Source organism: Phodopus roborovskii, unplaced genomic scaffold (genome assembly GCF_943737965.1).
Source record: "Phodopus roborovskii unplaced genomic scaffold, PHOROB, whole genome shotgun sequence".
NCBI classification, from domain to species: Eukaryota; Metazoa; Chordata; class Mammalia; order Rodentia; family Cricetidae; genus Phodopus; species Phodopus roborovskii.
The window spans coordinates 20187851-20332029 of NW_026126480.1; the positions used below are offsets into that span (position 1 = coordinate 20187851).

General features: G+C 45.0%; 2 protein-coding genes across 2 annotated transcripts; both read right to left on the reverse strand.

Annotated features, from left to right (window-relative positions):
• Positions 1-3907: 3907 nt before the first annotated feature.
• Lyve1 (lymphatic vessel endothelial hyaluronan receptor 1) lies at positions 3908-15326 on the reverse strand. Its single transcript, XM_051192687.1, has 6 exons — positions 15075-15326; positions 12008-12176; positions 11776-11915; positions 5822-6115; positions 5000-5078; positions 3908-4556 (listed from the first exon to the last, which is right to left on the reverse strand). Exons 1-6 carry the CDS (start codon positions 15157-15159, stop codon positions 4370-4372), a joined length of 954 nt encoding a protein of 317 aa, XP_051048644.1. The 5' UTR covers positions 15160-15326; the 3' UTR covers positions 3908-4369.
• A 5854-nt stretch (positions 15327-21180) lies between these two features.
• Irag1 (inositol 1,4,5-triphosphate receptor associated 1) lies at positions 21181-90888 on the reverse strand. The gene is given in 20 exon segments (XM_051192688.1): positions 21181-24492; positions 29092-29226; positions 30432-30551; positions 37613-37677; positions 40106-40213; positions 40684-40733; positions 47212-47353; positions 50552-50683; positions 51372-51512; positions 54154-54184; positions 57187-57310; positions 69247-69325; positions 71779-72390; positions 72754-72801; positions 72956-73008; positions 73754-73831; positions 74865-75038; positions 76833-76903; positions 79003-79103; positions 90634-90888. Coding segments are annotated over 20 exon segments (2763 nt in total). The 3' UTR covers positions 21181-24248.
• Between the last annotated feature and the right edge of the window lie 53291 nt (positions 90889-144179).

Genomic DNA, 144179 nt, shown 5'->3' on the forward strand with positions numbered 1-144179 from the left:
CAGCTGAAGAGATGGCGGTGCCCAGAGGACTCTGTGGTGGTGGGAGATGCAGATACCAGTCTCTATGGGAAAGGTGCCATTGACAGGGAGCATTGATGTCTAGGAGAGTGCCAGGGACACAGCATGGAGGCTGACAAGGTCAGCAGACCTCATGAGTGTGGCGGTGACAGGAAGATATAGAAACTGCTTAGTGGAGACAGTGGACCTGGCAGATGAGGTGACACCTAGAGGAAAGGGTCACAGTGCTTGGTGGGAAGTGGAAAGCCCAGCAAAGGTGGTGGGTTCTACAGAAAGTACAGTAGTTGTGAGCAGAGTAGAATTAGGCCAAGGGCAATGGGGAAAACTCAGTAGTGTGTGGGTGGTAGGCACACTGGCTTGTGGGCACAGTGAGTAATACACTTGTAGGTAATCCTGGAGGATTGTCATATTGCTCCAGGGGTTCCCTTTTGATTTTAGGCAAACAAGAAGGGTTGCACTTCTGCCTTAACAGCTCCAGGGGGAATGAACACCATAGCAGTGCCTCTCAAACTGCAGTTGTGGGAGAGGAGAGTAAAGGTAGTCTATGCATTACAACAAGAATAATTACCTCTTTTCCTGGCCATGCTGTGTTAAAGTGGCCAGTTAGCTTCAGTTCAGGGGTCTCTATGGAAGCTGTTTTGTGCACACAGATGGAGACTTAAGTAGGATTCACAATGAGAAATATGTAACTGGGGCTACAGATCCATTTACTAGACCTTGTGGCTCTATTAGGCACTATTAAGAGGTGTGACTTTGTTGGAGTGGGTATAGTCTTGTTGGAGGAAGTATGTTTCTGTAGAGGTGGGCTTTGAGGTTTCTTATGCTCAGGATACTGCTGAGTGCCTCAGTTGATATCCAGTGGCCTGCAAGATGTAGGAGTCTCAGCTACTTCTCCAGTCCCATGCCTGCTTGCACATGGCCATGTTCCCCACCATGATGATAGTGGACTAAACCTCTGAAACTGTAAGCAAGCCACCCCAATTAAATGTTTCCTTTATAGTGTTGCTGTGTTCATGGTGTTTCTTCACAGCAATAGAAACTGTAACTAAGACAGACCTCATTTCTCAGTTCTGATTGACCCCACAAGACTCTTCCCACACACAGACACAAAGCTCAGCTTACCCACTGAATTCCTGTCATGCTGAGTGAGCAGCTTTGTCTTTGGATTTATCTGCATTGGGGTTTCCCAAGCAGGGCAAGATTCCTAGCAGACAAAGCCTTGCTTCCATCCAAGTTAGGATCAGGTTTGTCTCTTGTCTTTGACATTGTTTCCAATGTCTACCAGTTCCATACACCTAAATACAAACAAACAAACAACAACAACAAAACCCATTTTTCACATATTTATTATATTCTTGATTACAGAGGTGAGTCAATTTCAACTCAGAGAGAAAAAGCTCATGTTTAATAGTCTTAATTTATTCTTTGGTTAGTTCACAGCTGCATTCTGCACCAAGAGAAAGCCATCGAGACAAAACTTAGGTGGGCAGGGGCCATTGCCCCTATAGAAAATGTTCGTAGCACTTTGCTGGGCAGTAGTGGCACCTGACTTTAATTCCAGTACTTGGAAGACAGAGGCAATTAAGTTCAGATCTCTGTGAGTTCAAGGCCAGCCTGGTCTACAAAGTGAGTTCGAAGACGGTCAGGGCTGTTACACAGAGAAACATTGTCTTGAAAAATTAAAAAGAAAATATTCTTAGCATATAATACAGATACATGGCCTCAAAGCTTATATACACTCACTCATTCAGCATGTACTGAGAGCTACTTTGCTTTTTAAAAAAGAATTTACTTATTAATGTGCATGAATGTTCTGCCTGCATGTATGCCTGTGCACCACCACATGCATGCCTGATGTTCCCAGATCAAAATACAGTGTTGGATCCCTTGGAACTGGAGTAGCTGCGAGCTGCCATATGGGTCAGAATGTAAGTCATCTTCAAGAGCAGCCACCCCTCCAGCCCTCTGAGAGCCTTTGTTGTACGTGGTATCTCTGTGTATCTGCACTGAAGGCAAGAATGAAAGGAAAGATAATTTGTGTAATTATAGTAACACAAGGTGGCATATAGGAGCAAGCTGTACAAGGAGCAAGAAGGGTTCATCAACTGTTGTAGGAGACAATGTTCTAAATTGGCTCCCCAAGCTCCCTGCTTCCTGGTGTGCAGGCACTTGTATAAGTCTCTCCTTCCAAGCATGAACGAACAAGAGACTTATTTCTGAGTAAGGGGTTGCCATTCATCTCCAACACTAAGTCTAAAAGATTATGATTGCTTTCACTCTGGTTCTTGTTCTGTTCTCAGGCTTTTCCTGGGGTGTAGGACCCAAGTAAAGGACTACTGTATGTGAATTTGACTATGTAGGCCTTTCCTCATGGCTGTGACCAAATGCCTGAGCAGAGAGGAAGAATTTGTTTGCATGGTGGTGGGAGCAACTAGAGCAGGTGGCAGCAGGAGCATCAGGCTGCTGGTTCATGCCACTATGATCCAGGAAGCAAAGAAAGGACAGGAAGTAGGGCTGGACTATAAACCTTAAAGCCCCCCCCCCCAGACCTATTCCCTCTAGATAAAGCCTAGCTCCAAAGCTCCACAGTACCTTAGAAAGGCAGAATCAGGAGACCAGTTGTTCAACCACACAAGCCCATGAGACATATTTCACATTAAAATCATGACACAGACCAACTTAATGAGACAAATTGAAGGAAAGACAACCCACAGGGTGATGGATATGCTTTTGTGTCCATTTTAGCTTTGCTAAGTATGGATTATGATGTAGCCCTTACATTTTGCACAAGTGGTGTTTCTATGGAAATAAAGGAACCGAGGAGTTTTCTAAGTGCTTTATTTGGGCCACAACATTTCTTCACCTCTCAGGTTCTCCTTTCTGGGAAAATGAGAGCTGGTAATATGTTTGTTAAAGGCACACAAAGGTATGTGTCGGTATGTAGAGGTAAGAATACACTTTCAAATACGTTAATAATAAATTAAATTTGTAGTAGTTGCTGTATTAGTGAAAAGTGAATGGATTAGTCTCAGCAACAAACAATTAGTTTGGAAGTAGATAACTAGGTATATCAAAATGGAAAAATATTAGCTTCAGACAACACTCCACTATACACAATTATTTGATGAACAATATTCAATTACAGAATGTCAAACATTACCTAGCACCTGACATCTTTAGTTCAAAATCTGAAAATCAAACTTTTACCAAATCTGAAACCACTTGAGAGTCGACATGACACCCCCAGGGGAAAAATAATCACACTGTGAAACTTTATCTCAAGAACAAAGTTATTTTTAAAATATTCTATGAAATTACTTCCAGGCTTTGTGTACAGGCATACATGAAACATAACTAAATTTCATATTTAGACTGAGTCCCTCTAATATATCATTATGTAGATGCAAGAATTCTAGTCTTCAAACATAATCTGAAAATGACTCTTAACAATGTTGGTCCCAAGCATTTCAGGTAAAGGATTCTCAGCTTGTAGTAGATTATCTGGCATTTTTCTTTTCCTTTATTACCTTTATACATAGTTGCTTTCTCAGAATGGGTTCTGTAATGGGTAAAAATGGAAATGTGTGTTTTTGTTTGCTTTGTTGTGTATATAAGAGGGTGGGCAGGCTCTGGGGATTGGACTGGGAGCTTTGTGTATGCCAGGCAAATGCTCTACCACAGAGACATCCCCCAGGCTCCTTCGTTTCTTGTTTCTTACAAAAGTGTATTTATCTATAGAGAACAGCAGCCACAGTAGAGAGAAAAGAAAGTGTTTCTGTGTTCTAAAAAGTGCCTCTGGTCTGTTTTCAGAGTGGCTTCCTGGCCCAGGCCTGTATTTACAGTCTGCTGACAAGGTTGCTATCAATACCACTCCCCCCACCCACCCCCACTCCACCCTGCTCCCTTCTAGTGCTGTTTATTTTGGCTTCCTAGAGATTAATTAGGTCTCAAGTCATCTGGCTCTCCATGACCTCCTGTAGCTTTCCTTTCCTTATTTTACTTGTGCCTGGTTCCAAAGGATCTGGCCTTGTAGCACATTTCCCTGTAGGACGGCTTTGGACTATGGGGCCCTGCTGTGTCTGGCCCTCTGCAGTGTCAGGCAGCCCAGAGGCCTGTACATGAATGTAAGCTGAGGAATTGTTTTAGGCGCTTTGAAAGCTCCCTTCACTCTTTGGGAGGCTGTGGGCAGGTTGGAGGTAGGAGGGTAGAGTCCAGAGATGATTGCAATAAGGAGAGGCCTCTGCATGGAGGACTCTGTAGTCTTTTTCTAACTAGGAACCAACAGTGGCTTGCTTCTTTGGTTGCTTGGTGTGAAACTTGTCCCAGGCGGAACCTCTCTGCTCTCTGTCATCTAAACTTCAGCTTCTAAGCATCTCACAGTAGTTTTGGGTGGACTCTTGGGTTCCTCTGGGTTTTTATCAGTTTTCTTTGATTCTTCATTAGAATTGATGTCATCGGCTTTCTCTTCCTTTACAACCTTGGTTTCGATCATTTCCTTCTTTTGATTCTTGTTTGTGAAAGGGAAGGCCTTCACATACCTGTAGGTGTACACATACATCACAATGAGAGACTTCAGGTGACACACATCACACCCCTGGACAGGTGGCGCAGTCCCCTGGACAGCTTTATTTCAATGGTAATACAGATATACTTTGATATATCACCACCACCACCATTTTAGTGGATTTATTGGATACTTATAGAGCCAGCTCTGGATGTCTTCCCGACTCCTTCATCTAAAACAAAGACCCCCAACTCAAATACAGCCTAAGATTTTTTTCTATTGTTCTCTCCTTTTTTTATTTCTTGAGTTTTGCACCCATTGATCCATATCTACTGTCTATCTAAATGACACATTTGTGCTGAGGTTATAAGGTAGGGAGGTCTAAGAGGGGGTGCCATCTCCATTTTGACCAAGTGCCAGTAACAACTGTGGAGCACAACAAAAGTGACAAGATCAGAGATGTGTCAACAGCCTCACCTTTTCACGTAGCAAACAGCCAGAATAGCAGCAGCTCCAAAGAATAGGAGGGCGAGCACCAGCAGGGCTGTGGGGACACCTGGAGGAAGACAGGTTTGTTGGTCTTTTGCTTGCACAAATTGTTGTCTGTGCACATAATGGTTTATTTTTACATGAGATGCAGATGAGAGCCAGTGCAGAAGACCCTTCTCTGTGACTATTTTCAATCATGCACATATAATTTTAATTTTTACAGTGTGTGTGTGTGTGTGTTTGTGTAGGTGAGTGTGGGTTCTAACATGACACTGTCCACATGTACAGGTCAGAAGACAACTTGTGGAAGTCAGTTCTTGCCTTCCATTAGGTGAGTACCAGGGGTTGAACTTACATTGTTGGGCTTTGGCAGCAGGTGCCTTCACCTACCCAGCCATCTCACCATCCCTCTGTTTACAATGAGGGTGTTCTTTACTTCTCCTTTATCATTGCAATGTGAAAAGTAGAATTTGTTTCATGGAGCCCTGAGACCAGTTTCACAGGTTCATGTGAGAAATGGGTGATGGGATTGAAGTGATAGGCCATGCAGGTGTATATTTTCGTGTCCACAGTGAAGAATAATAATTTATTTGTGAAAAGCAGTGAAGCTCTTTTATGTTCATGATGTGTGACTGTGTGATGTGGTCCATGAGGCTCTTTACAAAGCTAGCTCTATGAAAGCTGAGCTTTCATTAAGCTTTTGTTTGTGCCTGGTAGGTGCTGAGTGATCAGCCTGGGGATGAGCTGGGTGATATGCATTTGCCTGCCACAGACAGTTGCCCATGCCCAATAGTCCCAGAAGACATTCACCTCCAAACCCAGCTGCTTCATTATTGAATGCTGCTCCACTTTTAACAGATTCTGTTTCTGCAGCTACAGTGTTAGGTTCCGTATAAACTTCAGTAAAACAGATCTTTTTTGTCTTCCGTGGCATGGAGGTGGATGGTGGAGCCCGGGTTGAAGCAGGAACATGAGTTGTAGAGTCGGGGGATGAAGCTGAGTAGGCGCTGTTGCTGACAGAGAACTCCATTTCGGGTGTCTGAGTGTCCAACATGGGGTTGAATGTGGTGATGATTTCTGGAATGCACGAGTTAACCCAGGTGTCTGTTGGGAGAAGGAAAAGGAGAATTAAGCATAGCAGCAGGACCCTACCAGGACCCTCACTACAGTCAGAACTCAGGTCTCACCAAGATTCAAAACTAATCTCAGTTTCCTTCCTTAGCACACTGCAGCATCTGCCTACTCTAGACTGTCGATCAGGACTTCGATGATCAGCATGAGATGACAGCATGAGGCTAGGAGACACAAAGCCTTAGCTCTCTCTCAACGGTCCTGCTATCCCTCCCGATAGCTCTTCAGTTCTTGCTACACTTTCTTAATCTCCCTGGCTTTCTCAGTGACTCCTTTTAAAACCTCTGTCTGATCTTTACTTAGCCAATTCTCCTCCAGGCTCCACACTTCTCTAGACTAGGTCTCTAGACACATATTCTTGTCCTTGCCTGATTTTAATTCCCATCATTGTGTCCTCCTCTGGACTGACTGTGAACTGTCGGCAATAGCACACTTGTCTGACTGAATTGTTGTATCTGGCATACAGTGTATGCACAGTGAATATCTCATAAAGAAGAAATAAAGAAAAGAAAAGACAAAAGAGAGGAAGGAGAAACTTGGGGGGGGGAGTCAAATGATATCACTTTAGAACAAGATCTAAAATAAAATCTCTTGGTGTTGAGAGATGGGGGCAGGAAGGGAGGAGGGTAAGGGAGGGGAAGGAGGGGGAGGGAAGAGAAGTGTTTTCCAAGCTGTTGGATAGACTTTCGAGGAAACACATCTGTCTGTCTTCTAAGTCTGAGTCAGCCATGGTACCAGATGTTTAGCTATCTCATGCAGCATTTATCAAGCCTTCATTTACAGGAAGATGCTGAAGTTCATACACATCAAGTTTGCTTGCTCAATCACGGTTAGGAAATGGCAGGACTGCACAATATCTTACAACACAAATTCACATCTATTTTAAACCCCTGATTATTTATAGCACTAGATACCAATGGCCATAATTAAAGCTATGCAGGAAATTGTTTCAATAAGTTGATTTGATTTTGGAAGTTGGACGAATCACCAGTCAAGAAACTTGCTGATAAAATGTTTGACTACACACGCATCAAGTCAATGTTTTATCCTATTCATGGTACTTTGAAAATAGCCCTGTTCAAATAAACCTTGTTGACTTTGTTGCCTTGGACTTTTAGTCGTGTTTCTCATTCTTTAGTCTTTGCTAGGCTCTTCCTCCAGAAAATGAACATTTATTTTAAAGCAAGGGTAGAAAACATAGAGAACTCAATAGACACTATTGAGTCCTAAAACACACAGACATATCAGAACAGTTCCTGCTTCTGGCCAGAGGAACTTGGGTGGAGTGTGGAGGGTTGATGGTTTTCATTCCACAGATACTTATGGGGTACCATCTCCATGCCAGGCAGTGATCTAAATGACAGAGACAAAGCTTCTAATTCATTAGAAGAACAGAGATAACAAAAGATAAACAAGCCATGAATGTCAAGAGATAATAAACAGTGAAAAGAAACTTTAAGGTGGTGGGGGTTAAACTGGTAAGGGTGGAGATGAAGGATGGATACTTGGCTAGAGTGCCAAGAGGAAGTCTCCTGGGGAGGCAGTACTTAACCTGAGACCCAGTGCTTAAAAGTAGCCAGTCACTAGAGATGTAGGGCAGATGCTGGAAGAAAACAAAAAGTACAAGAGCAAAAACTTGACTATGCTGAGCCTATTCCATGAACAAGAAAGCAAGCCAATGTGGCTGAAACAGAGCGGAGCTCATCTGTAGGGAGGGAACAGGATATCCTGGTCAACAGGATGTGCATGATCCAAGAATGGAGAAGTAGGAAGGTATCTTCAGGTCAGGAGAATGACAAGGAGCATAGTGTGGCCCCAGAGAATGGTGTGAGTGTGACTGGTAGGAGAAAGCCTGCAAGCAGGAGGTGAGGCTAAAGAGACAGATCTGGGCAGGCTATCAGGATTGCTAGTTGTCTTGTTAAAGGGTTTATGATTTACTCTGTGGGAGAGGGTCTTTTCTGCTGGGATCTGAAACCCATTTAAACCATATTCAAGAGTTTTCATATGCATCTAATTTTAAATGCAAAAGACATCACATGCTACATACTACAATATATGGGAAGTCACCCAAGGCTGTAGTGCAAACAGAAGAGAAAGAGTTACCAAATTGATGAGGTGGGGGAGGGGTCAGTTGCAAAGGGAGGGAGAACATCCAGGAGCAGAGAAGGAGGGTTCTTGCAAATTGCATAGAAATAGGAAAATCTAGAAATGTCTGGTTTCTAAAATTTAGAAAGATTAGGAATAACACAAAGTCCACTGATAGAAGATGGACTGAAGAAATCACTATACAGCCAGCCACTGGAGTACATTGAAAGCGCAGCCATTAAAAATTAGAAAGGCCTCTAATAGCCAAAGCCAGACTAATTTCACAGAGCAGTGTGTGCTATTCCAGCTTCTTTTCTTGTGAGAAAAGTAAACTATATCCCACAGATCTTTCTATATGCCCAGGAATGAAAAAGACGGAATGACTAGGAGTAAATCCTCCCTGACTGTTTTGGACAATTGCAGCATGTTGATGTTGTATGTATTTAAGAAAATTAAACCAATAAAATCTGTACCCTATAACAGACCACAGACAGAAGCATATGAATCTTTTCTATTTCAAATGAGATTCTAATCCCAATGGGGGTGGAGTTTGTCCAGTCACTTCTACAAGGAGTTCCCTGATGATCCATCCTGGCAGAAATTTCTTCTAGGAGCCAGTGAAGAAATCCTCAGTTTTACTCAATAGATTTGTTTCCTAAAGATACTGGCTTTGCTATTTAGAAACTGTTGTAGTACAAGAAAGTGTGTTCTTTACCAAGAACTAAAGTATTGGAAAAGACAGATAAGGTATCGTCAGAAAATTATTAAATCTGAGCTGGAAACATCAATATAAATGTATGGTTCATTCATTCATTCTCTCTCTCTCCCTCTCCCTCTCCCTCTCCCTCTCCCTCTCTCTCTCTCTCTCTCTCTCTCTCTCTCTCTCTCTCTCTCTCGCTCGCTCGCTCCATTGCTGAGACTCAATAAAAAACACCACTAGTATTCTCATGCAGATCTTGTTTTTGGTTAGCATTTTGCACTGTAGAGCTTGGTAGAGAAATGAACTGTTACCTCTCCACCAGGAGCAGATAGGACACAAAGTAAGCCAGGGCTTACTAGGAAGCAGTAGTCACCTCTAGGACTCCCAAAAGCCTGGTATGGAACATGTACAGGACTTAAAAGAATAATGAGTATAAAATTTATTGTAATGTGCTTGACAACTTGAATAAATCAAATATCACATGTCTGTGATAGTATAAGGTGGAGAAAGAGTATGTATACGCACATGCATGTGTATGCTGTGGGGGTGGGGCTAGCTAATACATGTAGAGAGGAGGAATGATGTAGAAAAGTCCCTACTCTGTCGTCCCCTAAGTAATAAACCATTTTCAGCAAGGACCATAGAGGTAGTTTGAAGTGAGGATATTTACATGGCACTAAAATATGCTAGATTGCCTACTAATTACAAAGGAGAAAACTTACCTTCTCATTTAATTTTTCAGTCATTGCCTTAATCAAATACTCAAAGTTAGAGCAATCAGTAATGGGAACTGCTGGCATTTGATGCTGTTTACTGTGATGAGATTCCAACTACACAACACTACCTACATCAGAAAATGAAGCCTCTTGACCTTTCAGGGTGTGGGAAATATCAGGAGCTGAGATTACACGGTAAAGAAAAGCAGGAGGAAACAGACAGCCTGAGTCCCCTTCCTCTCCTGTTAGTCCCGGATGGGTACCATAGCACTGCACTGCCAGCAGGTGGAGAAGCAAGGCGTTAGGAGGCGGGGCCAGCTCCCAGGAACCCTGTTAATGAGAGAAGCAGGCACACAAACCGCTAAGTTCTCTAGCTAGGACGGCTGGAGGGACAGAGAAGAATGGAGACAAGGCATCATGTTGGCAGGAGAATCAACTGGAAGTCTTGACTCTGCCACTAAACCCCCACCCCAACACACACACACACACACACACACACACACACACACACACACACACACACACACACACACACACACTGAACTATTGGCACAGACAGAAAGCTGGACAGACGTCTCTAAGAGCCCTTCCCATTTCAAAGCCCTTTAGTTCAGAGAAGTGCTTGCAATTTCTGAATTCAATTTCGCTGAAGTTGACTGGTAAGCACTACTTTTCTCTCAGATCTACAAATCAATATTGATGTACACAGTGAGATATAGGAGTATATGTGAAAAGAAATGAATCAAGCAGCTTTCTTATCACACACACACACACACAAAAGCAAAAACAAAACAGCTGGGTATTAATTGAAGTAAATGTTCTGAGGAATGACTTAGAAAAACCACTGGATTAGGGCCCAAGGCTGGTGGGCAAGACCATCAAGATGGCTGCACGAGCCAATGAGCCCTAAGCTTTAAGTTTCGACTTCTTCCTTCAAAAGGGAGATGAGGCCTTGCTTTCAAGATGTCAGGTTCAGCATCTGTTAATAGGTGGGAATTAAGATTCACTGGACTTAGTATAGGTTAAGTGCGGTTTATTCGGGGAGAATTCACTTACACATGAAACAGGTGACCGCTGTGGTTCCCATTCCACAGATGCCACCCTGCCACCCGGATGCTCTCCGAACCCCGACCAGGAAACAAGAGAGCAAGCTGGGGTCCAGGACTCCAAACCTAGCTTTCCCCCATCACATCCGCACCTGTGACCACGCCCATTTGCGTGTGGGGTGAATACCTCGCTATACATCTGAGTTCTGTGGGACAGTGGAAAGAATGTGGCAATGTCAGAGTTAGACCCACGTTTGAACCTCTTCCATCTGAGACTCTACTTTGAATATAAGTTCCATTATTCCCCAGTGTTTATGTGTTAGAATCCAGTGTGGCAATGCCAAGAGGTGGTGGGACCTTTAAGGGGTGGAGCCTAACAGGAAGTCATAAAAGGTATAGAAGAAATCAATGAGCTTTCCTGGGACCCTGGTTGGACCTGGGAGTCATAATATTCTTGAATCCCTCTCTGGCTTCCAGTCTCAGCATATGAACACTCAATGCTTTCTCCCACATAGCCCTGCCTTTGTGATGACATGGAGAGCTACCTCTCCATTGTCAAGTTGCTGCTGTGCCATGACCTTGACTCTCCAGAGCTGCGAGCCAACCTCCCTTTCTTTATAAATTGCTCAGCTACAGTTATTTTATCATGGAAATGGGGAATGTCCAACACAGAAACATTAGACAAGTGGACCAAAGTCCCCATAGATACATCTCCTTGTTTGAAGACAGGATGAGAAGGCTTCCTTAGGGAGAGTTCAAGGTTCTTTGAGAAAGCTAACCTCTCAATTGCTTTATCCAGAGGGGATGCATCACATACATCTGTTTCTTTTCCACTTCCTGTTTCCTTTTAGGAACCCCAAGTCCCTGGAAACACACTGTCCTTATGCTATCACTCAGTCATATCTTTAACGTTTTCCTCTGAGAGGCACATTGCTCCCCCCCAGCCTTGTCTTGGAACATTTAGAAGACCTGTGACTGCTTCTGCTGCTTTTGCAGCTGCTTAGGTTGTTTGTCCCAGACAGGTCCCAGATATTAAGACACCCAGAGAAGATGTGCCACGCGAAGTGGCTGTGGGTCCAGACTTACCAGATGAGTTGTGACAATAGGCTTTGAACTTTGAGCTGGGCACAGCGTTCCAAATCAGGACACCTTGCCCATTCTTCCCACATTTGGGGTTTGATAAAATCCGAGGGATGACAGAGATCCGTTCTCCAACCCACCCATAGCTGTAGAAGAATACACATTGGTTGAACAGAGGTTAGAAGGCAGCAAGTCTACTGTGGAACAGGACACCAGCTTTAAAGAAGCTCTTTCTTACCTGCAAGTCTCAAAGCCAGACTTCTGAGCTGCTACTACCTGGTCCTTGCTGGCCAGAGTCAGCCCCAGCACCTTGCAGGCCTCCTCGGCTTCTGTGAAATTCATCTGTGTGTTTGCCTTTCTGTAAACAAGGGCGACCCCCATGTATCTACATATGGAGGTGGAAAGTTCTGGAAAGAAATCATAAAGTCCTCAGTTTGCTTCTAGTTTGTTCCTAGCTCTCAGGCCTTTCCTTCCTCACAAAGAATCATTGTGTTGACCCAGGTCTGTGAGGCTGGTGCTGGACTTAGAAACAATAACACGGGCCAGGAATGTCCTACAAGGACTGCCTGCTGGGTTAGATGCTTGTTCTGCCTGGTGGAGGCTGTCAATCTCCAGATCAAGAGTGCATAGAACACTCTGCACCAAGGAATCTGCCAATCACACCAGGGCTTTAGCTAGCTATCAGCTCCTGGTGTGGGGTCTCGGGATTTAGATGCTTCCAACATTGTTTTTGAAGTCTATAAGAGGAAGCCTCTGAGATTTGGAGGAAGGTAAAAGCCAGGGCTCTGTTTAACAGAATAATCCAAAGTAGTATGGCCAGGAACATTCCTGTTTTGACTGAGGCTGGCCATGTGCTTACTAAAAGAGAATGTGAGTTCTCCATTTCAGTCCTTTCTGACCATTGGAGGACAGACTTACTCAGAAATTCCTGAAGGAGCTAGCAGGAAATCTTACAGGGCAGGGAAACTAAATAAAGGAAACTGAGTTTGAGTTAGGGTGGAGCTTGGTATCACCTATGGTAAGACCTTATGCTTGTTACTTTATCTTTTTGAGTTCATTTTCTTTTTTGGAATATAGAGAGTAACAGTGGGAGTTACATGAATGAATTCTTATGAGACTCAGAATATTATCTGCCATAATAAACAACTATAAATAATGCTGTCATTTGGTCTTTAAGCACTCTGGTGTATCCAACACAGACTGATCTTCCTGGGAAGGCTGAAGCAGCCGGACTTGTCAGAATATTTTTTTCTAAAAATCTAGTGGATTTGGTAAGTCTTTTGACCCACTCCACTGGTATGAACCTATATAAAATTACCATATTGTATTACATTCCAGTACCTTACTCCTGTTGGACTTTATCTATGAAGGTCCATAAAAAAGACATTTAGCCTTGTAAGTAATGGTTATACAAGGCTCTGACAGGGATGTCCAGTTTTCTGCCCAAGGACCTCATGAACCCTAAGATAGCATAATAGCCTAATGGTCCAAAATTGTAAACTTACTTAAAATATCATGAATTTTTTTTTTTGTGAAAATCCACTTCAAATTCCCAAGCCTGTGTAAAACATTCCCACCTCTCGCACTGTTAATTGACTATTGGGAGCTTGGGGACAAGTCAAAACATTCATCTGTGAAATTATACCTTGTCAGGCCTTGTGTTTGGAATTATACCAGGTAACGTGTACCTAGCAGAGCTTGGAACCAAGGGAGGCAATCAAATATAGAAACTCCATGCTTTGCAATTTCATTTAGAAATTCTGACATCAAACTGGAATCCAACAGTACACTCCTATCACAGTTTCTATAAGACTTCTTAGAAAACATCACAGATTGGCAGGAATAGTATGTTCTTGGGAATCATACAGGGCAGAGTCAATGCCAAGTGTCAATATTTACTACCTGCATGGCATCAGACAAAGTCCTTGGCTGCACTTATGATTTTTTCCATATAAACAATGTTTTATTGAGAGGGGAATCAAAGAAATGCTACATGTACTCAGTTCTGAATCTCTCTGTAAGAAGCCTTTAAGAAAATTCCTATCTGTGCCCACTCACCACATCACCACAGAGTCCAATAAGACTTTTCTGCTGGTAACCAGTTAACTTTCTGCTCTTTCCAAGAGTTTAATCTCCTCAGGAAAAAATTGCCATTGTTGAGGATGAAGCAAATAGGAAGAGTCATTGTCAAAGAGTAGTTTCTAAGGGCTAGGGATATGGCTTAGTTGGGAAAGCTTGCCTAGCATGGCACAACACCTTCAGTTCACTCTTCTTCATTGCTAAGACTAGACATGGTGGTACGCACCTGTAATCCCAACTTCCACAAGGTGAAGGCAAAAAGGATCAGGAGTTCAAGGTTATTCTTAGATACATAGTGAATTTGGGGTTAGCCTGGGCTATATGAGATCCCCATCTTCAAAAAAAAAAAAAAAAAAAAAAAAAACAAACTCCAAAATAACTTGTGTAGTAGCAGCATTGCAGGGGGAAATGTGAACGTTTGCTGATGGGATTCCTAAGAGGAATAGGTTTATTTAAAAGTTACAGTTCTGGTATTTGGGGGTGGGGAACTAATCATCTAACTCTAACCTCTCATAAAAGTCAAGTCCAGCAATATATCAACCAACACCAAATGTCTATTCCTGATATAGTTTCTGCCTCAGAACATCTTCAGCAGAAGAATAGGGTCTCCTTAATAACCCTGCTACAGTACTTGCCTAGGGCTAGTGATTTGTGGTTCCAATGTTTTCTACTGCTATGCAGAAAGAGGTTTCCATGTATGGAGCCTACAAACTCAGAAGCCACAGAGTCCCTCCTGTCATACCTGCTAATGGTAACAATTTAAACCTGTATTTTCAGTTAATTTCTTGCAAATTAAAACATTGCATTTCACTAGTGGCAGAATAACCTTGTTATTAAAATAATTACAAAAACAGTAGTATAAAGTGGGTGATATTTAATAAGTTACCCATTCCTCCTCAGGCTTAGAGATTACTTTAAATAGTCACAACTCTGGCTTGCTTCTTAAATGAAACCTTTTAAAAATAAATGAGTTCTCATTTTTTTTTATTTCACACTATTATTATTAAAAGTATTCCATAACCCAAAATAAAATTCCATGTAATGGAAAGGTGACTATAAGTCATTTTGGTGAAGCTGACAACATAATGAAAACATCTCTGCATTCAATCTTCTGTTGAACCCAAGAGTCTCCCCCCAACAGTCCATGGTCAAAAGCAGAGTGGGCTTATAGCACAGTTCCCAAGACCTTGTCTATCCTCAGTTTAGAAACCTGGTAAGACACCTACCTTGCACTTGGATGGCACCTTGAGCTGGGAGCTTAGTGGTCCAAGTAGAGGCTAAAAGCAACACCAGGCCCAAGTGATTAAACATTGTGCAGACCCCTTCAGAAGCCCTGTAGCTGGCTAGGAGCAGTAAGAGAGACAGATGCTCAATTACCAGGCTGGATGGAGAGTTCTGGAAATATGTCGAGGATTTCACTGCTTTCAAGCTTCTGATTTGTCAAAATCACTAGAGGAAATGAGTGACATCCCTTGAACGCCCAGGCTGTACTTTGTGAGTGGCTTTCTGGAACATTTAGCTAATGCTGACTCAGAAACCACACACATGAGGAAGGCAGATAGCATAGTGTCAGCTGCCGAAGATTTCCCCCGTTCCCATATTCCCCTGTGGGCCCAGTTCCCACACTCTTCATTGTGATGGTTTGCAGAGCCATTCATATACTCCTGTGATTGTCTCTGCCTCCAAGAGAGACTGAAGATGAATTGTGTTTCTTTCCTTTCTACAATCAGTTGTTTCCCCCTTTCTTGGCTGCATTGCCTTGTAATGCGTAGAGAAATAGCAGTAAAGCTTGTTATGATAGTAAATGCTCATTAAAGAAAAACACTCATTCTTTGGCATGTCTGACATACATTGGACATGTCAACATTGCTATGAGATTCATTTTTCCAAAGAGACCAGACTCACAGGGTCTTATGTAGGGCCCTAACAGTGGCTCAAAAGTCAAGAGCACTTGCTGCCCTTCTGAAGGATCTGAGTTTGGATCCCAGAACCCACACTGGGTAGCTCATAACCACCTGCAATTCCAACTCCAGGGCATTTGATGCTGTCTTCTGACTCCTGCAGGCATACTCATTATACTCATTAAACTCCCATACTCATTAAACATACCCACTCATAAGTATGTATGCATACATATAAATAAATCATCTTTAAGATTCATATTTATAAAACACAAATAGCAGATAATTTAGTTTTTAAATTAGAAATTTTGTACCCTATAAAAGGAGTTTTGATTTGTATGACAGTTATCACCATGGGGGATTATTTATTTATTTTGGTTTTTCAAGATAGGGTTTCTCTGTGTTGCCTTGTCTGAACTGGAACTCACTCTATAGACCAGACTTGCTTCAAATTTGGAGATCTACCTGCTTCTGCCTCCTGAGTGCTGGGATCAACGGCATGCACCTCCACTGCCAGGATTATCATGTCACACTTTCCTTAGTAACTTCTGCTGTATTCTGGTGGAATTAAACTTAGACTCCATCCTCTTCATCTGATGAGAGATACCTAAACTGTGTTAAGTCAATGCATTTGATATATCCAAACTGGATTTTCAGTGGTTCATTTTCTTCAATCATTATAGTTAGAGCTTTTGAAAAATGCCTTGAGCAAAGGTTTGTGAGTTTTCTCCAAAATAAGTGTCTAATAAGTGTCTATTATGGGCATGGTATTGTCTTTCAAAGATTTATTTTTACTAGTTTTAAATTAATGCATATGTATGTTCATATTTGTGTATGTGCACACCAGTGCAGGGATTCAGGAAGGTCAAAAGAGGGTGTCAGATTCCAAGGAATTGGAGTTACAAGCAAGATGAACCATCCAGCATGGTGCTGGGAACTGAACTCAGGTCCTCTGCAAAAACAGAATTTATTTTTAAATGCTTAGCCATATCTCCAGACTGAGTGTTACCTGTTTAACACATGCAATCACAAGGATAACTAATTCTACATAATTGGTACTGGTAACAGAGTTAGACATATGTGCAGAAAATACCAGCAATGAAAATCTGTTCTTCACAAACACTGAGAGCTTCTAAGAGATCAGGGAAATAGCCCCTGAATATCTCCAATGTAAACATGTTACTTATTTGTGCACAAGCCCTGGGTACTGCATAAACACGTGTGATGCTAGCCCTGTAGTGCCTGAGAGAGGAAGGAATTGTGTCCTTTTGTATTTGTTTTAATGCTTAGCACCATGTTAGAAAGAATACATTATCAGAAAGGAGAGAGGATGGCAGGACAAGAAAAATCAACTGTAGAAGGTAAAGCATGTGAGAAATAATTTAGGAGAAGTCAGAATACACTTTCATAAACAAATAGACAGCCAGGGAATTCCTGGATGAAGAGAGTCTGAATGATTGTACTTGGGCTAAGCAGTGAGCTTTCAATTTGTTAATGACTTGGGTGAGAGAAAAATTTAGCCACTGTTAGAATATGACTGGGAATAAATAGAATATTATTTTTAAGACAGGTGGTTCTTACTATGTAGCCAAAGCTGGCCTGGACTTTTTTTTTATTATTTAGAAATTGACAATTTTATACATGTATATAATAATGTATTTTGATCATATTCACCATTGCCCTCTCTTTTTATCTCCTCCTACTCTTTCCCAACTCCCTCTTCTCAGCAAGTTCCCATCCTGCACTGCCTTTTCCCTATAACCTCTAAGTTTAATTAAGATTGTTTATCTGTGCATGGATGTGGGGTTGTTTCCTGTATCATGGGCATCTTAGAGGCTCCATTCCTGAAGAAAAAAGATGATTTCTTCTCTGGCAGCCAGTAACTGCCAATAGCTGCTCATGAGCACTGTCCGTCCCTGGCTGTGATGGAAAGAGCATGGTCTCAATCCTGTCCAAGTGACCGCAGCTGCTGTGCACATTATGCCCCGGAGACAGCACTTCACCCTCTTCTACCTGTATTCCCCATCTGAGTCAGTCCTGGGTGGGGTGGGGGTGGGGTGAGGAATGGCATAATGTTCCATCCAGGTCTGAGCACTCAGAATTAGGAGCCTGCTACAAGCCTCTGTGCTCACCATCCCTGCCTAAAAAAGGAGCTTCTCTCCCCAAGGTGGATGAGTGGCAGCTTGATTAGAATTCACTGCCTCCCAGAGTTAGAATATCTCAGTACCAGCTTCTAAGCCTCTCTGTGCAGTAAGCCTTGTTGCAAAGAAAGAACTATTCTAGTTTCCTCTTCCTTTTCTGAGAAAAGACAGCACATTGAAGAAAGCATTTATTTCATCTTACATTCCCACTGGGGGAAGTCATGGCAGGAACTCGGAGCAAGAACCTGGAGGCAGGAGCTGAAGCACAGACGATAGAAGAACGTGGCTTTACAATTTCTGAGGATGTTCAGGATGAGAAAGAGCAACCTTCTGTGCTTTGCTAAATAACAGCTCATGCTATCACCAAAGAGAACCAAAAACGAGAGAAGTTTGTACAATTAGAAATTTGTAAACTTAAATGAAGGGATTATCCATTAATTTCCAAAGGACAGCAGCAAACATGGAATATACACGCCAGGGTTATTAAAACCAGGAGCAAAAGTTCACAGGTCACCGGACCACAAAGTACCATAGCTGGACCTGATGTCAAAGACTGAGAATAACTCAGAGATCCTGGGCTTTGATATGAAGAAGCTTTTTAGTTATCTTTTAAATTCAACATATACAATTACAATGTAAATAGAATGGAGGTTTTGTAAAGTGGCAGCACAGAAATACTGTACAATCCAGAATACTGGGCCGAGGACAATGTTCGCATTTGAGTTTAAATCTTACTAACAGTAATAATCCATGTGTCCTTGGGCCTCGGTTTCACTGCTTGTCAAAGGACAGAGTCACAAGAACTTAAAAATAACAGTAGTTCTATGGTACCAAATATTATAAGGATTATTTTTAAGAAATGTATAGGTGGGTGGTGGTGGTGGTATACACCTTTAATCCTAGCACTCAGGAGACAGAGGCAGGAAGATCTCTGAATTCGTGGCCAGCCTGGTAACAGAGTGAGTTCCAGGACAGCCAGGGCTACACAGAGAAACCCTGTCTCAAAAAATATAAAGGTAGGCAAATTATTAGTCATTGTAGTCTAGTCCAACTACTGCAACCAACAACCATGCGACTCAATGACTTACTTGAAAGGTCTATGTGATATTCCAATGACTGACAGGTGGTGATGGGAGTAATAGTGGGTGTGTATATTGAGTACAGCACAGTTTATTCAAAGATAGAGACTGCTTCTACCTGACTCCCGTGACACTCCTGTCTTCTAATATCTGAGTTCTCTTCCTAGATCTTCACAGTGAACCAGCAAATGTAGATAATGGTGCTGAAGATTGCTTTTGAGGCCAAGCCTGACATGTATCACTCCTGTTTACAGTTGAGTAATCAGTACTTAGTCATGTGTTCACACCTAACCTGATTAAGGTGTTTTAATTCAGCTATGCACCCAAGAGTAAAAAGTGCTTGAGTGTCTCTGCCTGGTCACCCAATATTGGGCTCACTATTTCTCCCTTTTGCAGACCATTATGCTCTTCTCAAGGGAGGCCACTCAAGGTCCTACCCTGCACAGAGTCCTTGATCTCAGAGTTATGCCCTGCCTTAGTTAATTTTCAATTTCTATGAAAAGTCACAACCAAGGCAACTTATAAAAGAAAATATTTAATGAACGGTTATAGTTTGAGATGGTGAGTCCATGACCACCATGGCGGGAGCTTGGTAGCTGGAGCAGTAGCCAAGGGGTTTACATCCTGATCCACAGGCATGAGGCAGGGAGAGCTAACTGGAAAGGCTTGGAATTTTTGAAACCTCAAAGCTTGCCCTCATTGGCACACCTCCACCACTGAGGCCACACCTTCTAGTCCCCCCCCAAACAGTTCCACCAAACTGGGGACCAAGAATTCAAATAGATGAGTTTGTGGAGGCCATTCTCATTCAGACCACCACATGCCCAGTACACCAGTCAGGTATAGCCAGACAATTTGTGGACTTGAACCTATGAGTATAAAGGGGTGTGTACCACTCCCCAATGTGCTGATGAGGCAGGATCTGGATGATCTCAATGAAAGTCCCCACTTGTCAAGGAGAAAGATGGAAGTCACAGCAATCACCAGGCTAACGTAGTTCAGGCATGCCAGAGAAATGGCATGATGAAGATCATTGCTGTGGATGGGATGCAGTTTGAGTGTCACTATTGTAGTTAAATGGTTGGTCTCTGGGTGGTACCATATTAGGAAGAGGGGTTAGTGGGAAGTTTTCCTTGTGCAGTTCCTTTGGGAACTCTTGGGAGAGGGCTGTTATATAAGGAACAAGCCTGGCCTGGCCACCCCTTTTTACTCGGCTTCTCGTCTTTTGACACATGACTGCTTGCTCCAACATCCACACCTGTCACTACCATTTGCCCTTCACTAGAACTGAACTGGCGAAGGCATCATGACCTTGACTCTCCAGCACTGTGAACCAAATGAACTTTTTCTTAAGTTGAATATGGGGGTTCATGACTGTAATCCAATCAGTCATAAGATGTAGGCAGTAGGATCATGAGTTCAAGGCCAGCTTGGGCTACAAAATAAGAACTGGTTTTAAAACAAACAAACAAACAAAAACAACCAAGGCCCAGGGGACTGTTGAAATGACTCTGTGAGTAAAAGTGTGCCTCACTGAGCCTAATGCCCTCGTTAGATCCCCAAGACTTACATGGTGGAAGCAGAGAACTGACTGATGAAGGACTGGATACTCTATCTTAAGACTAACAGTCCCATAAAATGTAACATATGAACAAGAGTTGTATCTCATATTCAAAAGTTGGAGGATGGCCATTGTCAATTTTATCAAATCTAGAATCATCTAGGTCCTAGACTCTAGGAGGTGATCCTATAGGCATGCCAACTAGTGGATGATCTAGATTAGACCAATTGTGGTGGCAAGACCTGCCCACTATGGGGGGCACCATTCACTAGGATGAGTTCCTGGACTGTATGAAAAGGAGAAAGTGAGCTGAGTACATTCACCACTCTAGTTCCTGACTGCAGCTACAGGGTGATCAGCTGCCTCTAGCTCCCACTACCAAAAATTCCCTGCCGTAACACGCTCTACCCTTGAATTGTGAGCCAAAGAAAACCCTTTCCCCATTAGGTTGTTTTTGCCAGGGTATTTTAGCCATGGGGGGGGGGGGAGAACACAAACATTTCTGGAGAAAGATCTAATCTTTCCAGATTAGGTCCTGATTGTGTTTCCTGAGAGAAGTTCAGGTCTACAGATCTCTGTGGATCTAATTCAGCACTGGAAAAAGATTAGGGTTCAGCTCCACATAACAAAGAAGCATTTGACTTCTGCCAAAGGTTTGGAAATGTGCGTTTATTTTCAAACTCAAGCTACATGACATTCTATGGTTCAACACTAGCACACCTACCTGTGTGAGGCTTAACATTAGGGATTGACAGCCAGTGATAGGTAAGTCCAGGGTCTCCCTTGCTATTCCCTCTTCCAGGTTGTACAAAGGAAACAGACTTCATGGTGGCTAGAGAGTGAGGCTCTTTTTAGGAAGTGAATCAGTGGTGATGCAAACACATCCCTCTGCAATAGAAGGCTGGCAACCAGACTCACAAGGCTAAGCAGAAATGCCAGGTTTCAGAGGCATCTAGAATGGGAACTTCTATTTAATTTTACTGTTATGTCTGGAAACACAAGGCTGGCTTCCAAATCACTGGGCATGTGAGGCAGCAGCTGTAACTGCTTCACGTTATCCTTGTTTTCCTGAAAAAGTGGATCAACACGTATGTTTTTAGTCCTAAATATGGCTATGTCTCAACCGCCCTTACATCTGGACTATTGTGGTTGCTGGTCTAGGCTCAAGGACTCCTGCAGGCTTCAGAGGCCAGTGGTGATGCTGATGCAGTATACACATGCTCTTCTTGACTTTGTCTCACCTAGAACACAGGTGGGAATCTGTGGCCAAATGGATGATGGGGTCACTCAAGTTGGAACTTCTTTTGGTGTGGAGTGGGCTGAGATTAGACATTGACCTCCTAGAATGCTAGTGGCTGTTCCCTCTGCATTTCATCTACACCCTGTGTTTGGCTATATGATGCTTACTAGTTAAATCTCCTTTGGCTGCATCTAGTCCTATGAAAGATACCAGGTAAGCCATCTACCTACGTCTGCAAAATCCCATTGCCTCACTCTGAACCTCGTTACCTTTAATGGCACATCCTTGGGCTCCTCACTTTGTCATGTTCTATCCTCTAAAGGATGCCCCTTCAAAACCAGTGTTTTCAAGTGAGGCCTAGTCTGGGTGAGTTGTGGTGGGGGCATGTCTCTCTAAAAGGAGAGATTGCATGGAGTCTTGTACTTGAACTTGGGAATGGGATTTCTGTAGTCTGGTTTCATTCTTGCTTTCTCAGAGTAAGTAAAGATAGAAGTAAGCTGAAGTTAGGAATAAATCATGACAGGTTTCTCATGGAGATAGGAATGGTCCTGGGGGTGATGGTATTTGTAAACCTCAAAATGTCATGTTCTAGGCTACTCTCCACCTTGAATGATCACTTATTCTTTTAAGCAACATTAAATGATTCTCTCCAAAGTGTTTGCCATGTTAGGTATCTACCCAAGAGATGGTAAGACATAGTATTTAAGGAAAATGAACAGGCAGACAGATGCATAAATGGGTTAGACAGTAGGTACAGGTCAATGATTGAAATTTAACAAGTGCAGGAAGCACTAAGTGGGGCACCACCCATGATGCGGTAAGAATGGGAAGAAGGTCACTGAGGCCTGTAGAGAAGGGTAGCGTTTGTGCTTGGTCTTCAAGAGTGGTGAGAAGAGGACAATGGCAGGAGAGAGATGCTTATGGATTGAAGTACAGTGGGAGGAGTGATTTCATTTGAGAACCATGGCTGGTTTGGATCAGCTGAAGGGCCTGGAAGGCACTCAGCTGGGAGACCAGAGAAGAGTCAGTAAGTAGTACAGTCCCTGGAGCCAGACCACTCTAGTATGAATGATTTACTTACTAGCTATACATGCTTGACAAGTTCTCTCTCTCTCTCTCTCTCTCTCTCTCTCTCTCTCTCTCTCTCTCTGTGTGTGTGTGTGTGTGTGTGAGATTGCTCTGTATGTGCATACTTTTGCATCATTTATGCTTCTGTTTCCTTATTTGACATAGAGAGAGAAATACAATTTCAGATTTTGTTTTTCTTGAGGACTAAATGAATTACTACCAATATAACACTGAGACACTTCTGGCTCACATTAAGTTCTACTTGAGTGTTAGCAACAAAAACAATGAAACAGAAAAGCACCCCACAACAGACGACCCATCTCCAACTGATGAGAGCTGGATGAAGATAACAGCTGAACAGTGTGAGAGATGCCATACTGCAGGCAGGATGAGCTCCTTCGGTTTGATGCCGAACAGGTCCTGGGAAGGACACATTTGGGCAGGAATTACATGAGAATGGCAGCCCTGAGGCGCAAGGCAGAGTGAGAGTCTGGAGTGGAAGGCACACCTTTTCTTACCCAAGGGGTGGGTTAACTGTGTAGGATCACTTTCAAATGCAGCACATAAGCAGGGAACAAACTGTGCAGCTCCAAACTGGCATCTGAAGTGCAATGAAGACATGATTTCTTAGGGTATTCAAACATCTTCAGAGGTGTGGAGGGCTCCCTGTACTGATGCTAGTGACTACTATTCCATACCTAGTGAAAACCAATTGGTTGACACAACATGGATACCAATGAGCAGAGCACGCTTCCAGAGAGTGGGTGTCTGTGCACAAACATGTTGTGTGTTCTGTCCATATGTATAAAGATAAGTTATATATTAACTCACGTCTTCCTGTTTCCCTTCGAGCATGGGGCTACTTTTAGCCTGTGTACTTTTGTGAGCAAGCTTTCCCACTCCAGCAAGAAATGGTGATTCTGAAGGGGAGAGAGAAGGCTAAAGATTGGTCATAGGAAGTGGGAAGACATCCACGCTGTGACTCCAAGTCCCAGGTCTGATCCTTATGGTCAGTACTGGCCATTAAGTACAATTCTTCCTGATTATGAAACATAGGGAGGAAAGGGGGCGTGGAGAACAGGCTTCTCACTGCCCCCTGAATGAAGGGGGTTTGGTTTTCCCAATCCACCTGAGCCAGGGGCAGAACTCTTCCCGTGGGCCAGGGTCCTTGGTGAAAGTCACTTCTTTGTCCACTAGACACTTTCCTGAGCCAGATTTGCTGATCTCCTCAAAGTATCAGGTTACTGTGTATGAGTAGCTTCCATGGAGGCGCTGGGGGTGAAGACAAAGCCTCCTTGTACCCCGATGGGATGGGTGACCACATGTGCACACATGGGCCTGGCACACTCAACTTGGGGGCAGGGTGTTGTGAATGTACTAGAGCAGGGCATAGCTAACGAGTCCGGTGCCCTACTGCTCTGCTGGCTGCTCTTGCTGGAGTCCTGAGCTCCACCAGGAGTCCCGCTGGGCTGCTGAGCAGGTGGACCTCCCAGGGGGCCCATCAGGCTGCTCTGTACAGGCATTATAGGAGCTGTAGAGCCCAAGCACAACACTCAAGACCAGCATTACTGCAGCCATCATCCAGATCACTTGCCAGTGTTGACACAGTTTGGGATACATGACTTGTAGGAAGTGGACCAGTTCTTCAAGTTTGCTGTCGATGAAATATAGATAGAGAGATCAGTATATTGAGCTTATATCTGATGCCCAGACCCACACTTCTCTGTCTGGGGATACCTTCTATGCTGTCTAAGGCAAAGGTTCTTAAGCTCAATATGCAGAGAATCACCTGGCAGATCATATTCAAAATATCCCAGGCCTTCTGAATGAGGGTCCCAGTTAGATCTAAGAGTCCCCGAGTGATTCTGATGCCACTGGTCCATACGGTGGGAGGCTCATGCAGATGTTTGTCAACTTCATTATACCCATCCTCCACTTTGTCCTTCCTTTTCTCTCCACTCTTTCCAAACTGTTCTCTCCCTTCCTCTTTGTCTCTCTCTCCTCTGCATCTCTCTCCTCCACTTTTACCACATTCCCTCTTGTTTATTTCCCAACTTCCTCTCAGCCCATGTGCTCTCTCTCTTCAGTTTAGTAAAAAAGACATTTGATCAGAGTCCCATCCTAGAGGTTTTTGGAGGTATCCTGTGCACTTTAAGCAAGCTAAAATTTTCTTCTGTGTCCGATTCCAACTCTGTGATTTGCAAAGCAAGATTACTGAGGGTTACCAGACCAAAGAGGTGGGGAGAGTGACTGAGGGCTTCCTGTAGACCACATGGCTCACAAAGACACTGTAGTGCTCAGGTCAACTGCTCAGGAAGATGGAACCTTGATAGAGAGTTGGTGGGAAGTAGATGGGTTGCGCTTTCTAAGAAAGGGGCCAGCTCGTTGAAATGCTTGCCTAGGATGCCATGGCCACAGGGGATAGCATCTGGTCCCATGTCTGTGTGGGAACCCAGCAAGCAATTTCAGCTGTATAAGTCATTATATAACTTGGAAATGGATCAATTTCAGCTGTACAAGCTATTTCATGACAGCTTAGTACTTTTGCTTCTAAGGAAAGTCATTGGTTATTTATGCAACTATTGGGAAGGGAGAGATTGGAAAAACAAGCTTCCTTCCTTTTAGCCCTATTTATCTTTAGATCCTACCTAGTGTGATGTAGCTGGAATCCAAAAAGAAATAACTTTTTGTGTATTTTTGTGATCTTTACTTTTGTGCTCCCAAACAGGCTGTGGGTGTGGGATGAAGCTCACTCTAAATATGCACTTATAGATTTTCTTTTTAATTATGTGTCAGGAACAGGGAGTATGCCCACTAGTGCGCAGGTGTCTGTGGAGGCCAGAGGCATCAGATCCTCTGGAACTGGATTTACAGGAGGTTGTGGATTCAGGTCCTCTACAAGAGCAGAATATTCTCTTCATTGCCAAGCCATCTTTCCAGCCCCTTAATCCATCCTCAGTCTACAGAAGAGGCAGTCAAGATCTGGGTACATGATCCTTAAGTGGTCACCCCAGTTTTTAGACTATAAGAGAAACTAGAAACAAAATTAAGCTAGAAATAGAATTTCTTTGGGTCAATTTTTGATGCTAAAGCTTCTGTTCTTGGAGCATTATTGGAAAAGTAAAGGCACCTGCTTAACTATTACTCAAGCCTGTTGAGTACATCTGAGCCAGTGGTGAGAAAAAAGAGCCGGTTTTCTGGTACATATTGTGGATCTCAGCTGTGTTACATAATGATGCTACAGACCACATTAAGAAGGTGTCGGTTGCTCAGCACAAATATACTAGTTCATTACATATAAGAGAGAAGAAACTTACAAGACTTAGAGTTTGATGTTGAAACCAAATAAGGAGCTAGTTGCTGGGCTTACTTAGTTCAATGCTTTTTAATTTAATTTTTTTGATTTATTAAATTTGTGTGTATGAGTGTTTTGCCTGCATGTAAGTGTGTGCACCATGTGCATGTCTGGTTCCTATAAAGGTGAGAAAAAGGCATCAGATCCCTGGAAATGGAGTTAGGATATTTGTGTGCCGTGATGTGTATGCTGGGAACTAAATCTAGGTCCTCTGCAAGAGCAACAAGTACTCAAAACCCCTGGGTCATCTCTCCAGCCCCAGTGTTGTTTAAAAATGTATGAAACAGGGCATAAAATTCTCTCTCTCTCCCTCTCTCTCTCTCTGTGTGTGTGTGTGTGTGCGCGCGAATGCAGATACACACAGGCATGAGTACATGAGTGTACACACCTATGGGTGCACATGGAAGCAGGAAGACCTGTGAGGATGGGGTCTCTCCTTGAATCTGGAGCTCACATTTGCTCAGGTAGTTTGCTAGAAGCCAGCCAGCTGCAGAGATCCTCTTGTCTCTGCCACTCTTGGAGCTGGGGTTACAAAGTGTCCATGGGATGACTGGCTTGCTATTTGAGTGCTGGAATCCAAACTATGGTCCTCATGATTGAGTAGCAAGTGTTCTTAATAGCTGAGCGATTTTTCTAGCCCGTGGAATTTTTGATAACATCGAACTTTGCTTGCTAGTGAGGTGCCAACATTTCACAGGGTACTCATATTCAAGTGAAGGTTCCTGCAAGCAACTCTGGTTCTAAGGAACTCCACAGTGGGCTGAGCATCTTCTGGCATTAAGCATGATGGCTCTTGAGACCAGTCTGGCTTGGGTTATGGGTGAGAGAGGGACTTTGCCCAGTGGATGTTCAGTTTAACATCCTGAGAAGTTCAGATAAAAATCCTGAGAAGATGGGCTGAGCCTAAGAAAGTGAAGATGTACCCCTGTGCTGAAGGCTAAGGACCCTTTGGAGGGTCCTGCTCAGGTTTGGTATCAGTCAGCCGAGGAAGTTATCTCCTCAGAACCTAAACAACGCTAATCAGGCATGAAGGATGGAAATCTGAATGAGGCCTCTAAAGGTTCAGGTGCAGCAAGCAGCCATTGTCCAGAATTGCTCACAAGGTGGGCAGAAAAGGACCAGGCAAAACCTTGCTTCCCCGGACTTTTCATGAGACAGGAGGGAGCTGCCAACTGCCAGAGATGGAGTTAGCTAGATAAGGCCTGTGCTTTGTAAGCCAGGATGTTTATAATCACATGCTTGCTCAGTTCATTTCTCTTTCGTTCTTTTTCTGTGTGTGGAAGTGTTGGAAATTCTAGCCTGTCTTAGATGAATTCAAGGTGCCAAAGGAAGGGCTTGTGTCCAGGCTTGGACTTGACAAAGGGAGCCTGGTGGTCTGCAAAATAAATGCAGATGACCCACAAGAGGAAGGTGAGATGTAAGGAGGACCGATGCAATTGCTTAGAGTCAGGGTTGTGCTTCCATGATTAAACTCAAGGTCCTTTCAACAGAGAGGGTGGTGTAACTGGCACAGGCATGTTCACCTCCAGGAAGCATTTCCCCTGGCACTCTGAGAATGCTCTTTCCTTGACAATGGGGTTGACCCAGGCTGAGTCCCCTCCTGCTGGTGGCATCTTCCACCACTGGGCTCTGTTGATGGCATCTTCCACCACTGGGCTCTGTTGATGGCATCTACAGGCTTGGAAATATAGTTATCATCTTTCTAATCTTCACTTACTACCTTATTCATTACATGTGAGTGGATTCTGGAGCTTGGCAGCTGGAGGCTCAGATTACAGACACTGTGTCAGGGATCAGGGGCAGGTGATCATAAGCTAATGGTTTGGTCTGGAGATGTTCTGGACCCCAGGATGGTTTAGGGTACCTAAAAGAAGATTTCAGTGAAGTGTTCCAAGATTGTTATAACTACATTTGAAAAACAAAACAAAACAAAGCAAAACAAGACTTATGGTTTTGATGTACTAATGGAAATCGTTGGGCAGAATATATGAAATTGAGGCTTTTTTTTTTTTTTTTAAATCTAGGCTGTTGATCTGTTCCTTATATTGATTCTTAGGGATAGTTTATTCTGTCCTTAAACATATTCCTATGTGGGATAGACCTGTCCTATAGCATTGTGACTTTATCATATGGAATACCCTACAACTAGACAAGGTTATTTCTTTTATTGTTGGTCTGGGATGTATCTCAACAGAAGAGTGCTTGCCTACTATTTGCAAGGTCCTGGGTTCAAACACTAGTGCCAATTCTGTTTTGTTTTTAATTTACTGTTCTGTAGGGTAAAGTGAGACCTACAGCTGTCGTGGAACAAGTCATGGGATACAGACTCTTTCTCTGTGTTCCATCCCCTCTTCCACTCCTTAGAAGCAGATATCTTGAAACAGAAAAGATTTTATTTCCAACCTAAAGTGAAGAGACTGTGCAAATGCGAGTGTCTGGTCAACATAGCAGGAACCTGTTAGAGACTGGACTTGGCTACTGAGCTACAGCTCCCTGCCTCCCATGTTCCCTCTGCTTCCCTCTACTGCGCTTGTTTTTGTCCACACCCTCTCTAGGAATTCAGACCAGCTCCTTTGATCTGAACTCAGCTGTGGTTGTGGCTGTGGAATCGCCTGACCACCGCTTGTCTGAGAGTCCACTAAAAGTCCCTCTCCCTTTCTCAGCTCCTAAGAGCCAAGTAATGGCTTTCTGTCCCGCTCATGACCTTTGACCCTTCAGCATTGGCAAATGTGCCATTTCTAGCTTAATTTTCTCCAGTTAGTGCCTTCTTGAGTTTGCTGGCCAATAACTTGGGCCCCAGACCTACTGCCATCTGGGAAAGGCATTTCCATCCATTTGTGCAATTCAACAGTTTAAGTGACTTGAAACCCATTTGGGCTCCAAGTGTAGGCTTCCAACCTGCTTCTCTGAGGCTTCGCTTCCTCCTCAGTCTCTTCTAACTCCACTGGCTCCTCAGGACTCTCTGTCTTCTGTTCTTCCTCCTCCTCCTTCAGGTCTTGAAGTTCTTCGGTCTTCTTTACCACTTCCTGGTATCTGGAGAGCAGCAAGGAACAGCTGAGTCTGGGGGTGGGGTATTCTTGCTTGCTTGAGACCCTGGAGGGGTCGGGGTGGGGGTGGGCTGGGGGAGGGGACTGAAGAACCTCCAGTCATTGCGCACTTCCTGTAGCTCCATACAACAGGAAAAAGCTGGGAAGCTCTGCTGAACCCAATACGACTCGTGTCAGTACCATTTCCCCTCACTCCTCAGCCATCCTTCCTGTTTATGTGACAGTGTGACAAACTGACTGGGGAAAAAATGTGGGACAAGGTCTACTGCTGGTTGTTATCCTACAAAACATTCCCCAGAGATAGGAGTGCACTTTCCCCTGTGGAACCCAAGAGCTTTAACTTTAGGGGGACCTTCATCTCAGGGTGCTGGGGTGTGTTTCAGAAATGTCTGCCCCCCCTCCTGTGAAGCCCTGCAGTGGTGACACACCTTTAGTCCCAGCACTCAAGAGGTAGAAGAGGCAGGTGGATCTCTGTGAGTTTGAGGCCAGAACTCACAGAGCTAGTTTCAGGACAGCCAGGGCTACACAGAGAAAACACATCTCAAAAAACAACAGAAAAACAACAAAGAAGGAAGAAAGGAAGGAAGGAAGGAAGGAAGGAAGGACGGAAGGAAGAACAGATCTGCTCACTTGTCTGACAGCCAGGTGTCTAACTTCATTATTCATTATTTTGGCTAGGATGACCCCACCCACCACTGGGTGACTGCCACACACATATCATGGGGTTCTGTGCCCATGGTAAACTGAACCTCCCTCAGGAGCCATGGGACACTGTGAATTTCTATCTTGGGGAAAGTGGGTTTCTATCTTGAGTCCTGGGCCTTGCAGTGCTCTCTCTCTCCCATGATTGAGCAGGCTCCGATTGCTAATGTAGCTCATTTAGAGATCGGCAAGGGTGAAAATGGTGGGGTAAGGGCAGGAGGGAGGAGCTCTGATTAGCCATTGTCTAAGTACATCCTGTGTCCTGCTTTCTTGACTAAAGAGGCTTTGCGTAGCCCAGGGTAGTGATATGCCTTTAGTCTGAGCACTCAGGAGGCATAGGCAGGCAGAACTGTGTAAGTTTGAGACGAGGCACTGGGCTCTGGGCCCATTGATTGCCTCCCCCAAACTCCTCAGAAGCAAGCCAGAGTGTGGGAAGCTCCCTTCTGAGACCTGCCAGGCCCCCTTGCAAGGTGGCATGGTCTGACTCACCCTTTGTTGTAGGCTTCTTCCTCTGCCCTGGCCTTGGTCTCCTGGCTCGTGTCCTCCAGGCAGCTTGGGAGTGGCACGGGGGCACAAGCTTCACAGTCAGCCTCTGCATTTGTCTTTCCACTAGTGAGAGGAGGGAAGTACAGGGCATCATTGCACGGAGAAATTGCACGTCTACAGACAGAACCGTGTTTTTGGCCTGGTTTCTGATTCAAAGAGGGAACTCGGGCTCCTTCACTGGCTTTGGAGTTTTTAAATATCTACCTTGAGACAAGATTTTATAAAGACCTGCTCCATGATTCTTCCCCAGCCCACTGAGGAGGCAGATACTACAACAGCTCCCTTAGCCCAATCCCTTAGCCACATCCAACTTTATTCTTATTTTAGGAAGTGCTGTGAGTGGACAGGCAAGTGTCACAGACAGCAGACCCCTGCCATGAAGAGGCGACTGAAGAGTCCTAGTTCCTTCCTTTCTCACAGCCTGTGTCTATGACTTTCATTTATTCTTTCAACTGGGCATTGAGTGTGATAATGTTATACATACAAGGCAGTGTGGAATTGTGAAGAGCAAAAGATAAACCTCTTTTTTTGTTGATGTAGCGTTTTGTAGAAAGAAAAAGCAGTCATATTAATTATGAATTATAATATTTGCAAAAAGAACTATTCAGTGACAGAAAATGAAAAGGAGAGGGTGAGTAGTTAAAAGAGGGTGAATAGTTAAAAAAATAAAAATAAAAGGCCTCTCTGAGGTGCTGAAACAGAACCCTAGCCTCAAAGATGAGATATGCATACAAAGATCATCTGAGGCGAGGATGGGGATTTATAGACTTGGAGATGCAATGGATGCTGGAAGACCTGAGCAGGAGCTAAATTTTGAGCAGAATAAACTGTCATGCTCATGAGGTGTCCAAGAAGAAATGTTGGGTGGTCAGCTGAGGATGCCCAAGTGATCACTTGATGTTGTAAGAATATAAAGGATGGATGATGGCCTAAGGATAGATCATGAGGAAAGAAGGGCAGAGATCTCAGGACCAAGCCCCAGCTACCTTCAGACTCACCTGTGGAGGAGGAAGACAAGGATGAAAAGACAGAGAAACAGAGAAGTAGGTGCAATCCAGAAGCAGGTGGAGGCTTGAGAGGCAGGGAGAAAGGGCTCACTGTATTTTACTGTGCCTTCTGAAAGTTTGTGTACCTGGTGGGATTTGATAATACAAGGGTCACATGGAGCCTTGAGGTAATGATGACTAAGCTTGTCAAGGAAGGGGAAGTGAGAAAGGCACAGCCATGATTGGGCTGGGAAGGGGAACAGGGAGTGCACTGGCAGGACTGCTCAGCTGAATACATGGGCCAAGGGCTGCAAGCATATTCAGACACAGGTAGAAAGGGCCCAGTGGAGGCGATGAGAGAAGATGGCCAAAGGGACAGCACCTTTGACTAAAGGAACCCTTAAAAAGTAAGAGAAAGCTCTCCTTGATTGGACAAATAGTAGAAGAGAAGGACAATGAGTTGGGGTCCTGATGAACAAAGATGAGCAGGCTCCTACCCAAAAGGCAAAGCTCTTTGTAAGAACAAGGCCAGGTCTTTTACTGAGAGTGAGAGCAGAGGATCTGAGAAGGCTGAGAAGCAGCAGAAAGTACAAGCATCATGTGGGAAAGTAGAAAAACAGGCTCACTAATGCATCACCTCAGGATGGCTGGGAGTGCTTGGAGCCCTTCAAATGTATGAGTGCACCACAACTTCAAAGGAAGCAACCTGGCAACCTAATATGATGGATTCTGCAGCCACCTTGGTGCCCCTAATCTGACTGGGAGTGGTGACATCATGGAGGAGCCCAGAAACAAGACCACTCCAGGCTGAACCTTTTAGTAGGAAGCTAGGGGGTCACCGCTGCTTTTCCTTAGACAGAGTCCAAACCTTCAGCTTGCTCCCTACTCTTAGCATCCATTTCCTATGTGGTAGCTTTCCCTCAGACCTTAAAAATATGTTTTCATTAGGTTAAAAACCAAACCCCATTGTGAGCAAGAAAGAGAATGCTCTAAAAATACCAGCTATTCATAACATTGTTCCTCCTGCAAATTATACTCTCCACTCCCTTCCCAATGACCTTAGCCTAATGTGCACTTTCCTATTTGTCCAATGACTGGAGCAAGCGAAGAAAAACACAACTAGAGTCAAGGGTGGGGACAGCCATTATCTCACGAAGTGTATTTATATATTAGGAGGGAAATATGGTCACCACACTTTTACTTTCTTTTTTCCATAGCTGCCCACATTTAGAGGGTCCTTAAAGCTAAACAAATATGAAGAGAACGTACCTGAGATGGACCTGGTTCAAACCCCAACACTCCAGGCTCAGAAACCTTAAATAGTAGCCTGAGGCTTTGAAATCTTGTAACCCCCTTGCCTGGCAGCAATGAGGATATCCTAATGGAAAAGACACCTGTGGCCTCCCCTTAGCTAACAGACTATCAGAACAATGTACCCTAAGAAATTGAGATCTCTTCAGGAATCTCATGCCAGTAGAAGCCGAGGCCAACTAGAGGGGAAATTTGTCTCCCAAAAAGAGCCTTGTAGCTTGCCAGATCAACTTGCAGGACAGACTGGAGCTTAGAGTGTGCGGGTGGGGCCAAGGATGGGAGGGACCACACCTTGACCAGAACTATCTACTTATGCTTATGTCTGGCTCTCTACTTAAGCCCAACCCTCCCCACTGTCGAAAATAAAGATGTATTGGGTAGAGGGTCACTGGATCTCTTTGGTTTTCTTCCCAATATAACCATATTGAATAAATCTTTTCTGCTTTCTACTATTAATTTGGCCATTTTAATTGGCTGGTGGGGCTATGACCTTAACTCCAGTAATAATTAGTGTGGGGGAGGGCTCAAATTTGGCCCTGTTGCAGGTTGATGCTGACCCATGCTTTAACTGTACTATCTACTGTCCTTGTGGGGCATTCCTTCCCAGCAGCTAAGAAACACAAGCTTACTACCTGCCTACATTCTCATTACTGATGTTGATTGCTCACTTTGGCCCACTAGCTTCATGTAAAGATGAGCTGTCTTCCTTGGTCCCTGCTTCAGTTCTCTTCTGGGCCTTTGAGTGGCGTGGAAGGCCCAAGGCATCTGCTGAATGAAGCTATCCCCACCACATTCCCATAGCCAGCAATGCTCCATAGACTTCTTCAAGTATGAGAGGTTTCGAAGCCCTCGGTTTACCATCAAGCAGGATGCTGGGATTGGAAGTGGGACATATATAGTAATATGTAAGTTTTGTGGTTATTTTCTGGCTTCTAGACCAAATTTGGAGTTCCCTAAATATCTTCAAGTACCTGGAACTTTCTCCTCGTGCACCCCTAAGATTCAGATCAAATCCTTCTCCCCTGTGAGACTTTTGCTGATTTGCTACTGTCTCCCAGGCCAACTGGCTAAATAAAGTGGATCTGTCACCTCACCTCCATAATGGTCTCCCACCTGCCCATCCCTCCCTCTGATCATGAGCACATGGTGAGGGCTGTGTTTGCAAGGTGCCTGGTGCAGACTCGAGTGCTTTAATTACTCCAGCTTCACAGCCACTTGTCTAACCCCTGCTAGTGAAATGAACAGATCCTATCTGTAAATGAGGATTTCCTGAGAACCTAGAATTTGGCTTGGGATAAGAGAATCTGTATTCATCTCAGTAGACCAGAGCTGGGCACAATCTGTGCTCATCCCAGGGATCGCTGGGTGGATTGTGGCAACATGCCTTCTTTCTGGAATGATTCATTAAACTGTGGCTGTGTTTATCACTGTGCTCAGCTCTCAGTCACATGAGTTCTGTTTGTTCAAAGTAAACTGTTGGCCAAGCTGGTTATCAGTACATTGGTGAGCAGCATTTGAAAGTGACTTCAAGCATTTCCAAAGGGCAGATCTTGCCTCTTGGACTTATCAGTGTTGCTAAATCATCCCAATTCAGTGATTTCTTTTGATAAGCCCATCCCAGAGGATCTCAGCTATGAGGCCTTCCTTATCCCCTTGCATCCAGTCCCAAATTCTTGGGTGATAAATTATTCTGGGATATAATTTTCTACAGAATACAACCAATAAGGGGATAGATTGTTTGCTGTTCAAATGTAATGACCCTGGCTGCTTCAAAAGCATAGAAAACAGTGATTTTATAGACAATAGCTAACACTGCACTGTGACACATCAGCCTCATGGCCTATCCATAACAATAATCCCCTAAAACTCCCACATCCGGGCTTTGCTGATGCTTTAGTGAGTGGCCCTGCACACACCCTCTCATACCCCGCTGTCCTGCTCTCCATGCTCATCCGATCACCGGGTCCTCCTGCAAAGAATTCCCTTTCCCACCCTTTACTCTGTAGTTCCTCTGAATGGCCTCTGTTCTGTTAGGAGGTTAAGAGCATGAGCCAGGCCATCTTCTAGCTGTGTAAGCTCAGGGAGCATATCTCCCGGCATCATCTTCCTCAGACAGAGATGTTAATAATATATCCACCTTATGAAGTCCCTGGCAGAATTAACAAGGAACAGACAGCAATTAGGGGGAAAGGTGCCTGGCATACAAGGAATAAGTTTTAACTAAAAACAACAATTGTCATCACTACCATCATGGCCATCATCTTTCTTTGAATTCACCACTACCTTGGAATGCTGTCAACCTCCTATTCACCTAGTTGAGGATAAAACCTTTAGGCTTAACTTTAAAAGCAGATTCCTAAGTGGAAACATTTTCTGAGCCCCACCCCATCTTACACTCACACAGGGTTAGGGGCACATTTTCTCATGTGTTGGTCCCTTAGCAACGTGCACTTCCTTATGACAACATTCATCACACTATGGAAAAATAGGCTGCTTCCTGTCTGATTTTCCCACAGGCTAGCACTCCTTGAGAGCATTCCATGGGACTGACCCTGCGAGCACTTGTCAAAAGAAGGAAAGAGGAAAAGACCACAGGCATACAGCTCTCCCTATGTGTACCTTTAAGAATAACTAAAAACTATTCTCTGGCCATTTGTTTAAATCTATACATTTCTAGACTTGTGTCCAGTTGAATATTGTTTTGTTATGAAATGGCCTACAAGAGCAAGACTGGGAGCTCTTTAAGCTCACATGGGACAGACAGCACAGTCAGCAGCTCTGTGCTATGGACTGGCCATGGGCTACTTGATCGTCCTATCACATGTCTAGCTAGTTCCATTCCTTATGTAGAACACTTAGGAAATGGGGAATCATTTAACACAAAGCTCAATACAACTGCAAATATCTGATAAATTATAACACATTATTTCTCTTCAATAATGTGACTAGGCTAACAGGAATTGGTACATCTATATATAAACAGAGAGGACATGAATTAATTTTCACTTGAAAATTGTTTCATTATTGACCACTTGGGAGTTTATGATGCTTCTGGGTCTGCGCATTTAGAGGAAAAATCAGTTAATATCTTGTATAAGTCCACGGGAAGGAGCTGCTATTGTTTGGAGTCTCTGGGGTCCCTCCTTCCTTTAGACCTCCCTCCCCTCTTTGCAGTCATCTTTATTTGGAAATATTTCCAGCTGGTGAGTCAGCCACAGTATACTCATGACTGATAACAATTTCTAACTAGCCTAGGAGGGAGCTACAAACTCATCCTGGGAACCTCTGGCTTGACTCTGAGTTTCACTTTGACCTTTTAGCTCTTGGTTCTAAACCTGTGAAAGGTGCTACCATCCCTGATCCTCACTCACTGATACTGAAGATTTGGGGCTGTCCCTCAGATTCTCTTGCAGAGGACATCTTGAATTCTGACATGAGCTCTCAGCTGGCCTGAACGTTAGTTCTGAGAGTCTATAAAGAACAGCTGGAACCTAGATCTGCCTTGGCTGAGTCTGTCTGTAGACCTAGAGCACTTTAATGTAAGTGCTCTGGAATGGGCTGATGAGCTCAAAGTGAAGGCTGACAGAACTTCGGAGACTCTAAGTGATCATTTCTAGGTAGATTCAGAGGCCATGAGTTAGGCATTGTGGATCTATGTGGTAAGATTGTGTAGACTTAGATACTTGTGTTTGGTGACTAATTTGTCATCTCTTGACAGTTTTCCTGGAGTGATCAAGAATCGAGAAAAAGGAAGAGGATACACCTCATGATGAAAAGGGCAAATATGCTGGTAGGTAACAAAGGAGGTAAATACTGGGCAAATATTGATAGTAACCAGAGGGGTCTTGAGTGAGAACTTGGCAGTCACACACTGAGAGTAAGGAATATCTGAATGGACAGAGGGCCCAGCAGTCACATTCCCTCAGATAACACAAGGCCTAGTAACAGCAACAGAAAATGGACTAAAGCTGCTTCAAGGCAAAGAAAGAAACCAGGTCTGTGCTCCACCAGCTGAGGGAAGAAGTGGCAGCTGTGATTCAAATGTTTTTCAAGAGGCAAATGAAAACAGTTAAAAAACTAAGCTATATACACTCCCCCTTCCCCAGCTCCCTCTCCCCCATCTCACCCCCCACCCCACAGGTGCAGAAGAACAGCCTTAACACTCTGGCTGTAAACTGCATAGGTGCCTGGGAGAGCCAGGCCCAGGAGACCCTCAGCTCTGGAGCCAATATGTATCTTCCTTCCCACCTCTTGACAGAAAGATTTAAAAGGAAGAAAGCAATTTACCCTTCCCAAAGTCACCATGTTTCGGGGACCATCTCCCCCTTTCCAGGATAGTTTAAACCCATATAATGATTCCATACCCAAATGGAAGAAATGTATTCATCTTCCTCTAGTCTTGTCTAGGGTTCTGGGGACTAGCAGCTATTTGCTACAGGCCTGATGATGGCATCAAAATGAAGTGGCCGAAGTGAAAGGAGCCACAGAGAGCTGGCATCCTGCCACACTGGAGCAGCCTACCCTGGACTCGTTATCTAAGCCCTGTTGAATTAGAGCTTGTTTTGTCTCCATAGCCCCAGAGAACCCCAACTAATGAGGTGGCTTTCTCCCTCTCAGAGGGTCTTAGGCAGCACGTACTTGGCCTCAGCAATAGTATCTTCCTGATCCAAGAATTTTACAAAGTATCTAAAATCTTTGTGGGTCTCAGAGAACTATTCATTTCTCCTAGAACTTGATTTTCTTTCTATTTCATTTTTGGGTTGAGGATTAAAGAAAGGGTTTCCCCCCAAGGATCCCCAATATTAAGTGGAAAATAGAGAAACTTACTTTTCCAAAAGTGCAGGCAGCACTGGGGGGACAGATGTGTTGCCTTTTCCATTGGGCGATTCAGACTGGATGGAAACAGGAGCCAGAACTGAGGATGAATGATGAAGGAAGCAGCCAGGGCTGCTGGGCTTCAAGTGATGCTGTAGAGGGCTGCCCTGTTGCTGTCCCTTCTCTCTCCATCCTTCTCCACCCCCCCCCCCACTGCTTTGCAATATGCATTCTGAGGCTCCATTCCAACAGGGAGCCTTCATTTTTCCTGTCCACTTTCCTGAGTACTGTTAGACCTCCTGCCAAATGTGGGTCTGCTCCCACAGGTGCTGTTCCAGATGCCTGGTGTTACAATGTTCTCAAGCTGGCAGACATTTCTGTACAGCTTACCTGGCCCCCTGTGCTGCTCTTTGCTGCAGCAGCCATTGTTAAAGCATACACTTTCAGTTCTGTGCCTACACTAGGATCACCCAGATTTGGGTAAACAGTGCAGAAGTGTTCCAGCGTTTTGGGGTGGGATCTGATCACAATCAGAATGTTTTCAATGCAGCCTTTATGATTTAAAAAGAAAAATAGTTATCATTGTCAACCACTTTCTAAAGATTTACATTCTGAAACCATAGTTCTATTAAAAAGACCTGTTGCTAACTAACCTTTTCTAGTCTCTTAAATTAATTTTTCAGTTTAAAAATTTTTTATTTTATGTGCAATGAATGCTTGCCTGAATGTATGTCTGTGCACTGTAAACTTGCATTGCATGTGAAGGCCATAACAGTGTACTAGATATCCTGGGCCTGGAATTACAGATGGTTGCGAGCTACCATGTGGGTGCTGGGAATTGAACTTGGGTCCTTTGGAAGAGAAGCCAGTGTTCTAAACTGCTGAGCCATCTTTCCAGGTCCTTAAGGTTTCTTTGTTTCAGTGATTTTGGAGTTTAAGTTCATTTCACAGACAAAACACAAGGTAAAAGAAACTTAAGTGTTTGCTAGCTATGGGTATAGTGGAGATTGAAGCGACTTGGCTGATTTCTTGCACACTGAATGTCTCTCTGTAGCCCTGGGCTAGTGTGCACAACGATTAGAGAAACCACTGGAGAAAGATGTTTCAAAGTTTTAGAAACAAGCCACTAGATCCACAAAGACCCTAGGTATAGAAAAGATTTTCTTATATATAGAAATTGCCTTCATCTAGAATGAAACAGACATTTTTTTTCCTCTGCCTTTCTTTTTATACCCTATAGAAATATAAAAATTAAAGAAGAAAATTAAAGTGATCTGTTTAATCAATGTCCATAAATAACCATTATTGTGATGGTTAATTTTTAATTATTAACTTGCCACAGCAGAGAGTCACCTAGAAAGACAGCCCCAATTGAGAGATTGTCTAGATGAGCTTGGCCTATGGTCATGCCCATGGGGAATTGCCAACTAAAGCAGGAAGGACCAGGCTGTCGTGGGTGTAGGAAGACCCAGCTGTGGTCTGTGGACGTAATGGCTGAGTTTCTGCCTTGATATACACTTAATAATGGACTATAACCTGAACTTGTAAGCCAAATAAACCCTTTCTTCCCTCACTTCTTTTTGTCAGGATATTTTATCACAACAGAAATGAACCTAGAACAATGATTAAATTTGAAAGGATTTCTTCCATAGTTTTTTCTATGTTCTACCCAGAGACACCATTTTTAAAAGTATAAAACAGGAGTCCGGAGAGACAGCTCAACAGTTAAGAGTGCTTCACCTTCCAGAGGCCCTGGATTCAATTCTCGGCACCCACATGGCAGCTCACAACCATCTGAACTCCAGTTCCAAGACTTCTGACACCAACATACAGACATACATGCAGGCAAAACACTAATGAACATAACATAATATAACATGAAAATTATATATATATATATATATAGTACAAAACAGAATTATATACATCGACTCCAACGTATATGTTTGTTATACATAGAAACTGCTTTTTCTTCATAATAAATCATGGGTGATATTCTATAGAATTTTTTATGATGCTATCCACAATTTGCTTGCCAATCTCCTGTTGATAAGCAGTGGGTTACCCTCAGGGTTTCATCACTATAAACAAGGCTGCAATGAGTTAAAACAGAATGAGATTAAGTTCATGGACCAGACTCTGCAGTCAGAGCCTTGCTTCAGATCTAGCTGACACAACCCACTGTAAAGTTTGCTTGTTTTTTGTTGTTTGCTTTTGGTTTTTTTTCATTTGTTTGTTTTGTTTTTTAAAACATCCCCTCTTTAAAGAATTGTGGTTTCTGTTCAAAGGGGTGGCTGCTTTTGAGGTACACCTCCTGAGCCATCTGGGCTTTGGTTGAGAGCCCAGAGACAGAGTCTCAGAACAGTGGCAAGGTTTACACTGGGTTGCTTTGTGTACCTCCATCCATATTCTCTGCTGGAAATTTCCTGCTCCTGCTGACCCTGTCCCCATCTGAATATGAGGGAAATGTAGAAAAGGACAGAAAGCAGGCGACATCATACTCACCAGAGCTGGTAGGGAGGGGATGGGTGATGAGCTGGAGGCTTGGCCAGGAAGGTTCAGGGCATTAAACTTGGGAACCACAGCAACACTGACCCTCCGGCGGGGCATGTTCTATGGGAAGAGAAGCGATTCAGGCCTCCTGTCTTGGGAATAACAACAGTCATAGTTCTGAGGGTATTGGAAAGGCTTGCTAGTTTTTAACATTCAGTTGATAATTTGGTTTGGAGGTGGTGATTGTGTTAGGAATCAGCATGGAAAGAGTGAACCAAAGTTGACCCAACTTTTCTGTTGATCATGAGTGGTCTCTCAATACATCTCCATTTTACATTTTGAGACCCCCATTCTCTGAGTAGCATGCTAGATAGTGTGCAAAAACTGCCCATGGCAAAGCCAAGGTGTATACATCAAATGCATTGTCAGCAAGACTACAAGTGAGCAAGAAAGATGGGGTGTCAGAGGCCATGTGAACAAGTGTGAATACCCTGATGGAACCCATAGGCCCAAGAGTGAATGAGCTCTTGAGTGACCATGAAACTGTCATGCTTCTTCTGGGAGTCCTGGGATTCCCTAACCATGCATACCTTGCCCATCGTGAGGGACATAGATCGCGCCGTGCGGGGGACCCCATCCTCTATAGTAGGAAAGAACAGAAGAAAACGGGTGTGAGTTTCAGGTTGGTGTCCAATAGGACACAGACAGGCAGAAATTAAATCAAGCTACCTGTGGGTTTTAGCTGGCTTTGCAGGGATGGCTCAGAGTCCTGGACATTAGGGATCTCGGCGCTTCACCCTCTAAGATTATCTGCAGTAAAGGGACCCTCTTGATAAAATGTTTATTCTGACTCTACTGGACACTATGAAGATCCCCAGCCGTGGGCTTCATTTGACACCACTGTAGCCTCTGGGATCACCCAAGGAGGTGTGTGAACAGACCTAAGTAAGCTTGAAGCATAGGGACTCATTCCATGTTCACTCAAAGGATGGGCGGTTGGAAACACTATATACAAGAAAGATTTGATGTTCAGAATGAAAATTTGCTAACTGAAGTAGTCTCAATGTGCTACCTACACAGCACAAGGGAGCTACCACTTAAGACCTTTTTCTCCTTAGAAATGTATATTAAATGGCCCAATTTATATTCAGATATATATCATATCTGTATGAGTGCTGGATACATGAAAAACATTTTTATTTTTTGAAAGTGTAAATTTTGTTCTTTTGAATCTATTTCCAAATATGATTTATCTAAAAATTACCAGAAAATATCTTCAAGTTCAGTTGAATTTGATTCAGTCTTACAAACATCCTGGAGTCCATATGTCTGTCTGTCCTCCATAGTCCCATATTTTATGTATGGCCCTTGAAAACCACATAGCTGTGTGCTTTATTTCAATCTGAGGATCTTTGTCAACCAACAGCTTTACATTGTCTATAATTCTTGTGATTATTAACACATTTATATTTATTTCTACATCTCATTATCTATATTTTATTTAGCCTGATTTATTTCTATTTTTTCCCATTCTAAACATCAGTTGAGAAATTATTCACTCTAGTTCTAATCTTTGAGACATGGCTTTAACTTCTGATATTATTTGTCTTTAAATTTAAAATTAATCAAGATCTCCAGTTTTCCTAAATAGAGCTCAAAGCAATACCTCTCTCCAACCTTAATCATTTTTATGTCACCTTGTGTATCCCCAAGTTATGCAGTATTCATCCTGTTTATTGGCTCATTCACGTGCTTATGATCATCCTTGATTACCATCCTTTTTTGCATCCTACTGAATTGTGCACCATTCCATCCCCATCCCAGTACATTCTCTAATTGTTCTTTCAGCAAGGACATATGAAGGGACCTTCTCTTATTACAGCTTTTCCTAGCCCTCAGCCTTGCATGACCACCCATTTATTTCCCCTTAGTTTTTTTAGGGGAAAGACCACTACCTTCTAGTGCTATTGTTGCCTGAGAATTGTTGTCTACTTGCAAGTTTTCTTCTCGTCATTTTAAAATTTTTCTTTCCCTTTTCTATTTGTGTGTGTGTGTGTGTGTGTGTGTGTGTGTGTGAGAGAGAGAGAGAGAGAGAGAGAGGGAGGGAGAGGGGGGGCATACATGTGCATCACACATATGTGTGCACGCTCATACATGCCAGGGGTCAACATTGAACATCTTTTTCTATCTCTGTTGACCCTTTATTTTTAAGATAAGATTTCTCACTGAAGCTGGATCTTGATGTTTCAGCTAGAGTGGCTGACCAGAGAGGTCCTGGGATTTGCCTGTCTCCATTTCCTCAGCACTGGAGTTACAGGTGTGTCACCATACTTGAGTTTTGTGTGGGTGCTGGGGGTCCAAACTCAGATCCTCATGCTTGCACAGCAAGGGCTCTACTCACTGAGCCATCTCTCCACTTCTTATTTTATTTTTTTTTTTTTTTGACATTTCCATTTCATGTGTATTTTTTTTTCCATAGACTTCACTATACTACTGAATTGAGGAATTTGTGTCTTTCTTTAGCTATGGAAGATGCTAGGCTTTTTTCTCTGAAGGTTTTATGTGCCTTACTTCCCCCTTAGGGACTGCAGGGCTAATGGACTGTAGGCTCTTCTCCACATCCTGTGTCCCAGAACCTTCTTTCATATTTTAATCACTGTATCCATTTCAACTTCACTTTAGATAACGATCTCAAATCCCCCAGACAAGATGAACAGGCTACTATTCTAGGAGACAGGTATCCATCAGATCTGGAGGAGGAAAACCAGAGCCACGTGCAGGCTAGTTCTTATGGGGTTCACCACAAAGCTCTCCACAATGCCTGGTCTATTGTCTAAGGGATGGAAAATAAGATGGGGTGGGGAGGAGGAGCTCAGTACTAAAAGACCCCCTCTACCATGACTACCACACCCCCCCCACACACCTACCAAGTCTCCCTTATACCTGACTTCCCCTTTTGAGGAGTTCTAATATATATATATTTATGAGGGCTTTTGTTAGTTCGTTTGTTTTTTTCAATACAAGGTTTCTCTGTAGCTTTGGAGCCTATGCTGGAACTTGCTGTGTAGACCAGGCTAGCCTTGAAGTCACAGACATCCATCTGTCTCTGCCTCCCGGGAGCTAGGATTAAAGGTGTGCACCACCACCACCCGGCTTGATCTTGTGTTTTCAGTCAGCTTTTTCTTGTCTACACTGATTTTAAAATTCTAATTACTATTTGGTGTCCTTAGGGTGTAATCTTATATTTGGTGGATCTAGTGATTGTTTTCCAAGTGGACTGTTTCACTGTGTATTTTTCACTGTGAACTTGTCTTCATCCATGCCCTGTGGAGGATTTTGTGTGTCCTGCTGCAGGGCGTGCCTCTCTGTGGGGGCTGACTTTATTCCTGGAGACAGACAGTATCCTGCCGTCCTTTCAGATTATCCACAGACTGCACCACTGTTGTTACTCATGCACTTTTCCTAGGAGGAAGGAGAGAAGAGTTTGTATCCACCCAGGGTACAGGGGGAAACAGGCAAGCTTCTGTTTTTGCTTCTCTGCTGGCTGGTGGGTGAGAGTTCTTATTCCTTGTATAGATCTACCTCAAGGCAGTCCCTAGAAGGCCTTTGCTCTCCACACAAAGCACAGCGTCTGCTCTGCCAAGGGCTCAAAGGCTGCTCTCAGAGAGTACTGAAGGCAAACACTTAGTTCCAGATAACAGGGTGGCTCTGTCCCCAGCAAGCCACAGGGTCAGCGTGGTTTCAGTTCTCTTCTTGTTTCTGGCTATTTCCATTTCCTTTCTTGTGGGCTCAGCTGTTCTTTTAGACGACTTGTTTTATTTTGTCCAGCAGGAAGCTGTAAGCACTTCAGTTAAAGGATTTTGAAGTTTTCTGGTCACCCCAAGGAACAGAACCAGAAAACATCTAATAAATGAGAGTTCAAATACATTAACAAATTCCAGTCTTGCTGGTGGGATAATCAGAGGATTCACAAAACAGATGTAAAAGTGCCTAACAAATGCATGGAAAAACATCTAACTATGAATTAAAACTATGAGGTAAAACCATAAACATGTTCCAGATGAAAGAACAAGTTTGGTGCTCAGTGTACAATGAGTCAAGCATTGTAACCCACTAAATGACTGTGCCAATGGATTACTTGAAAATAAGTCATTTATAAGCATTTCTTTACCCTAATCTAGCAATGTTTTATTTCATTAGATTTTTAGTTAGCAAGCTGAGTGTGTTTTATTATGGCATTTTCATATGTGCATGTCATTGTTCTAGGCTCACATCTGCCTACCTCACTGTCTTCCCTGTCCCTTGCCCGCTGGTCTCCTTACCCCCTTATTCAGCTAGTATTTATATTTCTAGAAGTCTATTTAAAAAATCCAAAATATTGATAATCCTGCTGAATGTTCAAAAGATTTATTTTGAGACAGCATTTCTTTGGTAGCCTTGGCTGTCCTAGAACTCACTCTATACACCAGGCTAGCCTCAAATTCACAGAGATCCAGCCACCTCAGGGTCCCAAGTGCTGGGATTAAAGAATGTGCCACCACCACCTGACTCCAAAAAATGAGCAACTTATTTTTTAACCAGGGGATATTAGATTTCATTATAGTCTTCAAAGTCTCAGCATAGACAGAAATCATGTAAAGACTTTCTAGAAGCACACAGTTAGAGAATGGCCATGGCACATCGCACAGACATACCCTTAGACACACAGATTCACTAGTCCTAGACTCTCCACAGCAGCCACAGTGGCATCAAATATCTCCAACCTTTATCCTTTGGTTAAGAATTGCTCTTGAGTCTCTTTCTTTTGCTAGCATTTTCTCAGGCCCCAGACTGGATTGTGGAACTCTACAGAGTCTAGCTCACTCCAGAAATCTGTATTTCTCTGTGGGTAGATGCACCTGTTTGGGTGCTTATGTGCAGTGTATGTGAGGGAGTGTGTGCATATAGAAGTCAGAGTGTCTCACTGAGCCAGGAGCTCACCAATTTGCTAGATTAGCTAGTCAACAGGCTTTGGGAATCTACTTGTCTCTTCCTCTCCGACACTGGGGTTACAGATCAGTATAGCTGCATCCAGCCTTTTCACATGGCAGCCGAGTATCTGAATTTAGGTCTTCATGCCTGCATGGAAAGCACTTCACCCACTGAGCCATCTCCCCAGCCCAAGAAGCCTGCTTAGTTTTGTTGCAGAACTAAGACTGGGGCTATGTCATATGGGACATACCAAAAGTGCTCAAAAACATCCCATAATGAATGAATGAGACCCCTGGGTAGCAGATCACCCCATAGAGCATTTTGGGTTTTATATTAGACATGTTCTTATTCTATAGCCCAGGCTGGCCTCAAACTCCTAGGTGCTGGCATTATAAGCATCTGCTGGGGAGACTCTGACTTTACCCCATAAATTCTAGACACATTGGTTTGCAGGAGACCTGAACCTTGTGGAAAAATAATTACTGAACCAACATACTAGGATTTTCTTGGAATTACCTCCCCATTTGTAGCCAAGAGCAGTTTGTTAGGGGTCCAGATGCCTGTGGGTCAGGAACCTGGTTGCTAAAATGCAAAGCAGACAGCCCTGAGCATGTGTACATGGCCTTTGGACTCTTCGAAGTGTCGCTGGTACTCCAGGAAGCTTGTGAAACCTCCTGTTTATAAAGGCTTCTCTGTCTGTTATACTTTCCCTCCTCCCACTCTTGGTAACACGGATGTTTGCATTCCACAGGGATTCCTAATGTGACAAGCTGTTTTCTCCAACTAGTCACCCTCCTGGACCAAACTTTAAACCCTGGCAGGACCCAGAGTGAGATTCCACTCCAGTGTACTGTCATTTCCCTGCTGGACTGAGCAAGAGCCTCTGAACTCAACTTTCCCCACTTCAGCTTTGACACTACTAATGCATTGTGCTTGCTGAAGTCAGAGTAGCACAAAATAAAATATGGACATGTCATGTGACATGCTCACCACCGACTCCCTGTTCCCACAGGACAAAGACCTAATTGCTAGTATGTCCTGGAAGGTGGCCGCGGTCTGCCAGGTCTTATGTTTAGCCTCTCAACATGACCCCAGAACTACAACTATGTCACACAAGTTGTGTCATTCAGTCCCCACCCCTACCTCCACCGGCCACACACTGCTTCCTCCACCCATTTGCTGATTTCCTCTCCTGATTTTTATTTTAAAACCCTGCAGGGGTGACCTCCCTGGATGTATCTCCATCCTGGACTCCCTTGAGTAGAATCTGCTGGGCCTTTTTCTGTCTTCTTGCAACAATTTGCATATAACTTTTAAAACATTAAGAAAGGCCGGGCAGTGGTGGCACAGGCCTTTGATCCCAGCACTTGGGAAGCAGAGGCAGGCAGATCTCTGTGAGTTCGAGGCCAGCATGGTCACAAGAAAAGAATCACTGAAGTAAGCGACTTAGCCTTGCACCTGCTGTTTGTCACCACAATAGCTCACTTAGCTATGCTCTCATTGTACCCCACTGCCCGGACACCATCCCTCCCCTGGACTGTCGCAATATCCTCACAAATACAGAATATTTTCTGACTCTGCTCTTTTGGGTGGCTGGAGAGCTTAAATATCCTTTGGTTGAAATGCTTAAATATTTCTGTTGGACACAATGAAATGAGCAGTCTCACAAGTTTGAGGCCAGCCTGGATTAGGAATGTGATTTGCTCCAGTTACATAACTGATATACTACACTTAGAGGGTGCCACTCCAGCCAGGAATATGGTTATCTATCTCCCTGATGGAAATCCTTGGATCCCTGATGTTTTCCAGAATAAAGTTCAAATTTCTTAGCACATGATGCCCAAATGATGATCCAAAAACACAAAGACTCACGGGGCTTGAGCACTCACAAAGTGGGCATGGCATCTGCCATCAGCTTCCCAACTGTCAGGAGTTGGGAGGCCCTTGGTATCCTTCATGGTTTCTGATTCTAGGACCCCAACCTCACTGAAGCAGCTACTGTAAAGGCCTCACAAGTAGCTCTAAACAGAGGTGTGGAGGGTCCTCCAGCCAGAAACAGCCCCTGAAGCTGTCCTGATCCCCGTGGCCCAGGCTGAAAGCCATTGGAGACTTGAACTCACAACAAGGACAGAAGCCCAGGTCCTTACCAGAGGGACCACAGCTACGGCTTGAATTCTGATTTGCGAGTTTCTTGAATTCCATGAGCTCCGCATGGTCCTTCTCGTACGTTCTCTTCAGATTCTCTACATACTGCATCATCACTTCCGTTGCCTTTGACATACGCTTTTCCTGCAGGGAAGGGGGACACAGTTGCATGGAGGACAGCTGAAGAAAGGGCACTGTCCACACTTGACCACTGTGAGCTCAGCCCTTATTAACTGCCAGAATAAGAAGGCTACAGGGATCATCAGGTGGGAATCTGTTGCCCGTGGCATTGGGCTGAGAAGTGCATTCTGGTACCCATGTCCAGGGAACAGAAAGGCAGTTACACATGGTAAAAGTGAGAGGAGGAAGGGATTGCTTTACTCCGGGAGAGAATAGATGGGCATGGCTTTGTGGAGATGGCCTGGAGTCACAGATGTGGGATGTGGGCAGATGGACATGGGCAGGACAGAGAAAGGCCCGAGGCCAGGGAACTTTAAAGAGTCTGGAGGCAGAGGCAGTTCCTCATAGGACTTGTATGTGGAAAATTTACCCTGCAGACAGAAATCCTTTAGAATGAAAGTGGGCACCATTCCATATTATGCTAGGACACTGAGCCATTCCAAGGACTTCTGCAAGTCAGCACAGCACAGACATCCCATTTCAAAAAAAAAAAAAAAATCAACAAGCTCTTGGGTTTGCTGAGAGGAAGTGCTCTAGGGCTAGGTCGTGAAGAACTTTACATGCTAGATGAAGAAATCTTGACTTACTCTGCAAAAAAAGAGGAATTAATGAACGTGTTAAAGTGAGAGGTGACGGAGTATGAATGTCGAGAGGGCAGAAGTAAATGAGACTACTAGCAGTGACAGAAACAGGGAACAAGTGTCTGATCTGGTCCTAGGGAACCAGTGAGGAAATCTAGCACTGAGACCCAGAAAACAGGATGGAGCACTGCAAGGCAGGGCGGGGGACCACAAGGCAGGCAGGGGATGGCTTTAAGAAGAATACAAGCTGGGTGGTGGTGGCACGCCTTTAATCCCAGCACTTGGGAGGCAGAGACAGGCTGATCTATGTGAGCTTGAGGCCAGCCTGGTCTACAGAGCAAGTGCCAGGACAGGCTTCAAAGCTACACAGAGAAACCCTGCCTTGAAAAAAAATAAACAAACAAAACAATAACAACAAAAGAAGGGTACATGTCAGGCATGATGGTGCATGTCTGTTCTTTAGCACTCAAGTAGTTGAAGCAAGAGGGTCATGAGTTTGAGGCTAGCCCAGACTATATATTGAAATCTTGTCTCAAAAACAATAAGTAGGGACTGGAGAGATGGCTCAGTGGTTAAGAGCACTGGCTGATCTTCTAGAGGACTCGGGTTCAGTTCCCAGCACCCACATGGTAGTTCATAACTGTCTGTAACTTCAGTTACAGACAACAATCCCCAGGGTATCCAATGCCCTCCTCTGGCTTTTGCTGGCACCAGACATACATGTGGTGCACAGATATATATGTGCAAGCAAAATACTCATACACACATAAAAACAAAAATTTAAAAATAAATAAGTACCAAATATTGTCTATAAATGTTTGTTTTCATTTAAATGGACTTGGTTATAAAAAAATAAATAAATAACAATAAAGAAGGTAACCAGAAACCTATTTGAAAGGGTTATATACAGTGGAGTTGTCTTCCCCTGTCTATGTTCCCTACATTTAACAAGAGGACCTAGCTTAGGCACTGTCTGTACTAGAGGGATTTCCCTGTAAAGGTCCCCACAGCCATGTGGCACTGAGACCGGCCACTTCCCTAGCATCCTTCTTGTGGTGGTGTTGTTCCCAGCTGGACTACTTGCTAGGTCACACTGCTGAGTCAGGCGCTCTTTCTCCAGGACATAAGGGTGGGTCAGCCTAGTGGCTTGGCTGCTACTCATTTCACAGGCAGTACTTGGGGACTCGCCCTCAGAGCCACTCACACAACAGTGCACCAGGATGCGGTTACAGCAGTATTACAGGGGAGCTTTACATGCGTTGCATTAGTCCTACATGGTACACGTTATAAGCACCCCTGCCTTACCGCCCAGTGACTCTCATGTGTGGTGAGCTCTGTGAAGTCCAAGGCCACCGTGTGCATAGGAACAGAGCCTGGAGGGGAACTCAGGCAGTGTGTGAAAGCTCCATGTCTTGGGGACTTCAGAGTGGCTAAGGGGCAGAGTGTAACCTGGGTGGGCACCCACCTCTGCCACACACTAATGCTAGAATCCCTGACTCGAAACACTCAAAGTGCTTGGGGTTTTGTCAGGTTTGGGAATATTGCATATAAACAATGAAGTATCTTGGGACTAGGACCCATGTCTAAAAGCATTATTCATCTTATATGTGTTGCCAAGACATACTTTTTGCACACTTTTACTGCATCTTGGCTGTATCTTGTCACAGAAAATTAGCTGTTTTCGGGATGTCCTGAATGCTGTGAATATATGTTTCTCTTATTGGTTGAATAAATCTGTTTTGGCCAATGGACAGGCAGGAAGTATAGGCAGGGCTACCAGACTAGGAGAATTCTGGGAATGGAGTCGCAGGAGAGACACCATGTAGCCACCAAAGGAGTAAACATTCCAGATTATTACAGGTAAGCCATAGCCTTGTGGCAATACATAGTTTAATAGCAATGGGTTAATAATTAAGAGAGAGCTAGCCAATAAGAAGCCTGAGCCATTGGTCAAACAGTTTATAATTAATGTAAGCCTCCGTGTGTTTTTTTGGGACTGAAGTGTGGCAGGACTGCCAGAAACTTCAATCAACAGTTTTCCACTTGTGATATGATGGAGGCACTCCAAATGTTTGGAAAATATTTGGGATTTTCTATTATCTGGAAGCTATCTTTCTGAGAACATGCAACTTCACTGGGGACAGAGATGAGAGATGGAAGCTACTTTACAGGATTATTGGGTAAATTAAATGAAACAGCACATTTCTCTGAAGCATGCTCTGCCCAGCACTGGCTCTGTAGGAGCTGAGTATGTATTTTGTGTGTATTTACAAAACACACAGAAAAAAGCTAAATAGGGAATTCTCTAACTCAACTACAGTGGACCAGGTCTAAGGGAGGAAGGCACTACATGGTCTACCTCAGATTTCAAAGTCCACAGACAACAATTCCCAAAGGAATACTTCAAAGGCTTAATAGGCACCAAATACGTTGGAATATCCCTCAAAACCTACACTGAATCCCTGGCTTAAGGCAGTCATCAAGGGTGCTTTCTCTCCTTGTCCCTACTCGTGTCATGGTGCTAGTTTACTATAGTTGGAACGGTGCCAGGCAGCAAGGCCCAGTGCTGTGGGGCTCTCACCTGGCGCACAGCCCCCACCACTTCAGCCCGGCTGGAGAGGCGGGCCGCCAGACGATGCAAGACTGCGATGTCTTCCAGAAGCTTCTGATAGGTCTCTCGGTGCTCACAGTTGTACCAGATGGATGCTGAGGACTGAGGGATGACAAAGGGCATCACCCAGAGTCTTCCAACTGCTTTCCCACATGTGCGAGCTGAGAGGCTAACCTCAATGTGCGGATGAAAGAATGGGCCCTTGGATGGAGCCCTTGTGAATAGGAGTAGAGTTCATACACCAGAGGCCCAGAAATTTCTCTTACTCTCTTGCTACTATGCCAGGCTGTAATGAGAGGTCGGCGGTCTGCACGTCTGAAGACGGCCTCAGTAAGGACCTGACCATGCTGGAACCCTGAGCTTGGATCTCTAGCCTGTAGCACTAAGAGAAATCACATTTTTGTTGTTTCTTTAGCAGCTTGAACTGACTGAGATGGTGCATGCCAAACCTGGATTCATTTTCATGAGACAAGCCCTGGGTCTTGGCCGGGATAGGAGAAGAAACTCCTACAGGGCATAGGCCACAAAGTCTTCCAGATATTGGAGAAGCCCAGTGGAGACAGCCCACACATCTGACTGACCTGAAAGGAGTCATACCCAAGCTAACCAGCCCCCTCCTAAGGAGCTGCTGGGGGTCTGAAGCCAAACCCTCAAGACCTCTGTCTCAGCTCCTCCCTGTCCTCTGAGGAAGACTTGTCAGGACCTTGGCTCCTTTCTCACTTCCAGAGACTGCTTGGTTAGTGGAAGAAGTGGCTCTGTAAGGATTGCTTCAACAGGGCCCCTCAGTTACCGTAATGGAAGCTTTGAAGTTTTCCAGTTCCTTCTCAGTGTTCTCTTCTGTCAGGTTGCGTTCCCTCTCAGCCTGGTTGATTCTAGACTCCAAGGTGTAGCTGTCATTTCTGAAGGCCAAGGACAGTTGTATGAACACGTTCTGTTGGGAACAAGAGTGTGGAGGAGTCATTGCCACCAGCAAGGCCACAGGTGGAATTCTTGCTCAAGCCCTATACCAGAGTCCTTGGAACTAGTCAGCAAGGCCTCCATGTGCAGACAAACTCCCTTCACACACAAACTTGGGCAAATGACAACCCTTGAGATTCACCAGACAATAGCATCCTGCCTTTTTTCAGTCAAGAGTGTGAAGGCCCATGTTCAGGTTGAGATAGGTTTAGACCAGTATAGCTGGCTGTGTAAGCAATATGGATTCATACTGGGATGTATGGGGACGGGGTTGGGGATTTGCATGAAACTTCCATATCTAAAGAAGTGCCAGGTAAGTTTCAGGCTTGTGAATTTAAGGCAAACTTGAAACAGTCTCTAGCCTTGTTATGTTTAATTCCTATGTTAGCTTTAAGAAACTTCCAGATTAGACAAGTTCAGGCATGGATCTATTAAGATAAACTTCCAGAAATAAATATTCCAACCCAAGATGAAACATGCCATATGGCAACCTGAGATGAAACACGCCATATGGGGAGATTTTTTTTTTTTTTAAATTTTTAAAACAGTTTGTGTGCATGGGTGTTTTGCCTGCATGCATGTCTGCATGCAGTGTCCTTGGAGGCCAGAAGAGGGAGTTGGATCTCCTGGAACTAGAGTTATAGATGGTTGTAAGTCACCATGTGGGTGCTGGGAATCAAGTGCAGGTCCTCTAGAGCTCTTAGCCTCTGGGCCATCTCCAGCCCCCAAGAATGAGGGTTTTGTTTTTGTATTTTTGTTCTTTGATTTTTTTGGTTTTTGGCTTTTGTTCATTTGCTTTTTCCAGACAGGGTTTCCCTGTGGCCTTGGAGGCTGTCCTGAAACTTGTAGATCAGGCTGGTCTCAAATTCACAGAGATCTACCTACCTCTGCCTCCTGAGTGCTGGGCTTAAAGGCCTGTGCCACCACCACCCAACAAGAATGAGTTTTTAAAGGTAGCATTGATCAGATGTGAAATTCCTAGGATAATAGGAAGCTACCAAGAACCAGGTTCATCTTATAAATAACACTCACTATAACACATTACTGTTGGGGAAGAAAAATAGACAAATGGACTCCATACAAGAAATAAGAAGGGAGGGAGGAAAGGGTCTTCAATTCCAATTGCTTCATTTGTCCTGTCTTTTGTGGTATCTGTGTCTGTGTCTTTATCTGTGGTGTGTGTGTGTGTGTGTGTGTGTGTGTGTGTGTGTGTGTGTGTGTGTGAATGTATACAGAGGATCATGAGGTTGGCAGACTTGCATAACACACACTTTTACTCACTAAGCCTCACCTGCTCATATTCTGAGATCACTGACTCTGCCTGGCTTCAGAAGTTCATATAACATGGCCAATGACAGTTATCTCCAGACAAGAGCCTAGATGATGATAGTGGTTCTACTGACAATGACCCCTTATTGATCATCACATTATTGTGAATTTTGTGAACCTTGCTACATTTGACCCCACAATATCTCTCTGGAGTGAGGACTCATACACCCTTTTTATAGGCAAAGAGACCAAGGTTAGAGACATCATTAACTTGTTCAAGATGACAGAAGAGGTAACAGAGCAAGGACTTGACCTTAGATGATCTGATTCCTGAGTCTGTATTACTTTCATTGTGCTGAAGTTCATGCGAGCACACATCGGAGGACAGGATCTGGCATTAAATGAGCTGCCGTGGTCAGTCTCCACAGATGCTAGAGTAGGCTTTGACTCACAGCCCAGTGATGGAGACTCTCTGTTACCCAGCCTCAGTCTGTGAACAATTCTCAATGCTTAGCTTTCTAAGCCTGACTCGAAGGGTCCTGAAGTCAATTGGAGTATTTGTTTCCAACTCTTGGTTCTGGTTAATCCTAAATCTGGGACCATGAGTGAGCTGTTTTATTGCCCAACTTCTCTTCTGCTTTAAGTCCTGCTCTATCCTATCAGCTGCATGGAGGGCTGTGAGCATGGTACAATAATAAAGTCTGGTTCACAGTAACTGTGCTTCCTGGGGGTAGACTTTGGGTTGTCTATCTTCCTTTGCTTGCTTATCTGGTCCACTGCACTAATCTTGCTTTCTCGCAATTGACCAGAATGAAAGTTCTCCTCTATTCACACATCCCCCAGCATTGGGACAAGAAGGCCTAGTACAGGGTCGTCAAGGTCAGATCAGGGAAGGTGGTGCCAACAGCTTTCACACTGTCACCTGAGCTGGCCTTCTTGCTGGCCAAACACGCCCCTGCAAGTAACTTTGTCCTCCAAACCAAAGTCTGAAGTTTGAAATCTGGCCACATTTTTAAAAATTGAAATAGATTTGATGTAATTATTAAGTCTCCTGGCTGACTTTGTATGTCCCATCCATCAAGGGACATTGACAGTCTTTGAAGGTGGAGGTATCAGCAACCTTCTCACTGACAAGATTTCCAAAACCCCTCATGAATGGAGGCAGGCAAGGGAAGTTCAGCAGAGGGCCGGGGGGAGGGGACGGGATGGGATATCCAGAATATTCTGCAGTCACCTGTTCTCACTCTAATGTAAAACTATTAGGGCTATAGCCTAGAAGAAGGAATGTTTGGATAAACCACATCAAAGAGAATCACTGCATTCCACAAAGCCCTTGAGTCACTTACCTCAACTTCCTTTTCAGTGAGTGGAGGGGCACTGTGAAGAAGAAAAAAATGCACAGTGAACTTTATCCAACCTAGTAAATAAGGCAGAAGGTGACTTTGAATGACCTGACTGCCATGCACGGGCAGACAGGAGTGAGCAGGGTTTGTGAGAGGAAGAGGATCTTCTTTGTCCCCTCTGTCATCTGTGAGGCACTGACCTTTATAGAAATGGTGGGGAAAACATTAGATGCTGTGCTGGGGTCAGCCCTCTGGGACAGCCACTATGAACTCTCTAAATTCCAGCTTGCTCATATGTAAATCAGAGTAAAAACATCTATCTTATATAAGCCTTTTAAGGGACACATACACACACACACATATTTGTACATACACACGTGTATGCAAGAACGTATATGTAGCATGTGTGTGTGTAAATATGGTACAATCTTTCACACACACCAGTTCCATATTCCTGGAGCCAACAAACCATATGTTGAAAACAAATTGCATCTATGTAGAATTTATCCAGACTTCATTTGGCCATATTCTCCAAGAAACACAGAATAGGAGCTATTTACATAGAACTTATACAATATTGGATATTATACATCATGTAGAGATTATTTGCAGTACAGGAGGGTTGTATAGAATATGTGTAAGTGCTGTGCCATCCTATACAAGGTTTTGAGCATTTGGATTTTGGTATCTGTGATGTGTGTGTATGTGTGTGTGCTGCAACCAATGTCCACTTAAGCACTGACATCTTGGCTATTATCACTATTCACCCACGAGCTGAGGAATCAGAAAACACACAAGCATTTGTCACTTACTAACTACATGTCTAAGCTGAACTGTAGCTTTTTAGGGGCTTCTAGCTCTGCAAAGACTGGTCAGTCATTCCTTCCTAGACTCTGAGGGCTGTGGCAAACATCTCTTTGGTCCAGAAATTACAAGATAAGAAAAGGGTTGGTAGAGCTCTGTGCAGCAATGGCCCTCCGAAGCCTGGCGTTAGGTTGGCGAGTGAGCACCAGCTGACATAGAGGCGTCCTGAGAGGTCTCCGTGCAATTTCCACAGCCTAGCCCAGTCAGCAGACTCCTTATCTGCACACCCATTCCATGTGGCTGCCAGCGCAGTGCTTAGTAACATAAGCTGGCCCCATTGGAAGGCCAGATAATGTAAATACCACTCAGGCGCTTTCCTGTCCTGGGTGGGGAGGCCAGGAGGGGCCCAACTCGCGTCAGAGGACTTGGCGAGCAAGCAAGCCATCAATAAACTTCTCAGGAAACACAGTTTTCCTCCCTTGGATGGGTATGAGGGACCCCGAGAGCAAAGGTAGGGGTCAGCCATCTTTGCAAAGGGCTGGTTCTCACCTTTGACAAGGGACATCAAGAGCCTTCCTGTCAGGATGAGACAGCAAGACCCTGTGACCATCAAGCTGTCAGAAAACAGAGTATGGGGACAAACAATGACAAACAATGTCTGATGCTTTCAATTCTTGTCACAGCCCCACCCCAGGCCCTGTCCTCTGATGGTCAACACACTCTCTCGCTGTTGTGTAGAGCAGGCATATACTGTCTCGGGGTTTACCAAGTGCTCAGAGTGTGCTTCTGACAGCTAGTTTAATTTGGGTATTACATGAAATTTACATCTTTCCATAATTAGTTCAGCAAGCTTTTTGTTCTACTTTGGTGACACATTCCGCCTTGGGCTACAGAATACACCAATGTATATATGGTAAGGAACAGGGTCATGTGATGTAGGCCAAATGGTCACACCGCACAGCTGGTTCTTAAGGCAGAGCTCAAGACTTGCATAGACAGCAAGGAAACGGAACCATGGGTCTCCAAGACAATGGAGTAATGGAATGTCTTCTCAGGTAACCCTTGTGCCTTCTTTGATGTGTCTGTTTAAATCCTTTGCCCATTTTGAGAAACTCTTATCCAAATATAATTGACTTACAAGAATTTTTTATAGACTGTAGAAATGTGTACCTTACCAAGTAAATATTTTTCCCATTCTGTGTTTTGCTCTTCATGTAGACAGCATTGACAGCACAGGCTTTTTGTTGGCATTACCATGATAGTGACGTGTTTTTCATCGTTCTCTTCTGCTTGTGATTTTCCTGTCTTATCTAAAGCCACAAACTAGCCCAAGCTCATAACTCATAGGATCGCCTCTTGCAGTTTTTTTTTTTTTCCTATTCTACAGTATTATCCCTTGCATTTAGGTCTGCAGTCCATTTTGAGCTGGGCATTTGAGTATTATGGTAGCTTTACCCTTCTGCCTGTGATTTGCCAGCTGCCTCACTGCCCCTTCTTAAGACTACTCCTTCGTGTTGGGAAAGCTTTCACCAAGTCTTTGCAAGCATGGCTTCTTCTTGTGTCCTGGATTCCCTACTAGCCTGTCATAATGGTCTTTTTTGACTCTCCTCAGTGCCTCACTCTTCCGCTGTTCTCTTATTGTCCTGTCTCATGGTCCTCTTAGCAACTTCATTATCTCAAATCCCTATGCTTTACACTCCAGTCCAGCTCTCAAGGATGTGTTCTGTGCTGACACCATCCCAAGTCCCTTCCCACAAATGGTCTCATTTAGTGTACCCTGACAGTGGTAGAACACGTACTCTCGAAAGGGCCATGAAGCCGAGATTCAGAAAGAAAAGGCACTTTTTCCCTGGGAGTAGAAGACTGGGAGCCTTTCTGGCCAGTCCTTCACATGATTTTGGATGTTGTACATTTCTCCATGTACAGTGTATTCCACAGGTAAATGGTTTATCTGGATTGAATCATGTGTCCCCTGGCCCAAAGCCCACTACTCTCACAGTTCTGGTGACCCTTCTGTTCTCAAAGGTTTTTACCTGTGAATCCCATGTACTCTGGGAGTTGGAAATGCCAACATAGCCATGCTTGTATTCTGTGTTTGGATGCACCAGCCCTGCCTGGACCACTGGATTCCTTCTGGGAAAAGAACCAAGACTGACACTCCTTTGTGTTCCACCCAAGTTCTAACATGGGTGGCCCATGAAAGGTCTTCAAAAGCTGATGTTCTGATTTTACCTTCCGGTGAGTGACTTGTGAACTCTTAGTTTGCGCAGCAATATGTCAGAGATGTTGGGCATCACATCCAGACTGCCCTTTGACTCTTCTTCCTCAGTTGCTGGGGCGAGTTCAGAAGAAACCCCTAGAAAATAAGAGTGCTTCCTTATAGGCCGCCTCGTTGAAATCATACTAGTACTGCTAGCAGCTGGCTTCAGGTGCCAGGAAGACTGTTAATACTTGTAAATACTTTGTCACATGCCAGACACCTTATAATTGTCATCTATCTTACTTTATCCTCACAGTGACTGAAGAGCTGCTTCTCTGCCATGCCTTTTTACAGGTGGATGATATAAGGCTCAATACAGTTGGTAACTTTCTGGAGATTACAGGCATAGGAAATGGCACAGCCTGACTGCCAACCAACATCTGTCTGCCCCAGTTGTTTCTTCCCATAACTCTCCACTGTATCAAGTATGATCGCATGTCAGCATTCAGTTGTGTGGGTTTCTGGCAACTGGAAGCTGGTTGGTTCTTTGGTTACAGTATTTGGGGAAAACCTCTCTATTTGGCAGGCTCTTCAAGGGATCTCTTAACTGATAATTCTTCCACAAATAAATTCAAAAGCACTATGTTCTAGCTCCTACCTAGAAATCAACATCTGGTTTTCCACTAGATAGTAACAGAAGTGGGTATTTTCCAGGATGAAGCTAAGGTCATCAGCCCTGTCACAGATCTCAGAAATACGGATGCCTGCTAGTCAACAGAGCCAACAAACATCCTTTGCTGCCTCCTGAAATGATTCAGGACTGTATCTGGGAAGCATAGAGAGCAAACCATAAATCTCTCTTCTGCTTGAACAGCTCTTGTACCTCCGCAAACCAGCCCTTTCCTGGGTCTGCCCCTCATTTCCCAGTTGACCTTTAGGGAATCCTATGGTTCATGGTCTCTAGACACCATCCCTTGTCTCTATATATGCTGCTTTGATGCTGTTTGGGAGACCCAGATGTACTCTAGCAAGTTTAACACAGGACATTGGCCAACACCCTTGGCATTGACCTTCTTGTCCATGCAGGATAGACTTGCTGTGACTTACTGTGTACTCACAGCACATTTAGAGCAAAGTAAAAGCCTCAGATTTCTCATTTGAGCCAGTTCAGGATCCATACTGTACAGTGAGTATTCTGTATTTACACGCAGCAGGCTACTCATAATTTTTACTGTCTCCTGGAGACTTTGACTTAGCAGTGTTCCAAATTTGCTTGCCCATTTCCCAGAATTGCAGGCCAGGCTAGAGATCAGACTGAAGGCAGAGTTGTAGCAATCATCTGAATGGAGTTAAAGCTGGGATTCCTATCAACAAGGGAGACCAAGCAGGGAGAGGAAGAGGCACACTTGGGCTCACGGCAAATAAATTTTAAACAATTCAATCCTTTCCAGTAACAGAATGGTATCATAGGTTCCCTGATATGTCAGTTATTCAAATAAAGGCTAAAGGGCCATCTGTCAGGGACAGAACAGTCAGCACTGCATCTCTGGGCATAAGATCAGACTAGATGTTCCTGTAGCTACTTGTCAACTCTGGAGTTTCCTGCTGGCATTTATTGCTCATGGACAGTTTCACTTGTCAAGTGGCAAAGTGGTGTTGCATGTGGTCTCAGTCTATATTTATGCACCTCCACCACACTTGGCAGAGAGCTAATAAGACAGGGAGCTCCTGAAACTCTGTGTGTATAACTGAAACAGATCAAATCTAATGTCACGTGAAGGACACATCAGAGGCTTCCATCTAAAAAAATCCTTTATGTTGAGGGAAAATGAAGAGGAGAAGGAAGAGGAATGAAGATAGCAAGGAGATAAGAAACTAATCAGGGCTTCTTCTCTTGTAAAATAGCAATCCCATAACTAGATACCAGAACCAAACACCATCTTCCTGAATGCAACCAAATTAACAACCAAAAAGTAAAATGAACACCTCTATGTGCAACAACATTCAACACAGGAAAAGGCAGTGTTTAAAAAAAAAAAAAAAAAAAAAAAAAAAAAAAAAAGGCTAAAGCTAAAGACAGAATTCCCTAGGTGACCCCCACCTTAGATATCCCTTTCTTCCTCCCTTAGAGAATGGGGGTTGGGTTTGTTTGTTTTGAGATAAGAGTGTCACTGTATAGTCCCAGCTAGCCTTGAACTTGTAGTGACCCTCTTGCTTCAGCCTCCTGCATGCTGGGATTACATGCATGCATCTCAGCAGCTGGCTCGGGAGGATTGTGGGTAAGAGGAACATTTCAAAGAATGCAAGAGCATTGAACAAGAAAGGAAGTGGAGAGAGTGAGTAGGCAGCCTGTAGAGGAGAGTCAGAAAGTTTCTCTAGAAGTTTCTATACTCTACCGTATCATCACTGCAAAGAAGAGAAAGAGAAAGTGCTCCCTGTCTTGGCATGTAGCTTTTCCTGCCAAGAAATAGTGGGGAAGAAAGGAGGAATGGGTGCCTGATATTGAATCAGATTTCTTTCTTTTTTTTTTTTTAACCTTGAACAATATGTTGAGGTTTACTAGAAGGGAAGATTAAAAATAAACAAATACAGCAAACCCTTCTGATGGAGTGAGTGGCAAGGGACATGGAAAAGCTCCAACTGAAGCTACCTCAGGCCTATAAGTCCTACTTCTGAAAACCAGCACAGTGACCAAAGTCCTGGGATTTTGTCTATCTTTTCCCTCCCTTTGCCTGGCAGAAGAGTGAATGGCTCCTGGGAAGGGTTGGGTCAGATCTGAGCAATACACATCTGTGCAGACTTGCTATAATTCTAGCCTGAACTGTGTTCCAAACCCCACTAATACCCAGCCATGGAAACAAGTATCCCAGTTTGTCACAATAAACTCAAGTTTTGAGCTCTGAACAAAGTTATAGAAAAGAAGCAGAAAGCTGGTCCTATAAAACCTGCTGCCCTCAGCTCTGTCTGCGTTTCCCGTTTCTTCCCACCAGGGCAGCAGAGATGCTAACATGAACACCCAGGCTGCAGCTAAACCACCCAGGAGGACAGAGCTCATCTGAGGTGGGAGGGAGGACATGAGATTAACCTGCCCCACACATAAAGAGGGGAGACCCGGGGAGAACGGCCAGATCAGAAAGAATTGAAATGAAAACGAATGACACGGCAGCTAGACAAAAATACTGGAGTGAAAAGAGGAAGGAAAGGCAGAAGGTGGAGGGAAGGAAGAATGGAAACACACAGGAGGCAGATGTCAGCATGGACACAGAGATGCAAGGAACACAGAAAAAAGCAAAACTGCTCTTCTGTGCAAAACATGTGAGACAATGGAATCTAAAAAAACACCAAAATAAGAAACCAGAACAAGATAAGAAAATCAAACATAGATGGACAGGGATTTCTATTTAAGGAAACAAATTAAAGACCAAGAGCAGAAAGAATAAGGAATTGAAAACAGAATTAGTCGGTATATTGGAAAATGGGGATAAATATAGTTTCACTTGAACTAGTAAGGTGGTGAGGACAGATTATGATCATAAAGAGTGTAAAGAGAAAAAGAAAGACGGAAGGAGATGAGTCCTAAGTTGAGCCCTATTGACCATTTCATCATATATGTAAGATATTCAAAGACAAAATAGGAAAAATTGTCATCAGTGGAGGGAAGAGATGAACTTGAAGGTTGACTGTACTGAGATAGTTTTGTTTTTAAGACATGTCTATAAAGAAATGCTACTTCTGTTGTTCTTGACAGAACAAAGGAGACATACAGTGTATATGTCACTGGACACTGGAAACCAGCTGGCCTTGGGCTTCTCTGCCACACTGAACACAACGGGATGACAACATTGCACAAGAGGGAGTTAGCCAAGAATTTTATAACTATGCAGGCTATTTCTAAATAAGACAACCTTGTCAAATATGCTGTAACTCAGGACACAGAATACCTCTGGTGCTTCCCAGGGAAACTACTAGATGATGGAGGACAGCTAAACAAGACATAAATCAAAATAAAATGCTTAGGAATGGTCAGCCACAAGGAAGGAACTAGTGGTAAGCGTGAAACCCTTTTATTCCAGCCCACAGCTAGACAACTGTGAAAACTGGTTGCAGAGTGGAATATAAATGTTATAACCTGAGCAGCATAAAAAAAATTAGCATTTAGACAGGCAGAGATGGGAAAGCAGGAAGACATCGTGGGCAAAGAAAATGCTTAGGGAGATGTTCTGCTCTTTGTTTTCTCAGTGATCCAGCTTTGGAGCCTTTTTAATTGGGAAAGACTGTCTCTCCTAGACTGGCCAATTATAGAGGAGAGGGAGGAAACTCTCCTTTGAGTGTACCTTTGACATCTAAACCAGCCCAACCAATCTAGAACCTATATAGTCAAGCACCTTCTTTATCCATCTCTCTCACACCAAGTCAGTATTCTTCCTTGCCCTACCTCACCACGTATCCAACACTCAGACACCCCTCCCCCTCCACAGCCTGCTAAAATTACTCAGACCATCTGATCCTAAGCTTACTCTGGGTACCATGGAAACCACAGTAAAGGGGCTGAGACTGCCTCCTACCTACCTTCTACCTCCTGCCTGACCCTGGTCCTTTCCCAGTTGTCCCTGGTAGTACTGTGCCCTCTATGTTAGAGAATCTGTGAGTATAAACTTCTCTCATGGCAATTATTTCTGGGTCTGCGTGTCTTACCATACATGACCCAAATTACTCTGGGTAAAGAATTTAGAACAATTACCTGAAACAAAGCATTAATGCCAGAAAAATCTACCACAACTCTAAATCCTGAATGTATTTCCTAAAACATTGTCAGAACTAATTTCTCCTCTTTGGAGGAAGTAATTACAGAGATTCAGCAAATTGCACAGTTTCACTTCACTTCAACTCAAGTTCAATTAAATTGTAATATTTTTATCTTGAAGGGCACATCTAGTATACTCTCTCCCATTCCTCCCCATCCCCGTCTACATTTGTGGGAAAAGGACATTTCGGTGCAACAAGGTAGTTTTTCCAATCTTCTATCTTCCAAGGTTAAAGCCATTGGTTAGAATACATTTCTTTGCATCTGTCTTCTCAGAAAAACATCTTCCATGTGTGAGACTTGGGCCTGTGGCCAGGCCTTAGGGTGTGTGGAAGGACTATCCACCTCCCTTAGAATCCTGCTCCAGATACCCAACCACCATAGCACCAACTGTTGAAGTTTTGTTGTGATGTATTATAATGACTGTCTACCCTTGGATTTTCTCTCATAGATAGGGAAGGTGAGTCCATTCATTCATGAATTATTTTCCTATTGAGTTCTAAGTCTCAGGCAAAGGGGGTGTGAAGCTAAAGATAGATTCCCTCCCTAGAAAAACTGTCAACAGCTGTCCCTCTTAGAGCTTACTATTTAAAAAGATGAAGATTAATTAAAGGAGAATCCAAATTGGGAGCTTGCTGGGCAAAGAAGAAGAGAAGCAAAACCTCCATGAAGAGGGGAAAAGTGTGCTCAGTGGAGAGATGGTGGACAAAGGAGCTGCAAGAAGAAAGCCCAATGTGGACAGTTCAAGAGAGTGTGGATCTAGACGATGTCTGGGAGAGGGTAGACCTAGACAATGCCCAAGATAGAGTGGGTCTAGATGCTAGGGAGAGAGCAGGTCTAGACGATGCTGGGGAGGTGAGTGGGGCCTTGTGGGGCCCTCAGGGCTTCATTGCTCATCCTGAAAGCAGAGTGAGGCCTCTGAAACAAAAGTGCACTGCTGAGTCTCTGGATACTGTGTGGTTATCAAGGAGTTGAGAATGTGGACTAAAGGTCCAATTAGGAGACAGTTGAAACACTAATGGTTGCTGGGACAAGGCCATCTCCTTGATGGTATGGCCTGAGCCCCCTGCCCTTTTGTATCACACTCCCAGATAGCAACCCACATCAGCCTCATATCTTTATCTTGAAATAATGACCAAAGAGTAACACTCTGTGTAAAACACTCTCTGAGAAGTGAGCAGGTTGAATTGCCAGGAAGGTCAGACTGATGAGGGAAAAGAATCCTCAGACACTGAAAGAGGGGAGCTTCTGTTGATTCCAGAATGCTAACATGAGGGCCTCCCAGGAATGGCCAACAAGCCTCATTAGAAATTCAGGTTGAGCCTGGAAATATTCCCTGAGACAGAACTCCTGATCCTTTTCTTCTGGGTTCAGGGTGGGAATGGGCCTGTGGATGACCACAGCCCAATGCTGTCCTGTCACATGTGGTCAACAAGACAGAGTTCCAGTAATAAGCATCACAATGACTCTTGAGAGAAACACACACACTGCTGAAATTCACTCAAAAAGAAACACAAGACAAAATGTTCTCTTTATCCTATTACCAAGTTTGGGAGAGTTGCCAAAGTAATAAAGCACACACAGATGCAGAAAGAAACACGTCACCTCCCATGAACAAGAGGACAACTAAGACATGGTGAACCAGATAAAATAAAAGTAACAGGAGGTTGAGTTGTAAGTTCACAAAGGAGAGCTATACTGCAAAGTGGTCAAAAGCCTTAGAAGTTAGACACATCTGAATTCTGATCCTGCTTCTACAGTTAGGAGACACGCAATCCTGGCCTCATAAGCCTCAACTTATTTATGTGTCACATGACTACAGTAAGGCTGCTTCTCATGGTTATTGTGAGCACCGAGTTTAACAGGGTCAAATACTCAGTATACATTTGGCATGTACTAATCACTCTAGTTTCTGTCACTGTAATGGTCACTAGGGTCAGCATTCTACCATATAAGAACAATATTTGTAACACCAAGCCACATTCATATACCGCTAGTGATCACTGAGAAAATCTAGTGAACTAAGAGTCTTGGTAACTACCAAACAAGTGAAACAAGGTGATTTGGAATGAAACAAGAGCCATATGCAAAGATCATTAAACACTCTGGAAGAGAAAAAAGAAATGAGCTAAATGTATCCACTGAGAACTGAACGTCATGAAATGGAAAACTCCATTCACTTCTGGTGCATAGATTCCTGGCTCCTGGCTCCTTGTTCCTTCTGTGATCTTGATTTGATTCTATCTAGCATACATTACAGAAGAAAAGTAACAGAGGAGGCTGAAGCCCACTGAACAAGAGAGCATAATCTCATTAAAGCCATAATTAAAATGTGCCACCTTGACCAGAATGAAACAGAGCCAAGCTGGGTATGGTGGCACAACGCTGTAATCCCAGCATTCAGTATGGTGTGAGGATTACTAGTTCTAGGTTAGTTCAGGCTGCAGAATGAGACTTTGTCTCAAAAAGAAAACAAAAGGAAGGAAGGAAGGAAGGAGGGAGGGAGGGAGAGAGGGAGAGAGGGAGGAAGGCAGGGAAGAAGGAAGGAAAAAAAGCCAAAAAGCCCACTAAAACAATATAAAACAAAAGAAAATAAACATAACCAACAACAACTAACAGGATCCCTGCTCCCCCATAAATATATAATGAATGTAACATATGATTGATTAAATCACAAAGAAATAGAAACACTATCAAAATGTGTAGTTATGAGCTCTTAAGTCTTAAAATATATCTTAAAATGAAGTTTAGAGGGCATTCAAGACCATTGATCGAATAACATTGTTCTAAAACATGAGTTCCAGGCTACATAGTGAGATCCAGTGTCAAAAACCAAAATACAACAACAAAATGAAGTTGAGGTACTAGTAAAATAACACAAGTAAATGAAACTATAACTGTATGAAGCATGGCATGTGCAATCACCCACACATCATGTGGGGAGGAGCATGACCGTGCATGCCCATGCAAACTCCACCCCAACACACAAATAACAAACTAAAAAGGTTTTAAATATTGGAGGTTGGAAAGATGGCTCAGCAGTTAAGAGTACTGGCTACTCTTGAAGAGGATCTGAGTTCAATTCCCAGCACCCACACGCTTCTGGTTTCTGTGGGCCCTGGACGAGCATGGTGCATAGATATAAACGCAGGCAAAACACCCATGCATATAAAATAGTTTTAAACATTGAGAGAAAATATTCCAACAAAGCATTTATATCTGTTACGCACAGACATCACATGTATTACTAATAGCCAAAAAACTAATCTGGGTCCCAAATAGATAGATATAAAGCAAAAAAGTTAGTACCGAAAAGAAAAATTTAACTTTGAGCATGCTAGAGAATCAACTGAGATAAAAGCAAAAGTGTCATTTTACAGCAACAATAAAAGCACATTATAATTGTCATCCTTTTCAATTGCTTGTTTTGAAATATAGAGTCACTATGTAGCCCAGGCTGGCCTCAACTTGGAGTTCTCCTGCCTCAGACTCCTGCCTGCTAGGACTCATGCTCTACTTTGCTTCTTTGTTGATGTGATGAAACCCTGACCAAAAGCAATCTGAGGGAGGAAAGAGTTTATTTGGCTTAGGTTACAGTCCAGCACCATGGAGGGAAGCCAGGGCAAGAGGCTCAAGGCAGGAACCTGGAAGTAGGAACTAGGACAGAACCATGGAGGAACTCTGCTTACTGACTTCCGTTTCAGTTGAGTCCAGATCCAATCAAGTTAACGACCAAGCTCAGCCACCATACCTGGCTATAATTGTCATTATTACCTGTTTCTTAGTCTACTATATTCCAGCCAGAAGGACAAAGTCAAAGCAAAATTCAGAAGTTGTCATGTTTAGAAGAAAAATATACACAAACATTTGGAATATTTTTTAAGAGACAAGTATTTTTACATGCTGACCCAGAGACCCAAGTCTGAGAATTTATTCCAAGGAAATTCCTTAAAAGAAAGAAGAAGTAAAACGAAACAAAACAACCCCGCAAGCACAAAGACAAACTGTTTATAGCAGATAGAGAACTATAAACATCTGAAATATTTTACAATAGAGATTATCACACAGAAGGAAATACGAACCATTCAGCCATAAATATGAAATCTAAATATATCTAATTAGTTATGGTAACTTCAGTGAAACAAGTCTTTAAAAGATATATATAGACATAGATATAGATATATAACTATATAGTGTTATACACACACACACACACACACACACACACACATATATATATATATATATATATATATATATATATACCAACTTAGGAAAAATTGTAAATACTGGAAAGAATAAGACTGTAATGGGTCTCTGTATAAAAGCTTTTTAAAGCATTCTTTATTTTATGGGTATGAGTGGTTTATATGCATATGTACTATATAGATGCCTGGAGTTGGAGGAGGCTAGAAGAGGGTATTGGCTTCCCAGAACTAGAGTAATAGACAATTGTGAGCTGTTATGTCGGTGCTGGGAAGCAAACCCATGTCCTCTGCAAGAGCAACAAGTACTCATAATTGCTGATCCATCTCTCCAACCTCATGTATAGAAAATCTTGAGAGTTTTTTCCAGTGCTCTAATAAAAAATTAAAAGTGAAGAAGTATGCATTTAAAAGGATACATCTAAATATAGTTAATGTTTTGTGTGTGTATGTGTTTGTACATGCATGTGATTTATACCTGTATATGAGTACAGAAGGTAGAGGAAGATGCTGGGTATTCTTGCTCTGTCAATCTTTGTCTTACACCTTGAGGTTTCTGGAGGTAAGCTGGCATCCAGCAAACCACATTAGTCCTCCTGCCTCCATCCCTCACAGCTCAGGTGTTACAGGCATGCATTGTGGCCACAACTGACTTTTTCTGTGGGTGCTGAGCTGAGCATCCCAACTCAGGTCTTCATGCTTATAAAGTTAGCACTCCTACCCCAGAGCCATCTCCCTAGTTCCAAGATGGTTTGCTTGCTTTCTGTTTGTTTGTTTGTTTGGCTTTTTAAGACAGGGTATAGATACATAGCCCTAGCTCTCCTGGAACTCATTTAGTAGACCAGGCTAACCCTGAACTTACAGAGATCCTCCTGTCTCTGCCTCCCAAGTGCTGGGATTAAAGCATTTACCACCGGGGTTGGGGATTTAGCTCGGTGGTAGAGCACTTGCCTAGCAAGCGCAAGGCCTTGGGTTCGGTCCTCAGCTCCGAAAAAAAAAAATAACAATAAAATAAAATAACAAAAAGACCAAAAAAAAAAAAAAAAACAAAAACTAAGGTAAAGCATTTGCCACCACACCTGGCTCAAGAGGTTTAATTTTTTAAAAAATAATTTAGTCTTTTAAAAATGTCTTCTTGGAGATTTTACCTCTGGGAGCCTTGGTAATGCGGAATGGGTATTAGTCATTATATTTTAGGCCAGAAGTTTTCACTTCCCAGAGATTCCCAAAATAATCTTATGTGAAAGTTTATAAGATGGCTGACTCCAGCCATAGACAGCGTGATGGGGAGTGTGCCTTTCCAAAGGTGTTCTCTGAAGCCTGGGACCCACTAGTGCCCACAGGAGAAAGGCAGAAGTTTCTAGAGAGTTCTTGCAGTCCCTGTCCTGCTCCCCATAAACTGCCTCCTCTGGATTAGTTATCTAAAATAAAATGAAACTAAAGCACATTTCAGAACTGCTCCTGGGATGAAGTCAGTAGCTCTTTGGGCCTCAGTTTCCCTAACAGTAAGATGAAGGAAAAAAGTCCCTGCCTCTTAGTTTCCTGGGAGAAGATGAAATCTGAGTCTCAACTGACTTAGAGTGTGCAATACCATAGAATTCACTGGGATAACATTAGAAGAAGTAGGGTGAAATCTTGTAGGGCTTCATTTATGTGAGGGAACTAGAAAAGGCACAATCCACAGAAACTGGAAGTGGAATGGCGGTGGCAGGCATGGGCAGCTGGTGCCATGTGGGCATGGAGCTGCCGCTAGGGAAGATGGAAAGGTTCTGTGGATGGACAATGGTGACGGCTGCACAATATACCGTGATGGGACTTAAAGCCACTGAACCACGTGCTGGAAATGATTAAAATGGTAAAGTTAATCCCATATATGTGGTATATATAACATTGTATACATCACCATTTAACAAATCAATAGATACCAACAAAAGCAAAGATAAGATGCAGACATAAATACAACATGGATGAGGAAAGGAGGAATTTTAGAGCAGGTAGGTTTAGACACTGCTTTATCCACAGGTACAATGATTCACAGGGGAACGGTGATGGCAACAGAGCATAGAGGCAAGGTGGTGAGTGTCCACAGGGTACAGGCCTGGGGAAAGGGGAAGGAAGGACTGAGCGCCTGCCCTTCAGGAAGCATGCCTCCAAACACACTCATTCTCCTCTGACCACCATGAAACACTCTGGTTATAGGTCGCTTTTATGCAACTATTTCAGAAACTCCTAAATGAACTCTTTCACAACCTCATCCATTTGTTCATTCATGAATACTTATTTAGGGCCTATTAGTGCCAGGCACCATTGTAAGCATGTAGCCTACAATATATGTACAGACACAAGTGTGTATACATAGATGTGCTCCCAGACAGAGATACTGGCTCTTGGGGCCTCTACTTTAGGGATCTCGATATGTACCAGGTGTTGTTCTAGGCACATTATAAATGCAGTTTAATTTATGTATTCTTTTTGAAAATATCCATGATAGCCCCATGCTATAAGGTGGGGGTTTGGATCAGGTCTGGTGAGGCCAGGCAGCTTGTTCAGTCAGTAGCAGAGCAGGATGAACAGCTGTGGCTCACACTGGAGCATCAGTGAACTCAGGAAGAACAGACTGAGGCAGGAACAGGGAGGGTCTAGCCTCTTGCCTTATTTTCAAAGAAGTGTGGTAGAGTGTGTGGGGCGGTGGAGAGCAAAGCCCTGGAGGAAGGGATGTGCAGTCACTCAGTAGGGCAGGGCTGGGTTATGGACTTTGTGATGGTAGCAGATTAGAAAGACGGAGCTCTGGTGTCTTGAAAAGAGGAACTGATCTATTTGGGTGGCTTCCTGGGTGTGAGGAGAAAGGCAATGTCAAAAGTTCAGGCCTGGGGTACTTTCCAGACCCACTGTCACGCCAGGGCTGGGCGTGGGTTTGGCAGGAAGGAGACAGACTTGGGCATGCTCTGCCTCAGTGGGCTGTTCAGTCAGCTTCTCTCACTCGTGCGCAAATACTGATGAGAACTCTAGTGTTCACACGTAGAACGCCCTTGACTTAGTAGGCTAACTAGTCCCGGGAGGGCAAGCCAGCCCCAGTAACCTACCTTTATCCTGTTCTGCAGCTTCACTCAGTTCGGGAAGCTTGAACCCCACCAGGTTCTGGTTTCTCATCATGATGTGTTCCTTGGTGAGAGGAGGAAGAGACAGTTCAGATGACGACACCAGATCCTTCTCTTTGTTTCCTAGTGGCTCTGTTACCTCTCAGCCTTAGATGGGTTTCTAAAGACAGTAGCCAGAGTGGGTGAATTGCCATGACAAGGTATGGTGAGGCCAGAGGGGCACAAGGTCCTCTCTCAGCCCCGAAATCCCACCTTTTGTACCACACTCATTGTGTGAAAAACCACCTCCAACGTGACTTGCTTATTAAAGATTCTCTGGGCCTCAGGGGAAATGAGCTGCCCACACTGACAGTGAGGGAAGTATGTAGGGCCTTAGGACTTTGGGAACAATAGGATCCTGGATATGCATGCAGCTGCTTTTGGGACCGATTCTTGAAACACTCATAGCTGGCAGCAACTTCCTGGCCATTCTTCTGTGTAAGTGACACTCTTTCCTCAATGACCTTTAAGGCCTGACAGTCCCTGCCTGGGGAACTGAGCAGGCACAGCTAGGTTGTTGGTATTGGTAGAACCAGTAGGCCACCCTTGCTCCAAGCCAATTCCTGTCAGACTAGGGCCCTCTAGTGGGGTGCCTGGGTTCTCTCCTGGTCTCTGGTGCTATCCGAGGGTTTTCATCCTCCCAGGTGACAGGCCTCTGAGTAAAAGAGAAAAGAGGCAACAGAGAGTACTCAGGATCCAAACAGAACCCAGGCCATGCCCTTGCTGATATACTTAGCAAGCCAGAGGTCCAGAGCTCCTCAACTGTCAGCACACTGAACAGGTGCAAAGTATGTGCTCAGTTGCCAGGCCAGCTGGTGGCATGACCTTCCATGCTCTCTGCAACTCCTTTGCTGAGTGAGAGTGACCTGAAGGGGTGTGGGGAGTTCTGGGGTAGGGGCTTACTCTCCCAGCATTTGAAGTCCGTGAAGGTGAATCCCCAGATGTCTGCCCCTTCCCTTCCATTTGCCTTCACAGATATAGACTGTAGCTCACTGTGGGTGGTTCTGCCTGGCCTTGGTCTAAGCTACCAGTACTCTGGGCTCTGAATTAGAGGCTGGGGATTGAATGTGAATTGTTCATCTTCCTAAGACTGCACTCCAAAACATCATAGAAAATTATGATTTTCTATCTGTCAGTCTGTTTGTCTATCATCGAAGTCACTATGTAGCTGAACATGACATTGAATTTCTGATCCTCCTGCCTCCATCTCTTGAGTTCTGGGATTACAGGTCTTAGCTACCACCACACATGGTTTTATGTGATTCTGAGAAGCCAGAGCTTTGTGCACACTGGTGTGCGTACACTCATAGCCACTTCCTCAGCCCACAGACACTCTCTGAACAGCACAGCGGCCTGTTAGGATGTGCTCTTGCTACTATAGATATTCTCATTTGAGCTGAAGTGCCACAGACCCTCGTTTCCTCCCTTATCCTCACTCCCTCAATAGAAGAGCCAGGGGACTTGGTCCTATTCCAGTCTCCTTGACTGGATTGACATTGACCTTCTGAGAGAGAAGTGACTGGAACAGGACATTTTTTTTTTATCCCCTCCCTTTTATAATCCGGCCTCCTCTTTCCCCTCCACAGCCACTCATTGTATAGCAGGGCAGCCCCTTGACTGACCACTCACTGTTCCCAGTTTGATGACTAGTGGAAGTTGAAGACACCATGAACACTGGATGAAATTCACCATGGAGGGTCAGCCCCTAACCCTGACCCTAACCCTGACCCTAACCCCTAACCTAACCCCTATCCTAACCCCTAACCCCTACCCTAACTCCAACCCCTAATCCCTAACCCTAATCCCTAACACCTAACCCCTACCCTAACTCTAACCCTAACTCCAAGCCCTAGCCCTAACCCTATCCACTAAACCTAATCCTAACACCTAACCCTAAATCTAACCAGTAACCCTAATCCCTAACCCTAACCCCTACCCTAACCCTAACTCAAACCCCTAACCCTAATCCTAATTCCTAATCCTAACCCTAACCCCTATCCTAACCCCTACCCTAACCCCTACCCTAACACTGTCACAGTGGTTCTTGAGTCCAAGAACCTTGATTAATAGGTACCAGGAAAGCAGGCTGGATGCCATTACAAAAGAAAAGCCTGCTTATCCCAGTCTTGCCCAATTCTAGGCATGACAAAGATACTTCATCAAAGGCTCTTGTCACCATTTCTAGCTGGAGGAAGAAGACTGTGCAGGATAAGAAGTCCATATGGCCAACTTCCCCTGAAGTGTGGCTAAGTGTGGCCACTATGTCTTAGGTGGACTTCTATCTATTAACAGAGCAAAAGGCACCTGAAGCTGCTGCTATGGAGATGTGATACTGATGGGACCAGTTTCTCAGGGTCAAGAAATCTGGGACTCCTTGAGGTCAAAGCTGCCCTATCCCAGGGCCAAGCCTGAGTGTGAAAGTCTGTAGCACATGGGGGACCTGGCATTCACACACTGTGCAGTGGGGCAGGAACCCACCTCCCGGAGCTTGGTCAGTTTCTGCATGCGCACTGGTTGTACTTGTATCTGGAAGTCTTTGAGCCCAGGTGGCTTGACTGGTTTGCCTTTGCCTGGGAACCGCTTCTCTTCCTCTGACAGAGGCAACTTGGCAAGTACCTTCTGTAGCAGGGGACCAGGTTCTTCGGGGCTGCTGTCCCAGGAGACTCCCCGTATCAAGGGAGGCCGGGACACAGGGGGCCTCAGCTCAGCTTTGGAACCAGCCTTGGGCCCCACAGGCTCTCCAGCAGAGCCTTGTCCCTGGGGATATGGAAAGCCAGTTCCTCCTGAGCCTTGGGCTGTGCCTCTGGGCAGAGGGCTGCCTTCCCTGCCTGTCTTCAGGAGCTGCCTCCCAAGCTCCATCTCAGCAGGGCCAGGCTGGGGGCTGTTCAGGGCCATTTTCCCACTGATGCTTGCTCCAGAAGCCTGAGCCATGGGTGCAGCCTCCTGATGCTGAAGGGGATCAAAGTTCTCCTTTTGTTCTACTGTAAGTTCTTTGGGTTTCTCCTTAGTGGGAGAGCGAGGAGCCAGTCTGCCTTGAGACACTTTCCTTTGGTCATTCTGCTTCTGGTCTGCTAGCCCTTTGGAGACATTCTGAAAGAGACAAGGTAGACTGAGGACCCTGGAGGCAGGCTGAGAAGACTCAGACCTTGACAAGAGGCCTATATATAGACATGCAAATGGAGTAGGAGAGTCCCAGCTTTCCTGCAACTTCTCTGGAGCAGCTCTTAAGTCTGACTGGCTGGATTTGGGAGTGTAGATCACCCTTCTGGAGCCTGTCTTACCTCTTTCCCTTTCAGACTTCCATCTATAAGAGAGGAGTCTTCTGCTTGCCCGGACAACACCCTCTACTCACATCCGTGTCCACACATCTGTGGGCTGCTCAGGGCCAGCCTAGGCCAGAGACCACATTCACCACATTCAAATCATTGCAAAGAAAGCAAAGCACAAACTTACAGGCTCTCCGAGGTGAGGTGAGGAGATGGCAGCCTCATGCCCCTTTTGCTGAGGAAGAAAGCACAGGTCAGCAGCAGTAGAAAGAGGCCTGCTCCCTCTTGAAGTCTAGCAGGATGTAATGCCGCCCTCCCCCAGCACCTCAGGGGTTAGTTAGGAATAAGAGGTCTGCTGGTGTGGGAGAAGCACATAGGTGTGTTGTTACCTGTGGTGGTCCTCCCGGCAAAGGGGACTGTGGGCCACTGCATGTGTCCAAACCTGCAATGGGCCATCGAAGGTAAGTGATGCCCATCATCTAAGCCCTGTACTTGTCACTTTAACATCAATTCACCCCTGTCTCCCCCACCACACACACACACACACACACACACACACACACACACACACACTCACACACACACACATACACATGCACACACGCACATACACACACACACACACACACACACACACATCCTTTGTAAGGTCTGGCAGCCAAAAACATGGTTGTTGCTCACCTACAACATTAAATCACCATAGAAACCAAATAAGGAAACTGAGTCATGGGGGAACCTCAAAGTTTGATAATCAGGAAGCATCTGTGAATATAGGATCCTGGGCTTTCCCTCCAACACTGACAAGGGCAGGCAGCCCACCGAGGTACTCTGGTGCCTGAGGATGCGGCTCTGGACACAGCCCAGAAAGGAAGAAACTGAAATGCATACCAGGCTTGGAGATGGAGCTCAGTGGTAGAGTGCTTACTCGGCATGTGTGAGGACCTAGGTCAACCCCCAGCAGCACAAGAACAAGCAAAACTCATATGGTCTAAACAAGAGGTCTCAAAATAATCTGTGATGTGATGGTCTCTCTCTGTCTCTTTCTCTGAGCAGAACACCCATCATAGCTGCCTTCCCATGACCTTAGCCCTATTCTCACTCAGCCTGTGTCTTGCTGCCTGTCACACTATTCCCTATCCTCAAAGCCTGTATGTCTGCCCCATTGGCAGGGGCAGGGACAGCCTCACCTGGTGGTGTAGAGATAGTGAGCGAGCAGCTCCGGGAGGGTGCAGGAGAAGCTCCAGGGCTGAGGTTTGGGGAAACAGCTGTAGAAACAAACAACACCTGGCTGGTATTCGTGAAGGGCTAGGACTTCTGCCACCTAAGAAATGATCCCCTCAAGAGATTCCACCCCAGGGACCCAGTCTGCCTTGTCAAGGTCAGGGGCTGGTTCTGGAATGCCATATGTTTCCTCTTACAACCTAACTTTTGCTATGGTCAGCTCAGCAGAGGGGCCCTCAGGTAATTTCCGGTAAGTGCGGTCACATTTCTTAGCCTGCTGGACCTGACCTCAGAGAATTTCCCAGAAACTGAGGACCTAGCATTATTTGACAGGAAAAGCACACAAGGCTACACTTTGTAGATGCTTAAGGACCACTCTGATTTCAAACACTCTTCTTATCCTCCAAGGTCATTTGGACTAGGCTAAAATTCACATCATCTTTGCACTCAGGAAGGAGAGAGACCATAGTACAGCATGGCAGAGGGTTCCAGGAAATCATCTCTTTAGCCCAGAAATTCCCTCAAATTCCTTGTCTCTTTTCCAAAGCTGGAGATGAGGGTGAGGGAGCCCAGACAGCCTCCTCAGACCTTTGCTGGGGAGATGCCTGCCATAGAGCAGGGTCTTCATTGGAAGGGTGAATGTTAGGCAGACTGTTGTGCAGGGCCACAAAAGGGTCTTTGCATATGGAGATTGCACAGAATTTCTCTACATGAGTGCTAAAGACCTAGGCATTTATGAAGGAGAGATGCTGAGACCAAATAAGAACATGGGTAGCATATGGAATGGAATTTGTCCACACAGGGGAAGGCCCAAAAGCAAAACAAAGGAGAATTCTCAGAGGTAGGGTTGGCTATATATTTTAAAACTCTGGAAGCTGAGCACAATGAGTTCTTGAGGGGTCATGCCAGGCTTAGGCATCCTAGAACCTGGAAGCAAAGGGGACAGATCACCTGAAGCCCACCCTCTTGGAAACAAGATCCCCCTGCAGCTGAGGCCTGGTCCTCCCCCCTCCTCCCCTCAGCCTGGCCTCAGGGGGCTCAGGGCAGCTACCTGCCCTGCTGCTGGTCCTGCCCTACCTGACGGGGAGTCTCCGGGGCTGCTCCTGGATTTCCTCCCGCGGCGGGTCAGGAATCGCTCACTCACCGACTTGGCTTCTTCCAGAAGAGCCAGGTTTTTCTTCTTGTCCTCCTCTGAGATGTTGATGTCTGGCAGCTTGTCATTTACCAGGTCAATGATATGTCCCGTGGGGTCTGTAGAAAGAGAATGAGCTTCTAGCAAGAGCCACCTCGCCTTAGAGGCCCTGCCATCTCAGAACTCAGCTCTACGCCCATGTCAGGATGGAGGGCATGGGGCAGACAGTGGCTTCCTTAGTAGGCCTGGCTCCTCTGTCAGAAAGGTTCGCGGAACATGCTTTGGTTCCCAGAGTTGTCCTAATACCTCTTTAAAGGGAGTCCTGCCTTCATGTTCTGTTTCTTTACAAGCTAGTTAGTTAGTGTGTAGCTAGGGACAAAGCTCAAAGATGTTGTCCTAAGCCCCAGCTGCAACCCCATGGTCACTTTCCTCTTCTGCTACTCATCCTTCCCCAAACTACCCTTCTCCAGAAGTGCCCTAGACGAGCCCAGTGGGCGACACTGTCTCCTTGCCAGGTGCTCAGGGAATAATGTTCACTCCAGGCACCCCTTCTTCCTTGGCTTCCAAGTCCAAACCTGGCCCAGGCATAGCATTTATCTATAAGCGTCCCAGGGATCTGTTCCCAATTCTATTCCTGCTCATAAGCTTTTTCTTGAACAATTACATCTGCCCCCTGAAAAGCCCCCACCTTCAAACCAATCTCTCTGCCCCATGGTCTATTGCCTACAGAGTGACCTTTCCAGCAGCCATGTCTGATCACGCCGCTCTCCTGCCTCATCCCATGGAAACTACTCAGAGTTCCCAGGGTCACATCTAAACAGGTCACCAACTGTGCTGGCCCTACATCCTCTTCCTGAGGTAGCTTTTCATTTTCACCAGGGGAAACCCTCTGAATCACCTTTACACAGCTCAGGAGGAGCCAGCCATCCCACCCATAACTCTTTTTCAAAAGCAAGGTTGAGTGGGAGTTGGTTCCAAACCAGTTTTGGCTAGTCAAATAATGCCATCTGGGCAGCCACAGGGATAGGCTAGGGAAGACCACACGAGGCTGATGGAAAGCAATCATGGGAATTAAGAGGGATGAGGACTTCATAGAGGAATGTGAAGTGTGGAGGTGCAGCCAGCTGCTTGTCCCCATGAGTGAGAAGTCATGCCAAGAAGGCTCGCACGTTAAAGGAGATAGAGACAGAATGGTACGGTAACTAATAACCCTGGATCCCACACTGCATGAAACCATAGACCCTGGAGGAGGAGAAAACAGTGAAGGAACACAAGGGGGGAGAGGAAGAGGCTCTTATTATTTTAGAGCAAGCTAATATGAGTTTGGGCTCCATCATTTGCAGTGGTCGTGACACGGAAACATGGAAAAGCATTTGGGTATTTGGTTGCTACAGCACTCTGGATGTCTCCTGCTTCCTATCACATTTCTTCTTCCACTGAAAAGGCCATCCCTCCCTCCTGTGTGTCTCTTTAAGGAGAAATTGAAATGCCACTTTCCCTGGAATAGCTCCACATCTTCCCCCTCCCTTGGTAGAAGCTGGCCCCTTCTTACCTTGGTTTCCTTAGTTCTCCCATGAAGGTGTGAAAAACCATTAGGAGGAACCAGCAGGAATCATAGTCACCAGCCTTTCATGTGGGCACACTCCCACCTGGACCTGGACCTGCCCAGTACAGCCCCTTGACTCTGCCCCTTGAGCCCAGCACTAAGCATCACTTTCCTGTCTTCTGATTTCCTCATCTTCCTCTTCATTCTCACACTGAAACTAGACATCATTTCTTCTTGACCCAAACATGGAGAGGCTGATCTCCTCTATCCTCTAGGCTTAGGGAGAGGGAAAGGGGTCCAGTGTGACTAAGCTCAGCCAGCTCATACCTGCTACTTAAACACATCCTCATATTGAGCCAGCCCTTACCCACAGAAGTCAGTGAAGCTGTGGAGGCCTTCAGTTGTCTGTGGGAAAGTCTTCGATTGGGGCTAGGAGTTCTGAAAGACAGGACATGGTCATCGTGTTAGGACATCTACTCAGAGATAGACAAATGAGATGCCTCTACAGTCTCTCAGTATCACCCCAGTGATGGGAGATGCCATTATGTATATATGTTTCTCATACTGGTTAATAATAAAGCACTGTTGGCCAATAGGAAAGAAAGATAGGAGGGACTAGGAGACAAGGAGAAAATAGGAAGTAGGAAGGAGGAGCCAAGATGGAGAGTCTGAAGAAAGCAGTATGCTGCCGGCTCCCCGGTAAGAGAAATACATAGATCAGCAGAAATGGGTTAATACTTAAGGCAGAGCTAGCTGATAAGAAAGTAGTAACTAGCCAACAGTATAATATCAAATACAGAGTCTCAGTGTGTTATTTAGGGCTGGCATGGTGGCAGGACAAGACCAGGCGGCGGCAGGCAGAAAAACCGTACTCCTTACACCCCAGAACATCATCTTGTGGGTGCACTCAGGGATCCTCTGACTGGAGCATGTTAAATGGACAAATGCCCAGGCCATACTCCAGTCTCCCACCTCAGAGCCCCTGGGAGCACCACCAACCCAGCAAGTCTCCATGACACTCTGCTGCCAACTCAAGGTATCCAAGCCCACTTTAAGGGATGAAACTTTACTACTGTGTAGGTTTCCTGTGGAAACCTGAAACATACATAGGGGCTGGTAGAGACATGGGTGATCTCTTTTTGAGAGAGAAGGTCAGAACACTGCTTCACTGCACTGCCCTGCAAAACAAGGTTTTTTTTTTGTTTTTTGTTTTTTTTTTTTTTGGTTTTGGTTTTTTGAGATGAGGCTTTGCTGTGTAGCCTTAGCTGTCCTGGAACTCACTCTGTAGATCTGGCTGGCCTTGAACTCACAGGGATCTGCCTGCCTCTGCCTCCTGAATGCTGCTGGGATTAAAGGTGTGTACCACCACTGCCCAGCCACATGAAGCTCTTTTTTAAAGATTTAGTTTTAATTATGTATGTATGTGCATGTGTGTGCAGATGCACACAGAGGCCAAAGCATCCAATTCTCCTGGAGCTGGAATTACAGATAGTTGTGAGCCATCCAGTTTGAGTGGTGGAAACTCAGGTCCCCTGTAAAAATTGGCTCTTGACTACTGAGCCAATTCTTCAGCCCCATGAAACTGTCTTATATGACTTCACAATTTTATTTGGCTTTTTCCACCCTCCTCCCACATGGATTAGACATGCATGTTCATTTCTTACGTCCTCCTTGGTATCCACTCTGCCTTTTTGCTTCTACTTTTAATTCATGGATGAAGAAGGCTTTGGCATGTATATTTACTCTGTCTTATGAGAATTACCCTCTGACTAATGTCTGTGGTGTTGCCTGTCAAAGCCAGGGCTTTGTACTTGGTAGGCCAGCACCTTTCCATGGACCTGCATTCCCATTCTAGAGAATGGCTTTTTAAATGTGTTAAAAGTGATACCTAGACAACCTTATTCCAGCTGGATCAATGAGGGAAACAGGGGCAGTGACATCCCTGTGGTAATGAACCAGTAAGTGTTCCTTCTAATGAATTACCTTCCAAGGAGGACTCAGTTTGTCCACAGCAGGACTCTATAGTCAAAGATCCATATCCTCCAGATTTGTATGGGAATACCTAGGCTGACATTATGAGAATTTTCCCTGCTATAATGTCTTGTGCTTTTCCTAAAATCTTACAGGGCCAAACCAAGAGCAAGAACATCATTTTGGGAAAGAAGACAATGGAGAAAATAATCCTAAATTCTCTTCCCCATTTTGAAAAGCTACCTGACAATATTTATTTTTATTTTTGAGATAAGGTTCTTGTGTCTCAGGCTGGATTTGAACTCCCCACGTAACCAAGGATGACCTTGTACTTCTGATCACCTTTTCCAACTGAGTGCTGGGGTTACAGATATACCGCAGCACACCCAGTTTATGTGATCCTGGGAATCAAACCCAGGGCTTCACACAGCATGGCAAAAAACAAGTTACCAACTGAGCCCTGTCCCCAGTCTCCTTTGACAGTATCTTTATCAGTAAAGTGATTCAGAGAAGAAGAAAGTCTTTCTGGAAACTCAGCTATTGCTCATCTGCCTGGGCTGGCCTACCTGTTGATGAGGTTTCTGTCAGCTTCTCCTTCAGGTGAATAGGCATCCCCCGTCAGGATGATTGTGGGAGGGTTGCGAAGTGGTCCTGCAGAGGGAGAGTCCTGGTGGTTTAGAGCAAAACACAAATGGAGTTAGGCCTGGCTGGGGGGAACGTGAAGGGCCTTGGAATTGCAGCATTTCCTACAGTGTGACCCCCAAGGCCGTTGCCACAGGTCGCCAACTCTGCATGTTGGTTTGTCTGTTTCAGCTCCATTGAGGTATAGCTGAGAAATAGAAATTGCATATATTCAAGGCGTGATATTTTGATGTGGGGTAACTTTGTGATATGGTTACAGGTGAACTAATGAACATACAAACTACCTCAGTTCTCTCTCTCCTTACCCCTCCCCTTCTCCCTCCCCCCCTTCCCTCCCACTCTCCTACGTGAGGATTTGTGCTGCCATGTGGGTCAAACCCAGGTCCTCAGCCAGTAGCAGGTACTCTTAACTGCTGAACCATCTCCCCAGCCCCTCAGTTTCTGTGTTCCTTGAAACTGAGTAATAATCAGTCTTAAATCCATATTTCGGCATAAGAACTGTGGTCAGAAAAATTCTAGCCTGGCCGGTTTTGTGCATTTATTCCTATGGACCCAAACACTTCTGTTATGGCCTCTCTGGTGGCTCAGCCTGGCCTGCCTTTCTGGCATATAAGACATTTAGGTCTGAACTCTTCCTGACTCCCATGTTCTTGTTCACAGGGGACTCTTGCCACAGGAAGGCTAATTAACACTCTTATAGTGCACAGGATTTTGTCTCAGCTGAATAGTTGAGCTCTGGAAATTGTCTTTTTGTGTCTGCCTTACTTAGAGCCTTTCTCATATGAATCCTCTGGTGAACAAGAGATGTATGTTGGCTAAAATTTCATTGACACTCTGACTACTTCCCAGAAATAACCAACAGGAAAGTATTACCTAGAGAAACCTGAGAGCGCGCATGCACTTGTGTTTGTGTTTGTGTTTGTGTGTGTGTGTGTGTGTGTGTGTGTGTATGTGCGCGCGCGTGCGCGCGCGCAAGCGCGCGCCCTTAAAAGTTAAACAAATTGATATAGAAATAAGATTTCCAAATAAAATACAAGATTCCCAGTTATATTTGAATTTCAAATAAATAGCAAACAGACTTGGGGGATATGTGTCCCAATATTGCAAGGCCCTATCAAGTATGTTCATCCACAAAATTTCTTAGCCCCAGGTGGAAAGGCCACAGAACTGCCCCTGGCACATAATAATGCTTAGTATTACCTTCACAGCCAAGTTTATCATTTTGGAATTTTAGTTTCTAGGAAACTCTTGTTCTTGGTCTTGGATCTGGTTGACAATTTAGAGCTAAATTTGGGGTTCATTAAGGCATCAGATTAGACCTTCTAGTAACAGAGCCAACAAGCACCTCAACTCAGACATTTGGCCACATAAACCCTGTTGATCAACTCTCAGGAAGCTCAGCCTACCAGGTCATCTTCACCTGACTCCATCTCTCCCTCAGCAACTTCTCAAACAATAGACATCCCATATGGGTCCCAGACACAGAGGAAAAGGCCAACTCCTCAGACCTCTTGCACCTTGGCCTTGTTCCAGACCCTCATGTTCTATCAGTCAGCCATCAGTTCTGCAGGATATCCATCAACACCCTGGGGTACTCATTCCTACAACCCTCCTGAAATCGTGAAAGGAAAATGAGAAGATGGGAAATCAGTCCACGAGTGTGCTGTTGGCCATTGCTTTGCCTCGGGGCCACACCAAACACAGGCAGCATCCTTCCCACTGTGTCCAACAGCTTCTCCACCTGTTATCTTGTCTTCACTGACACTGCCCCTGCTTTCTGGTGTCCTTCAGACAATACTCTCTTAGCCCTCTGTGCTACACCCTTCCTCATGGAGATGCCTCTTCCTCCAAGAAGCCCTGAATCCAGATGGGACAGGATACACATCAGGAGGGAAGCAGGCTGGGGCAGACCTTCTCCGAGGTCCTTGTTCCTCTTCCCAGTCTATGGACCCAGCTTCCCCAGGGGTCTATCTCTCTTCTCCTGGGAGCCAGCCAACCTGTGTGGGGATGTGTCACCTCCAGCAAGCTCACTCCAATCAAAAGCAACAGGTCACATTTTGTTCCTCTCTAATAAATTTTATAGAAACATTTAAATGTTTATTTCACTCATAAATTCCCAAGAGTACACAATAGTTTCCTATGCTCCTGCACACAGGGATAAATATAGACTGATGTCATAGATGGCCATATGAGCTTCATATCCTCAATATCACATGACTAGGTCAGGAACAGCTCCAGGTCTAGCCCAGGCAAGTATGGGGAATGTGGTTTCTGTGCTGGCCCGGGTGACCGTGGGACAAGGACCCTACTATGATCAGGGAAGGAGCTGGGTGAACCTGTAATGGAATCTCGGCTGGGTGACCTCCGGGGAGATATTTCATTTCTCTGATCTTCATGTTTATAAACATCAATCTCTAGATTGACATTAAAAATAAACACAGATAAAACAACAAGAACGATAGCATGGGAGGGTGGGAGGTGGGTGCACATTGTTTGACTATGTCCACAGTTGCTCTGCTGTAGCCCAGAAGGCAGGCAGGGGCTCCCTTGGGAGGGGAATTTGTGCTCTTAAGACAAATTAAAAGATTCTCAGGGGACTTACAAGAAAATGATGGCTCCAATGTCAAGTCCTAAGGCCATGGGAGACAGGGGAAGGACTTCTGTTGGGCATGTGGCTCCTCTGTGCACAGCATGGAGCATTCTTTGCCCCACAGTCCTGAAGGCTTGCTCTCTAGTGTATGCTCCCTTGTGCCCAGGGCCACTCTGACTGTCAGCCTCTGTCAGTGTCCACTCAGTTCCCAGAAGTCAGAAATTCGTAGTCAAAAGAACTTCCTGCTCTCTTTAGCCCTGTTCTTACTCTCAGACCATCACATTTCAAAAGTGTGGAGCAGTACACAATGGGTATCGGTCATGCTTTGTAGAATGCCACTCAACCAACTGGCCATTTACCCACCATCATCTTCAGTCCTCCCTTACTGATGCTATTCTTCCTTTCATGTCTTCCTCCCCTCAATATAACCATCCAATTACCCAACCTGTCACCTAACCATCCATCCATCCAGGCATCCAGCCATGTATGCATCATCCATTTATCCATCCAATCATCCATCCATGTATGCATCATCCATCCATCCATCCATCCATCCAATCATTTAGTCAACCAACCTTTCTTCCTTCCTTACCCCCTTCCTTCCTTCCTTTTCCCTAAGCTCCTACCATACATGTGTGGAAGATATGACCCTTGACCTCTGGTTGCTCACATTCAGTTTAACAGAGGAAAAACAGGACAAGCTACTCTATTGCTCACAATGGGAATCAAGGATGAACCATTGTGATATGCATTCTTGACTATAATCACCATTTCTGAAATGCATTGTGCTTTGATTGATGCAATCCTACAGCTGGTCTCATAGCTCATGTGCTGTGACAGTATTCTTGATTCTTTTCCCCCAAGCTACCTCTCCATCTTACCATAGAAGATGAAACATCAGTACCTTCTCCGCACATGTGAGGCCGCTGGTGCTCAGAACACTGGCTTTATCGGCAAGAGGAGGCAAAGAAGGCAGGATCTTGTACACAAGAAATCTTCAGTTGAATTTGCACTAAACTGTGACACCACTACGTGACCTTTGACAAATACATCTTAGGTCCAGTGTCTTCATCTATAATAAGGTAGAGTTATAATATCTAGCATGGATCAATGAATAACAGGTACCCAATAAACATTATTACCCCCTACACCAGATCCTAATGCCTTATTGATAACTTCTGCAAAGATACTTCCCTTTAGCTCTTAATTGAGACCATCTTAGAAGATGTGATGACCTAAATGGATGCTATGGTTCAAATATAAAATGTCCCCCACAGGCTCCTAGGTTGAAGTCTAGGTCCTCAGTTGGTGGTGCTGTTTGGGTGGGTACTGCAAACTTTACAGGAGTGGAGCCTAATGGGAGGCAATTAGGTCAGCTTACCAATACCCTAGAAGAATATACCTTGTCCCCACTCTTGTTTCCTGTCCTTGGTGAGGTGAGTGGCCTTGCTTTGCCACATGCTCCCTGCTGTGATGTCCTGCCTCACTCTGAGCCCAGAAATAACAGGGATAAGGAATAATGGGCTGAAAACCTCTAAAACCATGAGATGAAAATGAATAATTCCTAAGTTGGCCCAGGTATTTCAATCACGGCTATGGAAGACAAATTATAGAAGTCCAAAAATACTCTCAAGGAAGATGATGCCAATGCCCCAGATGGAGTGTATGAGTACTTCCAGTTCTGAAAGTGAGCATGTACTTTGCTCACTTGGGGTGTTCGCACCTGTAAACTAACAATACCTGTCTCCTGGCATTGTGAAGCTACCTTGTGGTGAGTGCATACAACAGTACAGGCTTGCAGAAAGATGGAATGATGCTTCTCGCTGGGTGGTTGTGGGGGGACATCCCTGCTCTAAGAGACCCTTATAAGGTTACAAGGATTTTATATGCATCATCAATTTCATCTCCATTTCATTCCTGATAATAGTCTTAATTGCCAGCTTGATATAATTTAGAATCATTTGGAATCACTTGGAATGTGAAGCCCAGGTACTCTGTCATGCTTACACCTATACACCTGGGACCTGGAAGCATTCTCTGTTCCGGGAATATAGGTGTAAGAACTTTCTAGCTGCTTAGGGGGTGTTACTTGGTCCTCTCCTCTTACAAAAGGACAGACCAGTGTGATGGGCCATGAGCCCCAACTGCCTGAGGAGAAAGACAGGAAGGGCCTTGACCTCATTGACACCAACAGAGGAAGAACTTCTGATGTGCTGTGGTAGCAGTTGGGAGGGTCTCCAATTTGGATCCCAAGAAGCAGAGCCTGGTGGCTTTAAGAACAGAGCTTCTCAGGTCTCCACAAAGGGATTGCCTCCTTAAAGCCTATTAGCTACATTTGTCACTGTTGTTCCAAAACACCTGCCAAAAGTAGCCTAAGGAAGGAAGGGGTGACTTGGACTGATGGCCTGAGGGGACAGTCCTTGTAGCAGAGAAGGCATGGTGGCAGGAATGTGGTGTAGCTGGTCATATTACATCTATGGTTGGGAAGCAGAGAGAAGTGAATGCTGGTGCCCAGCTGCTCTTCTTGTTTTCATTGTGGGAGCCCAGCCCATGTGACGGTGCCACCCACATTCAAGGTGAATCTTCCCACATTGGTTAAACTTTCGCTCTGGAAACACCCTCACAGACACACCCAGAAGTTGTGGCTGTAAATCCCAACAAATTGACAGTCAAGATTGATCATCACAGGGCCCTACACACAGAAAGAAATGTCTGCTGCTCTGGAGCCCATCTCAACCTCATCTTAGTTATTTAAAAACTGGGGACAGGAAAGGGAGGTAATGACAGCCACTAAATATCAGAGTACCACAATGATCTTCAGCCACCAGAGCTGCTGTGTTACAGGACAGTAATGTCTGTCTGGAGCATCCAAACCTGAAGCTCAGAGCAGCTGCTTTGGGAGAATCACTGAGTCTCAGAGCTGCAGCCTAAGATAGGCTTAGTTTAACAGAGTACATTCTGGGGGCCAGAGAACTATATTATGCTATTTTATCATCTGGCTAAGGGAGAATGAGGAAGCCACAAGTATCTTGGAAGGGTGTGTGATCTGCACTTGTGTTCCTGAGAGGAAAGAGAGAATTTGGTAAGACCCTCTGCCACAAGCTGCAGGTCTTTGAGAGGTCACAGGACTGCCTTCTCTGGGGTCCCATGCTAGCTCATCGGTGACTATGGCTTCAAGAGCACAAAACAGTGTCACCTTGGCCCAGGCTGCAGACAGCTCATGGAAAGTCTAGAGGCAAAGTCAGCAATGCTCAATACAAAGTAGAAACCAGGAGCATGGTGTTCCTGGCCAGGAGGCCAGGCTTGAAGTCCCTGGTTTTCTGCTTGTGAGTTATGTAGCTTTAGAGGAAGTTAGTTAGCTGCCTTCTTTGGGTCTCAGTTTCCTCAACTATAAAATGGGATTTAATCTTGATTACAAAATGGACTAAAAGTTAAATTTGGATACATGATATAAAGTAATAACCCAGAATGTCCATGAAACCAACCCTCTCTCTGACAGCAAGCTTACACAGTGCCAGATGGTGCTATGAAGGATACTGGAGGAAAAAAGATACCAACCATCTTACCCAGTAATGGACCATGCATACTATAATATTGACATGTCTGGCAAGATGTGCCCACTGATCCGATAGTGGTACAACTGTTGCAGGGATAGTCAATCACTTCCGGATTAAATATGAGGCCTGCTCTCCAGGAAGGGTTTCATGACTAATGTTATAATACTGATCCAAAGCCCATGATTTTGGGAGACCCCAGAGTAGAACCTACTGTTGTGTTTTACTAAATGGTCATACTAACTGCTGTCTAGATCTGTGCTACTCTCAACTTTGCAGAAAAGCTTCTTTTTGCCGTGGCTCATAATTAATGCAGAGACTCATAACTGGTCACAGTGCTGTGTCTAAGTAACTGAGTGCAGCTGTGGATGGGTCATCTTATCAACCTACCATCCTCCAAGGCTCAGGGAACATCTCAGAATAGGGAACAAAAAGAGTCAGTAGATGGGCAGAGAGCCAACACACCACCTCACAGTCATAAGATCAAGCTAGCCAAAATCTCGACACGCCTGGAGAGGGACTCCACAACTCTACCCTTAGCAGAGGAACTATTGGCAGTTGGTAGCTACTGAAGAGGAGAGTTATTCTCTGTCAGGAAAGAAGCTGCTGGTAGGTTGACCATGCGCCTTTGTGTGTATGGAATAAGCAGCAATAAATAGACTCAGGGGGCTGTCAATAACAAAGAACAGGAAGTTGGGAGGGAAACAGGTGGGCTATGGAAAATTGAAGGAGGTAATGGTAGATGGATAGGATTAAAATACATTGTATAAATTTATGGATTTTTCTAAAGAGTATCCTTTTTTTTTTAATCTAAAGCGAATTGTACTTATACAATTGCATAGTATCTGGTGCCTGGCTGGCTATTATTATTAAGGGACTTTGTGTCAGGGAGGTGGAAGACAAAGGTGGTGTGGGAATGTCAAAGCTGACAATAGGAAGGCGGTGGTCTGTCTATGAGCTGCAGTGATCTGCTCCTAGAAGCTTCTAGAAACTCCCAAGGGGTGTGTGTGTGTGTGTGTGTGTGTGTGTGTGTGTGTGTGTGTGTGGTGGGGGCTTAGACAAGTAGAACTCAGGCTTTTACTAACATGAGCCCCTATGCCCCAAGTGGGCTAGGCACCTCTGAGGATGCCATGCCATCCCACTGAGTCAGCTTCTTAAATGATGTCAGGTCACAGCTCAGGAGATCACTGATGACTTGGCCACATTGCATCTGGGGTCTGTGGCTGCCCAGTGAAGAAGAGATGGGTCAGCAGGCATTCCTCTACACTTTCTGCTCTAGGTCCCTGCAGTAATATACTTGGAAGAATATGATAAAAATGAAGCCTTCCCTCACCAAGTTACTTTTGGTCATGGTGTTTATCACAGCAACAGAAAGCAGTCTGGGACATGTGATCTAGGATCCTTCCAGCTGACAGTCTGTCATTCTGTGGTCCCTAAATATCCCAGGCATGTGTCCTAACAGCTTCAATTCAGGCAGAGCCCCTGTGCCTGGGCCCCACAGAATGCAAACTGCTGAGAACACACTGCAGAGTCATTGCCGGAAGCCTTGGCTTCACTGTCGGGATTGATTACAGCTTCCAATTAACAGTTTCAGGACAGAGAACAATTTAGTCCTCCAACTTTGATGTTTCTGTCCTGAGGATTCCCAGCGAGTGGTGGGAAATAAAGGGTTGAGACCTGAGTATTCAGAACTAGGACTGGACCCGGGGGAGCTATAAGCTCCAAGGGATATTCTGTTCCTTCCTGCTTTGCAGAGTGGGAATTCACACAGACTGGCTTCCAGCTGAACCCTGGGCAGCCTCACTTTCCTGGCTGCCTGGCTTCTGTGCCCCTGGGAGCCACACTTCTGCCCCTGGAGGCCCCAGCTAGCTTGGGAGATCTGAACCTCCCCTTAGGCTGTGCTCTGTCAGGCACTCCGTGAGGGCAGCAGGTCCTTGTGAACCACGCCTATCTGGCTCCTGGAAAACTCAGGAAGGCCCAGAGACTGGTAGTCAGACCTGAAAGTAAAAGAATGTTGAATCTCATGTGGACCTTAGACCTCTGTTTAAGGGTCTAAACTGCCACAGGGCTGAGCTGACCAGACAGAATACAAGCAGCAACAGCTATGCTAGTTTGGAGTGACATACAGGGGACCACAGGTATGAAAAATCTAACAGTCTTGGCTTCCAGGTCTCTCAAAACCAATACAGTCTGACTACAGAGGCCATAGCTTTAAACCCTGTTCTCTGTCTTCTCTGAGGGACCTGGGCCTCCTGGATCCCAGGTGGCTTGAGGCCCCCACCTGTCCTCCTCCAGGTTCCGGCACTGTCTTAGCCACTTGAACTTGCTCTTCAGGATAGCCTCAGATTCCTACAAGTCCAGAGACAGAGCCAAGGCTCATGAAAAGCCTCAGAGACCATCACCTTATTACTCTGGCTCCAGGTCACAGGCGGGCTAGCCTGTGAGGAACTGGCATTTAACTCCAACTGGCCAATTGAGGTTCTTACCCTTGACTCTACAGCCAACTCATGGATTCCTCCCATGCTGGGTCACTAAGAAGCTCACCTTCACCTAGACCTTGGTCTTCATGTAAGTGGTCCTATAAGCAGCTGACATTCACAAGAGTTAGAAGAGGAGTGTGGCTTTTGTTGTCTTGTGAGGATATGGTTTTAAAGCACTTTAAAGATTTGTGTGTGTGTGTGTGTGTGTGTGTGTGTGTGTGTGTGTGTGTGTGTGTGTACAGAAGACGGCATCGACCCCCTGGAGCAGGAGCTGCAGGCAGTTGTGGGTGGGTGCTGGGAACTGAACTCAGGTTCTCTACAAGAGCAGCACCCCCCCTTAAACACCGAGAGCTACAGATGTAGGATGCATGGGACTCAGCCTTTACAAGCAATGAAGTTGTATCTTTGCTGATCTTTTAGTTTACTTGCTTCAGGGTGCTTTTATTTGTAGGAGGCATGGAGGTCCTGTGCTCACAGACAAGCACTAGGGGAACCTGGAATGGTAAACATCACAACCTGTTATCCAAACAAAAGGCTGGGAGAGGATGTGGTTAACAGGCTGGTGACCTGTGTGCTATACGTGTGGCTGGGATCACACCAGAATCTCCCCTAGACCCTTATCATAAGCTTGTTTGTCTCAGTCTACAGAACACATTTTTATGGGTAGTGTTTTACAAAGAGTTTCTATGTAGTCATGCCTGATCTTTATTTAGCTTGATTTGTACTTTATTATGCACACAAGGTTGAACTAATTATCACCAGGAAAGCTTTTGCCAAATTGTTCTATGTTTAAATATGCCTAAGACAAACTACTCAGTCAGACTTCTGAAGTTTGAGCCAATACCAGCTACTTGGTCATGTTGCACCACACTACCTTCTTGCCTCCCACAGACTGTTAGTTACTCTGCTGGCTGTGGGCCCACAGAGACTCCCACACTGATTCTTGGGTTAGCTGTTGGGTGAAACTGCCCAAGATTTGAGGTCCAGGTGAATGTGAGTTCAGTATGCTACCATTGTTAGTGAAGTAGAGGGGTCACGATGACCACTATGAGAGGAGTACAGGGGTGACAGTTGAAGAAAGCCATCAGAGGATCCACTCACCAGTGTTTGCCTTCTGTGGTCACTCCGTTTTCATTCTCTCCAAGCCCCCAGACCTCAGCTGCCTTGAGGGTGAACAGCACCTACTCTAGCACTAGATGCCCCAGGATGGTTGTGGAGCATTCCCTAGAGCCTTGAGCTACAGTCTGCAGACAGAGAGATGTGAGTTTGCCTCACTGTTTTCTTTTGTTTAGACGTTCAAGGAAAAGACATCCTCCCACCCCTAAGCTGCCAAGTTTGCATCTCAAACTCATGAACTTGGGATGTGGAGATACAAGGGGCTATGCATTTCTAAGCATTTGCTATCTTAGTTCCCACGGTTATAATATGTAAGAAAACAAATGTCATCACAACATGAAAATATTAACTAGGGATCTGTCCATCTGGAAAAATGATTCTCACTCACACACTCTTCTCTCAATTAGTAAGCCTGTGTCATCTGGCTCTGATCAATATGGGCCATACAACAGCATAGTACAAGTTCAGTGCAAACCAATGATAAAATTCAAGGCAAAGAAAATAGTGATTGATGGTGACCTCCATAAGCAAGGAGGATCAGACAGAGCTGGGCAAGTGACCAGATGAGTACAATGGATAAGATAGGTTCTTAAGAAGGGAACGGCTTCAATATCTTGGGGAAATGTATGACCTTACATTTTAAACATTCTTTTGATGGAGCCGCTGTAAAATAAAGTAAAATAAAATGTGAAGAATGTGGTATCATGTAGACACATTGATTGATAGAAAAAAATAATAGGGGCTGGGGAGATGGCCCAAGAAAGTCCCTACCATACAAGCATGAGAATTTGAGTTTGGATCTCTAGCACCCACAAAAAAAAAAAAAAAAAAAAAAAAAAAAAAAGGACAGGGTAGCATGGGAAACACATAGGAAGACCCCTAGGGTTTTCTTCTTAGCCAGTCTTATTGAATTGGTGACCTCCAGATTCAGGGAGAGACCCTGCCTTAAAAAAATAAGGTAGATAATAATAGAAGACACTCAACATCAGCCTCTGGCTTCCACATACATGAAAACACATGCATATACTACATATACAAAAATAAAACAAAACAAGTAATATACATATCAACACCAAGATACTGATTCTTTGTTCAATTTGAAAGTAAAAATAATAACTGATACTTTATTATTACATATAGCTAAAAATAGCTTTTCTTAATTTCATTTGCAAAATAAAACTTCAGGGTACCTTCTTTGTTATTGCCATTGCTTTTGTTATGTCTGGGTTTTTGTTTTGCTTTGTTTTGTTTTTTGAGATAGGGTCTTAGTCTGTAACCTAAGCTAGTCTGGAACTCATAGTGACCTGCTACCTCAGTTTTCTGGAGACTGGGACAACAGGGATAAGCTACCATGCCTGCCTCAATGAAAATACTCTTAATAAACATTTTAAAAATCATTTTCTATTTTATTATCAACTTTTACTGAAACCCTTTCCTATCCTTTACTATGAACTTTTGTTATTCATTTGAAGTAGATTATTTCAAAGTGGTCTTTGGCTATGTCTGCTACCCTGTCTCTTCTACATCCTTCTCAAACATGGAAGGGAGCATTCTGGGCCAAGGTGGTCTGAAATCTCATGAAGCCTTTGTCATATGCTGTCTAGATGGTGCCACACTCAGGATTCTCAGGACCCTGGCCACTTAAGTGAACTTAGGGTAGCATATTCTCTAGAAAGCCACACACCTTCTCCAGCACCCTCTGCAGTCTGCGCTGCTGTCCGAGCATCTGTGGCCAGCTTGAAAGTGGTAGCCTCAGCTCAGAATGCTTAGCTTGGCCCCCATCCAGGCTAGCCATGGGCAGGAAGGGGCACTTACTTGGGTCTGGGCTGCCTGTGGCTCTCCAGGGGGCTCCTCATCCTCAGGAATGTGGGACATGGCAGCCTCCTGGCTGGAGTGGCTGTGTGTGCCTGGAACCTCTGCTGTGTCAACCCCAAAGATGCTCCAAGAGGCTTGGGCTCCGCAGGCTGGGGAGATGCCAAAAGGACAAGTCAAAATCCTTCCCATCCCTGTCCCAAGCTAGGCTCCATTTCCAGGGTTCAAGAGCCACAGATGGGCTGCTCAGTTTTACATCACACCAGAGGTCAGGCAAGGCGAGGCTGGGAGCAGGCATTGGGGGTTGCATTGCCTCCTGCTCTCTGGCTTTGTTTACTCAGGCAGGAGTGACCTTTTGCATCTAATTTGGTCCTTACAGTAAACACATCTATTCCAGAAGAGAAACATTTCATCTCCGCAAAGCATTAGCTGAGGGAGGGACACTTCATTGAGATCAGATACGATCTGTATGCCATCTACTGAGCTCCTGCTGGCTGCATGACTCCTTATCTGGCCTTGGATGAGGGTAGGCATCAACCGTTCCATTCTATAGGTGAGGGAAGAGCCTCTCGGGGTGGAAGGCACAGAAAACTAAGTGTTGCCACCTAGAACTTCTTGATTGGTGCCCATGGCTCTTCCCACTACAACCCACATCCTTTTCTGTGGTCCGCCTCCTCCCCACAGGGAGAACAAAAGACGCCATTAACCGAGTTACCACTGTGTCACACTCTGTGGACAAGTGGCTGCTGACTGATAGAGGCTATAGGAAAAGCCAGAAAGTTCTGCTGCTTCCCATGACAAAAGATATCCTTCCTGTACCACTGAGAGGGCCTGAAGTTCCCTAAACCAGAGCATGGCAAACCAGGCTGACACCTGTCATCAACTGCAGTACACAACCACCCTCTAGACCCGGCTCTCCAAGGCCCGGAAAGTGTCCGATTCATTATAATATTCAAAAGATCCATTAAAAATGGTGGTTTAAAGAATTTAAACCACATTTGCATTTAAAGAATGGGAGGCATTTAGTCCTGGAGCTGTCAAAGGGGGACTGTCCTAGCTTTTGTCTTATACCAGCATAGGTAGCCCACTCAGTATTGAAGTATTTGGGGCGACCCCTGCTGGTCATCTTGGAAATCTCAACTCAACTAGGTCATTCATTCATGCTGTGGAATATTCCTTTACACTGTGTGAAGATGTGTCACTGTGATTGGTTTAACAAAAATGTAAATGGTCAATAGCTAGATGGGAGGTATAAGCGGGACTTCTGGACAGAGGGATCTCTGGGAAGAAGAAAGGTGGAATCGCTAGCCAGATGCAGAAGAAACAGGATGGGCAGAAAGGAGATGAGGTAATGAGTGCATGGAAGAACATGGACTTAAAAATATGGGTTAGTTTAAGTTATAAGAGCTAGTTAGATACAAGCCTAAGCTAAGACTAAGCTTTCATAATTAATAACAAGTGTCTGTGTCATTTTTTTGTGAGCTGGCTGCCCAAAAAATAAAGTCCATCTACACATGCACTGAATCTTTTTTTTTTTTTTAAGACAGAGTTTGGAGTAACTCGGACTAGGTTGGCTTTGAACTCATTGTGTAGCTGAGGCTGACTGATTCTCTTTTCTCCACATCCCAAGTGCTAGGATTCCAGGCATGTGCCACCATGTCTCCATGTCTAAGTGGAGCATTCATTCATTCTTTTCTCTGTGACCTGTGTTGCGATACAAAGAAGAAAAAGTATAGTTTTTGACCTTCACGAGGTCTTGAGTCCAGTGTTGGTAGGAACTGAAAAACTGTGATTGGCACACACACTTCAGAATGAAGAATTATAAGGAAGAATCCCTAACTATGCAGACTGGGGCACAACTGGTTTAGTGACGGCTCTATGTCACAAGCGCTGTGTGAGCTGAGCCATACCGCAGAAATGCGAATGGAACGTATCTATTTGCAGAATAGCCTGGGGCCAAGCAGGGTAGATGAGCTGGCAGAGAAAAGGCCATGCTGGGCTGGTCTCCAAACAGCTCTATCTTGACTTCAGAGATAAAAGCTATGGGTCCAGGACCATTGTGTCTTCCATGCTCAGAGACAACTGGATGAAGAAATTAAAAAGTGAGCTCTCTGGATAATTTCATCATCTTTACTTAGACACCAATATCAGCAGCAATGGTGTAAGTAGTGTTGAGGGGATTGTGTTGTAATGGGGGTAGTTGAAGGTAACAACAAGATGGCTCACCTCCTCAGGGAACATCATGGCTTGCTTCACCTCTGCAAGTTCAACCTATCTTAATAACAATTTCCAAAGTACAGGGGACAGCCATTCCACTTTCTGTTTGTGTCTTAATCTACATAAAGCATATTATGTACTGTAAAACAAGGATCAGACAAATAAGACCATGTTCAGAAAACAGAAGATTCCAGGAGGACAAGAATTTGTGTTTAAGAACTCAAGACTTCAGCCTGGACCAGAGAAGCTGCAAGAGGAAATGATCTCTTCTCAGATATCTAAAAGATAGTCATGTAGCCCTGGGGTCTCCAAAGGACTCAACAGCCAAGTGAGAAGACAAAGGAACCTTTTCTAGAGTCTGGAGCCAGCTAAAGATGGAGGAGAATGCTCACCAAGGTCAAGAGTTTCCTGTTCCTGAGGGACTTCCAATAATCCTGGCTCAAGGGTCATGGGAATTCCCAGCACGGCAGTGGCCTTTTCCAACTCTGAAGTCCTAGACTTTATCTAGTCATAACCAGCCACAAGGATGCTCTCATCCCAGGGTTCAGTCAGAGATCCTAGGATTATAAAGCCATTCCAGAAATATCCCATTTCTAACCCTCCACAGTCCTCTCTTGCAGACAGACCTCTGCCAGCCCCCAGCCAGAAACAAAACCTCATGAACAAGGTCAGACAGACTTGGAGATGCTGGCTATAGCAGGATGGAGAATGGCTGCAGTTCCATGGCTGAACAAGATGGAGTCTGTGCGGCTCCAGGTGCGTCTCCAGGGGAGCCCCCGAGGCCCTGCTTCAGGCCATTCCCATGCTGCTCAGGTTCCATGTGCTTTCCCACCCATTATTATAAATTTGCTGCTTAAAATAGCAAGGCAAAACCCAGTCCAGCCAGCAGGGTGACATCTGGAGGGTCTGTGGGGGCTCATGGGCATGTAGGCCTCACATCCATCAGGGCACAGTTTGGAATATAGCCTCCAGGAAGCCATGGACTGAGTGCCAGCCCATAAAAGGAGAGAACACTGAGTCATGTTTGTCTCCCCGCCTCCTTTTCAATCCACTTCCAAATATTTCCTGATGCTTCTCCAGCCAGGTCAGGTTAAGTGAGGCATGCCAAGAACCAATCAGCATTTTGGACTCTTACCAACAGTTAAGCAGAACCTGGCCCATTTTACAGGAAAGAAAATTGAGGCATGGAGAGGAGAAACAAACCAAATAGGGTTCAGTTACTTTTGTACCTAAGGCAATCTACTCAAGAACCTCTGCTGGGATAACCACCCAGCCATTTGTGAAGGGACTAGATATCCCTCCCCCAGACCATCCTAACATAGTTGACCTACTTCATGAAATAAAGCAGTTTCCTTACTGGGTATCCCACACTACTGTATATGGTCAAGTGCTATCTTCATGCTTAGCCCCAATGAGAGAGGGAGTGTGTTTATTTAGTTTGTTTGTTTGTTTGTTTTTATGCAGTACTGGAAATTGAACCCAGGGCCTTGAGCATGCTATGCCACTGAGCTACCCACCCCTCTGCTGTAAGTTTTATTATTTCCATTTAATGAAATAAGCTCTGAGGCTCAGAGGTGATCAGCAATGCCATGTAGCTGGTAAGGCTGAGTCCAAAGGTATCATCTCTCTTACCCAGGGCACAGCCAAAGAGCCTTGGGCAAGTCGTCTCCAGCAGGAAGAATGGGGTATAAACTCCCAGATGCACAGGTTCTATTTAACTGAATCTTTAGTTGTCAGGCCAAGTGTCTTCTAAGGGTAAAGGAAAGAGCCTAGCTTAGGGAGATTACTCAGTGGGTAAAGTGCTTGCCACGTAAGCATGCAGACCTGAGTTCAAATCTCCAGGACCCACATAAAACTGAACATGACAGCGATGCAATCCCATTGCTCATAAGAAAAGCTAGGAGAAAATAGGAAAATTCAAGAAGCTGGTAGGCCCCCTTGCCTGCTGTATGTAGCACAAGCAAGAGATCCTGCTGCAAATAAGGTGGAAGACTAAACTGACATCCAAGGTTGTCTTCTGACCTCCAAACATGAACTGTGTACCTACCCAGAGAAGACCCACAGCTTAAGGTTTCATGTTCCTAATATGTGGTGTGGCAACATGTTCATTCATGTGTGTGTGTGTGTGTGTGTGTGTGTGTGTGTGTGTGTGTGTGCGCGCGCGCGTGCGCGCGTGCTCAGCAACCCATTCATTGGCCTTACTTCTCACTTCTTACTTGTCCAGTCACACACTGTGCAGACCCATTCATTGAACCGTTCATTCCATGAAGCCTCACACTTAGGCCAAAAGCATAGGCTCTGTCTACCTTGGAATCCTGTGGGTTGTCCATGGCAGGCAGGAGGGCAGGAAGGCAGGAGGGCTCTGGGAATAGAGGCTGCATACCTTTATTCCATTCCCAGCAGCCATGGGGGGGGGCGGGTTGTTCCTATGCTCATTGTCTTGGGGAACTTAAGTATCTAGGGTAGACAAAGAAAACTGGGTCTACCTGGTAGGTCCCAATGGCTTGCCATGCCTCAGCAAGCACTAGGCTGTCTTCGGGAGTCAGGGAGAAGACATGAACAGTCTATACAGAAATACCCTCAGTGCTCTCAGCCTCCCTGGGAGGTGGTAATGGAAGCACTAACACTGGTAATACAATAAGTTCCATTTGGCAGATGACAGAGGCCTGAAGGAGTTGCAATGGCAGGCATGTCCAGTATATCTGCCTGACTGTGTAGGTCCCTGTGGGGCCAAGCCTGCTGGCCTCTCTCAGAGCCTTGTGACATGCCCAGAAAAGATCAAACCCCTCACTTGAAGCCACAGTGTCCCTGGAGCTTGGCCTGCATGCTGAGTGGCTCTCACTGGCTCTGCTAATCAAGCTTTCAGGGGAAGAGCAAAGAGTCCCTTGTGGAAAGCAAAGGGTTAAGCCAGCCTCATGAACCTCACTGGGGTGACTCAGTCTTCTCAGAAGGGAGGGTTTTGCTCTTACAGCTTAGAATTTTTGCTTTCATTTAGCACCCAAAGAATGTGAGTGTGATTAGGCTGCTATTAATATCCAGCCTAACCTCTCTCTGGGCAAAGGGCTGAGGCAGGAGACTGCTTGGAGTAACTACACATGCATCTCTCTCAACCCCTCTACAAAATCAGAGGGGCAGAAGGCTGCTTCCCATGCTCCCACTCTTGTAGATGGGTTATTGAGGCTGAGAGAAGAGCAGGAATTTGACCTAGGGAAGGACAGCATCAGAAAACATGATAGGAGTGTGAGGTTGGCTGAGGGCAGAAGGCAAGCCAGTTGGAGAGCAGAGCTTCTAGTCCCCCTTCTATTAGTGGTCCCGCTCACTGCAGAGGAAGGACCCTCTTTCATGCCCTCACCTTGGGTGGCCTTGCAGAATGTCCTCAGATGACCACAATGAGCCTGAGGTACTGGGCAGCCTGGCCAACTGCAGAGCTGTGTCCTGCACTGGGAATGCACAAGGTCTACCTCATGCATACTCTGAGAGAATCCAAGAGCTCAGCAGATCCAGTTGCAACTCCTGTAGCTCTGCCCTGCTGGATTAGTCACCTTTGGCCTCCATTCCCTCATTTGTAAAAAGAAGGTGATGGAGGGGGTGGGGGTGGAGGGTGGGGAGGGGTGGCATACACCTTTAATCCCAGCAGAGGTGGGTGGGTCTCTGTGAGTTCAAGGCTACACAGAGAAACCCTGTCTCAAAAGACCAATAAATAAATAAATAAATAAATAAAAGAAAAGGTGATGGTGCCTACCTTTTAGGGTTGATTTGTAAGGGTTAGAATAGTAAATTCCTGCAGCATGCAGACACATACTCTGAAACTCTCCATGCCTACTTCAAATAGGCATCTGAGTTCCCCCAGCTTCAGTCACTAAAACCTGAGCAAAGCCTGAGATTTTGTTGCTTATCCCAGTGGCTCAGAATCACACAGGGGCCTCAGCCTGGCCAGGCTTGTGTGTACCAGTAGATAATAGCGTTAGACATGACAGGAGATCTGAGGAGTACCACCACCAGCGATGCCCACACTCCCACCCAGCCACTGGCTTCAGGAGGAGGAGGAGGTCTGCAAGGCATTCATCAAGCATTACTGGGCTGAGGAAGAGGGCACAGGGCTAGGGGTATTCTGGTCTATGCCATTGTCAGTCCCAGCCTATGCCATGGGCAACTATGGGTCTGTGCCATGACTAGTCCTGGGTCTGTCTGGTTCAAAGCCCTAGTTATCTCTGCCATCCCTGTGGTAATAGTGAGTCACCTCCCAAGGCCTTCCTTCTCTTGTGTGTGGGGTGTGTGCACGTGTGACAGAATAGAGAAGGAGGAGGCTTGCTTCTGCCTTGTCAGTTTCAGACAGAATGGGAAGGGCTCAGAAAACAAAAGACGGCTGAAGCAACAGAGTGAGCTTAAGGCCAATTTGGGCAACTTAGTGAGACCCTGTCTTGACATGAAAAATACAGAAATGGATATGGTTTGGTGCTTGGCTAGCATAAAACTCCAGCTTTGAGCCTCAGTTCCACAAAAAGAAACCTAAGAGTTAAATCAAGGAACTTCATGCATTTACCCTGTGGCCGGACACAGGAGGGAAGAATGATGAGCATATAAAGGCTGTTTAAAAACCATAGATAAGTAACAATGAGTGGGATTTATCAGTACATGGTACAAATTGGAAACAGAGTTGAGAAAAACAGAATTATTCATAATGTGCCTGAGCAAATTTCCTTAGTATTCTGAGGCTTATTCTGTGTCGTTCCCACAAGGTGAACTCACATGGCAACCACTCACAGTGTGTGTGTGTGTGTGTGTGTGTGTGTGTGTGTGTGTGTGTGATTAAATGTGAATATACAAATACGGAGGTGGGGGAGAAAAAGAAAAAAGGTAGGGAGGCACCATTTCAAGTAATGGCAGCCCTCCTTCCCCAGGATGGGGGGTGAGGGGAATGCAGTGACAGGGCTGATGCTGGGGAGTCCCAGACAGACCTGCTCCTTGCTTCTCTTGAGGGGTGAGCAGCCTGCAGACTGAAGTCTTGGGCCTGTTTCCCAGACAGAACTCTAGGGAGGAGACCCCCAGTGAGGTATATCTCCTTGGTGTGTCAATATAGACCATGCCCTGGAGGGACAGCTCGGACCTCTTGCTGCCCCAAACCTGGGGCTGCCTTGAGTAGGACTCAGCTGTGCAGTTGTCCACCCACTTGTTCAACAGAGCTGTCGATCATCTCCAAACCAAGGGTGTAGCGTCAAGCCCCCCCCCCATCAGGACCCATGCCATGTTTACTCCTTCCCTGACACTTAGGAAGTCCTGGATGTGAATGCCTCAAGGAGGCTTTGACACTCCCTGATTATCTGAGCTCTAGGTCCATTGGCCTTTGAAAAATGCTTAGGCCAGGGCCAGACCTTCTTGCTCCCCCAACCCCCACCCCCCACCCCCATGGCAGGAAATAAGCCAAAACATCGCCCCAGGGGTCCTTTCCAGCTTGGTCACTTCAGCATTTCTTTTTTTAAAAAAATAAGTCCGCTTAAGAATGTTTTTTTTTCTCTTGGAAATATGTGTGATTGCTCAACCCAAGACAGTTCAAAGGCACCAGGAATGGCAGGGAAGTGTCTGAGCCTTCTACTTAGCTCCAAGCAGAAATAAATCTTACCCATTTCCCTTTGTGCCTGGCTATCCAGGGACACTTCCCCGAGTCACTCACGCCAGGGTGATGTGAGTCATCTGTGGAGTCAAGGACCACACGGCATGCCAAGTTCCAAGAACCCCCATAAAGGGCAGGGACCCAAGGGATGCTCAGAGGAAATGAAGGGTCAGGACCTCTCTCAGGCTCTGGGATTGGCTCTGCCTTTCCAGGTGGGTGAATCTGAGGCTCATTAACCCTGGCTGAGCCCGGAATCTTAGGTCTTTTCTACATAGAGTTTAGACAAGTTTCTGCAGTGGGATATAGATGCTGCTCACCCTGCTCACAAGGGCCAGCTCTGAAGTTTTCCAGGGTAACCTAACTTAGGAAAGCCCCAAGTTCTGAGAGGCCCTTTCTCAAAACAACTGTTCTCTGTTGTTTCTCAAAACAACAACACTAGAGGTTGATCTCTGACCTCTATATGCATGTGCCAGGGTGTGCGGGCACTCATACACACACACACACACACACACACACACACACACACACACACACACGCCACACATGCACACACACACATGCACATGAACACCCACACACACCAGTACAGATACACACACAAAATCAAGTTACACAGACATACAACTGAATAAGTTGCTAAAACTAAAGGATGTCAGTACTCAGCCATTCTCTCAAAATCTTGCTAGGCCTCACTATGATCTACGCTCTTGATGGACTTCTATACTAGAAACTGTCCAATGGCATGCCACTGTCCACCTCGTCACGGCTGTCATTAGTGACATCCACTTAGCAGTAATGGGAGCATCTGCAAACAGACCTGAGCGAGTGCCACCTGTGAGGGTTACCAATTCTCGATTCTCTCAGAGTGCTAGCTATTAGCATTTACTGAACCCCATCAACTAGGCAAGCCTGGATTTTCATCCTTCCAGGTACACACAGAATGCTATCATCCTGGCTAAAAGCTTGCCAGTTGCCTTTAGACAAGTCCTCCCTGAAATACCACAGAAACTGTATGTTCTGACCAGTGTCCAACAAACAGCCACCCTGGGGATACTCACTATGTTTTTATAACCTCTGTACATATCTTCTCCCCATGCATGAGCTGCTTTCCATCCCTGACAAACTCCTACCCATCCTTCAAAACCCAATTCAAACACACCCTCTTTCCTAAACCATTACTCCTCTTTACCCTAGAAAAAGTGATTCCTCTCCTGTATTTTTCCCTACTGCTGTTGCAACCAATCACCACTGACTTGCCAATATAAAACAACACAAACTTATTATCTTAAAATTCTGATGTTGAAATCCGGAGAGTGGTGGTGCATGCCTTTAGTCCCAGGACTCAGGAAACAGAGGCAGGCAGATCTCTGTGATTTCAAGGCCATCCTGGTCTACAAAGCTACACAGAGAACCCTTGCCTTGAAAAATCAAAACAGAAAAAAAAAATCTGATGTTGAACATCAAGTTCCATTTCAGTAGGCTAAACTCTTTGTATAGGGCAGGGGCTTGAAAAATGTCTCATCAGTTAAGAGAACTGGCTACTTTTCCAGAAGACCTGGGTTCAACTCCCAGTACCCACAACCATCTACATACAATTCCAGTTGTAGATCTCACACCCAGCCTCTGAGGACACCAGGCATGCAAATAGTGCCAGACATACATGCAGGCAAAACACTTACACACATAAACGTATAAACATTTCAGAACAAATAAGTAAATAAAATCTGAGTGTTAGTTGTCTTTCTCCTGGAGGCTCAAGGGAAGGAAGCATCTCCTTACCCAAAGTACTGGGGTTACCTCAAGCACCACATCCCCAAGACCCCTTCTTCCTGCTCCCCAGCCTGCAAAGAAGCTGGCATCTTCTCTGACCTCTGAACTCGGCCCCTATGTGTTTATTTCTTTCTCTGACTTTGATGTAAGTGACTATGATGTTGTATCTGTTCTTGCAGGTGACTCCGTTGATCTCCCTATTTGTGATCTCTGCTTGGCTCCAGCTGCAGAAACACTTTTGTATTTCAGGTGACATACTCACAGATTCCACTGTGACTTCTCCAAGAGAGATTTACATAGGCTTCAGATCAGTTAGAATATAAATGCCTCAACAGCAAGAACTTGTTTCATATCTTCATGAATATCCTTATAAATATTCATTATAATGATATAAATATTCATATCTTGGTGTCATCCAAAACAGGGACACAGAAGAGCTGTTCTCCAAGTGTTTGTTGAGTGAATCAACAACAGCCAATCTGTAATCCATAGATAAGGGGACTTGCTTTAATTGAGAAGCAGCTTTGTGAAACACAAGGTCCATGAAGAGATAGTGCACACATCTCCTTTTGGGGTCAGGCAAGTGAGATGAATGGCAGAGCCTCCGTGGATTGATGGGGTCTGTGGTGGCAGAGAGTGCAACTATCACTTAACTAGGGCATTACTATTCAGTTTCAGGGTCAGGAAGAAATACCATCTTTTATTGGCAAGCATTTCCAGTTTCCAAGAAAAGCCAAAACTCTAGCACTAAAAATAAAACCACCTGATTTAGAAATGTTAAAGTTAATACCAAAAGAGAGAGAGAGAGAAATACCACAAGGACCAATACCACAAGGACCAAACACATGTCTCTGGGGAATTAGACTGCAGCTACCAGTTGCCACCTCTGATTTATGCCCTCAAGTATGCTCCTCTGGGCCTTACTTGCCAATTAATCTAATTCAGTCTCATCAGCAGTACCAGCCACGAGCACCTTCAGGAAGGCCAGTGAGCAAGGTGGAGGCTGGTTCTTCCAAAAGGCTGGTGGTGCCTCAGCAGGTGCACACAGAGTTCTGTTCTCAGGGTTGTGTGGTCCCTGGGGTAGTTCCTTGCTGTATGGACCTACACGTGAGTGCCCTGAATTGGCATCATTCCTTTAGGAAGGCCAGGCCTTGCATCTCTCAAGCCAATGACCACAGGCCTAGAAATGTCATCACTTCAAACACAGCCCAGCAGTGATGGAAATCACACATCACAACACAGAGAGGGTGATGGGGGGTCTCAGTGGGAGTTAAACCTGGCTCCATCCTGACTCTTCCTGCAAGCTCGGGAAGCCTGACAAAGCAGTGAGCTTCTCAGGCTTCAGTCTGTGCCTGGTAAAGAGAGATTACCTACTCCTAACAATTGCCATGGCTATAAAGAACAGAACTATTCAAGTAAGGGGTACATATAGATATTTGCCATGTGTTCCCTAATTCAACTAAGGAGAACGCTGACAATCTAAGTCCTCTTTTGTGACAGCTTGAACGTAAAAATGTTTACCATAATGTTTAAGCACTTGGTCCCTGAACTGGTGTGCTGTTTTGGAAGGTTGTGGACCAGTAGAGATGTGGCCTAGTTGGGAGAAAGTAGACCTCTAGAGGGTGGCACCACCTGGAGGCTTACGACCGACCGCAGCTGGCTTCCTCTCTTGTCTCTGCTTCCTGTTCTTTGTCTCACAGTCTTGCCACCACAGCCTGAGCAGCAACACCACCATGTTCTTCCTACCCCTGACCCCCCCATCCCCCCCACACCCTCCTCCATGGTGGACTGTCCCTACAAAATAAACCATTGCTTACTCAGGTTACCTTCTGTCAGGCATTTAATTACTGTGACAAATAAATAAATGAGTCTCTAACACAGCATTGCAAGGCATCACACTCATATCCACTCTTCCTCAGCTACATTTCGTTTCAGACTCACGTACTGAGAGTGGGGCCTGGACCAAGGGCCAGCATGCTTCAGCTCTGAGGGCTCCTTGAGAAGATGGTGAATGAATGAGTGAAGGAAAGAAACTGACACATAATCTACAAAACGGTTGTTAAAAGTACAAGTCCTGGGTCTGAGGGTATCTTGGGAACTCTGATACCTTTGCAACTAATTTCCCTGCTGACCCCATCATGGCTCTTGGAGCTCCCTACACAAGAAGTGCGGAGAACCCAGCCCTGTGTTACATCTTTCTGGAGAGAAGGGAACATATACCAGTTGGGCCATTGTACATTCAGGGGTGTGGCCATGTCAGCTCCACTCCCAAGGGACTTCCCCTGTTAGCTTGAGTTTTTCTTTTCACCAGCTTGAATGTGAACTGTCCCCCACTGGCTCATATGTCTGAACACTTGTTTCCCAGACAGTGGTGTCATTTAGGGCGTTGTGGAACCTCTGGGAAGGGGAACATCACTGGAGGAAGTGGGTGTCAGGGGTCCGGCTCTGAGGTTGCATAGCCTAGTCCAACTCCTGGCTCACGCTCCACTTTCTGAATCTGACACCATGTGACCAGCTGCCATGCCTTCCCTGATGTGATGGACTGTATCCTTAAACTGTGAGCCAAAGGAAGCCTTCCTTCTCAAGTTGCTTCTTGGGACAGCAGGGGGTGGGGATATTTGGTCTGGCAGTGAGAAAAGTAACTAATTCAACCACCTTTCTTGGTTTTTCTGCCACATATATGTGCAGATTTCCCCCAGAAAATTCCATCCATGGAATCCTCTCAAAGCACAGACTCCTCCTCTTTGCCACCACCCAGGAGTCCTTTGCAAACTGACTTTTAGGACAAACTTAGCAACGGGACATGCAGTTTCAACTCCAGCCTACAGCGCGTCCCTAACATCCCCACTGCTCTCTCCAGCACCCCAGGGAGAAGCTGGGGGTGTGTTCTCAGAGGAGGCAGATGCCCAGTGTCCACTGCCCCGGCACTCCTGGGACCACCACTTTCTCAACAGAAAGCAGCCATTAGGGTCTGCAATGACTCTTGCAAGTCCTGCTCACTTGGTGCCTGGAATCGCCCATTCCTACGAGGCAGGCCTTTGGGAACACTTGTCCTTCGTGACAGGCAGAGGACCAGAGGTATCATTTCAGTTTGCCAACCCAGCTCTGGCTGTACTGCACACACAGACCCTCTGAAGCCAGAGTGTACATCTAGACCAGAGTCGACAACAGTATCCCATGGACTTTGGACATCTGCACCTGAAGACAACTATTTCATAGGACAGAGATGAGGACAGGGAAATGGCATTTTGTCCACATGAGATCTGGAAAATCTCCATCCAGAAATCCAGTGGCAATAGCACTTTTGTTCAAACTTTGTAACTGACAAAAACAAAACTTCAGCCCAGTACTCCCCCCTTCATCCTTCCAAAATGCCCCATTTCCCAGCATGCTTCTCTTTGCCATCACTTTCTCCCTTTCTTCTATACTTCCCTTCCAAGTTTCATTCTGGGAAGTTCCCATTGGGGTCTCTATGAAGGACCTGGTTTGGAAATGCCAGGAAAAAAAAAAAAGAAAGAAAGAAAAAAGAAAAAAAAGATGCCTTCTACAATAGCTGTCTGAGTCATCCATTCCCTCAACAAAGCCTGTCTGGTGCCACTATCCTAGGAATCAGGCACTGACCTATGCCCTGGGGCTTCACAGAGAGTCTTTGAAGGATGCATCATCCCAAAAGCCTCCCCTGACCTCTCCTGGATGCTGTGTTCTTGGCCTGAGAAAGCACCTGTGGCTAGCTCTGCTGGCCTTGCAGTAGCTTCTGTTTCCTGCACATCTATGTCAACAGTCCAAACCCAGGGCCAACAGCTCACTTTCTGGAAGCTTCTGTGGGAATGTCCAGCAGTTGCTTAGTACCCCATAGTCTCTCTTTTTGATGCACAGATTCTTGTGATCAAACTCATTCTCATATGACACACTGTGTCCCTAGCACAGAGGCTCTTGGGAAGGGATTATAGCCCATTCTACAGCTGAGAAAAGTCATATGTCAGAGATACATTATGGATGCTAACCACAGTCAGAAGATACAGGATTAAAGTCGATCTCCTAAACCAGCACAAGATCTCCTAGCCCAGCATGGTGCTTGTAATCCCAGCACATTCGAGGCTGAAGCAGGAGGATCATCATTTCTAGGCTAATCAGGGTTACATAGCAAGATCCTGACTCAAAAGGAAACAAAATAAGCTGGGGAGATAGCACAGTAGACAGGTGTTTTCAATACAAGCAAGGTGGCCTGTGTTAGATGCCAGAACCAGAACCTAGGTTTGTTTGTTTGTTTGTTTGTTTGTTTTTTAAGGCTACTTGTGTGACCACACTTCTAATCCCAGTGCCTGGGAAGCAGAGGCTCATTTAGTGAGCACGAGGCTAATAAAAGACCAGATCTCAACAAAAACAAGATTGGACGACTTCAGAGTTGATTCTGGCTTCCGAGCTCACATATACAGTGTGCACGTTCACATGTGTGAACATGAACACATACAAAAATAATAAAAACAAGCAAACAATGACAAAACATTCAAAGCTGCTGTACCCAGACTGGTCTTTGCACTGGTAACAGCTGGATATGGGGGCTGTTTCCTGACAGTCTTGATGGCTCCGGTTGCCAGTCCTACCCCAAGGCCAGTATCGCCAACCAAGACATGCCCTGTGGCATGCAGCTTTTTTCTGGAAGCTAACGGTCCTCGCAGTGTACCCAGAGTGGAAAAGCTGCAGCTGAGATCATCAGAGATAGGGAGAAAGCCTCTCCAGAGCAGGTAAGATGGAGTGTCTCCCACTGAGATACCTTCACCCTATTCATTTCCTTGCTGGGAATCTTGACTTCAGAGACCATAGAAATGCTGCAATAGCTTGGGGCTGGGCTGCACGGTGCAGTCAAGTCAGGTCTAGTGGCTCCAGGGGGCTGATGATGGTTTGGAACAAACCTTCTTGGGAGTGAAGTGCCTTACTCACTGACATACTGAATGACCTCATAACACTGATGTAAGTTTTCAATTGCACCCCCACTCTGTCCCTCCAGGCCAGGCTCTACTTTGCCTGTGAGGAACAGTCATGAGACTAGAAGCCAGGAGCCCAGATAACAATGCCATGGCAGAGGGAGGGAGAGGGAGGGAACTGGGATCGACATGTAAAATAATAAAGTAAATTTTAAAAAAAAAGGAGAAAAAAGACAAAAAATAAAAAGAACAATGCCATGGCAGGAAGTAGCCTGTAGAAATCTATATATCACATCCCTTGCTCACAGAGATTGGATAAAAGGTGATATACGGCTGAACCACAACCAATAAGACACAGTAAGGCGTTGCTGGGCATGCTGGGAGATTTTACTCGTAACTGTAGACTGAACACTTGAGAGAATTACCCAGAATCCCTGTTGTGATGATGAAGAAGTTGTTTAAGGGTGAAGTCATGATGAAACAGGAGTCAAAAAGAAACAAATCCCCAGGGCTAGCCTCCAACATCCTGATGAGCTGTGCTTGCTATCGCTGGCTTTTCCCATTTTGAGAAACCATACTTTGTTCTTTTTCTCTGACACTGGCTTTTGTTGGCTTTGGGGCACTGCTAAAAAGAGCTTCCCCTGATTCGAACAGTGACTTTGTAAAGCTCGGTACACAGGGGCCTTCTGCACACCAGACACTTCCCTCACCTCTCTATTCTGTCTCTTGCCTGAGAGTCCAGCTAGAAAAGTGGGTCTATAGGCAACAGGTTTGTCCTGAGCTAGTCTGTAAACAGGAATATCCCAATAACCTTGTCCTCAGTACTCCTCTCTCTGTGGACCCCGTCAGAAGCCCAATGCCTCCTTAACACACACACACACACACACACCACATCACACACACACACACACAACACATCACACACACACACACACAACACATCACACACACACACACACCACATCACACACACATACCACATCACACACATATTAGTAAGCTCTTACCTTCTAGAGGAGGGACTGGGCTTAACCACCTTCCATGTCCCTGCCTAAAACATAGCATGATAAGCATCAGGTATATGGTTTCATAACACAGGCAGGAAGGAATCACAGGGAACTTCCTTCTGGGGAGCCAGGATATGGGAGTCATTCCCGGGCATCCTTGGAAGAGTATTGACATTTATCCCAACACAGGCTCTACCTGACTTCACAGCCTTGGTCTTAACTAGCTCTAACAATAGCCTTTATGTGCTGAAGCTCGGCAGGATGAGCCAGCATGTTCCAAGCATCATGGCTGCTAGATATGCACCATAAACAGTTGTCTGACTCCCAAGTCCAGGGTTCTGTTCAGTATCCCAGGATGAGGCTTTTGGAACTGTACAGAACAGAGCATCTGGTGCATGAACCTCAACAATAACCACCACCCAAGCCACTGACATGGGACCAGAGGCAGTTTATCTGGCTGAGCCTTTACCAATTCATCATGGAGAAGGTCTTGTCTTTAACAACCAGATCCACATTGTTCCATCTGCCACACCACCATTCATTATCCTTGCAAGGGCTCGACCTAAGTTTTAACTGTTAGGTAAACAGCATGAAATTCAATCCCAGGGTTAAGCTAAGCCATTCTCATAGAGCATTCCCAGTCTCTATAAAAGCCTGAGTTACAAGGGGGAGCAGCAATCAGGGACTGATGGGACAATGCTTCTGTGATCCTTCAGGGGGCCACCCTGGGAAGGAAGGGCAGGCCGGCAGGCCCTCTTTGCAGGCTGGGACCCAAAGACCCAAGACCCTAGGAAGTTATTGATGTTGGCAGGGTTTATTAGGTCTGCCCAGGTTTTCAGAGCTGGGAGCTCCCACACCTCAGGAGACGCTTGCCCTTGAGGACCTGAGGTAGGCTCCTTCTCTAGTCTTCTGCTCTGTTTGCTAGTGGCATTTTGACTCATTTAGTTGTGAACATAGACTTCAATTTTACACTTGCTCTTCTTAGTTCTTGACTTTGCCTCTTGAATCTCAAAGTCTTCTTAAATTGTTATGAAAATGAGTATGTAAATATATGCTAACCAAACATACTGTACCTACTATTGATTCTAGCACAAAGCAACTACCAGGATGGTAGCTTTGTTATTGTTGTCCCCATATTATTACAGGCATCCCCCTAGCAGAGTTGAAGAAATCATTCCCTGCGTACCAACCATGATTGTCTCAATAAGTAAATGTGTATTGGATGTAATGGTGTACAGCCACATTTACTTATGTAATATGATTGTTTTTTTCCATACAAGGACAGTTGAATAGCTGAGACACACATTATCTAACCCCAGAACAAAACAAAACAAACTATATTTACTATCTTTTTTGCAGAAAAGTTAGCCAAGCCTGTTCCAACATAGTTACAACTATTTATTGTTAGGGTGATGTCCCCCACTTGGTTAACAACTCAAGGGTCATCCTAGCAGACTCTTGTGTGTCCTTCCAAACTGTCTCTCATCTGTGTATCTCTGACCATTAAGGTGTAATGTTGTACTCTGCAAATGTTATACTAAAAGGGATCCTTTCCAACTCAGTTAGAGCACACACTTCCAAAGAGTCCCTGTGCAAACATAGGTCAGGTTTTCCTGAGGATCAAGGCTGAGGGAATCAGTGACCAATGGGAATCTTAAAAAGGACATTCACAAATCTGAGGTGTTCTCAGCACCCCTGTTCTGAGGCTGCCTCTCCCTCTAGAGTAGGGGACGTGCTGACTCAGTCTCCCTGTCTTACTGCTTTCCACCACTCACTTCAACACCCTTGGCCTTGGCTAGAGACTATTTTTCCCTTATGGATGGGGGGGGATCTTTTAGGATTTTGACTTGCAAAAGTTAAAAACTGTCTATCATCCTACAGGGCACAGATGGGTGACAGACATGTCACAATAACTCCTCTTGTCCTTACAGTGGCCAATTTGGCTTACTCATTTTCAATAAATGAACTGGTCAATATTTGTGGTCTCCTCTGCATTGACATTTTGTTTAGTTTCAGCCACTCATTCATTCACAATTTCTGAGCAAACCTTGAGGGAAGAGAATGATAATTTTTCAAAGCAATATGACCAACTACACATCTTGGTCAGCAGCCTTCCACACCAGCCTTCCACCCAAGTCTTCCACACCAGCCTCCCATCCCAACCTCATGAGTTTGGTTTTTTGGATTTGATACAATGGTTTTAGACTTTCAGCTCCTTGAAGTGCTGGCCAGAGGCCTGGCCTCCCCATTCTCCTGATGACCAAAGGCCTGACTACAGATAGCATGGCAGAGACCCTGCCCCTCCCACACCCCTGCCCTGTGCTCAACATATGACAGCCCCTCCCACTAAGTATAGCAAGTCTCTCCTGTGGCTCTTTCTTCAGGCTTAAGGAACATACTTTAGCCCTGAAACAGATCTTTAGAAGATATTCGTGATGTGGAATAATCCTTCTGTACACTGAAAATGTGTTGCTCTCATTGTTAATAAAAAGCTGATTGGCCAACAGGTAGGCAGGATTTTCAGGGGGGGAAATGCCAGGAAGAATAAAGGCAGAATGAGAGAAGGTCATGAGTCTCGAGCCACACAAAGAAAAAGCAGGATGTGTAAACAATGAGGTAACAAGCCATGAGCCATGTGGTAGAACTTAGGTAAGAAGTATGGGTTAATTTAAGTTGTAAGAGCTAGTTAGTAACAAACCTGAGCTATCAGCCGAGCATTTATAATCAATATTAAGTCTATGTGTGTTTATTTTGAAACTGGTGGTCCTGACAAAAACTCCACCTATATATACACACAGACACACAGACACACACAAAATTCTGAACATACAGCTCTCCCCAGAGACCCATTGGGAAGCTACATGCAGACAAAAACCAATACAGATTCTTCATTATCCGGGATTAGGTAGCACACCACTTGTTCATCTCCTCCCTCCTTCCTCCGTAGACATCCCATGAACCAAATCTCAAGCCAGCAGCATCTTGATTATCTGGGGGGAAATCAGTCCTCCTGGAGTCTGCTCTCAATTTTATGGATTGCCCCAAGAGTGATTTATAACTGTCTGCTTCCTAGAAGGGCTTTCAGCCAGATATAAGTAAAAATACTCAGAGGCTAAGTGAATTCAAAATAACAGGTGACAAAGGATCAGGAAAGAGGGAGGGAACTCGAGCTGAAGTGGGATGGCAACTGAGCACCAAGAAGCCCCAGTGGAATCTCGAGGATCTGATGAAGGAAGATCAACAGTGTGTTGCTCTTGCTTATTGAAAGCATCCAAAAACAAAGAGCAGCAGTTAACAGTGAGATCACCCCAGACAGACCCTGAGCTCTAACAAGAGCAAAGTTGGATTTTTAAGTTCATGCACAGGACTCCGTGTGCATGTATGTTGTAAGTCATCCTGCTGTTTACACATCAGGATCTGGGGTGGCCTTTGCTGTACTTTATTTTGAATTTTTAAAGTTGATTGCTATTATTATTACAGTGGGGAGGGGCTAGTGCGTAAAGGTCAAAGGAGAACTTTGTGGAATCCATTCTTTCCTGTTTTTATCCACTTAGCCATCTTGCCTATTTGCTTTTTCTTTTTAAATTAGTTTTTAGAGCTTGGGAGATGGCTCAATGGGTAAAATTGTTTGCTGTGTGAGCATGAATATCTGAGTTTGGACCCCAGCCCACAAGTTTATTTACTTATTTATTTGTTTATTTATTGTTTGCTTGTTTGTTTAAAGGCATGATCACAATTGTAACCAAAGCACTGAAGGGTGGAGACGAGTATTACTGGGGCTTGCTGGCCACCAGCCTAGCTGAAAAGCAATGAGCTCCAGGTTCAGTGAGAGACCTTGTCACAAGGAAGTAAGAGTGAGGAGGGCATTCAGCATCCTCTTTTGGCCTCCACTTAGGTGTATGCACTTATGGGCATGCACCCCTACACACACACACACACACACACACACACACACACACACACACACACTACATATACTGCACAATGCATTTGCAAAGTTTTTAAAATGATTCATTTTATTTGCGTGTAGGGAATAGTGGTGTGGTACATGTGCTCCCAGGGGGCAGAAATGGGTGTTGAATTCCTGGAGCTGTTTACAGGCAGTTTTGAATATGGGTGTTGGGGACAGCTAAACTGTGTGGTCTTCTGGAAGAGCAGCAAACACTCCTAGCCACTGAGCTATCTCTCATTCCCAAATATATATATTCAAGATTGTGTGTCTGTGTGTGTGCATGTGCACGCACACACATGTGTGTTCATAGATAACAGACATACATCAGTCCTAGGACTGAAAGTCAAATTCAAACTCTGTCTGGTTTTGTCCTAATGAGGTCTCTTCTTGACTTACAAGTATTTTCATTTTCACATGGCAATGAGGGAATGGTATGGGGGTCAAGGGACAAGGGAGAGACTCTATATAATAGAAAAAAAAAAGGATATTCGCTGAGAGACTAATATCTAGGATAAAGAACTATTATCTCTCATTAATAAAAATAACATAATTTTTAAATGGGTGAAATTTTTGAATAATCTCTGGAGAATATGCACAGATGACCAACTAAGGCGTAGGGCTTGGGAGATGGCCTGCTGGTACAGTCTTGCTATGTGAGCATGAATGTGGGCCTAGATTCCCAGCACACACATTTTTAAAAAGCACTCATTTTGACCATCTGCAAAAATGTTCACCATCAAAGATGTTCAACCACCAAGGAAACATAACCCAGAGTAACAGTGCATTAGCAACCAGCTCAACAAGAGGGGAAGCATGCCTGGTACTGGAAATCTAGCCAATGGCTAGCGAAGTCATGGATCTTGGAGGAGAACCTACAACCACCACTTTACTAAATCAGCATCATCCCTGACACCTTCTAAACATTTGTCTGTATACCAACAGGTAGGTGTAATCCTCACCCCTCATTAAAGAAAATTCTCTTTGCAACAGACAGAAACCATTGCCAAAAACTTCAACCAATCAAAATGCAGAGTTATGGAGCCCAGTCCCATACTGCACCTAAGGCTCAGGGGCATTGTCGAGAGGGAGTAGAAAGATCATAAGAGCCAGAGGAACGTCCAGTTTGCTGTGGGACTGTATCTTGTAAGAGCATCAGAAACTGTGCCTGTAAAGGCTCACCAACATGACAAGCCAAACAGGGATGACAGCAATACACATACCAAAGTGGACAGAAGAAGGATCATGAGGCCTCAACCCTACAGGCAACTAAGGAATGTTGAGAGTGAGAAAATAGTCCTCTCCAGCAAAGAGTATACATATTAGTTGTGTGATACCAAATGGTCAGCTTTGAAAACACACACACCATACAAGTAACATTATATAGACTGAGCAGATTGTATGTATGTATATATATATATATATATATATATATATATATGTGTGTGTGTGTGTGTGTGTATATGTGTATATATAAAATATATGTGTATGTGTATGTATATATGACAAAAATTAATTGAAAAAAAGGCCATGGATTTGAAAGAGAGCAAGGAAGGGCATATGGGAGGGTTTGGAAGGAGAAAAGGGAAGGGGGAAATAATATAGTTATATTAAACTTAAAAAAGCAACATAAAGAATGCCATATCAATTCATTACAGCAGCAAAAATCCACAAAGCCAGATAACAAAAATGATAAGGATGCGGGAAAATCAAAACACATATGCTGTGACAGAAACTGTAAATAGTGAAAGCACTTTGCTAGTTCCCTCACAGCGGTGATCTCAGCCTTCCTAATGCCTCGGCCCTTTAACAAAACTCCTTATGCTGTGGTGACCCCAACCATAACATTATTTTTTTGCTACTTCATAACTATAATTTTGCTACTGCTATAAACCATAATATAAATATCTACTATGCAGGGTACTTGCTATGCAACCCTCAAAGGGGTCATGACCCAGAGGTTGAGATCCACCACTTTAGAGTCTAAAGGTTAAACAGAACCACACTGATCAATCAGTTCCACTCCTTCAATTTACCCAGGAGAAAAGAACCTATGTCTACACAAAACACATGCACAATATCCATGGCAGCCTTTCCTGCAACAGTGAAAAGGTAGACACGTACTACATGCTTATTAATTAATCAATGGCTGAACAAAATGTGGTGTAATTATACAACAGAATACTACTCAACCTAAAACAAGTACATGATAGACCATGCATGCATCTGGGGGAGGGAGATAGAGAGATGGCTTAGTGGTTAAGCACATACACTGTTCTTCCAGATGAACTGAGTTCAATTCCCAGCACCCACATCAAACAGCTCACAATAATTCATAACTGCAGGTACAGGGAGATCCAATGCCATCTCCTGGCCTCCATAGGTACTGAATGCATGTGCACATAACCCCTCCCACACAATGCATAATTAAAAATAAAAATAACAAATGAAAAGATTCAAAATATTATGCTAAATGAAAAAAATAAGTTACAGAAGACATATTGTATAACTTTATATGAAATTTCAGAATACAAAGTAAATTGTGGACACTAAGGGCAAGGGTACAGAAGGAATGAATAGTGGCTGTTAACATGAAGGGAGTTTCTTACTTTGATGAACTGGATTGTGATGATGAATACATAACTCTGAATGGATTAAAAACCAATGTAGTCATTTAAATCAGTGGATTATGTGGCATATAAATTATATACTAATAAAGCTGGTTTAAAACTTGAGAAGGAGTGTATGCAAGCTGGCCCTATATTTTTACTTCTATGGGAAGTTCCCTCAAACAAAAAGTATGGGCTGGGGCCCAAGTTCAGTGAGAGTGCTTGACTGCCATGTGCAAGGTCCTGGTTCACTCCCCAGCACTGCAGAACCCAGCCAAAATATAAAAGATAAGTGACATTAAGTGAGATAGTATCTAAATCTTTAAATGTACAGAATGCAAGAAAATTGGGGGAGAGAAGAGGTGGAGTTTGCTTCTCTGATGGGATCAGGTTGGGAAGTGTGAAGGGGAGACAAGGAAAAGCTTGAAATAAGAGAAGAAACAAGAGACGTGGATGAAACAAAGCCACTGCAGACAGGCGAGTACAAGCAGGACTAGTGCCAGCTGGGATGCCACAGTCTAGACAAAAAGGTCACAGATGCATTCACACACACACACACACACACACACACACACACACACACACACACACACCAGTTCCGAAGCAGGACGGTTTTTTTTTTTTTTTTTTCAGGGTCTATACAGTTTCTCATGGGATACACTTGGAATGGATGCCAGCAAAGGCATTCACAAAGATGAGCTTTATGAGCACGGGCACAAATGGGGACTGTGTCATGCAGTTCTCATCCTGAAGTCTCCATGAATAAACAAAGACAGGATTTACGCTACAGTCAGAGATTCCCAGACCTGTTTCATCTTCATCTGTAGGGAAAGAGCAGGGAAACAGACTGTGTGCTATTCCAAACTCACTACACCATTCCTCTGGGATTTCAGCTGAGAACTTCCCAGAAAATGTTCTGGCTGTCTCTCTGTCCATCCCCTCCCAACGTGACCATCACAGAGAGATCACCTGTTACCCTGCCCCTTGGCTTAGGCTCTCCTGCTGGTGATGGATGACCTGTGAGCTGCACACAGTGTTGGCTCTCTGCCAACTCAGCAGAGGACAGAGAACCAGAGACATGTCTGAATGTTTTTGTCCTGATCTCTCTTCTCCCAAACTTGAGCTTAGACAGAAACCAAGCTGCCCAGTGTGCCTGAAATGGTCTTGTCATCTCCCAAGATGGCAGATTGGAGAAGTTGGTGTTGGGTGCTTCCAGATCTGGGACCCATAGGGAAATAGGAAGCAATCCCAGGAGGGAGAGCATGGACAAGATCCTGCAGATTCCAGGCATGCTGCATCAGTGCTTGGTGGGGAGCAGCCAGTGAGCTCATGCAGGGCTCCTAAATGTCCACCATTTAAAGCAGCAGCAAACGAATGTGGTTCTCTCCCCAAAAATAGTCTAAGAGCATCTAAAATCTCCTTCCAGCCTAAGCTGGGCCAGTCCCTCGGGAATGTTGTCACTATTTCTGAAACATCCCTGTTTTCCCAGCATGCCTTTGTCAGGTCCAAACTTCCATCTGAGCTCTCCCAGTCAGTAATTCCCCTCCTGCCAGGTTCCCCTCTACCCTGCATTGCCAGAGCTATCTCTTAATCAAGAAATTCTCAAATTGTGCCTTCCTTTTGATGTTACTGAGTTTGAGACCTTTTAATCTGGCACATGGCCTAGGAGAGCAGAAACAGTTCCCTTGGAAGCTCCTAGAACTTTGGAGGTACAGAGTAGAGGATCAGGAGTTCAAGGCTAGCCTTAGCTACATAGAGAATCTAAGTCCAGCCTGGGCTCTATGAGACTCTTAATAAAAATGATGATGATGGTGAAGATGATAATGATAATAATAATAACAATGAAACAAATCTTTAAAAAATGAATTGTTCCTTGGAGAAGTGGCCTGGGTGGTTCTCTGTCATGCAGTTGTGATGTAATTCCTAAAAATGGAGGTTGGAAAGTAAAATCACACTCCCACAGGAGCTGGACCTCTCTAATAGACATATTCTAGGAGGTGGGAGATAGCTATAATTTGCTTTCTCCATATGCAGGTTTGTCTGTTCTGGAAACATACAGTAGGTTATTTCCTGCCTGGTTTCTTTCACCTAAACAATGTTTTGAGGCTAATCTGTGTTGTAGCTGAGTAATATTCCATTGTATAGATACACCACATTTTGTCTGTCCATTTATCAGCTCACAGACATGTGGGTTATTTCTGCTTTTTACCTGTCAAAAAATAGCTCTGCTCTAAATATTAGTGTACACACTTTTGTTGTAACACCTTTCAGTTGTTTTATGTATATGCTTAAAAGTGGGACTTTCAAGCCATGTGACTTAATTCACCACCTCTCATCCTCACTAAAACAAAGTCTCTGTTTAGATGATGTCATGAGACGAGAGGCCAAGACTCTTTAGTGGGATTTCATCATGATTTCCCTGTCCTTGTGGCTCCTTAAGGGGACTGTTTTAATGCCAATCTCTTTCTGTTTGGAACCTTTCCATTGTACAAGGGATTTCCTGTCTACTGTTGAATATACTCAGACAGCAATACTGCCAGACAGACACTATTAGGACTGTCCTACAGATGCAGAAGGGACTTGACAAGACTACATGGCCATGAAGGTCCAGCCAAGACTGACATGCCAACCCAATCCTTTCCACACCACCACAGAGCCCTCTGTCCATCAGTCTCTCTGTCCAAGGTCATTCTGAAATACTTGGCTGTTCTTAAATTGGTTCTCAGATCACTATTGTTCAGATACAGGCCCTCTTGGGTGGTAGGTCAGGGCTGTCACAGGCTTCTGCCAACACTGTGCCAGCTGGTATCTCCTTAATATATGTTTTTAAATTTTATTTTGAAGTACTGGAGATGGAATTGGGAGCCCTGGACATCCTAGGCAACACTAAACTATATCCCTGGCACACTTTAGATGTTTTAATTCTAAGTCAGGATCTCACTAAGTTACCCAGGCTGGCTTTGGATTCACAATCTTCCTGCCTCAGTCTCTCCCATAGCCAAGGTCAAAGGCTTACACCACTAGACCTGGGTGGCATCTCATTTCTAACCTGCCCTTTCTCCTGGGGCAGATTCTGCCCAGACCTGAGAATAATGTGTACTTTTCCTGGGTGCTCCCCTACTTTCTAGAATCCTAGTTGGGTAACCTTACCTTATCCTTCTACCAAGGTAATCATATCACAGCCAACAGCTTAGCCAAAGCTCTATGGATTTCCTCCTTGGCCTTTTGTTGGTCACAGGAGTACCTCTTCCCTTCTCAGGGAGACATCAGCTCTTGAACAAAGGTGTCTTAATGACCTCAAAACCAGTGTGATGAAGCCATGTTGGAACCAGGAGATAACAAAAAATAAAACAGCCAAGAGATGACAGGACATAGTACCAACCTTCCCTGTTGACAGATGGCCTACCACAGACCTAAAGCTTGAGACACACAAGCTTCCTATGGGTAGATAGCATTTCAAATAAGGAGGCTGAGGCTCCATGAAGTACCATGGTGCTTCCAAAGTCTCAGAGATGATGGGAGGCTATGTGGACTAAGAACACTCAAGAGTCCATGATTTCTCTATTCTCTCTCACCCATCACCTGCCTTCCAAGCAGGAGCTTTGGGAGTTGATCTGGACTTCCTTAGTGGTTCTGCAAGAGCTGAGGATCCTCAGGTACTTGGAGATCTACCCCACATCCATTCAAGCACAAACACCAGACTAGCTGTTCCCAAAGCATGGCCAAGTGATGACTGGAGCTCTAAATAGCAAGAGTTCACATGCCACTCCATCTGAGGACATCCCAGAGCACTTGGGACACAGATGTACAACATAAATCTCCAGAACAGACAGGCATAGTATCTTCCAACCTTATTTGGTCAAGCCATTTTTTTCTAGGCTAAGTGACCCCTATAAAACACAAATGTGGGGTGCCCTAAGGCCTTTTAGGTTAGATGACATCTGAAGGTGAGAAAGGAGGGCGGTTGTAGGAGTTGTCACTTAGGGTTGTGACTAGATCTGTGTCACCCCTGGGATGAGGGTGGCTTTCTGTGGAGATGCGGTGCTTCATAAGAAAACCTGGAGAAGTAACTCAGAGGGGGATTAATGACCCTCTAGCTCACTTGTCCACTGGGGATGGCACAAAGGAGGAGGGTACGTGGGGTCATCCAGGAATTTTGACGTTTACATGGCTATTGAATGCTGGCTATACCTTCCATATCGGACTGTGTGTGTCTGTGTGTACGCACATGCATGTGGGGTCCAGAGGTCAGGAGCCATTCACCTTGTTTGTTTGTTTGTGACAGGACTCTTGTTGACCTGGAACTCACCAAGTAGACCTAGTTGGCTATCCAGTGAGACCAAAGGATTTACCTGTCTCTCCTCCTGGTGCTGGCATTACAAGCATGTGCCGTCACTCCTCACTATTTTTGTGCAGATTTTGGGAATTGAACTTATCCTCATGCTAACCTAGCAAGCACTTCACTGACTGAGCCATCTCCCAAGAATCCATACTAGACTTCCTTCCATGAAACTCCTCACTGAGGTTGGAGGGAAACAGTATGTTTCCTGGGATACAGGCATTCCCCGTGTGCCAGGCTACAGATCTGCAGACTGTGGCCAGGGCCTGGTGAAGGTGCAGAGTATGGAGCTGTGCACCTGAGGTAACCCTCAGGATTCCAGGTGATGCTGACACTATGGTCTTCAGGTGACATTCAAGATAACAGGGTAATGTGGACTAACTTCTTCATCAAACACAGAAGGACCAGGGCCAAGGACCCATGAAAATGCTCCAATTCCAAAATCAAAATCAGAAGGAAAAAAAAAAGGGTTTTTAGGTCAAAGAACGTTTCAGTAGATATGTTTATCTTCCCACCAGCCTAGAAAATAACACTTTAAACTTGGGTTTATTTTTCACTCTCCTTAGCCGAGGATGACCTTAGACTCCCGATCCTCTTCCCTCTACCTCTTGAGTGCTGGGATTCCAGATGTGGGCCATCACTCCCAGTTTTATGGGATGCAGCACAGGGCTTGTGCATGCTAAGCAAATATTCAGCCAACTGAGCTGCATTCCTGGCCTGTAAATATTTTCTGAAGGAGGAAAAGACCCATATAGACAAAAGAGCCTGAGGTCCACAAGATGCTAATGAGAGTCTGGGGGCAGGGCAGGTGGCAGTGGGCTTGGTTGTGCCATCTAATGCATGCCTGAAACTGAACTCTGGAGAACTAAATCACAAAAAGCTGTCCAGTACAGGCTCTATGGTCCTGAGGAGGCTACGGGAAACAGTCAAAGCCAAAGCTGTGTGGGTGTCTGTTGGCTGCACAGCCCATCTCCTGGGTCTCTCTGGGTCCACCAGTTCTCCCCAACCTTGGAAATTTGAAGGTGCCCAAAGTCTGCTCCCCTCCTGCAGTTCTGATGTCTGTAAGGTTCATCCCTTCCCAAACCCAGCTCCAGAGTCTGTGAGCATTCTCCTGTTCCCACAGCCAAACAGCCCAGAGCAACTAAACCTACAGCACGAGGAAAGGGAACCAGGCTCTCACAGCTCTCTCTGTTAAGGATGAAAACAAGACCATTGGCTCTGACCTGAGCAGTGAATGTCTAAACTGAAGCATGAATCAAGCATCTTGTTAACAAAATGATGGGGAAATAGGCATTCCTCCAACAGTAAATGTTTCCTTAAGCACAACCTGATGCCAGCTCAGCTGTCCCCAGGGGCACTGCAGCGCCTTTCAGAGAGTGAGCCTTAACAGCTGGCTTTAAACACGCCTGTAAGGCCCCTCCTTGTCGCCCACAGTGTGTCTGTCTCAATTATTGCCCTGGGATGGTCTCAATCATGCAACTGTCAGGTGGATCCCTGCACCTTGCAGAGTAAACAGTCTTCAAGTGAGGAACCGAGCCCTTGGAGAAAGGAGCAACAGTTTGCTCACAGGCACAGTGTGAGCCAGGCGTAGAAGCAGGGATCACCCCTTCTATGTTAGCATTGTTTCTTCTCAGAAAATGGTACCAGGGGTCAGTATTGAACAACTTTCACTGTCTTCAAACCTGGGAGGTCTCACTCATCCATTCATTCATTGCCTGCCATGGGCCCTTGAAAATCTACCACAGAATTACCCTTTCTTCGTACCTCTTTGGAAACCTACAATGAGTTATCCCCCCTTTTTTTTCTGTTTCTTATTATAGGTATGATTATTTTGCCAGCATGTATATATGTATACACCATGTGTATAAAGTTTCCATGAAGGCCAGAAGAGTTTTTGGATCCCTTAGAACTCGAGCTACAAATGATTATGAGCTGCCATGTGGGTGCTAGAAACCAAACCTGGGTCTTCTCCAAGAGCAGCAAGTGCTCTTAACCTCTGAGGAGTCTCTCTGACACCCTGGGCTAACTTTTTTGACATCTTATTAACTCAACCCATACTTCTCTCCTGGTCTAGTCAACCTCCAAGTGTGAATCCACCCTTCCCCCTCATCCTGGCTCTCTCTCTCTCTCTCTCTTTCTCTCTCTCTCTCTCTCTCTCTCTCTCTCTCTCTCTCTCTCTCTCTCTCTCTCTCTCTCTCCCTCCCAATCTCTTTCTCTCACAGTCTTTCTATGTAACTCTGGTTTGCTTGGAAATCACTATGTAGTCCAGGCTGGCCTCAAACTCATAGAGATCTGCCTGCCTCTGCTTCCCAGGTACTGGGCTAGCTCTCAAAATACTGTATGCACTTGGCAACCAAGGGCAATGTGGCCTTGGCACTGACACTTTTCACCTGGGTGATCCTGCCTTAATTTTCTTAAAATAGAGATAACATTATTAACTACCTCACAGAGTGACAAAAATATGAAATAATATAGGTAACGCCCCACAACATTTAGCTGACATTCAATAAGTGCTAGCTGTTATACAGTAATAATAACAAGGCTTTCAATGTTATTCTTGTTGTCATCAAATAAAACACATCCCTGAGGTTTCAGCAAAAAAAAAAAAAAAAAAAAAAAATCTTCCTCTTTGAACTCTGAAAAGGTGCTTTGTGTGAATAAACAACTTTGGTGTCTTCCAAACTGTAAGAATACTGATCTAGAGACAACTTGACAAGTACTTCTGGGTCTAAGACATGAAATCCTCGAGACCCAACACCTCCATCCCATTTTTCCTGGGCCCAGGAGAACTAAGAAATAGTCTGCCCCTAAGTAAGGGAAAGTCCTGGAATACCATACCTGTCTGTATACACTGGCCATACTGGGATAAAAGTAAGGAAATAAAACTGCCCTCAAATGGCTTAAAGGTAAAATCCCCACTTGTGATGGATGTCATTCTCTATGTGTGTGCTGGGGGAAAAAGGGGGCCAGGAAGCTCAGAAGGTAGAACAGAAAGCTCAAACCAAATTAACAAGTCAAAACCTCTTTTGAAGACACCTTTGATTTCAGCAGTTGTCCCTTTTTGAGGAAACCCTACATATAAGATAGTGGTTCTCAAACCTTGTACTGCTGCAACCCTTTAATATAGTTCTTCCTGTTGTGGTGACCCCAAACCATAAAATTATTTTGTTGCTACTCCATAACTGTAATTTTTCTACTGTTATGAATCATAATGCAAATATCTGATACAAAAGGTATCTAATATGGGACCCCTGTGAAAGGGTCACTCAATCCCAGGGGTCTTGACCCACAGCTGAGAACTGATTACCTAAGACACATCTGTGTCCCATGATCCTGACCACTGACTGTTGCTGAGGGTCTCATGCTGGATCATTCAAGATCTTTCTTCTGAAAACTTAGAGAGTTGGAGTCATTGGAGCCTGGTTGGGCTGGGACTGTGCCTTAGAGAAATAGCCTTCATAGTATAGTTGGTGCATCCATGGAATACAAGACATGCCAGTACTAAAGCTGTATGCAGGTAATCCAGGGACTTGGGTGATTAGGCAAGAGGATCATGAGTTCAAGGCCAGCATGGGCTACATAGCAAGATCTTGTTTCCAATAATAAATAAAACAAACAAATAAAAAAAGAAATACAAGATAGCCTTATAGAACATAGGGGAGGAAAACTTGGAAACTGTTTTCTATTTTTAAAAATAGAAACAAATAAACTTTCTTAATATATTTCCCAGTGGTGACATTATATATCCATATGTTAAAAGTCACTGTCATGAACACCACAATGTCTATCTCTATGATAGTTGTTCTTGATTGTCAACTTGATTGGACTAAGAAGCATGTAGGGCATGGGGAGGCATACCAATGGGTATGCCTATGAGGGTATTCTCCAGAGAGAAGACCCACTCCAAATGTGGGCAGCACCATCCTATGGGCTGAGTCTTGGACTGAATAAAAGGGAGAACAAAGAAAGCCAACTGTACACAAGAATCCCCTTTTCTCTGCTTCCTGATCTACCTAGATGTGAGCAAGCAGCTCATCCTCCTGCTGCCACAGCCCCAAGCCGCCCCTGTGGCCATGCTTTCCCACTGTGATGGACTATATACTCCAACTGGGCATCTAAACTCAAGTCCTCTCACTTTTACAGCAAGCATTTACCTTGGGGGCCCTTTCCTCAGCACATGTAAGATGGCTTCACGTGTGCAATGGTTTAGATGAAGCACTCCATTTCCTCCTCATAAGGACGCTTTGAGACCAAAAGAGGTTAGGCTTTTGTCCAAGGGTACAAGGCAACTTGTGGAGCTAGGGTTTGATCTCAGATCTCTCGTTACTTTTTTTTTTCCCCCAGACAGGGTTTCTCTGTATTGTTTGGGAGCCTATCCTGGAGCTCACTCTGTAGACCAGGCTGGCCTTGAACTCACAGAGATCCACCTGCCTCTGCCTCCTGACTACTGGGATTAAAGGCATGCAGCACCAATGCCCAGCCTCTTGTTACTTTTGCCTGCCTCTGTTGACTGTGGAAGTGCCTACGAACTCTCAGGGTAAAAACCTTGAGGAGTCATAGACAGTGACACAAGCTCCACAGTGCAGGACATGGCATTTCTTGCCAGCAGAACGCTCATGATGTTAGACTTATGTTTTCTTTCCAAACAGAGGAAAGGATTGTTCACGGGAAAGACTATGAGACCTTAGAAAGGTTGTCACACACTGAAAGAAGACAAAGGAGAGGGACAGAGTAAAGCAGGCCTGGGATGAGGATGTGGGTGCCCCAGGTTCATGCTCCAAGAGTCAGGGTCTCTGTTCTGAGCACTGGGGGCTTCTGGACTGGTTCTTGAAAGAGTAGAAACAGAAGGCTCAACATCCTCCCCAGCTCTGAGTCCAAGAGTGTAAGCTGCAGAGAGATACAAGCTGGAGACTTGGGAGTATGTTTGATTTACTTTGTCACTAATAGCTAGGTTGGTGGCTCACATGTGTAATCCCAGCACTTGAGATGCTGAGGCAGAAGGATTACAAGTTCCAGGCTATCCTGGGCTACATGGTGAGTACTAGACCAGCCTAGCTACATAGCAAGACCCTATTTCAAAGAAAGATTTAGGGTCCTAAATGACCTAGTCTTCCGGAGCCAGTCAGCTCCTAACTATCACCCTTAGATGGTATCTTACTTACTTTTCTGTTGCTGTGATAACCATGACCAAGACCAATTTATAGAAGGAAGAATTTGCTTAGGGTCTATAATTTCAGAGGGTTAGCATTCATAGCCATCCTGGAGAGCACGGCACCAGGGAGGCAGGCATGGCACTGGAGAAAGCTCAGATCATGAGACAAAACTGTGAGGCAGAGAAAGATTCTGAGAGGCAGTGTGGACTTTCTGAAAGCCCCCCCCCTGTAGGGGAATATTCACTTTGTCTCCTTCGGTGGCACTGACCACACCCATTGGGGGTGCAGCCAGGGGCAGAAGTGACCTGGGGAAACTAGGTCGGAGGAGGCCCGGGAGAGCTCTCTCTTCTCTTGCCTGCCTCATGCACAGGGACAGGAGGACATCCAGAGGAATTCTTGGAAGCAGGAATCTGTTGGTGTTCACCTGTCTATGTTGTGAGTTATTTCTCCCTAAATAAACATCTGTTCAGCCTAATTGTTTATCCTGATCCTTATTAAACTGCGATACCCACCCCTGTGCCCCCTCTAACAAGGTCACACCTCCCAATCCTTCATAAACAGTTCCACCAACTGGGACCAAGCATTTAAACATATGAGCTCATAAAAGCCATTCCCATTCAAACCACCACAGAGGGCTAATATATGAATCGAATGAGGTGTGACTATATCAGATATGACATACACATGCTGCTCAAAAATGGCAGCCCAGAAGTAACCCAAAAGAAGGAGGTAAAGAAAACATCTAATTCCTGCCTGAAATCACCTACATAGAACTTAGATTGTAGGAGGAAGAGACAGCTTAGTTGGGCTGAGGAAGGTCCTGAATAAGGAGTGACAGAAGATATCTGATGTTGACCTCTGACCTCCACATGCAGATGTACATGTGTTCAAGAACACCTACACAAACATGTATTATGTATGTATGTGTATGTGTGTATATATATATACAGACATATATACAAATCAGTTAAAGTGCTTCTAGTTGGAGCAAGTCTTATTCAGGGAAAGCTTATATTACACAGTTCCTCTACCAGACATATCTGAAGGTGAAAAGTCAAACATCCTGTAAGTGGAAAGGTCAGGAACTGAGGCTCCCACTCTCATGTGGTTGTGTTAACCTCAGGGTCTCACCAAGGTGTGTACCCATTTCTTGAGGCTCCTGTCTCTTGAAAGAGCAGCTTTGCTGCTAGGTATGGGTCAGACAGTCACTGTGTTGCATGAGAGATGAAGGTACCAGCTGGCACCACCAAGGGCAGGGCTCTGATGGAGCTTAGAGGCATGCTCAAATAGACAGCCCAGTCCCTCCCCTTGCTCTTTCTCTATAGAATCAAGTGCTAGCTCCTCCAGCTCTGAGGATTAAAGGGCCCCACCTCCCCTCTGGGTATGGTGATTTGAATAAGAATAGAGTCAATAAGAATGGTCCCCATAAGTCATATGTTTAAATGGTTAGTCACCAGGAAGTGGCACTATTTGGAAGGATTAGAAGGATTGGGAGGTGTGGCCTTGTTGGAGTAGGTGTGGTCTTGTTGGAGGAAGTGTGTCACTGGGAATGGGCTTTGTGCTTTCAAAAGCTCAAGCAAGACCTATTTTGTCTCTCTCTCTGTGTGTGTGTGCTTGGGGATCAGAATGTAGCCCTCAGCTACTTCTCCAGCACCACTCCTGCATGCCACCGTGTTCTCTGCTATGATGATAATGGACTAAGCCTCTGAAACTGTAGCAAGCTCCCAGTAAAAAGCTTTCCTTTATATGAGATGCCTTGGTCATAGAGTCTCTTCACAGCAACAGAACAGTGACAAAGACAATGGGTTGGGGTCAGTCTGTTCAGGGTACTATTAGAAAGCCTCATAAAATTCATCCTCCCATAGGAGCTTTACCTACCATATCAGGGAAATTAGTCTCTGGATCTCAACAGGCCTTGGGGAGTAAAGGAAGGAGGTGGCCCTCATGGGGCCTTCTGAAGACTCTACCAGGGGTCAAAGGCAGTCCTCTGGACAATGAGTCCCCTGCTGGCCTTGAGCTGTCTATACAAGTGAGAACAGGACACAGGGTTATATATGGTCAGAGCCTCAGTTGGAGAGCAGGAGTCTTCTTTACGAGACTTCTGGAGAGAAGCAGATGGTGGCTGAAAACAGACAATAGGCTAAGGGATTCAACTTCACAGTGTAGACAGTCTTTACCCCATAGGAGAGGAAACTGAGGCTACCACACTCAGTAAAGTTCAAGATCTACATCTTATCAGTGAGAGAGCCACATGCTTAGCCCAGAACACTGTGCTGCCCTTTGCGTGAGGTGCCATTTTCCCAGGGCAGAGCTGGTCACCACAGAACCACCTCTCCACAGAGGTTCAGTGTGTACCTGACCACACATGTACAACAAGTCTATGCTGTGTGTCTTTAGCTTGCTTCTAGGGAGCCAGGAGTCTCTGGAAACATATACTATTTTAGTGGTCAGCAGGAGAACTGGCCATGGCCTGGGTGTCCCTCCCCAGGGACACACATCGCACCCCTACAGCAGGCTATGAGCAGTGTACATGCTCATCCCTCACGGGGTTGACCTCCCCCAACACTACTACTAGCACTGCTACCCGCTATCCACAAGCTACTGGCTAACTGGACCCTTTGCACATGACTCTGATCATTTTTGCCAAGCCTATATATTGATTTACTTAATTTTCTTTCATTTATAAGCAATGAACCAAGGTTGAATTCTGGGCTCTACCACTTACTAACTTTATGTTGTTGGACAAGTTCCTTACCCTCCCCTCTCTGTGCCTCATCTGTATACTGAAGACAATGATGATGGTTACCTGGAAGGCAGCTTCATGAGCCACTACTGGTGAAGCTCTGTCACCCAGCACACAACAAGCACTCAGTGCATGCTAGCAACCACTGTTGCATTTATTTGAAGGGGAAACTCTATGTCCTATCTAAAGTGATAAAAGTCAGTACCGGTTAACACAAATAGAGGGCTATAAATGCAATGAAAACAGTTATTACATTCCAGCTATTGCTTACTAAAGGTTCCATGCCAAGATCTGCTCTCATTTTGCCAAGAAGAGAGACAAGGAATCATAAGAAAGCTATTGAAAGCACACAAAAGGGTGACCACTTCTTGATCTGCCCAGGCCTATCTTGCTTTCAGCAACTCTCGTTCCCAGACACTGGACTTCAACACAGAATCCCTCCTTGGTACAAAAGACCAAGAGGATCTTGAAATAGTGTCCTGACCATTGTGATTGTTTGTGCTTAAGGCTGGCCAGAACCCCACTGACAGACATTTTGAAGAACGAGCCTACACTTCAGGCTACATAGCACATATCCACCTCTGAAAACTGAGTTCCCAAAGATGTGGAAAAGCCATCATATCATGTGTGTCCCTCAGATAACCCTCTAGGGAAACCCGCATTGCAAAGACCACTAACAGGAAGGCTGACTAAACTCCCACAGCTAAGATGACTCTGCATGGCAAATCCATTGCAAAAACCATTGTGCTTGAAGAATCGTTAACAATGCAGAGAAAAGATCACAGTGGAATGTGAAGCTTAAAAATAGTAGACTACAAAGCCATTTGAGGTCTTGGTTTTATAAAAATATAGAACAATATAAAGATTCTACAGGACCGGGATATGGCTCAGTTGGTAGGTTGCTAGCCTAGTGTTCACATTTGCTTCCTGAGATAAACCCATGACTAAAAACAACTTGGGGAGAGAGAAGCCAAGGCAGGAACTCAAGGCAAAGGCTTGAAGCAGAAACCACAAAGGAATGTTGCTTACTGGCTTGCTTCCTGTGGCCTGCTCAGCTACCCTTCTTATACAACCCTGGCAGATGAGACAAGGTTTGCCCAAGGTCACAGGCAACAGTCACCTCTGCTCAGGTGCCAGGCCCAAAGTTCCATCTTGTGAGACTGACCAGGGCTGTCATCTGAAGCCTAAAATCCACAGGGCTGGGTGACAGACCCCTTTCCTCTCTTCTTGATTTCCCTGTTTGGAGAACAGCACTAAATAACTAGCCCTGGGACCTGAATTACTAACCACAGGCAGGACAGGTAGCAGAAGTTGCCTGATCCTAGAGAGAACCAGCCTGAACTAGACCACTGTAGCAGCTGTGTGCCTGTAAGTGACAACATCCTGAGTTATAACATAAGTACTGACTTGAAGAACACACCTGAACTAGGTTTCAGCACACAGTAGGACTCCTTTTCCCCTTGTACTTACTACACTAGAACTCCCTTCTCCATCTCTCTGCTCTGACTCAGGTAACTCCGCAAGGTGCAGTAGCAAAGTTGTCATCTCTCCACCTGGACTGTCAAGCCACATTGAAGATGGCTGTGGAGCATCCCAGTGGCCCTATGGGGCTACTCAGTTGACACAGCAAGGTGAGGAAGATAGCCAGAGCCTCCCCATTCAGCATCTTTAGACAGCAAGATCTGACCATCATGTGTTCAATAACCTGAGTGCTGTTTAACCAGTGCAAACCTTAGAAGTGTTCCATCTGTTCATACATTAAAACATGATTAACTCTGAACACTCAGTAGGTTCATTCTGGGTGTGGAACACACAGTGTGGACTCTGTCTCAAAGACTTCAGTCTCCCAACTGCTGGAGGCCATTTATCATGTAAACAATCCAGTTTCCACCCAAGAACTCACAGAATACGTTATCCCCAAACTAAGAGCCCCTGAGTCTATTGGGAATTAGGAGTCACATGGTTCTTACTCACCCTACCTAAGACACTGGGTCACTTGGTGGCACTAAATACACTAGCCCTAGTGCCCCCACCTGTAAAGCTGAGGGACAGATATATGTCATAGCAATGCTATGGGGTCATGTGACACTTCATATCGCAGCCCCAGATGCAGCATGAGAGTTTATGCTCCTCTCGCTATCCTCTCAAGAACCAGGATCCAGCAGAGGTGAATGGGGCATGGGTGTGTGTGAAGTGGGGGGAAATGTCAAGAGCAGAACCTCCAGAGATGGTCAACTGCAGCTAAATCAGCTGTGCAACTTCTCTGTGCCTGGGAAAATACATGTATAGGCAATGTCTTGGTCAGGTTGTAGCAATTAGCACAGTTTTCCTTCCCAGAGGGTCATAATGGGTGCATGGAAATGACTCACCACCACCCATATGGGACGAGACATAGGCTTAAATACAAACAGCCACCTCCAACACATGTACACATATGCCACTGAATTATGAACCAAACATAACAATGACAACCATTTTGCCGCTCTGTTGAAAAATCAGAGGCCAGTATTGGAGGTGCCACAGTTGTGTGACTTAGATAAGTCACTGAACCGAAGAGGAGGGAGCTGCACATGCCCCTCTGGTATGTGTTACCTCTTTGTGGGGAGGCCCTTCCTCCCAGGTCCTCCCTTGCTTGTGTTCCAGCCTGGCAACCCTGGCAGCTTCCTCCTCCATGCAGAATGAAGCTCAGCCAAGTACAGGGCTTCCTCGCTCCCTATGCCACCCTAAAGCAGCCTGAAGAGCATTAAAGAGCAGCAGCTGTCACTTGTGGAGGCAGGAGCGACAGCTAGGGGTCCTAGGCCATGCTGTTGTTTATGCAGACTGTGAGGCCTCTCCAACTTTTACAACTGTTTACTGCGCAGAAGGGAGCCCAGCAGCTGGGCCTATCCTGGGCTGTGCTCTCCTACCTTCTCTTTGAGAAAGCCTGTCTGAGTGCCACTCACTCTAGGAATAGCTTCCAATGACCTCTGGAGGGGTACAGACTGGGACACAGATCACACACACACACACACACACACAGAGAGAGAGAGAGAGAGAGAGAGAGAGAGAGAGAGAGAGAGAGAGAGAGAAGAGAGAGAGTCATGAAAGGGTGCAGGAGGATGTGGTAGGCTAGGGGACAGGTACAAAAAGAGAGATGAGGCAGAGATGGAAATAGGAGCTGTGAACAGAGTACAGGTCAGTGAGGTCAAATGTAGAAATGGAGCAAAGTCAAGGATGGAGATGGCTACACCAGTAGCAGTTCACATACACAGAACTGAGGGGCAACAAAGTAGAGACACAGGAAGTCCCGGGGAAGAAAGCCCACCCTGCCTATCTTGCACAGCTCCGCACGGCATTACTCTACTGCCATAAAGGATCCTACAGGAAAGCCAGGGCTGAGGGTCCCAGTGAGAAGCCACATCTTCACCACAACCTGTGCGTGCTTCCCAGTAGCAAGCAGAAGGGGCAGGATTTAGTGAGGATCGAGAGTTTCATTTCTTATTTAAAACTTAAGACAGCAACAATAAAAATACTCGGCTAAAATAGCACCCAACCAAGCCACTTCCCCTGCAACCTGAAGTGAAGTGCCCCCATCCCAGCACTCTGTACCTTTAAGGAGGAGAAGACGCCTCTCGGCTTCCCTCAGGCTGAAGAGGCAGGTTATTCTAGGCAATAGCGATGACTTACCTAAAACTGAGTTATTCCCCTTTCCTCCCTGGCCAGCCTCTCTTCACTCTGGGGAGCTTTTACCATTTAAGGTCAATGTTACATCTGGCTCCAGAGCTCCAAGCTGAAAAGCTCTGGCTGCAGAGCCCCGGCTGCCTGCCTCCTCCTCAGAGAGGGGCTGGGATGAGGGGCTGGGACTGAGAACCAGAGTTCCACCAGGCCCCCTGCAGCCTGGCTCTGGGGATGAAGGCGGGAGAAGCCTCCCAGCCAGCCTCAGGGTTCAAGGAAGTTTGGGCCTGAGTGGTAGCCCCTTACCCTGGGCTCTTGCAGGGGCACCCGTGTGGCTGATGGCTGTGCCTAGGGAGGATCTTGGAGATGCCCCACACTGTCCTTGCCAGAGGGGGATGAAGGGGACATATGCAGAGCAGCCTCCCACCAGCGAGTGTCCAGCAAGCATGTGAGCCTAGATAAGATCCTGGCCCAGTGCCCGGAGAAGCTGGGAATGCTTCCTGTCCCAGGGATTTGGGGGAGGAGGCTACTCCCATCTTAAACCCTCAAGATTGCCAGAGAGAAGGGCATGGTGAAGGGGATTAGCTAATTCCAAGCTTGGCAGCGGGCCCCAAGCTGCTCCACTTAACAGTCCTGTAGCCTTAACATGGTGAGGCCTCAGTCTATTCATCTCTGAAGCGGGACAATAGTGAAAGATTACACTGTGTGCCAGTCTCATGGGTTCTAGAACAGAATGGATAAATGTCTTGCCTCCACCACACCCCTCAACTCAGGTGGGTAAGGTTGCCTCTTCTGAAGTCCATACCCTGCCCATGCTTGTTCCTCACCTTCCTCAGATACAGTGCCCAAGGACAGGATCACAAAATGTCAACCTTAAGACAACCACATGGGGGCTCCACCATCCCTTCTGCAGTTAGAGAAAGCCCTTGGGTGGGGTAGCTAGATAACCACAGGATACTCAAATTTAAATCTCAAATAAAATGTGATTATTTCCATATAAGGATGCCCCAAGTACTTACTGCATGAGACATGTGTATCGTTCATTTGAAGTTCAAATGTAACCTGTCATTTTACTTGCTAAACCTGAGAACTCTAGCCCTGATTATCATTTGTTAGTCCTGAGTGAAAGCATGAGGGATTGGGGTTCAAAGTCCCATGACCTCTCATCTTCTGCCAGGATGAGCACAGGCCCCATCTCCAGCCCCCAGCCACAGGCCAGTCACCAGAGCAGGTGCTCTCAAACTAATCTGGACCCAGCAACACTCTGCCCCATGCCAGGCTTATTTCCAGCCCACCATTCTGGCCTCTCTCCTTCCAAGTGTTGAGTAAGCTTCCTGCTGGGTAGCAAATCTACCTATTGGCTTCATTAGTCACCTTCTCCTGGGACTCCACATCTGTCTGTGGATGTGTGCCCCACTGGCAAGGCCACCTGTGGAAACTACTAACATTAACCAGCTGGCTGTCTAGCTGTGCTCTACCAACCTCAGAATGACTCCAATTTCTACTCCTGGACTTAGAAGCTCTGGACTCCTCTTTGAAAAATTCTAATTTCATGGCTCTGAGTCTGAAACAAGACACAGGCATCTAATCTAAACTAAGGTCCTCTGTGACTCTCAACATTCCTAACTTTGGGGCATGTTGCTCTAAAGCAGCAGTTCTCAACCCCCTTTGGGGGTTGAATGACCTTTTTCCAGGAGCTGCATATCTGATATTTTCATTACGATTCATAACAGTAGCAAAATTACAGTTATAGAGTACCAATGAAATAATTTTATGGTTGGGATCACCATAACATAGGAACTATATTAAAGGGTTGCAGCATTAGGAAGGCTGAGAACCATTGCTCTAAAGTGTATTTATTACAAGAACCTGGTAACCAGAGGTTAAAAATGAAGCCTAAGGCTTTGTGTGCTTATGAGTGTGGGCACACGCTTGTCTGTGTAAATGCCCACTATACTCCTAACAGCGCATTAGGTACTTTTGGCGAAAGCACGAGTCTATCTCACAATGTCTTATCAGACAGAATCATTGCATTTTTCCTTTGAAAACAAACAGAACACCTCTTCAGATGCTCTGCAGCCTTGAGTGCCTGCGTCCAGATGTGAACTGAGATGGTTCCATCTGCAACTCCTTCCTCTTCATTATCTACCACTCCTTCCCCCAGGGTTCTTGTCCCAGGGCCCTGGATACCTTCACGAGTCTCTGAGCCAATGCTTTGTGTCTCTCAATTGGTGTTTCTCTTGGTGGAGGCCCAAAGCTCTCACCAGACTCACCAAGCAGTCACCAAGTGGCTTTTTGAAACTCACTTCAAGCACAAGCATTTTGTAAAACATCACTTGGTGAATGTGCAAAGCGGAACAAGCTCTATAGAGGACAACCAGCACTGTCAAGGTTAGGAGGCGTGTGCCCTTTGGTCCAGTTCTACTTCTAGGAATTTATTTTATAAACAACTCCCACACTTGGGAAATGACAGATGTACATGATTACTCATTGCAGCATTGTTTATAAAAGCAAAGAGATTAGGAATGACATAAATGCACACTACATGAGGACCACAAAAGAAGACGGGGTGCAGTCATAACAAAGAAGGAGGAAGCTATTGCTCTAGGGATGGGAAAATACCCCTAAGACCCTGGTTCTCAACCTGTGGGTCATGACCCCAGAGAATCCCATATCAGATATTTACATTACAATTCATAACTAGAAAAATTACAGTTATGAAGTAACAATGAAATAATTTTATGGTTGGGGGACTCACCATAACATGAGGAACTGTATTAAAGGATTGCAGTATCGGGGAGGTTGAGAACCACTGTTCTAAGATACATTGGTACATGGGGAGATAGCCAAAAGAACATCTACCACATGGGTAGGAAAAGTGTGTGTAGATGTTATTTACATACATATGAAGACACTTATGTCCATTCACATATATCCATACCCACAACTGCATACAAAAGCTGAAACAAAAGTCAATAACATTAAAACATTACCCCTGGAAAAGGAATCTAAGTTGTAGAATAAGTACAAGCCACTAGGGCTAGTGAGATGGCTCATGGGCTGAAGGTACCTGCTGGCAAGCCTGATGCCCTGAATTCAATTCCCAGGACCCACATGGTGGAAGAGAGAACTGACTCCAACAAGTTGTCCTCTGACCTCTTCATGCCCACCATGACACTCACACGCGCGCGCACACACACACACACACACACACACACACACACACACATACACAATAAAAAATGAAATAAAGAAATTTAAAGACTAACCATTATATTCACTGCATCTTACTCATGCATTTAAGATCTTGGGCCACAGACTTAAGTCATGTGTTTACATTCAGTAATAACAGTAATAATAAAACAAACGCATTGCTCTGAGCAGAGATTTAATTAATTTGTCTTAGAGCACCGACTCCTCCAACTGTCAAGAGTGCTGGGAAGATTCTGACTAATGGTTATTGGTGTATGTGGTTTTTTTTAACTTTTATTTTGGAACAATTACAGGCATACAGGAAGTTATAAAAATAGTAGAGTACTCCTTCATCAGGTTCTCTCAGAGGTGGCACTTATGTCACAGTTATGTATTTCAGAACCGGAAAGTTGACATCAGGATGTTACTGTTAGCTAGATGCTCTTATCCCCATGGTTATTTGTTAAATGTAAACTCTTCATTCATGTACTTCAAATGTCCGTTAATGGGGCTGCAGAGACGGTTAAGAGCGTGCACTGCTATTACAGAGGACTCTACATCAACTCCCAGCACACAGGTTGAGTGGCTCACAAGTCTGTAAGTCCAGCTGCAGAGGATCCAGCAGCCTCTCTGACCTCCGTGGGCACCTGCACTCACATGCATAAACATACATTTCCACATAATTAAAATAACAATTAAAGCCACACAATGGTGGTACACAACTTTAATCCCAGCACTTGAGAGGCAGAGGCAGGCAGATCTCTGTGTGTTCGAGGCCAGCCTGGTCTATAGAGCTAGTTCCAGAACAGCCAGGTCTACACACAGAAAAAAAAAAAAAAAAAAAAAAAAAAAACAACCAGGGTTGACTGAGTACCTTTGGTGAGCTGACCCAGTGCTGCTGGTGGAATGTGGTAGGAACACCTGTGACCCATCTGTGCCCCTCTTAGTGACCCCTAAAATCATGTGACAGTAGGTCACTGAGGCCTAGGATCCGGCAACGCACAAGGAGTGCTGACCACAGCTCTAAAAAAGGCACTGTGTCCCTCGCTGTCCTGGTCACGGAGCTTCACAGCTTGCCCGAAAGCTGACTTTTAATCCTTAAAAGAACACAAGCAATTACTCTGGCTATATTTATCCCTGTTCTGGAGCCACACAGGGATTTGGCCTCACTCTACCAAAATCTCCAGCTCATCACTCATCCCATTAGCGACCATCATGTGTCCTCAGCACAAAAGCAATGGGCCAACACAGGCATACTGACCCACAGCTCAGTTAGGCTCTTGACTAGCCGTCTGAACTTTGGCCGGGAAGAAGTTTTAAGGTCCAGGAAAACAAAAGCTCATCCTGGGACAGAGGGACGCCATGGGAGGAGACTTGGCTTCTTGCCAAGAATGCAGCCATCCTTGGGGCTGATTGCTAGACAGCTTCTCTGGGAGTTTGACTTCCCTGCCCTGTTAGCTTAGGGACTCTGAGAAGGCTCAGCACTTAGCTGGCCCTGAATAGAATGGACAATGAGAGGATAACTCAGCAGGCATGGCAGCCAACAGGTATCATTTACTAAACTCGGGATCAGGCTTGTGCCAGCCACTTTGCATACATGGTCTAATGATGCCATCATTGCCAAATACACATAATGTGTGGCTCCCCACCCCCACAAAACTAATTGAAAAATGTGATGTGGAGAGCTGAGGAACCTTGCCTCCATCTTGCAGTTTGCAAGCTCCAGGCTTTCTAATTCTAGGGTCCCCAAGTGACCAAAGACCACAGACTACAAACACAAGTTCTCAGTCTCTGTCCCTCTTTCAAGATAATAGTATCCTTTTCCTTCTGTCATCCAAATAAAATGCTAGCAGGGACTCCTTAAAAAGGAGTATATATTTAAGCTCGGAGTGGGAGAACACACCCCAATCCCAGCACTTGGGGGCGGGTGCCAAGAAAGGAGGGTAGTGAGTTCCAGGCAGCCTGAGCTATATAGAAAGATGTTGCCTCAAACAATAAGGAAATAGAGAAAATAAGGTAAGAGAAGGAAAAAATAAGAATATATCTCATCCACAAAGAGAATGGGAGGGAAGGGACATGAATGGACATTTCTTCAAGTTTATAAGAGAAACTGGAGCAGTGGTGCCTATAAAATCGGGGCATGGGAGCTAAGCTCCACACAACATACAGAGAAGGGCTTGCTTCTAAAGGCAAGAAGTAGCTTTACCTGCGAAGTAGCTTTACCTGCTCTGAGGCTCCTGAGAGGGTCAGGTGTGACAAGGACAGGAATGAAATGGCCAAAAAAGAGGTGACAGGAAGTTCTGGACAGAGGCAAAAAGGAATGGATCCAGGTAACTTTTGTACAAGATGAGTGATCTTAGGCTAAAGTCAGAGAGAGCTATGAACTAGGAATTGAGTATATTTCTTTTTCATAGACATATGAGTTTATAATTCTGAAAATATTTTCCATATATTTTAACATGAAGCAAGTTAGTAAACACAGTGTGACCAATGGAAGCCAAGTGTTTCACTGTCAGCTATGAAGAAAGAATAGAATAAATTGTGTACTGTACTGAAATGAATGAGAGACAGACAGAGAGATAGGATAGCTGGTGGATAAAGATGTCAATGATGACTTATGATGGAGTCACATCTCAACACATTCATTGTAAGCTAAAAACAATGTTACTTGAAAATGTATTTAATATACATAACCTACCCAACATCATCACTCAGCCTAGACTACATACACTCATTAACAAGTGCCTGTTTTATAAGAGATGTGGGATAACTTATTGATCACCTATCTCTTAAAACAACAACGACAACAAACTAGCAACATTTCAGTATAGACTCTAAGTTGCTTCCAGTGGATTTGTATGACTGAGTGGGATCTGCCATTCCCTGTCACCACCCAGTATGTGGGAGAGTATGATATGGAATATTTCTAGCCTGGGAATTTTTTTTATTAAAATTTTTATTTCTACTGAACAACTTGTAAAATTGAAAAATCATTGAGCTGAACCATCAAAATGCAGGCACTATCTATCTATCTACATATATATGTGTGTGTGTGTCCTTATGTACATACATACATACATCTCCCCTTTTCCAGCTCTGGCCACTGAGAAGACCTGCAATAAGGATGTTCCAGGAGCAATGAGCATGTTTTACTCTCATTTTTTGTTCATAAATACTATTCTCTAATGAAAAGGAACCAGTGTCTTTTCTTTCTTTCTCTTGTGTGTGTATGTTGTACACTGGTGGGGAGGGGCATGTGCATGTGTAGGGAAAAGGCTGTTGACAAGTGTCTTTCTTAATCACTGTCCACCTCACTTTTTGAGACCGTCTCCCATTGAACACAGAATTTACCGATTTGGCTACACTGGCTGACAGCAAGCCCCAGGGTTTTCCCCTGTCTCGGCCTCCCCGGCACTGGAATTACTACCATCCTGACTTTTTTTTTGCATGGATACTAGGACAGGGAAAGTGAGGTGAAACCAGAGCTTCTTATGTCACAAAGCAAGTGGTATCAAGATGTCCAAAGTATGGAGGGCTTCTTGAAGAGGCTCCGAATAGCCATATTTGAGACAACATGAGTGTGCTGACTAGTTTCATGTCAACTTGACACAGGTAGAGTCGTTTGGGAAGAGGGACCTCCATTGAGAAAATACTCTCACCAGATTTCCCTGTGAACAAGCCTATGGTGCATTTTCTTGAGTGGTAATATGGAAGGGCCCAGATCACCCTGGGGCAGGTAAGCCTAGGTGCTATAGGAAAGCAGGCTGAGGGACTGTGAGGCATATGCCAGTAAGCAGCACTCCTCCACAGATGGCCTCTGCTTCAGTTCCTGCCTCCAGGTCTTGCTCTGACTTCTTTCAGTGATGGACCATCATGTGAAATGTAAGCTGAAATAAACCCCTTCCTCCCCAAGTTGCTTTTGGCCATGGTGTTTTATCATAGCAGTAGAACGCTAACTAAGACAATGGGCAGCCAAATAACTAATGCTAGCAAAAAGTTATATGCCATTGGATAAAATAAAAATTATGAGTTCATGCTGATAAAGACAAACCAAGGAAAAAGGGAAGTTCTACTTTGCAGTGGAACAAAATCTTTGATAAATGTAGAAGAATGCTAAAACTAGATTTGGCAGTCATGCTATTTATTGATGGGGAGGGGACACTAATGTATGTCAAAACTCCTGATTGAAAGTTTAAGAGCCATAGACATTTGCATAGCTTCAAAGTATTTCCTCCATGATATGCTAATTAAGAAGCTTTACATGGAGAAACTTGGTGGAGCCAAGCAAACAGGATTAACAGTACCTGTAGTGGGAGAGACCAACACAGGCACTCCACAGCCAAAGATGCTGGGCCTGAATCTCATCACCAGGGCAGACTCAATTCCGAGAAAACCCTTCAGAATGGCAACACCATTATATTATTCCAAAGAAAAGGGGGCCCAAGAATCCCAACAACTAAATGCAACAAATGATCTGGGGTTTTCTTGGGACATTTGGTAAAATCTGAATAAAGTCTGTAGACAGTTCCAGGGAAAAGGAGAAATGCTAAATAGACTATGAATGAATAGATCATATATGTACACATAGGTACTTCATAAATGCACAGGGTCAATTACTAGGCAAATATAACAAAATATCAGTATCTGAATAACCAGGTAAAGAGCATACAATAATATTACTACTGTTCTAGAAGTGATTTACTGGGCACAGAGCAAATAAGAGGAGGGCCTAGAGACTCGAGGCAGCCAGAACAACTTGGAATCCAGAATTAAAACCACATCCTTGCTAAGAAAGAGACCCAGGGGCTGGGGAGATGACTCAGTTGGCAAACTGCTTCTGCACAAGCATGAGGACCTGAGTTCAGATCCCAGAACCCATGAGAAAAGCCAGGTGTGGCAGTCATTCCAGCGCTGGGGAGGCAGAAACAGGAGGATTTCTGGGGCTTGGGGCTTTCTGGTCAGCCAGTATAGCCAAGTCATGAGTTCTAGGTTCAGCCAGAGACCTTCTATCAACAAATAAGGCTGAAAAGGACTAAGACACCTAACATCAACAGCCTCACATGCACATGCATGCATATGCACATAGGAAAGAGGAACAGAGAAAGGGGAGGGAGGGAGGGAGGGAAAGAGAGAAGGAGGGAGGAAGAGAAGCATGGAGGGAGGGAGGGAGAGGAGGAGGTAGGAAGGAAGAGAAGGAGGGAAGGAGGGAGAGGCGACAGGGAGGAAGAGAAGGAAGGAGGGAGGGAGAGAAGGAAGGAAGGAGGAAGAGGAGGGAGGGGGATAGAGGGAGGGAGAGAAAGAAGGAGGGAGAGGAGGGAGAGGAGGGAGAGGAGGGAGGGAGGGAGAGAAGAAGGAAGGGAGAAAGAGAAGGAGGAGGGAAGGAGAAAGGAAAATAAAAATGAAGTTCACTTTGGGCATCTGGGTAAATTAATTCATGGATGCTTGCCTGCTGAGTTCTGCTAGGTTCCGATTCCACACCAGGCCTGGCAGGGAAGGAATAATCTTCCACAGTCCCTACTCCTTATAGCCATCTTCTTGGCCTGCCCTTAGGAAGATGGGGACAGACTAGGAAGGCCAGAAAAGCTGCAGAAGTCCAGAGGAAAGAGACACCTCTGGGGCCTGGGGCAATGAGGAAGGGCCTGTGGAGATGCTACAGGTGGTCCAGGGGAATGAGAAGACTGTGCAAGCCTAATAATGGCCAGAATAGATATCACGGCAGAGGCTTCTTGAAGTTACAAGCATCAGATACAAGCTCTGACTAGCTCAAGTGGAAAAAGAGCTTGTGCCAAGGATAACTCAATGTCCACAGGCTTAAGGACAGGAGAGGAAGTGTACACAGATCCCAGGGGAACAGAACGCTTTCAGAACTCTGGCCACTGCTCTCTCCCACAGACTATGCTATCTTCCCCCCGCCCCTTTTCTCCTTGTCTGCTGCACACTCATCTGGCTGTGGCCCATAATAGCCTCACAGCTCCAGGTTTGTCTATGACTTCTTTCAAACTGGCAGGAGAAATCCAACCTGCCAGTGTGTGCTTCTCATACACCATGAGCTGCCTTGGGGGCATAATCCTAATGGGTCACATACTGATATCTGAGGCCTTCATATAAGCACCACGATCTGCTTTCCTGGGCTATGAGGCAATAAATGATGTCACTGAAAAGAACTGAGGAGAGGACCTCACATTTACCAAACTCTCACCACATGCCAAATGCTTGCTGGGTAACCCAATGGCACAGTGAGGTGGATTTCATTGTTCTTGTTTTACAAAAGGAGGAATTAAGCTTAAAGGAAGTAGAGCACTCATCTGGGATCTCAAAGGTAGAAAGCAGCAGTGAGAATATAATCAGAAGCTTGCCCAAGTACAGATTCCATGTTCTTTCTTAAGGGACATTCTGCTTGGGGACCTGCTATGTCAGAGCCCATGAGGACCATAGGACTTAGTGTAAGAAGGCCACAGAGGTCTTACAACCTCCATGTTCTTGGTATGTCAAGACAGCCCTCTCTTAGCACCTTTTAGGGCCTCAGACCCCTGGAAATCTGATGAAAGCTATGGACTCTGTTGCCAGGTAACCCACACATCACAGTAAACTTGGCTGGACTCCTCAAGCTTCTCTACAGTATTCCCAGTTTTCCCAGTTACAGGTGCTTCACCTCCCTATTCCAACTCTGAAGGGCAGCGAGCTGGCTGCTTTCTAAATAGGTCCTGTGACTCAACAGATTGCTTATCTCACCAAATCAGTCCAACCTTTCTCAGATTCTCCCTCCTGGCTTCCCGTGGATTTTCTGTTGGATGGAAAGTGAAAGAGATGTGAAGCAGAAGATTCTTGAAGTTTCCGAGCTGACATTCCACGGAGATGAATGCTAACAAAGGCCTAATTTTCCTAATCCTGAAAGGGATGCACTGGCCTCCCTGGGTCACTGCCTGTACTATGCAGCCTTCCTCCCCAGCCTGGGGCACAGAGCTGTCTTTTGAAAAGCCTTTGAAGTTGCAAAGAGCACACATTACTTTTTAAGAGCAACCCCTGGAGATGTTTTGTGAGCACCTTCCTTCAAGTGACTGCTAACTGAATTAAATAAAATAGTTGCTTTTCATAATGATAAATAGGGAAAGAAGAGGGATTGGGGAAACCTACTTGTTCCTCTCTCTCTCTCTCTCTCTCTCTCTCTCTCTCTCTCTCTCTCTCTCTGATGAGCAATGCTGAACTGCCTAAGGCTCAATCCTCAGACCTAGATTCTAGTCTGTAAATACTCTTCATTAAAAGTACCTTATCCAGACCCAACTAGACTCCCTTAAAATAGGTGACAATGGTGAGGCAGTGGGTCCAAGATCTAACTCTAACACACAGACTGACTTAGTAGAGCCTATTCTATATGGAGGATACTTTGCTCAGCCTAGACACAGGACTGTGGGGGGGGGGGTAGAGAGGTGCTTTGGTTCTGCCTCAAGGAGATGATGGGACTTCCTAGGGAAGGCCCGAAGTAGAAGGAAGTTGGGTGGGGAGTAGGGGGAGAGGAAGGAGAGGAGGAAGGGCGAACTGGGATTGGAATGTAAAAAATAAATTAATAAAAAAAGTTTAAAATAAAAAAAGTATCTTATCCAAGCTCAAGGTTTTAAAAGCCATCTGTACACTGAAGACAATTTTCTCCCTGTCATGAAAATCTATGTGAATGACAGAGATCAACCTCAGGTCTGCCTCCTCAGGAGATGTCCATCTTGTTTTTAAAAAATGGTCTCTCACTGACTCATGAATATTGCATGGGAAATAATAATCTGGAAAACAATAGGCTGATGGATGTTTATTCAGGGAGCAATCACTTACACCAGAAACAAATGACTGCAGCGGGTTCCTGTGCCAAGGATGCCTCCAGATGCTCTCTGTCTCTGACCAGGAAGTAAGAGAGAGAGCTCGGGTCTGGGATCCTGGACCTGCCCCCAATGGCATGGTCAGTGCAACAGTTGAGGGCAGGGTGGATATCTCACTACAGACTTGGCATGCAGATGTGACAAGGCTGGCCAGCCAATGAGCTCCAGGGATCTGCCTGCCTCCTCCTCCGTAACAGGATTATCTGTGCTTGTCCCATGCCCAGCTTTTCCCATGAGTTCTGGGTCTAGAGCTTAGGTCCTCATGCTTGTATAGAAAATGCTTGACCAACTGAGCCCTCTCAGCAGCCTCCACACTCTGAACACTATGACATGTCTCTGTTCGGCCTGAACCTGCCTCTTAGACTCCCAAGTCAAACATCCAACTGTCACTCAACACCTCTTTTTGGATGTCTCCAGACCCCTCCAAATGAACACATCCAACCTGAATCCCTGCTCTTCCTTCTTCTGCTTTTCAGTAAGCATCAATCAATCCTTCAAGTTTCTCAAGTGTAAATGCAAACAGTGCCCATGATGCCTGTCTCCATCACTCCATCACTCCATCACATGCGCCTCAGGAAACTCATCCAAAAACTCTGCCGACTTATCTACATGTGTCCAGAATGTGACCATTTCTTACCACCTCCCTCCCCACCCTGCTCTAAACCACTCTTCCCTGTAGAATGATCTCTTGGTCACCCTCTAACTGCCCTCTTGACCCTCAGTACAGGAAGAGTGATTCAATGCAATTGTGTTAAATCTGTCACTTCCCATGTATCCAGCATAAACAGTGAATACGGGAGCATGAGTGGTGGTGCATGCCTGTAATCCCAGCACTCAGGAGACCAGAGCAGGAAGAGTGTGAGTCGTAGACCATCCTGGACCACTTAGTGAAACTTCACCTCAAAAATATCATGAGTTTTACAGCTATTACAAAGATCCACAACTGGCCAAAATGCAAGGAATAAATAAGCATGTGGGTGTCCAGCCCTAATTGGTACATCTACAGTGCAACCCCTACACCTAAGACTCAGGGAACACTTCTTTTGAGGTGGACTGGAAAAGTTGTAAGAGCCAGAGAACCAGGATGCCTACTGTGAGATTGTGTCTTCCAGAAGTAACAGGAAGCTGCATCCATGAAATCACAACAATATGGTTGCCTAAATAGGGCCTGCATAATGAGAGAGAGAGGTTCATTCTTTAAGTTCTGTTACTCTGGAGAACCCTGACTATACACTGACTTCATCATTCCTCCAACTTCATGTTCACCCCCGTGCTCACTGTTGTACATTGCCCTTCCCCATCCATCATCTGCTGGCCATTCTCTCCACATGCTTGAGTCTCTTCTATAAGCACCAAATCTAAAGCTGCCTCTTCCACCCTGTAGCTCTCCACCCACTCTTCCATTGCTTTCTTACACTTACTTCTACTAAAATGTTGTATATTTAGCTTGTTTTGTCATCTTTCAGATCCCTAGTGCCTTCAACAGTGCCTGGAGGATGTTTATATTTCATACGTGACTAACATGGAGGATGGATTGGCCACTCACAGAGATAAAGAAGACCAAGGGAAGTGCATACTCAGGAAACATTTAACTTCCAGGGTGAATGGATGAACGGACCGCGGATCTAAAAGTATATTCTGACTCACATTTATTTACACAAGAGTCATATAATATTCAAAGAACTCTTAAGTGTTAAAAGCCAAGATGTGAACCCAGATCCAAGGAAGGAAACTGGAGATGTTGAAAGAGAAACGGGGAGGGGCTCGGAGGAAAAGAAGCAAACACCCAGGAGCAAAGCCTAATGGTGCGCTAAACCAAACTCACCTCACAGTGCACTCCTAAAAGTGTTTGGTGCATGTCTTCCAGTCAAGAGGCTGAAGCTTGGAGAAATGAAACACCTTATGCAAGGTCACACAGCTGCTCTGTGACAGAACTAAGCCTAAACATCCCACGGTCTGTGCTCTCTCCTTCAAGAAAAGGAAGTCCTGGTTTCCATGGCTGAAGTAGAGTTCAAGAACCACCTCAGTTCCCAGGAAATAGATTTTAAAAAGATGCCTGATGGAGTCAATGCCATCTAAATCCAAGATGATAAAAGGAGGTTGTTATAAGGAAGCCAGGCAGGCAAGGGTAGAAGAGCACATCCTCTGTTCTTGGCAGCAGCTTGCAGGTCCATTTACTCTATTGAGCCAGCTGTCAAACATTGAGCTAAATGTCTGCTAGTTTATTTTCATGTTAGTGTGACTAGAATACCTGAGACAATTTAAGAGAGGAAAGGCTTATTCCAGAGGGAGCTATCTACCACTCACAGAAGGCATGGCACAGTTCCTGACTGCAAGAGCATGTGACAGGCCACGATCAGAGAGCACTAGCTCGGGATTATAGACTTCAAAGACCAGCCTCTAGTGACTACACAGGTTAGCCAGCTCCCATCTTCTAAAGGACCAGAGCTCCTCAAATAGCACCAGCATTTGGGGAGTAACTATTCAAAACAGGAGTGTGAGGGACATGGTTCCAATTTAAACTCTAACAACATGGTATTTGCAAGTGTTGACCCTTCTGGAGTCACGTGGAGACAATACCAACCAGGGTCGTTGCTCTGTGTGCAATGGTCTGTGGCCTCAGCACCTCTTATTTCAACAATGTCTTTAAAAAAACGCACAATTATCTGAGCATGTCCTCCAAACATGGAGACATATCTTTGTATCAGAACTCACAAACACACTAGGCAAACTGTTTGCTTTTGTAAGCTTGAACTTTCACATTTAAAAGAAACCGTGTACTAGACAAAAGAATTCACTTTGGATGGGAGCCTTCCTGTGATCTTCCTTCCTCCCTCTGGATGAAAGGCGAGCATCTCAGAGTCTCTGAGCCTGTGTTGGGTTCTCCCACTGACAGTGCTAAGGGGACCTAGGATTTGCTCAGTTTCCTAGTTGAACTAACACCTGCCATTCTTTTCTGGATGTTGAAGGCATCTTGGTGTTGAAACACTACATCACAAGACCCTGAGATGGGTACTTAGATCATAGGTCCACAGGAACAGTGAGTCCTAGCCTGTCCTAATCTGCTTCCCGTTGCTGTGGTGACGGACCAAGAACAACTTGGAGGAGCAAAGGGTTTATTTGGCTTATACTTGGCATCACAGTCCACCTTTGAAGGAAGTCCAGGCAGGAACCTAGAGGCAGGGACTCAAGCAGAGACCATGGGGGTGCGGTGAAGGGGTGCTACTTATCAGCTTGTTTTTAGACTCACATTCATCACTTTTCTTATCCCTCCCAGGATCACCTGCCCAAGCATGGTACCTCCCACAGTGAGCTGGGCCCTTCCACATCAATTGTTAATCAAGACAATTTCCCCACAGCTTTGCCTACAGGCCAATCTGATGGAGGCATTTCCTTATTTGGGGTTCTCTCCTCCAAGGTAACTCTAGTTCAAATAATGTTGACAAAAACTAACCAGCACAGTCCCTCACAGGTACATGGTCCTTGGCAGTACCATGGGAACTGCCATTGGACGACCTAGAGATTACCTACCTGTGCTTTGAATTTAGATATAGGGTATAAGAGGTGTTGGTGCGGGTGGGATAAAAATGACATAAACTAGAGAAGCTGTGAGAGGGACCATCGTGCAAATTTAAGACATAGAGAAATGGAGTTCACTGAGCATAGAGCTGGAGCTACTGATGGAGTTCCAAAGACGCCAGAGCACATAGACCAAAACAGGACAGAAAGGATGGAGTTCAGCTGGTGGAATGCTTGCCTGGCATGCACAAAGGCCTGGGTTCAATTCCCAGCACAGAAAAAACAAACAAAAACCACAGGTGTAGCAGGACATGCCTGTACTTCAGCACTCACAAGTAGAGGCCTGCCTGGCCTAGAGACACTGTGTCAGTACATAGCTGTCAGAAGGATGGGGGACCCAAGGTCTTTACTTCCCTAGGAGCCCAAAGACTCACCACTTAGAGAATTTATAGAATCCAAAACCACAGCTTAGTAATACTATTCACAGCTCAGTATCCCTTCATCTGTTCATTCATTTAAGAGATGCCGTTTCATGTCTCTTCCATTCATGCCATTTGGCAGAGGGGCCCAGCTACCAACAATGGAAATGACTCTGTGATCTGTGATCTACATTCCCCCTTTCACATTTTTGTCCTTTTTTTTTTTCCTTAAAGACTTCTGCTGCTGCTGCAAAGCTGGGAGCCTTTTCCAAGGGGCTGGAAGACCCTCATCTTCATCTTTATCCCTGAAAATTCAAACTCCTGCTATAAAAACCAAATCCAACAAACAACAAGAGGCCAGGTGTGGTGGTGCACACCTTTAATCCCAGCACTCAGGAGGCAGAGGCAGGTGAATCTCTGAGTTTGAAACCAGCCTGTTCTTCATAAAAAGTTATAGGCTAGCCTAGAGCTACATAGTGAGACTGACTCAAAACAAAACAAAGCAAACCACCAGCAGCTCCAGCTCCAGCAGTCAAGGGTGCTCCGGGTACAATTTGAAGTCCTCCCTTATAATAAG

Coding starts and splice junctions, on each gene's coding strand:
- Lyve1 (XM_051192687.1), bottom strand. CDS start 15,159: ATGTTTAATCACTTGGGCCTGGTGTTGCTTTTAGCCTCTACTTGGACC. Junction 6,116..11,775: donor CTATTGTCACAACTCATCTG/GTAAGTCTGGAC, acceptor TTCTCCCAACAG/ACACCTGGGTTAACTCGTGC. Junction 5,079..5,821: donor TGAAGCAGCTGGGTTTGGAG/GTGAATGTCTTC, acceptor GTCTTCCTCCAG/GTGTCCCCACAGCCCTGCTG.